The sequence below is a fragment of the Peromyscus eremicus genome, chromosome 17, assembly GCF_949786415.1.
Source record: "Peromyscus eremicus chromosome 17, PerEre_H2_v1, whole genome shotgun sequence".
In the NCBI taxonomy this organism is placed as follows: domain Eukaryota; kingdom Metazoa; phylum Chordata; class Mammalia; order Rodentia; family Cricetidae; genus Peromyscus; species Peromyscus eremicus.
In genome coordinates this window covers 4,149,289-4,293,467 of record NC_081433.1, presented here as the reverse complement: position 1 = coordinate 4,293,467, position 144,179 = coordinate 4,149,289, and the positions used below count along the sequence as shown (strand labels likewise).

General features: G+C 43.1%; 1 pseudogene; it reads left to right on the top strand.

The window, feature by feature from the left end:
- The first annotated feature begins 38,575 nt into the window (after nt 1–38,575).
- LOC131894678 (mitochondrial glutamate carrier 1-like) lies at nt 38,576–82,640 on the top strand (annotated as a pseudogene).
- Nucleotides 82,641–144,179: the final 61,539 nt, after the last annotated feature.

Below are 144,179 nucleotides of genomic sequence, written 5' to 3'. Positions count from 1 at the left end.
TCCAGACTTACGAATGAGGGACACATTCTCAGTCTGTAATTCTGCTTAGGAAGGTTTGGCTTTTTGTTATATCCTGGTTCTGTCAACCTTAGATCAAAACTGATTTTTAGTGTGGTGTCATAGTATGCATGGAGCAGAGGGGATTCATTTCCAGATACTGAACAGTCTGAGAGGTCTCCCGTCTCCAGAACCTTCCCTTGAAGATTTTTTTTCCCCTAATCTAGAAGACTGCTTTCAAGTCAAAAAGAGAGCCATAGACAGGAAGCAGTGAACCCCAATCAACTGTGGCTGACAGTAGCCCATTAAATGTGTGAAGATAAGTCATGTCTTATTTGGGTAGCTTCAGTTTTATAAAGTATCAGAGGGAATGCTGTCTGGGTGCTGTGAGACGGAAGTATCTTGGGGCAAAACCTCAGTCAGATGTTACATCTCACCTGTGGCCAATGAGCCGGACAAATCAACTCACACGGAAATCTCTCTCCGTTTTAAAGTGTTCACATTTCACTCACTCTAGAAAATGACTAAATTGCCATTAACGTGTCTGAATGTTTAAGACCTTTCAGACGACTCCAAGGCCTGGATCCAGGGTTTCCATTTCTCTGCCCAGAAATGTATCCATCTGTCACCATCCTTTTAATCTGAGGCAGCTCCTGAAGCAGATCTAGAAGCTCTTGTGTCTCTTCTTCCAGAATACAGATAATAGACAAGCAGCGGCCTTTGCAGGCTAAGGTGACATACTTTGGTCTGGACTGCTCACTGCTGCAGGAGAAGCTGTCTGTGGTCTGTCTTTCCTGAGCACTACCACTTGGGTTCTCCCTTTCTCACAACCCACCAGCTTGAGTACTTTCCCTGGGTCCTTAGGCCCTTGGTGTATAATCTAAGCATTTTTTTTTTTGAAGTATAGGTAAGTTCCTGAATGGGATATTCTAGAAAACTTTTGAAAGTGGCTAGTGAGATGTTTCTGATCATATTTATTTATGATAGAGTTTTTAGAGCCCCATGAGGATAGTCAGGCAACCAGGTCCTCAAGGCACTTCTGTACTGTAGCAGAGTTCAGGTGACTGTCACAGGTCCCAGAGTTAGCAAGATGAGGGTCAGGAACTGAGCAACTTCACTGAGAAATCAATAAATGACTGGATGTAGGGGTTTTGACAAGTCTTTCCCAGAGAGGACATTAAGAAGGAGTTTCTGAGTCATGGAAAGCATTATGTACAAGCAAGCCCCGTCACAATGCCGACCAAACCACACACAACAAATGATGTAACTTCCCTGTTACTTCACTTGAGCAGATGAGGTGGGAAATTGGAAACAAGGGATCGCCTTGATCTACTGCTATTCTGAACTGATTTGTCTTCCTGACCCATTTGGTGAGGAATCAGTATGTTCATCTTTAGGGACATATATTTTCTGCAAAGAAACTTGTCTTTGAGGTGACTTTTTCTATAACTTCAAATGTCAAGTTTATTAAGCAAGTTCTTATTGAAAGGGCAACACACAAAACCACAATAATACCACATTCCACATGTTTCAGAATAATCAGTGTTGAGCCATTTAGACACGGATATTCTTCCCAGTTCCAAATTGAAACCCTGGAACCTTCCTAGTTTTCCAGTTTTGGATACAACTCGTAGTACTCTCACTTGCCTCTTTTCACTTGTGAATAACAAATGGTTTATGGTCCTGGAATCATTATTTCTTTGTTATTGTGAGTGGATTAACTAAGAGGAGTGATTTCTATCAAACTTAACATCATACTAAGTCAGAAGAATTAAAAATACCCCAGAAAATAGCACTTAGTAGGGCTGATACCCCAGGAAACAGCACTTAGTAAGGCCTAGAATGCAGAAATAAGGATTGTTTTAAACACTGTGTACTAAGAATCAGCACACACAGATTGCATATTACTGAATAAACAGAACCATGTTCTTCAAAATAGCCTGGAAGCCTGTGATAAAAAACATATTGCTTTTATTTATTTGTTGTGTGTGTGTGAGTGGGCACGCTGTAGTGAGCTTGTGGAAGTGAGAAGACAAGTCGAGGAAACTCCATCTCTCCTTCCACCATGTAAGTTCCCTGTAGCTAGAGATTTCCTGCCTGGCCCACAGTCAGGACAAATCTCTCTCACTTGCCAGCCCCATAGCCCCTCAGACCCAACCAAGTAAACACACAGACTTATATTGGTTACAAACTGTGTGGCCATGGCAGGCTTCTTGCTAACTGTTCTTACAGCTTAAATTAATCCATTTCCATTAATCTATACCTTACCATGTGGCCCGTGGCTTACCGGCATCTTCACATGCTGTTTCTCATCATGGAGGCTGGCAGTGTCTCTCTGACTCAACCTTCCACTTCCCAGCTTTATTCTCCTCCTTGTCCCGCCTATACTTCCTGCCTAGCCAATGGCCAATCAGTGTTTTATTTATTGACTAATCAGCTACACATTTGCCATACAGAACATCCCACAGCAGTTCCCGATACCAAACTCCAGCAGCCAAGCTGGTGGCAAGCACCTTTGCCATCTGATTCATGTCACCAGCCCAAACCTGTCATTTTAAGTAGCTTTCTGTGTAATTAATTTCCAAGGATTAAAAAAAAAATATTTAGCCTGCTTCACAATAGACGTATTGTAGATTTAAATTAAGAAATTCTGTATTTAGAAGGAGCGTAAGAGTTGGATGATAAAAAGATAAGATGCATTTATGTAACTTTGGACTTTTGAAATAATGATGGGTATAAGACCTAGCATTTAATTAGGTTTTAATTTATGCCAGAATTACCACTGTTCACTTTACTTTGATTATATAACTTAATTTATACAACCATATAAGGCAGGTATGGAAGTTATCATCTTCCTGCAGATGGGGAAACAGATTTTCAGGGAAAGATTGGTCTGCTCGAAACTCTGCAGCCAAGTGTAAGATGGAGATTAACCGTGGCAGCCTTAGTCCCAATCGGACAGTGTGATCAGGAAGACATCAGCTTTCCCTTGGCACCTGACTCAGCAAGGAGAGTGTCTATAAATGTCTTTGGTTGGTTCTCCTTTTTATATCAGCCTGCTCATTCTTAATCTCTTTTTCCTATCATGCTGGTCCAGCTTACTTTGTTTTTATTGAATTTACACGCAAAGGGAGGAGAATTAATTGAAAAAAATATATAGAATGTTCATATTACCTGTATCTCATTAGGAAAGAAATATATCGCTTAACTGTAATTAATTAGATTAGAATTCATTCACTGGTAAATGGACATCAAATATAATTTTATTTTGGTTGCTAACAACAGATAAATTGCAGGGGGAAATAACAAAAAATAAGAGCAACTTGGTTGTTTAAAACTTTAGTAATTATTGAATCATTCTGGTGATAAACTCCCAAGATCTCTGTGGAACATAATGAGAGGCCCAGTCTCACCTGCAAAGGAGGGGTGGACACTGTTTCACAGAGCCTATGCAGCATGCAGTTTTCAAAGAATGTGAATTATAGAGCAAATGCTTTGAGCCTGTGAGGAGAAGGCGAATTAAAAATGACATAATAAATTTACCTCTCAGGTAAGTAGACAGTCAGTTCTTGATTTTATAATGGCTTCTTAGTTTTCAGAAGTGTATTTTTTATTTAAAGTGGACTATACTTACACTCCAGATGTTTGCTTCTCTGGATAAATGTGACAAATGTTTCTGGACAAACCGTCTTCCTACTGCACGACAAGGGAACCTCTCTCTCTCTTGGGTGCAGTTGTTATCCTGAAAAACACTTAAGCATCAACAGGGATGAAGCACCAATTATTTCTTTTGGGGGGGGAAAAAGGAAGGTAATTCGTTTATGGAGTGTGCATAGCTCTGCACATGCTAAGCGTCTACTTTTGATAGCTTTGGAATTAAATAAAAAGATCAAAAGTAACCCTTATTTGTCAAATGCACAGAATGAATGTACCCAGTAGCTGCTACTTATGTAAATTCGACAGGCCTGTGGAATCCCAATCGGTTCAGCCTCAGCCATACACTAGAAAGTTTTCGCTTGCAAATGAGGTGAAATCCGACATTGCAAATTAGGCACTATAAATAGACTAAGATGTGCCTAGCTTAATTGTTTATTATAAAAGCAATGGCTATATTTCCAAAAGAAAAAGGGGTCCAGGAGATCGTTTAACCAATTTCTTCCTCCAGTGGGCTGTGAGCAGTAATGGCATAGCCCTTCAGCAACCGCTGTTTTCGCCAGGGTGGAGTCGCCATTTTAGAGCTGTAGATGTCCTGTAGGTATGTGCTAAAAAGAATCCTTACAGTTTAATGGGGTCGTGGAGTGTTTGGAATGTGGACACCCACTAACTTGTAGCATTTTAACCTGTAGGAAATGAAGTGGGGCCAATGTGTGGCACCTGCCAATCTCAGATTACCATCTCTGTAACTTCAGGCCATAGATTACCACCCCCCACACGCACACGTACACACGCACAGCACTGCTGTCTTTGGTCACCTGAGCAATCAATTCCTCTGGATGCTGCAGCATCCTGCTGTGTGCTCCACACAGTGTTTATGCTCTAAAGCTGAGCTCACACCAGCCACTTAGTCCAAAGCTGACGAATCACACGGGAGGGCAGAACAGTTCATGGGGAAGAAAAAGACAGGACTGCCCTCAGACAATACCGCTCTCAGTGTCTACTGGTAGAGTGGGGATAGCACTTTACTCTAGCAGATAACTGAGTATGCTCTCAAAATATCTCACAGTCACCAAGATGAGAAAAGGCAGAACAATGTCAAATGTGGGCAGAACCTCAGGACAAGGGGCCTGCAGCACAGTGTGGGTCTTCGTGTAAGCAGGGGGTGTGAACTCTTGTGAGTTAATGATGTTATAGTCACGTTTGTTTGTAGTTCTCACAGACTGTGATTATGTTAAGATACCAACATCAGGAGAAGTTGGAGGATGACATTGATCCACCAACCCTGCTCTACAATCTAAAATTATTCTAAAACCAATAAACAGAACCACAGATCTGAAGAGATGCAGATCCAGTATGCTAATGAGGATGCTGAGCCCAGCTCTTCCTTTCTGCTGGTGTTACTAAGATGGGGATTACTTAAAGGCTACCACTCATGTGTTGACATACACTCTTATACATGTACTGTGTACATGTGTCATGTATCAAGGAGCACCTCATGTTACGTTTGTAAACGTGGAATGTCGTTCGTTTGAAAATTGTTTTTGGCAAATATCCTATTTCAGACCCTTGGTGCACTCCCTTTTGCTACGAACTTTTGGAGCGAAAAGCCAAGCAAGTAAGATAGTTATCCTGACACACTCTAGGGCAGTGGTTCTCAACCTTCCTAATGCTGTGACTGTTTAATGCAGTTCCTCATGTGTGGTGATCCCAACCATAAAATTATTTTCATTGCTACTTCATAACTGTAGTATTGCTATTGTTATGAATCAAAGTGTAAATATCTAATATGCAGGATATCTGATACGCCACCCCAAACGGGTGGTGTCACAGGTTGAGAACCACTGATCTAAGGGGTCTCATGCTTCTTACTTCACTAGCTAATGTTTTCAGGAGTACCTATTAGATATAAACTAAAGATAGGGACAATATCAATGTACAAAGATACTTTTAATGACTTAACATAGTGGTATCATACTGTTAACTCTTAAAAATTGCATATAGTTGCCAGGCCGTGGTGGTGTACACCTTCAATCCTATCCCAGCACTCTGGAGGCAGAGGCAGATGGATCTCTGTGAGTTCGAGGCCAGCCTAGTCTACAGAGCGAGTTCCAGGACAACCAGGGCTACACAAAGAAACCCTGTCTCGAAAAACCAAAAGAAAAAAAATTTTTTTTTTGCTCATAATCTAGCAAAAATAAAGTTAAGTGATACATACATGTTAAATTACAGCTATATTTTAAATTTTTTAATAAGATTCCAAAGTCTGTATACTTAATAAAGCCTCTAATGGTTTTTAGATTTTTGAGTTACTCAGGGAGACCCCAATGAATTTCTTGTGTGGTCATCTAATTCATTTTTCATTCTGAACAGTGGTTGACAGATAGAAAGTGCTTCCCTGTAAGGGAAGAGAGGCCCCTGTGTGCTTAGATGGTCCACATTATTTTGTTAGTCATTTACTCAACCACAATCCATGACACACAGACCTATTTTGATCTGAGCATAGTTCTTGGCACTGAGTACACACTTAGAAAAAAGTTGTGTTTCCTTTTTTCATGGATTTTATATGGTGGTGGGAGAGGTAGGTCATTAGTAAATAAGCAAAATAACAATACAGTTTTGAAGACTGGCAAGAAGTATGCAAGGAAGTATAGGAATGAAATGTGAAGGCGATCCAAGCATCTTCCTGGGAGCTGTATGAGAAAACTGCTTGTTGGAAGTGACTTCACTTAAAGATCTAAATGAAAAATCATTTTAGGTGGTATGAAAAAAGAAGGATCAGAGCCTTTCGTGAGATGGCTTGAGAGTTAACAAGACCAGCGTGGCCTCTGGCAAGGGAAAGCGGCAGGGACTGGATTGGTTGGGGATGATGCTGAAGAATCTAGAATGGTCCAGACAGTAGGGCTCTGTAACTTCTGCTAAAGAAGCTGCATTTAGTTCTGTTTGCAAATGGAGCCACTGAAGTATATGAGCACAGAGTGTCCCATGAACTGAGTGCAAGTGTAGGGCAGGTCCCTCAGGGACTTAGAAAAACAAATGCTCCACAATGATCAGTATGAACACACGGGCATTGAAGTGAGAAGGCACCAGGCACCTTCAGAAACGGAGAGAGAGGGTAAGGATTTCAGAAGTTCTGAGGGTGAGGGGTGATGGGATAAGGAGGTGCGGAGGATCTGTGAGGAGTTGGGGGGGGGAACATAATTAAAATATGTTGTATGGAAAATTTTAATTAAAAGAAGGAATTTGGGAGAGGTAGAGGAGAAGTTGTGGACAACTGCTAAATAATGTGCTTGTGGAATAAGCCACATGCTGGTGCCTTTTTTTTTTTTTTTTTTGGCATGAAAAAGCAGTGGAGCACAGACTTGAACCTAGAAATGCGTGTGTCCTTAGCTGAGAGGGGTCGGGGCAGCTTACCCTAGCCCATGCCAGCATGCCACCCTAAGCGAGTGTGTCTATAGCCCCCCGATTTTACTTCTCATCAGTTAATATCTGCATTGATTTTCTTCTTCCCCATCCTCATGACTTCTCTGAGGGCGATTTGTCTGCCTGACTTTATCATCTCATGCTTTTTTAATGACAATCACATAAAAGAATATTTGGAGCTTTAAAATATATATATATATATGTATACACAATACAGAGAAGCCACTGTATTCCAGGTGTGCAAAGATAAAGAAATCCAAGAGATTTGGGCATCTTCATGCTAGGTTACTTTTAATTGCAGAACTAGAATTAGTAAAAGTGCTGCTGCTCTCTAAGAGTTGGGTTTTTTTTTTTTTTTTTTTGGATAGGTGCATTTGGTTAATACATCAAACATGTCACAAATGATGATAACTGACATGCATAAAAGACAGACAGTGGCATGACTTTAGAAGAATGCGTGATTTTTCCAGTAGCACAAACAAGGCTCCTATCTGCATTAAAACAATGAATAATAATCCTGGCGTAGGCAGACTTCATTTTCCTAAACCTCAAAAGATGTTCCTCCTAAACTCAGAGAACCCGAGTCTTCAGCGAGTCTGCATCTCTGTCTGGCCACTCACTGCTGGTGTCTCCGTGTCGTATTGATTTACTGGAGACTTCCCAGTCTCCTCCCTGGGTGGGAATCTCATGTGATCCGCCCAGTCTATCGGTTGTCTCTGGATAGCAGCTATTCTGCAATAGATTGTCTCGGGGCACGTCATTTGTCTGAAGCTTGATTAACTCTGAACAGGTGTTGAATAAAGAAGCCACCGGGCGGGGATGCAATTAATCAGACAGGTTCTTGGATGAAGAGTGAAGGGGAGGAGGGGAGGGAACTTCTCCAGGTGGGTTACTGCTTAGAAGACGCCCTGTGTGAGTCTTGGGTGGAAGTGGCTGCCCGTTGAAGAGACTGGGTTGTTTTCAGCATCCTTCCTGTGTGGGGCAGATGGGACCCATGACAGACACTTGGTGAAGCAGGGATTGATTCCTCTCTACAATGTGCATTCCCTTTGTTCTCTCCAGCTTGCTTCTCAGACAGAAGCTTCCTAGTGCTTGCTGTGAATGCTGTAAAGTATGTGGAGCATCAGAACAACTGATCCTTTCAGCTTTGTGGGACAGACACTCCAGAGGCTTCGGAGAACGCAGTGGATAGTTACTATAGCAATCACAGAATCAGGCACAGTTTTGGACCAGGACCCTGAAAGTCACCGTTGTTGTTGCTGGCCGTTCCCTTGGTGATAGAAGAAGCTATCATTAATTGACAGCCTACAATCACAGTTATTTCTGGGTTATTGCTCTGAGGAACATGAAGTACTTCTCCTCACTGAATAAGAAATGGGGTCTTCTACCCATACAAACCCACCTGTAGCATGCAAGGCAGTCTCTAAAGACAAAGGAGTCTCTTTATGAAAGGGGCCCTGTAAATGGGCCAGCCAACAATGCTTTACCAACCCACAGTGGTGGATACCCCTAATTCAAATGGCTGCTAAGGACAAAAAAAGTTAATGACATCTTAATATTTACACATCATTTTTTTTAAAGAGCCAAACTATGCTGCTTAACATGTCTCAGAATTATCCATATAGCATTTACTTCTCTGTCAGTGACACCCGATCCAAGCAGTTGTAACAATGATATAAAATTGGGGGGGTGGGGTGGGGGGAATCTACTGCAGTTCTTTATGTTTCCTGCAGGGTTAGTTAGTAGGTTCATTAGTTGGTTAGTTGGTTAGTTAGTTAGTTGCTCCTTGTCTAACTTTAGTTTTTAACATGAACACTTACTTTTCATGTATTTAAAATCTGTAGCTCAACTATCCATCATGCTGAATTAGAATTTGTGAGAATTGCTTATAGTCTTTATAGCTAGTAATATTAAAAGCCATCTTCCAGAAATGGATTTTTTTTTAACTTGAGAATACCCCAAATCTCACAGTGTGGTATGTCTAATGTGTTTAGTCTGAATGTGACCATTAAATTGGCCATATTACAAATGTTTCCTGTTGTCATACAAGCTGTTAACTAGATCCAGAGCATGTAGGTAGCAAGAACGTCACCCTCGGCTCCTCTGTAGCTCACATATTCTGAGCCAGGGCTTGTAGACATTCATGGCTTTTCTCAAGGACAGCAGCTTCTTTTCCAAAGAGTAAAACAAAAGGTGTTTCACTGAGCTCTTGGTAGCTGTTCATACAGCCCAGAACTTACTACCTGGTACATTTCACGTTCTGTCTCATTAAAATAGAAAGAGGCAGGAAAAAGGAAGCAGCGGACTGTGGGGGTGGAGTTGAAGGAAAGAGATCCCACTTGACAAAAGCTACAGTAAGAACAATGAGAAGAAGGGAGGTACATTGTGAAAGGAAGTTCTACAGACACCCTCTCCATCAACACCCATCTCTCACTGGTACTCAGTCAGGAATAACACTCACCCAAACCTTTAAAACAGAAGCGTTGGGTCTAAGCTGCTGCATTATTTTCAATGCACAGAAGCTCCAGGCGAAGCTAGACTTTGCCCACAAAGTCTAGCAGTCCCCTGTCAGGGCAGGCTAGGACAGGAGTCAGGAGGAACTGGGTTCCCCCTTTGTCTCTTCCCTGTTTTCCTTTCTGTGGTCTCTGAGCTTCCTTTGGGAAGACATTGCCAGTGTCCTCTGCCCTCCTGCTTTTCTGTTGTGGGTCCTGCATGAATGATCCATGAAGCAATACATAGAAACTGTGTCCTGACACGAACTGACCCCACAACAGTCCACCCACTCTCCCTAAGGCTCCGACTTCCTTATTTAACCCCACAGGTTAGCAGGGCTCAGTAGAGCCTCCAGGAAAGAGCAAGAGCTCTTCTTAGAGCAGGTGAAGAGCAGTCACCCTCACTTCTGGTACATAGCAGCCTTACACAGGGCAGGGTCCCGGGAGAGGGCAGCCTGCCCATCAGAGGAGGGCTGTGTGGGAGAGCTGCTTTCAGACATTTGCCTTTTCACGCGTAAGAAATGAATAAGCTACTGTACTGTGTGGGAGAGAAAAGAGAGACTGCGCCATTAAATGTTGCCAGAGAATGAAGGTGATTTCACCACTGTTGTGCCATGCAGGAAAGGTTTGAGAAGGAAACCTTTGAACCCTTTCAGGGCAGCTTGCAAAGCCCAGCTGAAGTCGGTGACTTTGGATGCCCAGTGCAGTCCATGTTCTAAGGTGTCCTGAATATGTAAGCAAATTAGCCGTTTCCATTCCAGGTGTGGGCTGTAGATTTATCGTGAATAAATGGGTTCTTTCTCTTGGTTATTGAAATCTGGTTCATTTAAAGCTCATTACTGCAAATCAGAGACAAGAGATTTGGGAATCATGAACACAGCTGTAGACGCTGTTCTGCTGTAGGTCTTCCCCATAGAGAAGAGGTAGGAGCTCACATGTGCAGAGGGTCTTATATTCATTTTTCCATCTGAGATGTGGCACACTTTTAAGTAAAAATTGTTACACATTGCATCTATTCAAGAGTATGTTAATCCCAAAGATGGGAAGACCACTGACCCAAGTCATCATGGTCAAATTAATTAAAGCAAGCAATTAATTATAGCAAGCTTTTTTTTGTTTTATACATAGCCTGCCCCTCCCATAAGGTGGAGTTTGAGAGAGAGGTCAGCCCTGGATGTGAGGAAGACAAGGCTTTTATAGATCAGGGGTAGGGGGTTTCCAAATGAGAGATTTGGTAGGGTAAATAGTTGGGGTTACAGAAATAGAACATAAGCATAGCAAATTAACGCCCCCTAAAACAAAGACATACATGGTGGTTGCAAAGTAATCATAACAAAGTAGCAACAACAACCCTTTTAAAACAAAGGCAGGGTTACGTGATGGTTAGAAACAACTTTCTGAAACAAAGACATGGTTGTCATTTCTGAAACAGGCAGTACAGAACCATTTGTAGATAAGGTTACAGACTGGGCAAGGCCCAGTCCTTGAGAAACAGAGGTTTAATCACGAGCAGGAATGTATCTAGTTTGTCTTCACTCTAAGATGGCTTTTAAACCTAAGATGGAGGCAGGGCTGGTTCTTCTGGTGCTCCATGAGACCCACTGATGAGGCAGGCACAGAAGCACACGGGTAAAGAAGATGACCTCTTCACAGTGTCACTGGGGTCACGTGAAGCCACGCTAGGGCTCTGGGGAACAGTTAGAAGAGAAGCGAGAGTTCTCTCAGCCTCGGTGGTCACCTGCCCATCACTGTAGCTTCTATTCTAGAAGGCAGTAACCTAAAGCAGCCCATATCTGTTATCTCAAAGGGCTTTTGTGTGTTGAGATTTCTGAGACCACCACCAGGCAGGGTCTGCCATTGTCCTCTGCAGAGATCGTATTGAGCTGCAGTTATCTGAAGACTGATCAGGCATATGGGACTGCACTACAGAATGGAGAAGATCATGGAGAGAGAGCTATGTGACTAGACAGGATCTGGTTTGTTAGGGGAGAAATTCAGGGAGATTGAGGATAAAACTACAGCCTTCTTCTTGATCTGTCCCTAGAGATGCATAGTAATCCTATCTGTGGACGCCAAGTGGTCCTCAGCTCTGCTGGGTTCAGAAGTTTCACAAGAGTGTAAACGTCCTACAGGCTGGCTGCTTTGCTTGTTTCTCCTCCCCGGTTGGTCCCTCCTCATACTCCAACTGGCTATCTCCTTTCCAAACCTTCTCTAGAACATTCTCTTGTCTTTCTAGTTCTGGTATGAGCATATATCAGGAGGGATGACTCAATTGGTTGTGAAAATGTGGGGCTATTTCTTGGTTCTTTCTATAGAGCCCAGTAGTACTAACAGCAGTGTTAAACTATTAAAAAAAATTAACCATGACTTTTTCCATACATCACCATTTTATCCACCCCCAGTTGAAGATGGCAACTGGAGCATGGTTGCTAATAACTGAAATTGGAAGCATTCCAAAGATAGAGAATTTCCTAATTATCTCCATGACAGATGTTTTCTAGGATGCTTTTTCTTCTTTAATGCACATTTCGAAAAAAAAAATGATACATTTTTGGATGTGACCAAGTGTTTCCTAGTTGTTTCTGAGAACATGAGAAATACTGAAAGAATTCCCAATGCATCTTCATTAGCTTGGCCAAATAGAAAATGTCAGAGGCAGCTTTTGTGTATTTAATGGTGTGCTGGGGTAGGAATGGATGTTACCTGAAGCCTCACACTTGCACACACACACACTTGTGATAGCAGAGCACTTTCGGTTTGTAAATCTCACCTATTTATAGTGCTTGAATTATAATTGTTAAAACAGTAAGTGTGTTATCCCATTTAGATAATATACATTTAATTTAAATACATTTATATTTTCCAGGAAAATGTGATGATGACATTTGTACATGTGATTAGAAGCTATCCAAAGCTTAGTTACTAAAAAGCAATAGAAACTGTGGTTCAGTGTCCTTCCCGAGTGTACTTCCTGCCAAGCCTGCACAACAATCAGATGGCATTTCTCATCTAGATACTGTCAGTCACATTATCTCAGGGAATAAATTAACAAGAGCATTATACAATGAAAACCCTTCTCTGCTCTTCACATATGGAAACTAAGAGTCAATGTCATCACCTCTGCCCCAAAGAGGAGGGGACTTCTTAGCACCTCACTCAGTACTCCTGTGGGTACTCCATGATGATTAGAGAACATTTAAAACTGGAAGTTGCTGACTGTTATTGAAGTTGTTGGCTTTTGCACACAGCTTAGATTCCAATACAAAACCTGAAACATCAAGAGATAGACTATGCTCCAAAATTTGATACACTATTTAATGATTCCCTGTTGGACTCTAAGAGCACTGATTGAAAATTCTCTAGTGTGGTTATGCTGTTACAGTAGGTAAACCTACCCATGAATGTGCTCCCATGTTCTCAGGTGAATTTAGAGAGAGATGATTCTGCAAAGCATGCTGGGAATAGTGATGGCTTGTGAGATGCATCTTGGGGCAGAGTGGGGCTTCCACAGCAGAGCAGAAGGGTCAGGGCATGGGGTTGAAGCACAATGTATGTTCCTCATCGTTACATAACCATGCGAGAAATATATGCATTAGGGAGCCATAATAACATTGCAGAAAAGTGAGTATTCAAATATAATTTGATCACCTTCATCAAGGAAAAGACACCTCAAACAAGCATGTATTATAGGACAAGAGGAAAATCTGCTCCATTTTAAAGTATATTAAATGGGATATTGAAAGTATTGAGTGTAGGTGATCTATTTTTCAGATATTTTATTCAGTAAAAGTAGCAATAAACTAGTTACACAAACTTTGGACTGATAAATTTAGCTTTTTTCTGTGATTAGCAGCCAACGATGGCTTTTTATCCATTAAAACCACGGGTGGAGTGTCTGACTAAAATCTCACCTTGGATGAGGTCAGAGACAGAGAGGGTCATGCTGCCCCCTGGTGGCCATTTCAAAGACCACACTGGTGCTCAGAGTGAAACTAGAAAATGCCCCTCCTATGGTCAAAGGAGTCTCGGGAATTTGGAGAGACACTTTCATTGGATCTGTTTAGAAATGCCACTAGGCCTTGCCTGGCGGTGGTGGCGCACGCCTTTAATCCCAGGACTCGGGAGGCAGAGCCAGGCGGATCTCTGTGAGTTCGAGGCCAGCCTGGGCTACCAAGTGAGTTCCAGGAAAGGCGCAAAGCTACACAGAGAAACCCTGTCTCGAAAAACCAAAAAAAAAAAAAAAAAGAAAAAAAAAAAGAAATGCCACTAGGCCAGCTGGTTGATCCCTGTGAGGGTCCATCCTCCCCCTGCTATGGGAGACACAGGATGACAGGAGTCGTCTTGGGTGTGAGAGTAACATCCCAGATCTCCCTGAAAAGACAAGACACCGGACAATCCCTCCAGTGGCACTTGTGTGCTCTGACCCACTCCATCCTGCAGCATCAGTATGCACTGGGCACCTCTCTTCTGTGCCCACCCCCACCTCCTACTACCCCAGTTCCTCTCCCAAGAGCCCCAAGCCAGTTGTCAGAAAGATCTGCTTTTCATTTGCAAATCCGTAAAAATTCACTTCTTGTAGATGTTATATTTATTTTTTTTATTTTTGAGATTATAATTTAATCACAACATTTCTGCCTTCCTTTCTTTCCTCCAAACTCCCCCGCACATCCCTCCCTCCTGTCCTTCAAATTCATGGTCTCTTTGTTTCCCACTCACTGTTGTCACATCTGTGTATATATTTGTAGATACATGGATATTCCTCAGTGTAACCGGTTGTCCATATAATGTTACTTGTGTGTATGTATTCAGGGCTGAACTTTAGCACTGGACAACAAATTAGTGTGCTCTTCCCTGGGGAAGGCCACCTCTTCTGATCCCAGCTTTCTTCAGTTCCCTGTAGTTCTTTGTGTAGAGTTGAGGTCTCATGTTTCCTGTCCTGTTTGCTGTGTTCATGTGGTGTTGATGAAATCTCACTGGAGGGTGCAGGGAACCACCCACAGCTGCCTGTAGAAAAGCCAGGAGCACTGAGCTGGGGATTGAATGGTAGTGATAATCAGCGCTAAGTAGCCAGCACTTAGCCATGTTTCCCCTGCACAGGCTGCAAGGAAGGCATACTGCATTTGTATACCTTTGTGTCTTTTCAAGCTTGTCCATTCCATTTTCACAGTAAATCCATGACCATTATGATACGTGTTGGGGAGGCCTTTTCAATACACTTGCTGCCAGTCTTTCTGTGGGATGAAGATAGAAAGAAAGGCACAAAATTCACAAATGATGAAAGGTACCTCCATTCTGTTTGAATGCCAAATGACACTCTCCAAGGTCAGGCTGTCAGGTGAGAACTTGTGACAGACATTGTGTCTGGCCTCATTTCCATATGAAAGTTAAGCTCCTTTACCTTCCTGGAAAGAAATTCTGGCTCTTTTCCTTAAAACTCATTTTACTATTTAAACACTTTTTTTTTTGTTGCTGTTCAGAAGCACAGAGCATTGGATCCACACGTCACAGAGTCACTGTGCTGGGTACAGAGAACACAGCAGCCTAGTGGGTCCACATATCAGGAGCCTTGGAACCCAATTCTTTGTGTCTAAATGGACAGTCAGAGGTGGGATGGGAAAGGTAAATGTAGACCTACTGTGTACATACCGAATGCCTGTACAGAACAGTTATTCCCACCTGTGTGGAGCTGGGGATATAGAACCTGGGAATTTCTTTGTGGGGCCTTGGGCAGATGAGGCAGAAATTCTTAATATTCATGCAAGAAAGCATCTTGGGACAGGACAGGTCAGTGTGAGACAGAGCCAAACTTTCAGAAAGTTTAATGTAGTTTAAAGCATGAGTGTGAATAGAGAGGTAGCAGGGCGGGGGCTGGGGAGAGCAGTTGATGCCTGCACAGCTCTGGCTTTTCACGAGACAGTGCAGCTGGGGCCTTAGCAGTAGCAGCAAATGGTTCTCAGGCCACTGGGGATGTATTCGTGGCTTTCTCTTTCTGCTGATGACACCTTAGGGCAGTGGTCTCTGAAATGCATGGGGTAGGACTATAAGGACCATAGGTCATGAGGATGGAGGGAGAGAGAAAAGGCATGTTTTTACTGTAGACGAAGTTTGCTGCTTTGGGAGACTCTCATTAAATCCAAGCAGTAGGGCCAAACTCAAAGTCCACGTATACTTAAGCCTTAAACACGGCTCCTTGCTATTTTAATATTATCTAGAATGTCTCTATATAAAAGAGCATTGTCTATGTGTAGGCAGCTATCATGGTAAATTTTGTTAATCTTGTTGGAATTCTTAACTCTGAGCTTGAGAGACTTCAACCAGATGTAGAAAGGGCTCCCAGCCCTTTCTCTATCTCGTGACTTTCTGTCTTTCTCCTGTCAGCACAGATGTGTGCATGATCACCCAGGGAAATTCTAATAGCAATGTGGTGACGTAGGCCTAAAACACTATAGCTTGGGATGAGTTGTGTTCCCTCAAGAGGATGCGTTGAAGTTTTAGTTCCCAGAATAATGAATGTGTGACCTTGTTTAGAGATAATGTTCTTGTCAATCATTAAACTCAGGTGAGGTCATGAGGATAAGATCCAATCTCCTGTTACTGGTGTCCACATAAGAACAGGGAATAGCATCTGAAGACACAGGAGAAAATTGCCATGTGACACCAGAGGCAGAGATTAGTGATGTAGAAGCAAACCAAGGACACCAAAGACAGCTGGTTGCCAGCAGAAGCTTGTGTGCGAGCCAGACAGGGCCTCTCCCCGGCAGGTGACAGGAGGAAGGCAGGGAAGGCAGCCTCAGAGATCCATCGCTTTCCGGCTTCCAACCCACTGGGCTAAGACACAATACATGTGTGCTGCTTTAAGCCACAGGGTATTCTGTTCCTAACATGAGAACTCTAGGAATCAACCAGAACCATTCTTTCATGGTCACATAAACACCATGATCAAAGTTGTCACCTTTTAGTAGACTTGTCTTCATTGATTCTTCAGTGTGGGTGGGATACATTCTTATAACAAGAAACACCAAAGACCTAGAATTTAGCTCGTCCATCTATTCGTGTGCTGTGCAAGTTGACAGTGCAATTTCTGCTAATGAATTTTTGAGCTTATGTTTTTTTTTTTAAAGTATATCAGAAATGTCTTCGTGCAAAAGAAATTGTCGGTAATATAGAAACTGATGTTCAAAATAATTCAGAGTGTAGTAAAGGTGTGTCGGATCTGGAGCACATGTCAGCCGGTGTGAGTTGAACTGGATGGTGGTGCATGAGAGTTCATTCAACATTCTCTGTGCTTTTCATGTGCTGGAAATTTCCATGCTTTAAAAAACAGAAAGATTAGCTGATCTTGGTAAATAGCGACTAAGCCTCTGACAGTTTTTACAGTGTGAAAGGATGCGATGTCTCATTAGCAGTCCTTCCACAGGTGGGTTTGAGGGTTTAAATGGTTTTTTGTGTAGAAGGGAAGGAGCACACAGCCTGACTTCTTATGAGATCTAAGCACCTTAGCTTAGTGGAGCCAGGGTTGCGTTTCCAATCTCCTTTGTACTTCAGGGTTGTACCTCGCCTGTGGTGAGTTACTTATGTGCATTTCCTTTCACTCTGATTGCTTTTACTTTCAGAGCAGTGCGTTGACATGGGAGAGCATACAAGTCCTTCTGTGTATTCTCTCTTTACTGGTGGCTCACAGTCACCATCAAAGCAATGCCTTCAGTTGCCAGACTGTAATTGTCTCTCATAAATGCATGTCGCCACAAGTCATTTGCAAATTTGCACATCTCTGCAATAGCATAACCATGTTTGTGGCCCCCAACTTTAAAAATCAATTTCTCCCTTGTGCCCATAGTGAAAATGATTTCACACTCCACCAAAGTAAGTTTTATCATGACCGGAGCAGAACAGACTGGGTGTCCTAATTCACTCATTAACATGCAGTGAATGGATCAAAATCATGGGTGATGTTTATGGAGACCGGAACCATCCATGGTCAGTCACTTCTCCTGGTGAGGGCATGTTACCATAGATTTTTTAATTTCTGACACGATGCTTTTTTGGATCTTGTCTGTGGGAGACCTGCTCCCACTTTTTCCCCCAGGATACTCTTGAGCAGGGAGAAGTGGGAAATATTTAGATAGAAATATAGAGAAGAGAGAGACGGAAACACAGGATAGCCTTGGGAGGGTCTGGGTCAAAACTCACCAGCCCCTTCTGTCTCTTCAAAAGGGTTATTTATAGAAATGCCAAGAGGTGGTGCAAAAGACCTCCCCCTAGCACAGCCAAGTGCAGACCCTTCCAAACACCTGGTAACCATGCATATGGTCAATCCATCCCCTTATGCAGCCCTGCTGGGTAGAGCAAGCTCAGATCTCACTAGGAAACCTCTGTGGGCTCCTACACTTGTCTAAAGACATGCTTCTAGGAGTTGTTTCTTTGGGGGTCCCTTAAACAGTGAAGCCCAGTATTCCACACATTTCAATTTATCCCAATATCCTTCATTTGTTTTTCTTATTGTGACAAGAACATAGTCAGTCACATGAGAACTATCTGTCCGAGGAGGCTTAAGTGTGTGATACACTATTGGTAAGTGTTTGCACAGATCTTCTGACGGGTTCATCTTATTTCACTGAAATCTTACGTCTCCAAAACACCAACTCCAGAGTTCTCTCCCCATGGGTGGCACAGAGTCGTATAATGACCGGCATGGGGAAACGGTGAAGAATGGAGCTGAGGACAGCAGCAACTACCAAGTTTCAGTTGTGTGGAAATGCTGCAGCATCAGCACCAGCTGATGTCACCGGGAATCTCTGTCTGACTGCAATAGTTGAAGCCAGACAGGGTAGGGTACACATGCCACCCCAGCACTCTGGAAGTGGAGGCAGGGGAATCATGGATTGTAGGCCATCTGGTTTATGTAGTGGGATCTTGTCTTAAAAACAAAACAGAAAACAAATCAAAAGAACCAAACCAAACCAAAACAACAACAATAATAAAAAAAAAACCCTTAATTTTCTGATTCTCTGCCCCTCTAGAGTTGGAGTTAGCAAGCCATGCCCCTCAGTGATTCCAGAACATTTGAAAACCTCTACAGCAGTCCTTATAAACCCCATCTAACACAGTGCCTCTGTGAGAGGTAGTGTAACACCCATAAAACAGAGAAGCACAGAGATACAGCCTTATTAGCATGAATCTAAGACAATTCAGCTATTGTAAGTCATCCAAGATACAAACTAACACACAATCCAGTAGGCACAGCTCATGTCCCTCTGACATGCAGGAAAGGCAGCATGGGACACCACAGTGGCTGTTTGCTCCAAGCTCCTTCTTTGTGTGAGTAGCCAAGGAATAATGAAGAAGCCTTCACCTTCCCTTTGATGCTCTTCGCTTTCTCTCTGTGTAACTGGGAAGATGGCTACTAGCACAAGTGAATTCTGTGAGCGACTGTTTTCTTAATCTTCTAGAGAATGTGGATTTCATATAACACACTGAAAATACGCCTGCTATATTTTTTCCCATGAGGCACCATAGTTTGCATACATAAAGTCTCCCCCCCCTCATGATATAAAACAGTTAAAATACCACAGCACCCTGAAGTTTATGAAAATACATTTAGTTATAATAAATGGATTTGTCTTGATTTCTCAAAACCATTTTATCATCAGAGAATATACAAGGCTATGTAGGCATTCAGGTCCTGAAGTGACAGTTGATAAGGGACTCCTTGGAAAAGGAGATAACTGTCTTCTCATCGCCTCTTATAGGCCTATCTTCCATAGAAGTTTACTCTCCAAGCTCCATGTGGGGCACCAAAAAACTTTTGATGCAACAAAAGAGCAGGAATGGATTGTAGCAAAGCCACAGAGATAATCCACAGGGCTGGGAGCCAGGGCTGGATGTCTGCAGTTCGCTTGGCATGTACCCAATTAATTCATCAAAGGAAGCTGGGTGGGGAAGGAAGACAGTAAGGACATTCTTTTTTTGTTTTGAATTTTCTGAAAATACTCAGGGTGGAAGATGGGAGATAGAATCAGGCTAATGGGAGTGTCCCCAGGAAATCCCATTTCACAATTATAATTCAGAGATGTCCTGGAAACCCAAAGGCTCCCCAGATGACCACCGTCCCCTACCCACAGTGTGTGATGTTGGATGACTTTGTAGCATTAACAGTGCACAGACTGCCTCTTCATGTGACAAAGAGCCAAAAAGCTAGACTGGAGGCAGTCCTGGGGTCTCAGCAGCCCTGCTCTCACCCCTTGCCAAGGAAGAGTTTCTGATCGACCTGGAAGAGTAGCTGGTCAAGAGAGGGACGTGGGCCACACAGCGAAGTTGCATTTTAGCAGGTGCCATAGATTCTCATCCTTCTGAAAACACCTCACCCATATTTACAAATCTATCAGGATATTAAATTCATGTTCTCTTATGAAAATATGACTTGCAGTAAATGAAATAAAAGATTCTCTATTCATGAGCTTTTAAAATGTATTTCATTGCAGGCCTTAAATGTTTTCCAAGTACTTGGGCACATTTATTACGGTGTTAAAGGGGCTCCTAAGCAAATGTGTATTTTATTGTATCACTTATTTTTGTTGTGTGTACTTGCCATGGCTTGTGTGGAGGTCAGAGGGTGACATTGTGGAGGAGTTTCTTTCCTTCCACCTTGACCGGCATTTCAGGCATGAAACTCACATTGTCATGCTTGCATCACAAATGCTTTGCCCACTGAGCCATCTTGCTGGCCCCAAACACACACACACACACACACACGCACACGCACATGCACACGCACATGCACAAGCACATGCACACATACACGCACATGTATATATATATATATATATATATATATATATATTATTTCTTTTATTTTGAGATTATGATATAATTTCATCATTTCCCTTCCTCTTTCCTCCCTCCAAACCCTCCCATATTTCCCTCCTTACTCTCTTTCAAATTCATGGATTCTTTGTTCATTAATTGTTACATACATGTATGTATATTTTTAATGGAAATGAAATACTCATTTGAAGCATCCAGCAAATACTCAGCAATCCTATACCCAGCTTTCTTCTGAACACATACTCTTCTCTATGCATCCAATCAATAAAGCATTGAGAAATTCTTAGCTGTTTTCTACAGAAATAAAAATTTAAAAGAGGTTCAAGGCTCGCTGCAGACCCCACCAGAACTACTGACCAATGCTTCTCAATAACCATGCGGACACTGTAGAGTAGCTGCTCTCTTTTGGAGGGAAGTACAGGGCCCTTCGTGCTTCTTAGAATCTGTTCTTCCTCCTTCTGCCAAGTGTGATAAGTGAGTCCCAAAGTCATACTGGGGGTGCATAGCTGCTAGTTGTGGGTGTGTCCCTGCTGTGGCATGTGCGTCATAACCGCCACGAAGCTTGGAAGCCTGGGAAGATTCCAGGGACAACCCATAATTAACTCTTGTCTTCAGGACAAGTTCAGTGGACACTGTTGAAGTTTGGAGAAAGTACATTGTTATTAGTATAAGGACAATATTTACAGTCACTTCTAGAGGTGCAGTTAGTGATTAGAAAGTCTTTCTTCTTCTTCTTTGACTCAACACACACTTTTTATTTGTGCTGTGTATTATTAAGCAAGCACCCAGAAAAGACAGGCCCACTGATTATTCACCATTCCATGCTCATTGTTATTTGACAAGACTGGGTAGACACCAGTGGGGGCAGATGGTGAAATTTTAACAGTGGTTGTGCAGCTCCATCTTAGGCTCCTGACCATCACATGCCTTGGTCAGTGCACCTCTTTTTAGGGCTCCAGGCAGGGCTGCTGCGTTTGCTTTGCTGGAGACGTTAAGCCATGTTGTAGCTTGTGAGAAGTTGCCATGATGTAGAGATAAGGGCAGTCACCCCAACCCCAGGCTTGGGAGCTTTTTGAGCCTCAAGTAACTCTAACCATCAAGAACAAGTTACATATTTCTCAATGCCTCAGTTCCTTCATCAGAAGCGGTAATTGCAGTTCCTCCTTCAGGTACAAGAATCTGTTCTGCAACCCCCTATTGGCTTCTACTGGTTGGTGGGGACCTGTGCCCCACATGGTTACAAACTGGCTCAGAGGATAAATAGCTCTCATGGATCTGTGTGTGCCTATCTCTTCTCTCCTTGTGAGGATATACTTTGTATGAGTTATTTTACAGTAACATTTGCCTTTTTGGCTTTGTTTCTCAGGCATTCTGGTTTGGAAAGAAAAAAAAAGTCTGTTCATGGAAGAGTTGACCTTATATGTAAAAACCCCTGAAAATTCCACAAAAGAGAATTGATGCTTTTCATATTAGCAAAGATGAGTGACACAAAACCAACCATCAGAAATTAGCTGTGCCTCTGTCTCCAGTCAACAACCTAAAGTGGAAAATAAAAGAACGATTTTATTTAAAGTGGCATCACATGTGTATACACCAACCCACACTCAGGAACAAACTCAGCCAAGAAGGCAAAAATCAATGTTTTGCTGCATTCCTCCATTCCCCTTCTAGGAGTTTTACTGTTCTCTGAGCATCTAGAGTGAATTTGTGTCTTATTACTTTGGGGTAGCACTATCGGGGTGTGTCTGTTAGGACACATTGGTTAGAGACAGTTTTTCACTGTCTCTGTTTTCTTACAGACTTTTCTCTCTGGGTGTTCTCTTTCTGAAAATGGAGCACTGAACTTTCTTGCTGTTGCTGTTGCCTGTGTCCTCCTTCAGCTCTGTCTCCGTTTGATTCCCGTAACCAGCTGTTCTATTGTTAGGGGCACACAAGCCTGCCACTGTTTCAGCTTCCCATTTGAGTGATCTATCTCCCACTACGTGGCCTCATTCTTGGTTACCTACAGAGTATTCTTTCTGACCATTTTGTCTGGTGTAAGTATGGCCACCCTATCTTCTGCTGTCCCCATGCCATGGAACATTTCCTTCCATCCTCTCCCTTCTCCGTGTCAATCACTTCATCCCAGAGCTCAGCCCAGAGTTCCATCTGCCTCTCTGTATTCAGATACTCTTTGTCTTTGGATTGGTGGGCTTAGTCACTTTATGTCTAAAGTCTTGATTGATTGGCCAGGATGCTCTCTTCCCTTTGGTGTTTGTTCTTGCGCTGTGTCCTGGCTAGTTTCGGACCCTTCATCCCTTTCTGTTGTGTGTTTTCTTGATGCTGGATGACCTGCTTGGGTCCGTTTTCATCAACTTTTGTGTGTCTTCTAGGGGCATTTCTCTGTCTACTTAAAACAATTTATGGTATTCAAAACCTATCCAAAGCTAATAAAATCCACTCCAGTTGTTAACAGAATTCTGCTCTTCTCTCTCTCACAGCCCCGACTTGGTGTGACCAAGGCCACGATTGTCGTCTTTAGTGAGGAGCGTCCGTTTCTACAGGATGCTCTTAGGTTTGCACTGCTCTAGGATCTGCAACTTCACTTCTGGATTCTGAGTTTCTCATAAAAGTATTTCGACCCATTTGGGGCACAAAGACTAACATGTCCACGTCTGCCATTGTATGAATGGCTAAAGGTTTTAAAATTGTCTGGTCACATTTTAATATATAATATATCCAATTAAAATGAACTTAAGAACAAGTTGACTGCTGCTTGGTCCTTTTGTCAATTTATTTTTTTCCTAAACCAAACTCACTTAATGCTCTGAAATTATTTTTTAATGAGCTGCATCCCATGAATTAATTTTTTAACAAACAACCACCATTTAAAAACATTCACTGAAAGTACTTAACAGTCGTGTGTTTCCTTAGCCTTTATTCTCTCGGTTTGCCTGGGAGCCAATAACAGGTCAACCTGCAGTAAGTGATCAGCTAATGTACTGCTTGGCAGTCGATGTGAATTTCTGATTGTCCTGGCCAAGATATACACCCTTAATCTTAAGATAGCTAATTTAAGGTAGCTAAAAGGTTTAGATATATCAGCTTAAGTTATATTAGCTTATAGTAACCTTAGCTAAAAGGTTTGAATATACTATGTATTAAAATGTGACCAGACAGTATTAAAACCTTTACCCTTCATAAGATGGCAGAAGTAAACATCTTAGTCTTTTGTAGATGAATTTCTAAACAGTCTCTTTAAATAAGAAACACAGAGCCAAACACAGGGGTAATAACCAAAGAGATCAGAGAAATAGTGAAGAGTCACTGACTTAGCCTTAACTTACCACCATGCTGTAGCTTCCCCAGAGAGAGCTTCTTCCTGTCTAACATGTGCTTTTATTGCCTTCCTGTTCTGCCTTCTTATTAGCTCTAAGCCCAACCACATCACTTCCTCATCACTGCCTGTCTATACAGACCTCCAGGTCTCTATGGTTAGTACTGGGATTAAAGATGTGTGTCACCACACCACGCTTGGCTGTGTCCTTGACCACACAGAGACTCTGCCTGCCATGTGATTGATTTAAGGCCGTGGGCTACCACCACCTGATTTCTGTTTATGACTGTTTGACCTCTGATCTCCAGGCAAACTTTATTTATTAACATACAAGTAAAATATCACCACAGTCTTTGTTCCCAAGTGAGTCAAAATACCTTTATGAGAAATTCAGAATCCAGAAGTGAAGTTGCAGATCCTAGAGAAGCATAAACATAAGAGCACCCTGTTGAAATGGACACGCCTCAACAAAGACGACAATCGTGGCCTTGGTAACACCAGATAGGGGTGGTGAGAGCGAAGAGCAGAATTCTGTTAACAATTGAAGGTTTTAGTTACCTTAAATTAAAAGCTAATACCTTTTAGCTACCTGGCACTTACTGAGCGCTTGATGTGTTTAAGGCCATTTTAAACTAATATCTCCTTCAGATTGTGGTAAGACTGAAGTGTGTGTGTGTGTGTGTGTGTGTGTGTGTGTGTGTGTGTGTGTGTGTATGTGTTTGCAGTAAGTGCTGCATATCTAACAGTTCAGCATCCCTGGTGTCTACACCCTTGGGAAAGTATTGCGTTTGGGGAATGTGCCTTTTCCCTTGTCATTATTCTATAAAAAATACCATATACCAACTCTTTATGTAGGATTTGCACTGTCTTAGGAATTATAACTAATCTAGAGATGATTTAAAGTAGATATGAGGATATTCCTCACTATGTATAAAGGAGTTGAGCATTCATATTTTTTTTTCATTTTTTGGAGCACCTGGAACCATTTCCTCATAGCTATCAAGGGCTGATTGAGTTGGCGTTGGCTAATGTGTATTTTATGCATACATCTGTAGAGCAGATACACAGTTACATAATTCTCTCTCTCTCTCTCTCTCTCTCTATATATATATATATATATATATATATATATATATATATATATATGCAATGTACACATGTACTTGGAGAACATGTTTGTGTTTCTTAAGCTTTACTATATATATATACAGGTTCTACTATTTTTGCCACTTTGTAAATAAGTAAAACAAGCCAGAGACAAAGCTGAGAAAATGCCCAAAGTAACGTCGTTCACAGGACTCCAAAGTCAGCCAGAGTGGCTCTGGATCCCCAGTCACAGAGAGTGAAGAGGTGAGGGGGAGGGGGGAGGTCAAACCCCTCTTTACAGACTACACTTAGACTCCCATTTTAGCTCCTATTCCAAGTATCAACCACGTGAAAGGTGCGCAGCCTCTTATATAAAGGGATCACGGCTGTAGTTCTATAACCTTGTTATTGTAAGAACTGGGTTGAATGACCCATACCAAACACTCAGTACTTAGCACATAGTAAGAGTTCACATTTGGCAAAGGTGGGTTTGTTTTGTTTTGTTTTGCTGCTGTATTAAGCAAAGGAAGAATATGATCACACCGTAGTTCATTGAATTTCTGGAGCTGTTTTCAGTAAGGCATATCTCAACTCAAGAGATGTTAAAATATGCAAATGCATGCGCAATATAATGGGCAAAGTGCGCACTCTATACTTGATGGTTTGTCAGTCACGCTGAGTGTCAGATTTCCCAGCAAACCTTAACCACCACGTTGTAGAGCTGCTATTACGTGCATTACAGAGCAGGAGGCACGTACATGTATTTTTAGTTTTCAGGACCATCTGCAGGGACGTTATTGCGATTTCGTTGCACCAGTAAGGCAGTGGATGCTTAAATAAGTTCAGACACTCATGGAAGTCAAACTGCTAAGTGGTCCAGTCCTGTGATGGAAGTCTTTCCTTGGGTTGTGCCAGGCCACAACAACAATCCCTCATCTTAGGACACTTCTCTCAACTCCTCTCTGTGCAAGGTGGTCTGTTCCAGATTCTGAATTTTTCATAGAGAAATAGCTATGATAATGGCCTGAAATAGGTTTTGAGGATTAAGGGAGAGAAGGGACATGAAGGTCCTGCAGTGAAGTACAGGGAGTAAAGGAAGGCCCAGCGATGCTTCCTTCTTCTTCATCAGTATTCCGTGCATCCAGGAAGTAAGTCACACGCCAGCAAGCCCAAACTCTATAAGGAGCTGGAAAGATGTCTTCACTCCCTCAGGAACCAGGAAGACATGCAATAAATTAAACAGATGGAGGTTAATCTAAAAATAAGCAGAGAGGTTACAAAGCAATATTAACATACCTCCAGGTTTAAGTCCCGACATGTTTACAGTCAATTTTGTTCAGCTGTAAACAAATCTGTCGTTACATATAAAGATATAATGGAGGTATGCAGTCCTATGTTGTTGAGACCTGGCACAGATCATCTCACCTGAAGTGTGGAGCTTGGTCCCTCGGATTTCTGCTCTAGTGAAATGAATGCGTGCTCAAGCTGTAGGCCAGAGGTGTGTGTGATGCTATAGGTGTGGCCAAGGTGTAGGCCCTATCACACTGGGCATCCTGTTGAGTACAATCTCTACTCATCTGAAGTGTTTCCTTGGCTAACGAGAGATAATATTCTATTTTTCCAGAAAATGAAATGTGTTATTTGAGACAGATGCCCATTTGTCTCTAACAGCCACCTTAGACTTGCTGTGAGGCTCTCTTCTTTAGCTAGTGATTGACAGGAATGGATTAATACTGATTAGAAATCACAACACAAAAGACCGTCCCCAATTTTCTGTCTTGATGCTACTGTTACTATAAAGTAACAGAAAACAGAATGTCTTGGAGACATTTCTAGCTCATATGTAAATCTGAGATGATTTATTCATTTTTTGAGGGGGAGAGGGTGCCCTGCTTGAATCAGGCCCTTGGACAAAGCATGACCCTTTACAACCTAAATCCTTTGGTATTATTTTCCAGTAAAAACGACAAATTCTATGACTGTTAATGATCTTTACCACGGATGTAGTGCATATGAAATGAATGTTCATGTACCTTTAATACATAGAGTCCCTTGGGAGGGACAGTGTGAGTGCTCCCCACACATCCCCCATGGTGACCTGGGAGGCAAGAATAGCACTGTCTCCACAGGATGTGAACGAACTTCTGGAAGCTAAGTGGTCATTGCTCCGGATGCAACCAACAAATAAAACAAACATGAAAAACACCCCTGTTTCACATCTGCCCCGGGAAGCTTCTAAAATACCCTGTACCTGCTTAGAAAGACCTGTTTAGATTTTAAACACAAAGAAGAAACCAGTTGTGCAAGAAAGAAACAAACCGGGGCTTTAAAAAAACCAGCTTCGGGGTTCAGGGGCATGCCCCAGCTTTCTGCCAAACCTGCTCAAACTCAGAGAGACGCCAATGTATTAATCAGGAAAGGGATGCTTGTTCAGATTTGGAAGTTTGTACCTCTGATAATGAAGAAAGTGAATTCCTACCTCTCCCGTGGGTCAAACATCCAACTGTGGAGGGCACACGCTACAAAGGCCGGTGCAGGGAGTGAGGGCGGGTGCACGTTGTCTCCTGTTCCAGCTGCCTGGTCCCCTTAGTAACCACTCAGAGCAAGGCAGGGCTTTGTAGTTGACCAGAGACTCACAGAAAAACAGCACACCTGCTCAAGATGAAAGGAAATGCAACCACTTATATGTTTTAGTGACTGTGGACCTGGAGACAGCTGCGAAGCCACAAACCCACCTCAAGAGTGGAATTTTTAAATTGCTTTTAAATGGGCAGCAAATTAGAAGGATATGTTCTCTTTTAGACAAAATAAAGAGAAAGGCCGCTGCCCTGTGGGACTGGATACGACTCGAGACTTCTGCCAGTTGTGACGAAGCCCGGTAGGGATCAACCAAAGCCTCAAAACACTGGATCAGTTTTATTTGCAGGATATATAACATGAGATAAAGATTCAGGAGCTGAGGCGACAGGGCCACTGCCCAGCAAAAATGGTCACTTGTCACAAAAGCATGAGGCATGTAATGTTTCCATACAGTCAGCGCCACTGACGCTAACTTCTGGGGTTCCTGATTCAGGGGGTGGACTGGACCCCCGTCCCCTTCTCTCCGTTTCTTGGGCCGTGCTGGGGGAGCCAACACGCAGATGTTCAGTCCAGGACAGGCGTGGTCGGTGTGTCGCTCTCCTTCCTCGCTGGTGTAACAGAACACCTGACAGAAGGGATGGAAGGAAGGGGTGTCTGTGGCTCACTGTGTGGGGTACAGTCCAGCACAGCTGGGAACATCACGGCGCAGAAGCCAGGGTCCTGGTCACTCCATTTCCGACATCCGGAAGCAGGAGGAGCTGGATGCTTTGTCGTGTTTATGCGGCCCCGGACTCAGGGCCCAGGGAGCGGTGCACTTAGGGTGTGTCTCTCCACATTAATTAACTTAGTCTAGAAAATCCCTCACGGAAATACCCAGAGATTTGTTTCCATGGTGATTCTAAATCCCATCATGTTGACAATCAAGATTAACCGTCATGTGACGGAAACAGCACTCTCTCCAACCCCATCCTCTGCATTATCTCCTGGCTCAGGTGCTGGGATTCAAATGCACAAGATTTCTTTAGATCTTTTTATCTTTGAGGGAAGCTTGCAAAATCTCAGTGCTCAACATGTACACGCAAACACAATTGCATGCATGAACATGCACACACACATGCACACACATACACATACATATGCACATACATACACACACACACACACACACACACACACATGCACACACGCACTCACTGCCAGGAACAAGCAACAGCTTAAGCATTTCCCCACCCTACCCAAATGCGGCCTGAGTTAGGAATATCGCTATTCATTTCTCCAATCAAAACAGAACACCACCGTGTGCCTGCCTTGCTCAGGCGAATTTATTGCTTCCCTTCTACACCAGAATATTGTTGTTGGTTTCTGTAAGAAGCCTAGAAGAATTCTTTTCAAATGCATGGACCTGAATGTAGACAAAATCTCCAGGAAAATTTTAAATGCAAGTTTTCTACAGTTGTGAAGTTGTAGGAATAACCCTAGAGTGTGTGAACTGATGAAAGATTTCACGGAGGGCAACAAAATCTTCTGGAAGAATATTTCAGGATAAACAGACCTATCTGGCAGACTGTTGGTGGTGGAGGGGTGGGAAGGGGCTGAGAATATAAAACAGAGCCTACAGATGAGGTGTCCAGCCAGATGGGGAGAACCCACTCCTGTAAGTTAGTCAGTTCTACCGGGGTGGAGGGCTTTATAATATGTATGTTCTGAAGTTTCTACTATGGAAATGATTCCCCAAGTAATAACAATATCCCTCTGGAATATTGCTGTTATTTTAAAAATAATCTGAAAATAACTGAATTCCTTGAACTCAATCTGCTATCATGTTAATTGAAATATAATGAGGATATTTATATTTAATTTCCTTTAGGGTGCTTATTTTTAAATTTGCTGAGACATTTCTTAACTTCTGAGCATAACTTCATAAATGAAACAGTGGCATGAATGAACAGAATGCATTTCCTTTATTTAAGAAAACTTGAAAGAAAATAAATATACAAAAAATAAAAACACATCCTTTTTTCTGAATTATTCATCAGTGGGGAAATCTCTGAAACTTGGACAACACAATGTATCTCTGAAGCGCAAGGGAAATAGCATCTGATCATAGATGGGGAGGTTTCCACTCCTCCCTGGAACAAGATAGGAAGGTAGCTGATGGCTTCTGGGTTGACTTCACCTTGTTCAGTGCCAGAGTCCAGTGTGTACAGTTTGCTTTGTATGGAGCAAGCCATCCATCCCCTCCATGATGCACTTATCTGATACAGGCTTCTCAGAGATGGCTCATGCACACTAGCAGCTGATTTGGCAAACTCAAAATTCACCTACTTGCAAAAGTGCATTTGTTCCCTGCAAAGCATTGCTCCTTGCAGGGCACCATGGCTAAAAGTCATCCTGAGGGCAAGAGGAATTGGAGCCCCTGTGCCCACATCCCCAGCCCACACAGCCTTTTTCCTTTCAACTCTGTTGCATGCAAGCTAGCATCCGTTCTGTGGCTTAGTTGGTGCTGTCCTTTCACATTCGATTTGCTTCTTGTTGATGATGTCACTGCTTGCCTGGCCCCCAAGCTCTTTGCCCAAGGCTTACCTAGTCCCTAAGCTCAGGAAGGTAGCCACATATGTCCCAGAGAAAGTGCATGAGCTAAGACAGCTTTCTTCAAGCTGAGTTCTGGGATTTTGCCTAGGCTCCTTGTTGAGGAATGAGCACTGTGCTGAATGACGGAATCTGTAAAGAGAAGCAGGCACGGAACAGGGCTGTGTGCTGCATGGTTGGTGCTGGTGTGACCACAAGAGGTAGGAATGCCTGGGCCTTGTCCCCAGGAGCCACTGTTCAGTGTTGGAATCTCCAGTGTTACCCTCTGTGAAGAACAACCACCACCATCAAGCAGCATCTACTGGAGAGGTTTTCAGCTTTTGTCTATATGCAGTATTTTACGGTTTTCAAATCCCTTTTGGATGCTGGTGGGAATTGAGAAGGAACAGTCAGCCTCTCTGCCCACAGGACCACCTCTGCTCTTCTGTGATGTTATCCTGGGAGACTAGGACCCCCGTCCACTGAGGGCAATTCCATCTCTGCCGCTGCCTGTGAGGAGCCCCTGCTCACAGTCAAAGGGAAAATCCCCTCGCTGTGGTTCTACAGCTGCCGCCCTTGGCAGACCTTAATTTTCCCTTGAGTTCAACATTGTTGTTTAATTACCTTCCCTGCTTATATTCTTGAGCTGTAGGCTGGAGGGCACTGTGGCTGAACAGTACTGCTTCTTGTCTCTTGTACACACACTGCGATTTGCACGGGGCCGGGTCACGGCAGAGTCACCCTTGTACTCTAACAAACACTTTTGAGTGCGAACCCTTTGCCATTACTTTAAGGAAACCTACACATTGAAAACAGACTATTTTATGTGTAGAAATGCTACAATCCTCCCCCAGTTCCCGGAACCAAGGACAGTATCCTTGTATAACAATTACATTCCATTGAAATTATAACTCAAGCATGTATTCATTTTATTACAGAGGCTGGCACCACAATTTGGATTATATTTGTGTATTGTTTGTCTTATATTTTCAGCAAAACTTTTAAGAATTTCACATATGGTATTTGGTCAAATTTACCTCCCAACCCCCTCAACTCCTCTCAGTTCCTCTCCACCATTCCATAACCCACCCAATTTTGTGTCTTTATTTTTTTTAAAGCCCGTCAAGTTCCATTTATATTATAACACTAATATATTTGGGGGTATGTTCATTCATTAGCATGTGATCAACCTACCAGTGACCACACCCTTAGAGAAATCTGACTCTCTCTCCCCCAGTAGCTACCCACTACCACCACCAGTTCAGCTGGCGGTGAGACTCGCACCCACTCCCCCTCTCCATGCTGAGATGTTGTCTGGCTTGAACTTGCACGGGTCTCCTCAGTCACTGTGAGTTCATCTGTTCAGATGCCTTGGTATGTCTAATATGTACGGAAACAGATTCCTTATATTCGTTCATTGCCTCTGGCTCTTACAATCGTCTTTCCCATCCCTCAGCCTTAGGAAGCCTAGTGTGAGATACAGATGTTCAGTGTTGAACTGTAAGGCTTTATTGCTAAAGATAGAAATCAAGCTGGTGTGGACCTGGAAGCTTCATCCCTACTGGCTAGCATTCGTAATACTGGAAGGTGCTGTATGTGCTTCTGAAGGAGAAAAAGGAATCATCAATCTTACCCAGCTCTGAACCTGGCGAATTACAGTAATAACTGGCCTAGGAGGACATGCCCACAGTTAGCAACAGTGCCACAAATGTTGTGGTAACAACCAGCCACTTCTGGTTTAATTTAAAGCCCAATCCACACTATGGAACCCACACTTGGTACCATTGCTAAAGCCAAGAGTCTGTGGCTAGACTGATAGTAGGCCCTAGGGGATAACCTACGATTATGACTCTGACTAATGGACATAATACTTCACTGACTCCTGATGACTTCCTGTCAGACCTGTAGCTTAGCACATCTCTCAACACTCTCAGAGAACCCTCTTTACTCTGTCGATGGCGGTTAGCACGAAGACCCACCCATGGTCAAGGTGCAGAGGAAAAGAGACTGTGGTATCCTCTTTGATTGGAATTTAAATTTACTGTCAAATGTCTTTTTCAAGGGAAACATTTGAGGAGTAACACCCTTTCTAGGGTGGACAATAAGCACAGGGTACTGAATTAGTTCAGCTCATGTTTCTTTCATTGACTAATTTGATGTCTTTTGAACCACATGTTCTTCGGGGCCCAAGAGGTAATATCTGGGGACATACGGAATTATAGTGTCTAATGAAAACATGTATAAACATTTTAATTCTCCTTTTAAAAAATGTGTGATCCCTTACGGGTCTTTAAATTATGCATAATAATCTCTCCCAATTATTAGTTGAAAGAGAATTGTTTCTATTGTGTAAAAACTGCTTCACGTTCTAATGAGTAATTAACTGGAAGTTGTTGTTGTGCTTGATGAAGTACAGAGAAAGGACCTAATGGTTGGGGTGGGTGGGAGTTTCAGGTTTCTTGATTTTTAGGATCCTCGTGTTCCCAAGTATGAAGGTCTGAGGTGATGAGTTTTTTCTGTGGTTTTACCATTGAGGGAAACCCACGGCTGTAAATTTAGTAAATAATCACATCACGTGAACTTCGTCTTTACAAATGAATTCATATTTAATTATTTATTTGTTTGTGTGTTTTGTTTTGTGTTGTGTTGTGTTGATTTGACAGAGTCTCACTCAGCAGGCCCAGCTGGCCTGAGACTGGCCTCAAAGTTGTGGTAATCCTCCTGCCTCAAATGGAGATGTATGTCTCTCTCTGTGTGTACATAATTATATAGTTTTAATTAATTAGTTTATTTGTAATTCCTATAATTTATATATAGTCTCGGTGCTGACATTATAGGCATGCACCACTATACTATATGTAAAATTATTTTTAGTTCTGAATAGAGTTTCAGTGTTCAGATTATATTACTGAGAAAGTGGGGCAAAAATGTTAGATGAGATACTTCTTATCTGACTATCAAATACTAAAATCAAACAACAAGATTTTCACTCACCATTATAAACCTGAAGCTCCTGGAGTAGCCTTCATTGTTGTCTTGTAAAATTGGTTTGAAACATTTTACAGAATGTGAGTGTTTACAAACATCAATACCTTTAACCATTGTACTCTGTGCACATTATAATTATCACATTATGTATAATTTGAGGCCACCCTCAATTTCTGTAATTTACAGCACAGGTTAGAATTTGCCATCAAAAGACTCATTAATAGAGGAAGCGTCAGCATAGGAACAAGAAAGGACATGGCATAAGGTGGTGTAATCGCGGGGAGATGTTCTGTTCCTGGAAGAATTTTGCCAGCATAAATCTGCGTTTCTGCCCTTGCTTGAGCATTCTGAGGTGCTCTTATCTGAGTCTGAATTTGGACCGATCACATTTGAAATAGAAAAATCCAGCTCAGCTGTTTGTACACAAAAATGAAACAACTATTGCTGGAAGCACATGGACCCCGGCATCCTCTGTAACTATGGTGACACAGCCTCAGGCAAAAGGCTCCTGCAGGAATCCTTGCTCAGGAGACTACATCAGAAAAGGATGGATGCAAAATGGCCTCGAGCCTCAAGCCAGGCAGCCCCGTTAGCTTCTGTTCGCTAGTTTTGTTTCAGAAAGATAAACTATTCCTTTCATAAATACTCAGACGATATTAACCTTAATTGAAAATAAAATGAAAATTAACTTCATTCGGGGCGTTATTCCCCATAAACTCATTGTGATACTGGATGAGCATTGCTGTCAGATCCACAAAGCTTCTGTGATAACTTCAATCTTTTTTTCTTTAATGTTTAAATATTTTGTCACATAAGAGTTCTGTATTTATATCATTTCAACCCCACATTCGCCTCCTTCCAACTCTCTTTCTTCCCATTCCCTTACACAGTAATGACTTCTTTAATTATTATTATTACACATATACCCACTATATATAAATATATGTATATTTATATATGCCCAGTACATTTGGTATTGCTCATGTGTCTGTGTTTAGCATCTGAACAATGACAACACCAGTTGGCATCTTGGTGTGAATAAGGGAACTCTCATACAACCCCACCCCTAAATGAAGAGCTGTGGGCAACTAATTGCTGCTAAGGAGAGGAATCAGTATTCTCCAGGGAGAACTGTTGAAATACCTTTCCTGGGAATCCCGAGCTTAGAGTGTACCTGGACAAGAATACCCAAAGGCTTTCATTCCAGGGTTCTCCATAATCAACTGTGGCTTGAAGCCAAAAGCAACCATCTTGTCCCCAACTTCATTTCTTGAGTCCTATAACGTAGATGAAAAGGGAGTGAGGAAAGATGTGGTCTAAACATCAAAAGTTGAAACTGCTGACAACAGCCCATGGGGACAGTTTCTTCAGCTTGTGAGGTGAATCCATCAAGTCTTGTCTTCCTGGAGTGAAAGTATCACCTCAAGGATAGGACAACAGAAAATACCTACACAGTGACACAACCAGTCTTGATGCTTTGCATCACGGTGCCCCGTCTTAGTTACTTTCCTTTTGTAGTGACAAGACAGCATGACCAAAGTAACTTATAAAAGACAGCATTTAATTGGAGGCTCACAGGTTCGGAGAGTTTCAGTCCATGGCCATCATGGTGGGGAGCATGGCAGCAGGCAGGCAGGCAGGCTGGGTACTGGAGTAATAGCTGAGAGAGCTTACATGTTAAGACAACAACCATGAGACAGACAGATAGACAGACAGACAGACACACACACACACACACACACACACACACACACACACAGGGCAGGAGGTGGGGAGAGACTGGGCCTGGTGTGGGTTTTTGAAACCTCAAAGCCCACCCCCAATGACACATTGTCTCTGACAAGGCCACACCTCCTAATCCTCCTTAAACAGTTCCACCAACAGGGGACCAAGTATTCAGACATCTGAGCCTATGGGGTCAATCTCACCCAAACTACCACATGATCTTACCTCTATAAAACGTTCCTTTCCAGGGTATTGGGTTATTACACTTCTACACAGATCCTCAGAGAAAAGTTTCAAAGTCTTTCCCTTTATCAAATCAAACTTTATGTCTTTGAACCACTCATTTTTAAGATGCGACTTCTAAATTCCACAAGGCATAGTTCTGGTTCCAAAATAAATCTGTATTTAAAAAAAAATATTAGGGAAATAGAGTAACTTTGTATGCATGGCATACTTTTTGTCTGAATGCCGTATGTTCTAGAACCTTGCCAATGCCTCAGCTCCCTACAGAAGCTGCTCTGCATTACAGAGCTCACTGTGTCTCAGGTCTGTAAGGTTAGAGACTCTGTAACTGGAATTTAAAATGGTATTTTAGGAGGCATATTGGCTGGCTGTGTGTCCTCTGAAGCTTTTTTTTTATTACTGACATCGAGATTGTCATTGCTCCAGATTCTCAAAGGAGATAAGTCCCTGGCTTTGTAGACAGCTACTGTATGTAAGCCCAGGCACAGGAAGCCTGGCCTAACTTACTTCCTTCTGTGACTGCGGACACTGGGCCGTGTGGGTTGCAAGGTCAAAATGAGATGAGAAAAATTGTTTTCTGAGAACCCAGGCACAAACATTTATGAGGTACTGTGCTGTTCACTTAAGGGCATTCTGATCTTACAAACACCACGAACCAGTAGAAGCAATGGAAGAAGGTAGACACAAGAGTGTACCAAGGTCCCTTCTCAGAGTGGCTGGGACACAGCATGAAGCAAACGCTTTGTGTGTGTCAGCTTCTCTAGGGTGAGCTTGGATTTTACACTGAGACAGTTAAAGTGATATTAAAAATTGTACAAACTACAGGAGACTGTGTTGTAAGCACCTACAGTATGCCAGGCAGTAAGATGAGTATGATGTATCTAGGAAGGGAGACTAGCTTAAATATAAATAAAGATGTATATGGAGTGTGTGTGCATGTGTGTGCACGTGCATGCACGCACATGTGTATGTGTATGTGTGTTCGTGCATGTGTGTGCATATGTGTGCATGTGTACAAGCATGCCTCTGTGTGTGTGGTGTGTGCAAGCATGCCTCTGTGCATGTGTGTGTCTGTGTGTGTGTGTGTTTTTGTTGGAGTCATGAAGAAGCATCTTTAAAAAAGAAAAGATCAGGAATCGGGGATGGAGAGACGACTTAGTGGTTAAGAGTATTTATTATTCCCCCTGAGGACCTACATGGTTCTCAGCACCCACACTGGGCAGCTCATCTGTAACTCCAGCTCCAGATCTGACACCCTCTTTTGGTCTCAGTGCATACTTGAAGGCATGAGGCATACATCTGAACAGATACACACATACACATAAAATAAGATAAAAGTAAATCTTATGAAAATGAAAGAAAAGTAATCATCTTTTTGGCTACAATCTGAAGGATGCCAGGATGTAGGTGAAAGGAGTTACACTCTACTATGATGGGGTAATAATGGCAAAGCTGTGCACCCAGCCACCTGCAAACATTCACCAGGATGGCTTTCATGTGTGATAGTTGCTTATCCTACTGACCAAGGGCTGAAGAGGAGACCTGCATCATTTCATGCCAGTATTGTGGTCCCATACAGGTAAAGAAAAGGGATAACACAAGGATCAGGCTCAGCTGAGATGAATCGAAGACCCCAAGGATTCAGTCAGTGACAGTTCCAATAGTGCAACTGTTGTCCTCTTCCATCAAGCTGGAATTGTTCCCTAGCCTGATTTATTACCTTATGGAGATTCTTGGTGACATCTAATTAAGTGGCCCTAATGCCACAAGCCTGATAATAGAAAAGATATGTTAGGCCATGCTGATGGCAACTTATTTTAATAGCACCTATGATAGGATGATTTGGACACAAGGAGTTCATCCACCCTGCTTTAGTTTTACAAAACAATCTCCTTCGAAACAAATAGAGTCCCAGAGAGGTGCAGCTTGGAAGAATGCACCAGCCAATACTGTCTTTATATCAATCCAAAAAAATCCTGCCATGGAGTGTGGAAAGGAGCCCACCTGGTACAGCCAGTGGACCTGAGCCAGTTACTGGATGAGTGTCTTACAGATTCCAGTGACCTCTGCTCACTCCTCTAAAGAACTTTCAACTTTGCTGTCAGGGAGTATATGATGATGGAATCATTTTTTTAAGGAAGTTGTTAGGCAACTGGACGTAAGGAGAACCATACTGGTTATTCTATAAAACCAGTAAAATCCCAGCTGTCTGAGACATCCTGATAACACAATCTTTGATGAGAGTTCGTCACGAGAGGACACTTCAATGATGGGATCTACTTGACCAGGACTGGTCCCATGAGTGATGCTTCTGATAAAGGCTGGGTCTAGGATTCAGTGGAGGTACCAGCCTGAGTGTCACACTGAAAGGCACATGCGGCTGCTCCTGTGTGTGAGTTTAATGTATCAGAGATTCCCACACAAGGCACAAAATTCATTGGTTTGAACTCATTCACAATAAACTCATGGTCGCCAGTAATGCATCCATGTCTCACTAAGGAAAAGAAATTTAAAAGCACTTCCCCTTGATGTAATTAACCAGGAGTGAGGTCAGATTTGAATTTTCCACTTTTCTCTGTGTCTTCCATTGTTCCTGTCTTGTGTGAGTCTGAATCTGTGCCTCCCTGAATACAATCTTGTGAATTTGCCCCTGTACATGTGTCTGTCTGTCTGTCTGTCCTTAACAGAGGGCTTTGCTCTGTGCTATTAAACAGCGCAGAAAGCATCACATGGGGAAGTAATGAGGAGCACTACAGAAATCTTGAACAAACTTTAACAAGGGATTAATTCTCTGGTTCAGAGACCCAGATAACAAACAGGCAAACACCATCAAGCAGCAACCATGTGGGTACACCAACATCTATGGTGAATATTCATTTTACAAGGCCAATTTGATCCTATGTTATGTTTTCACCAAATGACTATCATAAAATACATGCATTTGGAGACAGAGACATGGAAGAGTACATAACTTAAGGTTACAACTCTGCACTAGCTTAGGTTGTAAAGGAGCCACCTCCTCCCCCACCATACAGTTCTATAATATTCTAACCAGAGAGTTAACTACAAGGTCAAATATTTTAAAAACAGATCTCAGAAATGCAAACCTGATGTTGTCTCTGGTGAGTGGAGATGAACAGGGAGAGAAAGACCAGAGGCATCTTTAAGAACATTTCATGGATAAAGAGAAGTCCATGTTAAAATGGTCTTTATAAGTAAAAAGTGCTATGATTCAGAAAACAAGAAATAGTAGAAAATACCTCAAAGAGTTAGGACAGTAAGATAATAAAAAAAATGGAAATTATTTAAAGCTACTTCTTTTTCTCTCTGAAACTTCCTGGACAATAAAGGGCAGACAGACCCCAGAGTTCTCCCTGATAGGTTATGATCTCAAAGGGAAAAAAAGGCTCTTGAGTAAAGTTAAACAGAAGGCCACAGCAAATGCAATAGTGAGTTTTCTCAATTCGGTATCAAGACTTTGAGTTTTCAGCATACTTTCTTGCTGGCTCTGGGTACAGAACACAAGCAGGCTTTCCTCCACCCTGTGGGGTGGAGGAGGCCAATGGGCAGTGAGAGAGGGCTCACTGGATGCAGTGCTTGTTGTAGAAGCACCAAGAGCAGAAATTCAGACACCCGCAACCAAGTAAAGGAAAATCCAGAAGGAGACTAGATTTCCATAATGGACTACATCCACTCTAATAAACTGAAGCAAGCACTTCTAGCCTTAAACGTTATTTTGTCAGAGCAAGAAGAACTGAGAGAACACGAGGAATTTGCAGGCAAGGAGCCTGGTGAGGATTCCCAGTGGCTGTCCAGTGTTGGGGATTGTTCTGTGGACAGCAAAGACGCAGGTCACGAGAATCCCGTGTAACTATTGGTTTATGCAATGTGATGCCATAGAGGTGTATTGGCCGGACTTTCTCCATTGTTTTTAATGAAGCACTTAAGAAGTGTTAGGGCAGCCTGTTGCGTGAGAGATAGATACATAAGTTGTTTCATGACACATATAGTTGAGCTCACAGCTGCTTAAAGTTTTCCTAGGATTGTTGTGTTGGGGTAAAATTGTCTAATCCATAGGAAGGAAGGAACTCTTACCTCAAGACCAAAAAGGAAAGAAAGGCTTATCTTCATCACCCAGATGAAGGACAGGTCATCTAGAAGGAAGAGGAAAGACCACACCTAAGTTTGAATGCAGTTTCTAAAACACAAAGCAAGGAGACCTGGTTTGACAGAAACTATTTATCAGAAGACAGAGACCGGGCAGCATGGCCACAAAACTCAGTGGAACTAAAATATTAGGCTCAGTTGGTAAAGGCATGATGCATGGGGTGGGGGCAGGGTAGTGAATCTCACCCATCTTGAGATGCCCAGGCTGAACAAAAATGCACAGACTTCTGATTTTTAAGTAAAAATACAGACAGATTTAAAAGAGATCAGTAGTAGAGAGTCTCAAAGTGAAGCTGCAAAGCAGACCGGTGAATTATAATAATACATCATTAAGGCAGGACCCGACTGAACTCTGGCTCACAGCAGCCGTCCTTCCTCAGCCTCCCCAGCTCTGGATATAGGTGTGAGTTAAGTGTTAGGTGACAGATGCCCAGCTCTGGGAGAGGCTCAGAGCAAGATTCACCCTCTTCCAGGGTTAGCTGCTTTCCATGGACAATGTTTGGCCAGTGTCCAGATCCTCAGAGTGTCATCACACTAATTATTCCTGAAATCAGCATTTAAACACTTGGAACAAACTTGCAAAGTGAAGCTCTTTCTTCAACTCACAAAGCAAATTTAACATTTCCAGTAGAGTTCGAGATGTTCCTCTAGTAGGGAAAATTGCACAAACTGCAGGGAAAATGATTAATACTCATTATCAATCTCTAGCAATGTTCTTGGATTTTTGTCTCAATATTCAGAAAAATAAAATTGCTTGTTCTGTTCTTTCAAGCAGGCTGTTCTTTTCAACTCATTAATTTATCTTGGAAATTCCACTTTTCAAATTTAAAAACCCATAATTAGGATGCTTAATATTGATAGGGAAAATAAAATGCATACATTATCAGGAAAAATACAAACATGCATCGTTTTTTAAACAAATATCCTCTAGATTTTCTTTTGTAATTATTACGTTACCTTGGGTGTATGGGTGTTATGCCTGCATGTATGTCTGTGCCCCGTATGCATGCAGTTACCTCAGAGGCCAGAAGAGAGCATCCGATCCCCTGGAACTGGAATTACAGATTGTTATGAGCCACCCTATGGGTGTGGGAATTGAACTTGGGGCCTCTGGAGGAACAGCTCTTAACTATTGATCCCATCTCTCCAGCCCCTAATATCCTTTGTACACTTTTTATGTAAGTGTCAGATAATATTGTAAATTTTCCCAAAGTTTTAGTAATCCTTAGTCTCCTAGATTTTCCTTTACAAATACTGATAGGACATAACATCCTTAAAGGTATCACAATCCTGTTAACACAACCTTACAGGCTCAGAGGCATAGGTATGCCAAAGAACACAACCTGTAAGATGGAAACCTACAGTCAGCTACAGTGACAAGGATGAGCTTGTGTTTCCACAGATTAGCATCCAGGATAGAACAGTTAGCAAGCTCTTCTTGAACTTTGATTCTTAGTGCACGTGAGTTGTGAGTCCTGAAATATTAATAATGGGAGATTCTATGCAGAGATACCTGCAGACTGGCCCAAGGTTGAGTGTCTAGTTCTCATTGTTTTTTTCTCCACGTGTCTCTTCCTGGTTAACTAGCTTTGTTGTGGTTCCCTGACTTCATTCTCTACAAAGGGGGCTGGTGTGAGGCTGTAAGAGTGTGCCTTCAACATTTAGAAGGAGCCTGTGAGAAGTCATGGTCTTCTTGATGAGCAGTGAGGTAGCTCAGGGACAGGGCATGATGGTGTGCATCTGGAGCTTCTCTTAGGCTGAGGGAAATAATGTCAGGGAAAGTGTCCCAAGAGGAAGACATGGCATGATATTCACAGATCAAACAGTGGAACCCCTTTCCTAGGGAGCTCTTTTCTGCCTATGTCTTTCTGTATGTGACACCAAGAGGCTTGATTAGTTTTCTGCTGTGGTGTCCTGCCCCTCTATCCTAAGACTCTGTTAAGTCTGTCACTTGAGCATGTCACAGGGGCTTCCTAACAGGTGCTATACACAGTAGAATCTAACCTACATCATAGTTGCTCAGTTTTCAGGGAGGCTGGGATGTGGGCAGAGTTGGAGGTGAAATGCATGCAGCATGTCCTCACCTGAGCATTCTAGGTACCTGTGCATGACTCTGAACAAGCTACTGAAAATTACCAACAATGATGACTGCTCATCTCTGTGTTGAAGATGGCTTATCAGAAATCACTTTACACAGATGTTAGGCCTATTTAATTCCCATACCCACAGAGGAGAAATGTCTTTTCTCACTCCCTATTAAATATCTTTCATTTATATTTATAAAACAATATTTTAAAATGTGTTTACTTTCACTGTTGATGTGATTGTGGCCACAGGGACTTAATCTGTGGAAACAAAAAAAATGGAAAAGGAGACAACTCCCAGCAAGTAAGCCATGTGCAAAGAAAGGGAATTTCCAAAACCAGAAAAGTACAGTTTTCTTACCTATATTTTGTGATACTGTGGGCTTTACTTTTACATCATTTAACTGGAAAGAGAAGATACTAACTTCTATTATTCTTAAAAGAAGAAGCCAAAACAACCACAACAATAAATATTTTTAAGCATGAAAAGATGCTGGGCACTTTTAATATACCCCAGAGTGAAAAGCAGGTTCTAGCTAAACAGGATTGGGCTGCAGAAGTGTTCATAGCTCAGCTCTTGATGAGATTGGAAGATGGGGAAAGACAGGACTTCAATTTCTCAACTGGAAGTCACTGTTTCAAAATAAATTCAAAACAATAATAAAGGGAAATCTCCAAAGGGGAAAAGAAAACCCTGGAAATTGCATTTTCTCAGTGCCAGCAGGATGAAACAGTTCATAATTTTTCTTTTCCATTTTGTGACAAAATCAGTTTCAAGAGAAAGCAATAAGGGTACAATACAGACAGCTTTTAAAGTAGAAGGAAGTAACACACAGGAGCAGTGTGGGAAAGTTATCAAAAGTTGTCAATCAGAAAGTGAGTTTGATAGCTTCTTCTCTCAGTGGGTAAGGTGGGAGCTCAGGATCCCCACAGAGAGCCAGATTCGAGGCGTGGCCATGGTGTAAAACCAGGGAACTTCTGATAAGAGCCATGTATACAAAACTGGGATTCCTCAGCTCTTAACATCACTTTTATTGTGAAGAAGGGAGTAAATATGAGGGGAGAGGTCATAACTTTCTCCTTATTCAAGTTAAGGAGAAATCAAGGAATTCACATACAAGTATCTGAGGATTACAGCAATCCACAGATGTCCTAACAGGGCTGTTGTGCTGGAATCATGAAAAAATAAAGAAACACAGTGAGACACTTTCAGCTTAGGGGCTTTATTCCACCCACAACAATTGTATTGCTTTGTCTCCAGTATTTTAATTGCATGAAATTAATTGCCAACCTCACTCAGCTGTAAACCAATGAGCTGTAAGAATGACCAGCCTAGAAAGACATGCCCACTGGTGAAACATTGGTTTGACTGTCAAGGGAATAACCAACTACTCTCTGACTGGGTTTAAGACCCAGTTTATAAGCTAAAGCCCATGTCTGGCACACTCATTGGGGACAAGAACCTGTGGCTAGGCAGGTCATAAGACTGAAGGGACAATTATATTTACTGATTTTTATCTTAACTCAATATTTTTAAATGCATACTGTTTTGCATTTCATAATATACATTTTGTTGTGAAACTTTAGCAGGAAACACACACAGTGATTTCTGTGTTGAAAATCTAATGGGAGGACAGATAAGAGGAGACAGTAAGCCCTGCAGGATGGGCTCAGAGGCAAACAGAGTGCATGCTAACCAAGAAGTGGGAGGAGATGGGTTTACAAGAGAAAATTATGAATAAAAAAAGAGGCAAGAATGGGAAATATTGAGAGGGAAAGTAACCACACGAGGAAATGGGAGAGGAAGGAAACTATTATTTCAGTAGAAGATAAAGGAAACCAGTTGTGCAGAAGCAAGACCAGTGCGTGCGTTAGTAGAAGCCAGAAGTTTAGAGAGCGGCATAAAGTGAAGGAAAACAGTGCAAAGAAGGGACACTCCAGCTGCTTGCCCCAAGGCCACTAGAAGACAGAAGGGTTTGCCCCCATGGGAGTCTAGTAGACACATTACACAAGGGAAGCTGGGAACCACAGTCTGACTGGAAAGCGGTCCTCCTGCTCTGGAATGGGAGCTGTGGTGGTTTGGATGGAAATGGCCTCCGTAGCACACATATTTGATTACGTGGACCCAGGCTGGTAGAACTGTTTGGGAAGAATTAAGAGGTGTGGCCTTGTTGGAGGAGGTGTGTCACTGAAGATGGGCTTTGAGATTTCAGCTCTCACTGTCTTCTGCCTCATGTTTGCGGATCCGATGGAAGCTCCCAGCTACTGCTCCAGAGCCATGTCTGCCTGCCTGTTGACTTGCTCCCTGCCCAATGATCACAGATCTAACTCTCTGAAACTGTAAGCCACAAATAAACTCTTCTATAAGTTGCCTGTGTACTATCTCTTCACAGCAGTAAAAAAATAACTAAGAAGGGAACCATGCCATTTAAGCATGGTGGGAACAGGAGTTGATGTGAGTCCATGGGAAAAGGGGTCAGACGTAGAAATTATGAGCCCTCAAGTGATAGGAAGAGTCTAGTTCTGCTTTGGAGTTAGTGAACTTGTAGGCACAGCTGAGACTCTCCACTGTCCATACCCCTGTGCCCAGAGGCTGGGAAAATACACTGCATTATGTTTGCATGTTTCCTGTCTTCATTACCAATGCTTTCTCTTTGAGAGGAGGTGGGGTTCCTTAGTTGACTACGTGTTCCCTATTCTCAGTCTTGTGCAAGGCGATTCCTCTTTCTCCATTCTTTTGTCTTCCTCTTTGTTAGTTCCTAGATATTGTCTCATTTCATCTTCAAACTTTTCATGTAAAAGGAACTAAAACTTCAGCCACTATATTTTAAAATTTCAAAAAACTTTCCCTTATTTTCCATTCACAGCACCCTAGTCCTTATAAGTACAGATTTTTTTCTTTTATTTCTTGAGAAAATCACTTTTATGGGCTTAGCACTTTCCTCTGCTTCATGTAGTGTTGAATTTCTCCACATTTTCTCTTCTTGGATTGCTTTGGTTTCAATAATATCAAGGTGAAATATTGCTCCAGATATCCTGTCAGATGTAGTTTTTAAAATTGGTTAAGACGCTAATGGTAAGGATGGTTACTTAGTCTCTGTGGGTAGATGCCTTTTCAGAAAGCTGTGTCTGTTCGTGCAGATGCTAACATGCTCAGGCTTTCTTTCTGGATGATAGGCAAACCTCTTCCCCATTTGTTGTTGTTCCTTCAGGTTTGAGTCTGAGTCTTAGGGGCTTTGATGCTCATACAAGCTATGGGTTGCATTTCACTCTGAGTCTTCTTAATCTCGTTTTCATGATTTCTAAATGCAGAAAACAGTTTTATAAAGGTATGCATAGCAAAACGAAAACAGCTGTCATCAACCATATTGTTCTAATAAAGAATCATAAGTATTAAAAGATGACATTAAAAAAAAAAAACCTCAGAGTTTTGCCACTTTAGAGCCAGATGACTGTGGCTTAATCGTTTTTAGATTTTCATTGAGTACCTTTAGGGCAACCAAACTGTGATTTTGATGAAACATCACAAAATTTAGTAAACTACTGAATACTGTGTAGCTGAAAAAAAACCTTTTGTGTAATGAACCACAGCCTCTGTGGAAGCCGGTAACCCTATAAATATGGAAGAGGTACATATTTATTAACCGGGGAGCTCATAAGTCATCAGACATTGTGTATTTTAAGAACCCACAGTGTCCAGCATAAAGGAGCCTCATCAACTGTTTAGGCTTTAGACAGTTCTAAAACTGATGGGTGGATTTTCCTGCAGTTAAATCTTGGGTGGAAGACACGTTTATCTCTATGGGAGGTGTGGTGTGAGGAGCAGGAGCTGTGTTTCCATTCTAGACAGTTCTTACATTCTTCATGCAGGCTATAGACAAAGATCCTTCCTGCAAAATTAATACAAATGGCACTGATGGCGGAGATGGGCAGGCAGGGCAGCTAGCTCATTTCTTTAGGAAAAATACACGCCACTTGTCACTCAGGATATTGGCCAACTTGGAGATGTCTCCTTATCAGATTAATACCTCTGTTTCTATAGCCATTTTTTCTGACGTCTCCCTAGATTTTTTTAAACTTATGTGTATTTTTCACTAATCACAAATGATATCACCATGCGTATTGACTGAGTGGTCACTGTGCACAGCTCACAGTAAGTAAGGAGAACCCAGATCTCCTTTGTACTTTTCATCATTTTCATAACATCAGTTTTGTTTCGGGAGAGCTGTCTTCCTACTTCATATTTGACAGAGCGAGATCTGTGCAGATACTTGAATTCAAAAACATCACTGGTCAGGGAAAAAAGAGAATTCACTTGTTTTTTAATATTTTAGGGGAGACATCATAATACCTGAAATGTCAAGAACTTAGACTAGCACCATGTCTACATGGTAACTTGCCAGGAACCCTTGCTTCTGAGCAGGATACAGGATGACACCTGGGATGCCTAAGATGATCCTTGAAACTGCTCTGCTTTTAAAGATGACTGAGAAGAGGAGGGATCCTCATCTCTATGAAGCTTATGATGGCCATAATAACAGAAGGAAGCCACTCCAACCTCAGCAGACACAAGGGAGAAATGTGAGCTGCCTACATACTTACATACTCCCCAAATGAGTTAAGTGCTTCCAACAAGGGACTTGCTCCATTCCGACTGCGATACAGTATTGTGGTTTGCAGGGCAGTCATATAAAACAACCCTACTGTCTTGGTTAGGCCCCAACTTCCTTACAATTAAGTAACCTTTATGAGTGTTTAAATACGGTCTTTGGGTCCACCTCTCCTGCTCCCATGCCCATTGTGAGTCTTTACATTGAGCTCTGATCAGTGCCTCTCTTGTGTATTAAATGTCAGCTCATAAACTTTGCCCTTTCTTGTCAGTATGTGAGACTCACTTGCTTCAGGATTTTTCCACAGAGTTTTGAGAAAAATAAAAGAATGATGATAAATGGCATTTGGTGAAGCAGGCATATGTCTGGTCAAAATTCCCATGGTCTGGGAATCCCACTTGCCCATGAAAAAAAAGTGAAATTCAGAGGTGCTGAGTGATGTCATCGTAGGAACTGTTCTGATCAAGTCTACCTTCCTTCCCTTTTCTGCATGCGGAGAAAGCATTCTTCCCAACAAAGATGCTGACTACTGCATTGTGTCTTCATTCACCAGCTATCTAGAGGATCTGCAAAACCTCACCTAGAAAGAAAAATGAAGGAGGAAGGTATTTACCATTAAGGAGTCAGCAAGTTAGTGACACAGACTGGCACACTTGTGATAGGATTGTGCGGTCCTAAAGCTCAGACACTGGCAGAGCAGGCATATGGCTTATAGACTAAGTGGATTAAACTGAGTTATAAATCAGAAAAAATTAGGAATTAAAAATCAGTGGCAGATTCAAATTTGAAGAGGTGGCCTGTTGTGATAGTTTATTTCATTGTCAACTTGACGCTGGGGAGAATCACCTGAGAAGAAGGTCTCAATGACGGGTGTCTAGACCAGGCTGGCCTGTGATCCTGTATGTGGGAGATAGCCTTGAATGTCTAAAGTGATGTTGAAAGACCCAGTCTGAAAGCTGGGGCGCCATTACCTGGTTTGGGGCCCTGGGGTTTGTAAGGCTAGGGAAAGCTCCTAGGACTAGACATGCACACATTCATTCTCTCACTCTTAGCTGTGGGTGTGACTGGCTACTTTAGGTTCCCAGTCACCAAGTAGGGGACTCTGGCCTGGACTTGCAGGCTGAAATAAACCCTTTCTGTCCTGCTTGCTCTTTGTCAGGGTGTTTTATCACGGCAATGGAAATGAAACTAACACAGTGGTCCAAGGTCTGAGGAGAAAGTCTGGTGTAAATGGATGGACATTGGCTTGACGTCATCCTTGATCAAGCGTGCCATATTTTGCTAGTACAGAAAACATTGAAGAGGATTCCTTGGCTAATGGGTATTTTAATATTCAGGGCTTATTTTTAAAAGAGAACTTAAGGGGTGAATTAACACATCGCAATTATAAACATTAATATCCCCCCAGTGCATGTTACAAATTGCTCCCTGAAAAAGTATTCCAGGATCTGTTCTGCTCACCTATTTTTCTGGTGCTGCTGTCACCTGTAGTCGGCAGGATGTGAATATTTATTTCTGTGTAGTAAAGTGATACATCATTTGAATATCTACAACTGTATCAATAAGGCGATGCGTCACTTCTGTGGTTTCAGTTGAGACTGATTACTTTCTCGGACGTGAGGTGGTTGGTGCTTGTGACCCCTTTGATGCAGTGATCACCATCTGCCCTCATCTATAAATTTTTGGGTACTTGGAGAGTGTCTTACTTATTTTAAATGTATGGAAAGTTATTGGAAAATGTTCATATTGTTACTAACAGTTCTAAGCTCTTTGTAATATTTGGCTTATGATTACTGTGGACATTAAAGGAATGATGCATAGGAGGATCTTAAGTATCAAAACGCAAGAAAGAAACAGGAGCATAATGAGAGAAGTGTGGTTCCTGGGTAAGAAACAATATAGGAAACTGTTTAGCGTTACCGCCCAAATGCTGCATGTACTGTCCCAACAACATACCCCTCACACAGCTACAGCCAGGGTATAATGTGAAATATTTCATAATACTTATGTCTCTTTTGAATATAATCATAATTTCACTAGTGATGCTTATAACTGACGTCATAGAATTCAGTCTAATGTATTACGTTTTGATAATTAACTGTCATCAATCAAAACTCTATCATTTATGTAAAGCATGCAATTATCTCTCTTTTCTAAATGTACCTGAGTACCCCTTAGTGATTAGTCCTAATACCTCTCTGTGTTGAATGAAGAGCACTCAACTCCCTCAACTGTGAAGGAGTGAATTAACCATACTCTCTGCAGCCATGACCCAGCTGGGGGAGCAAGTCACACCAGGGACTTGCTTAAAGTTCCACCATCATGTTCAATGTCTGCCATTGTAGCACCAACAACATTAAAAAACAGAACAGAACTATGGAAAGCATGATCCAAACAATCAAAGGAATTGAGGAAAAGGTCCTATTCTTTATGCAGCTGACTTTGGGAATCTCACCCCTAGGATATTACTCCTGATCATTCATTTAAACTTCTGCTTTCTCCTTCTCTCTAGACTTTTCTTTGTCTTAGGTGAATGCATCTTCTTCATATAGGTAATCATGTGCTGTCATGCAAACAGAACAGAGCACAAAACATCCTTATTTGCAAACTGGGAGTGGAGCAGAATGCTCGGTAGAGGCCAGTAGCTCACCATTGGAGCTGCATTCTGAGGTGACACAGGGAGCTTCAATCTCTGTCCCAGTCTAGTCCCAAGCCAGAGATCCTGGCTTATGCGCTTCTTATTTGATGTGGTGCAGCTAGACACTTGGATTTCTGAGCTCTCCAGTGAGTTCAATCATAGCAAAGGATGGAACAACTTGTCTTAAGCTTACACCTCATTTTTATGTGGTTGTAGTTCACAATGACAGAGGGCCAAATGTCTCCAGTTAGGAGAATGAGTAGTTACACTTTACAATAAACTTACAGGTAGGGACTTAAAAGTAGAGACTTACAGATAGAACTTACAAGTATAAACTTAAAGCACTCTGTCAAAAAAATGACTGTCCAATTAGAACTTCCAGATGAGACTTAACGTGGGGAAGACATGGCACTTTAAAAATAGAAGTTCCACTTCATCCTGAAGGCAAAAAGATATCAATGTCTTTCCATCTGCTCTTGACTAGATATTGACTACTGACTACATCTGTGCCCAAGTTAGGTGGGTTTTTGTTGTTGTTGTTGTTGTTCCTTGTTTGTTGTTCGTTTCTGTGATAAATGCTATGGCCAAAAGCAACTTGGGAAGGAAAGGTTTATTTCATCTTATAACGCTCAGGTCACTATCTCTGAAGAAAGTCAGGGCAGGAACTCAAGCAGGGCAGGAACCTGGGGGCAGGAACTGAAGCAGAGGCCATGGAGGAGTGCTGCTTACTGCCTTGCTCTCTTTGATTGGCTCAGCCTACTTTCTTATATAACCCATGACCAGTTGCCCAGGGATGACACCACCCACCGGGTGCTGGACAGTCCCCATCAATCACTGATCAAGACTTGCTTAGTGGGGGCAGATTCTCAATTGAGGTTTCCTCTTCCCAGTGACTTGAGCTTGTGTCAATTTGTCAATAAGTAAATAAATCCAGCCAGCACTGCTTGTTTGTGCCATGGCTCCAGTGCTATGGTGGATAATTGTGAAAGACAGAGCATTCCAGCCTGGGGGGTTGCCAATGACCTCAGTGTCAGAACCCATGCCTGACTCTGTAGGCTGAAATATCCCCCACAGGTTCACATTGTGCACACCTGGTCCCCGCTGGTGGAGTCTTTGGAGTGTAGGTAGCTGTCAGAAGTCTGCAGGTTAGACTTGCTGATATCCCAGCCCCTTAGCTCTGCTTCCTAGTCTGGCTGCTCATTGAGAATCCAGCACCACGGACAGAGCCACCCTGCCAGCCTTCTTTTTGAGGCACTTTAAAAATCCTTGGGAAAATGAGCACCAAAATAAGTCTTCTTTCCCTTAAATTGTTCTATCACCAAAAGAAAGTGACTAATGCAGATACACAGGCAAACAGCATTATTAATGTCATTATTGTTTAAACCCAAGTAATTGATGCTTTTAATAGGCTCTGATAATCCCAGCATTCAGAAGAATTACCATAGGTTTGAGGCCAGCCTTGACTAGGCAGTAAACATTGTCTTAATAAAACCAGAAGCAAATCTATGCATTCAAATCAATTCAAAACAAGAAATAAATGAAAAGAATTTTTCTGCTGCTACTTTTTGGTCCTTGGTGCAATGTTGAGGGTACCTAAATGTCTAAGTGCCTCTCTTGGGGCGTAGGAGGAGGTGTGATTTGCTGACTGGAGACCACCTGACTGTTGAATGTAAGATTCTGACCTGGAATAGTAGGTAAAAGGGCAAATAGAAATGGTGATTTTTCCTGAAGAGTGTTATTTTATTTTATAAACTGTGGTCAACTTCAGTGAAATATTCATCATTGTGGTGCATACTGAGTGACTTTATTTGGTTCTTATCATTCTATATTCAGAGAAGAACTTCAGTGAGACCTTCCAAGACTCTCTAATTTATTTTCCCCGGGTTAGCCTGTGTTTGTAATTACCTCACGGTCCTCAGTATGCTGGTTGAATACTAATGTTGGTGACTAGTGGTGGATAACATCAGCATTGGTTTATGGGGTTGACAGTCTCTGACCCTCCGCAGCGTGTGGCATTCTTAGCACTGCCTTCGCCTTGACACGGCCTATCCCTGGCTTAACCACGTTGCATGGGTCTGTGTCTCACTTAACTCTGCCTCCTTTAATTAGATTTTTCTCCTGCTACTAAGTGTAATTATTATTCAGTTTTCTTAAGGAACAGCGGCTAGGAACAAGAAGATAAAAGTTATAGACCTGAGCTCCACTTTTGACATTTATGGTGAAAGTGTTTCCTGACTGGGAAAAGGTAAATATAACTAAGAACCTTTATCTATAGGTCCTCCCTGAGTTATGAAGACTGCTGTCAACATCCATTGAGATAAGATAGACCCAACACTCCAAACGCCTTGAGTTCTTTAGACTGTGGTGTGGGTTGAAGGCACCATGTTGCTCTCTGTGGGTTTTTGGCAATCACATTCCTTCCCAGAGTTCCACCTCCCATTGCTTTATTGACGAACTGGAAATGGGACTGGAGTTACAGACAGTCGTGAACCATCAGATCTAGCTGCTTGGAACTAAAATTGGATCCTTTGCAAAAGCAGCAAGTGCTAGTAAATGCCGAGCCGTCTCTCTAACCCTGATTGCATTTTTTTTTAAAGGACTCTGATAATGAATGCTAGAATTTGGAAACAATTTAACATTTGTTTACTAAAATTCTGTGAACCTTAGTTCATACAAATATCCTGAGTTTATCACTTGGAAATGTAAAGAAAAGTTCAGTCAGCTCACAGTCAGCATCAGCTGTGTTTTATAATTGCCCTTTGTTTTAATCCAGTTGTTCACTCACAAAGAAAACCTTGTCAAAGTGGACAGACAAACAGAGACTAATCCTGACCTCCAAGGAAGGGCAAGTAAATAAGTAGTAAATATAATAAGGGACAGTTGTGGAAAACTTGTTTGTTAGGAGTTAGCAGAAATGAAGACATGTCATGGTGTAGAATACAAGAGTGCCGTGGCTTTTAAGATACTGAGAAATCTCATTTGAACAGTTAGGATAACTGGGACCTGATAACAGCAGTAAAAAGTCGACGAGCACTCCAGCAGTGGACGAACGTGTGGAGCACAATCCACAAATTCAGCTTGGTAAGGGGGAGAGAAAAGGAAAAGGGGGGAGGGATAAGGGAGGAAAAGGGAGAGCAGAAGCAGGGGATAGGGGAGGGGAGATTGTTATTTGGTTTTTCAGATCAGAGGGAGGGCGCCCAGCCTACAGCTTGTCTTCACAGCCCTCAAGCTGGGGGTATCTTAAAACGTATTTAAGGTGTGTGTCCACGTGTGACCAGGTCTGTATGCAGCCTGCAAATGCTAAAGTCAGTTCTACTTGATTCTTAAGTTTACTTTTGCTTATTTTGGTAGACAAGTTAGCTCTAAGAGAACCACCTTAATCAGTTTAACTTGCTTGGAGCATGGGTTTCAGGCTTATCGCTTTATTCCATTTTGCTTTTTTTTTTTGTTTTTTTCCTGCTAGATTCTAATGTTTGCTTTTTCCTCAGCTATGTGGGAATTCTCAGGTCTCTGCTCTGCTCACATTGCCACTGGATACCACTGGTTAGAAGCTTAATTAGGCAGGGTTCAAAATGAAGGCCATAGCCCATGAGGCTGGCACAAGGACTCACAGCTAGTGAAGGCGCTTGCCTCCAAGCCTAAGACTTGATTCCCCTACACTCACAAGAAGTTAACAGGAGGTCAAAGGAGATGACAGAATCCTGAGAGCTGTCTTCCTCACATGTTCTCTCTCTCTCTCTCTCTCTCTCTCTCTCTCTCTCTCTCTCTCTCTCTCTCTCTCCTCTCTCTCTCCACACACACACACACAAGTACTTCAGTTTCTGTAGCATTTCTAAGACTTTGAGCTAGCTCTTTGGCTGCTCTGTCAGCTGGATATTGGCAGATCTCATTCCAGAGTTTCCAGCTGCTCTGGACTGGAGTACTGCTTCAACCAGCTGACACACTCTGATCACAGGGATTTTCCTTCTTCTTCACTTGTATAGTTGTTTACTTCACTGTGAAAATATGTGCAAATAGGGTATGTTAAATATAGGCTCTCAGAAGAGTAGCCAAAAAATTCGAATTGAAAGAAAAAAAAACCACAGAGTGCAATGCTATAAGTTGACAGGTAAGAATTAACTACATTCAAGCAAACAATCTCAAATTAGTCTGTAATGAGTTCCTAGTATGCCGTCCCGTATTGGAACTCATGAGATCAAAACAATAAGAAGTGTGCTGGGATGGCAGCTTGGGGAGGAGGGGGCTTGCTTGGATGTTCCAGGCCCTGATGACAAAACACCAAGCAGTCTCTTATGGGCTCCATAATAAATAATAGCATCGGAGGCAAGGACCACATCCTGTCTGTTTTGTTTAGGTTTTAATTTTTGAGACAAGATCTCACTTTTTAGCAGTGGCTGACCTGTTAGAACAGGTTGGCCTTGAACTCAGAAATCCACCTGTCTTTGCCTCCTGGGTGCTACGATTAAATACAAGCAACTACTACGACCAGCAAGCAAGAGTTTTTTGTTTGTTTGTTTGGTTGGTTTTGGTTTTTGGTTTTGTTTTTTTTTTTTTAAAGCTTTTTATAGCACTCTTGAGTTTTTTGTTGTTGTCTGTGTTTTGAGGGCATACCATGTTTCTGGTTATACTTAGTCATTTTAACAGCTGTCTGCATTTACTAACAGATTGAAAGTCATCCTTTTACGTGTATTTCAGTTTTCATTCTTCAGTTCTTCACGTCCTGGTGTTCAGTAGTGCTCTGCTTTGTTTTAGAATTAGTAAATAAACAGATGACCAGATGAGTGGTTGGATGATAAATGAACTGAGGCTAGCCAACGGAGTAAGTGAGAACTTGAATGGGCGGGAACACCTTCAACCACCAGGTTAAATTCTACAGCGAAATTCTGCAAAAAGAGAAGGGTTCAGGGAAGATTACAGATCCTGTAGGCATCCTTGACTCCATCTGAATCTGCATCCCAGCACTGTCTTCTGTAATATTTTAATCTGATCTATCTGTGAACACACACGGAAGATGTGATTTCAAAGTCTTTAACACGTAGGTGAATGTTGGTGGCTCTAGATGATTATTCCTCCAGCTTTAGGGGATTTATTTAAAAAAAATTAACATTTGAACAGCTAATCTGTTCCTCATTAAGACCCCACTTCAGCAAATATATTTAAAACAGCCAGTGAAATGTAAACCCTTATGAAAGCCAGACATTTCAAGGAGCTCTTCAGTAAGTAAATCACACTGTTTCCATTTCCTTTAGAAGCAACGCTTTAATATATGATTCTGATCCATTGCTAAGGAAATAGCAATTGTTAAAAAACATTCAAAAATATTTCAGCCAACATTTAAAATTGAAGGTGGAAGTAATTTTTTCCTGTTTTTTTTAAATTTTTTTTAATTTTTTTTTTTTATCATGACCAACCAAGTGCAGCTCCTTTAGAGATAACCTGGTATAGAACAAGGGTCTTTGGAAAGTCAGCTCACTTCCTTTCATTTAGTAGAATGCAAATATCAGTGTGAGTCATTCCAACTGTCTCAATGGGCTCAATTAAAGCAGCCATGTGAGTGACAGCTCTCCTGTTTAGTGAAACTTACAAGCCCATAGGTGACTGAAACGTGAGCCTGGGCCTGAGAGTTCACACTGTGTCTTTATTCTGTACCGTAGATGTCTTAGACCAGGTTTAAACCCCACTGTCTCACTGGCAGGAGACAGGAGAGCAGGGCTGTGACATGGAAACCCATCGGGGCAGGAGCTTTGGCTGCTGTGTTTTTGATTATTTAATATTGTGTCTACAGGCCCTTGTCAGGCACTGGGCGAGACTCTGGCAACTGAGAAGTCACTTTATCCCAGCAGAACTCCAGTCCTGCATACCTTTTGAAGACCTCTAGGGTCATTGCACACAGACTGTCCTGCCCTTATTTCTGTTGCTATGACAACCCTGGCAAAACGCATTTGGTGGGGAAGGGTTTATGCAGCTTATAATTCCATGTCATGGTCCCTTGTTTCAAGGAAGTCAAGACAGGATCTTGAAGTGGCTATTAATACCATATTTGCAGTCAGGGAAGAATGAATGCATGCATGCTTTCTGATGCCCTGGACCTCTCTGAACTTACACAACTCAGGACCCAATCCCAGAGAATGAATGGTGCTACCCACATTTAGGCTCCATATCCCGTCATCAATTAGCATAATCAAGACAATCTCCCACAGCCACACCCACCACGGCCGGATGTATCATATAGACTCTTCTGAGTGATTCTAGATTATATCAGGTTGACAACTGAAACTACAGCAGAGACCAAGAAATAAAACCTTTTCCCTCAAGTGTCAAGTCCCCTGCTCCCACAAATGCCACCAAGGTCCCCTGTGTTTGGGGCACAGCTGGGTCAGCCCTGCACCTTCAGCATAAAAATGGGCAAGATTTAGAGGAACCTTGAGAGGGATGGCAGCCTTTCTTTCCCTCACTGGGAATAAAAAAAGCCATTTGGGTGCAAACATTTCCTTCACATAACTGAGGTATTTTTAACGTAGGCGGAGGCCATTTCTCCTGACTTCCTGACTCATGTTTTTCATAAGGACCTGTGCCTCCCCCCAGACATACACACCCACACATCCAGTAACACATTGTTTAAATCATTTCTATGAAGGCTTTTTCATCAACAAAACAGTATTTTAGGATAATATTGACATTAGTCTGTTTGATTTACCCACAATGCTTCAGTATTTTAGACTTAGTTTTAAGGCTTGCATCACATAGCCAGATATAAAAATCTCTTGACTTTCCAGTTGGAACAAATACCATAATTATGCTATTATGCTGGTTGACTATTAACTCAAAACACAATATCTAATCTGAAGAAGACAAAAGAAAGTTTTACAAGGTCCCTGTAAATAAGTGGCCTTAAGGCCAGTGAAATGGCTCAGCAGGTAAAAGTGCTTACCACCAAGCTTGATGAGCTGAGGTCCATCCCCAGGGCACATGCAGTGAAAGGAGAGAATTGCCCACAGCAGCCATGGTCCGCACACATGCCCCAAAGTAAATAAAAAGTTGGAAAGATAAATTGTTTTTACAAATGTAAATTCCATATTTCTAAATCCTCCACATGCTTCCCCATTCACCAGAGGCTTTCTGGTAAATGACTGAGTCTAGGGTTAGGATGTGGACATGTAAGATGAGTCTGAGACATGTTCCTTTTTAAAGGTTTATCTTTCATATAGTTTCAGAATATCATAGTGCACATAATGCATTTTAATAGATTCTACCCACCTTTCCCGCGACTAGTTTCTTCCCTAGCCTACCCCTACCACCATTTTTCCTTCCCAACTTCAACTGCTCTTCTTTAAACCCACTGAGTCCAGTCGGTGCTACCTGTGTGTGATGAGTGTGGGACCACCTACTGCAGCATGGGCAGCCTCCTCCAAAATCTATCAGTTGCTAACAGCTCCCCAGCTAGGGGTGGGACTTCATGAGTCCCGTCCCCCCCCCCGCCCCCCTGCCTCCCCCTGCCAGGCTGGGGTTTGTCTGTTTTGTTCTCCTGAAGCTGTGGTAGGTGTACTTTCAGTGTTCTGAGTTTCTGCCATGTCAGGCAAATACTGTTTCCCTGTAGATGTCTGCTGTCTCTGACTCTTACATTCTTTCTATTCCTCTTCTGCTCCAATCCTGAGCCTAGGGAGAGAGGCTATGATATAGCTGTCCTTTGAACCTTTTTGCAGAAAATAGTGTCCAAAAAAAAAAAAAAACTTACAAAAGAACATGCAAATTAGCTGTAGGAAATTCTTAGAGGTCAAAGGTAAAACAATTGAACAATAAAAAATAACAGTAGTTAGATTATAATTCATAAAGCAATGACAAGCCCCACACAAAACCAGGATACAAGTAAATAATCGAGAAAATAAACAGAAGGGATAACTCTTCTACAGATGTGTCCTTGTCTGCAGATGGAAGAGGAAAATGCCATTGCTGGTCACACTTGGGATAGTAACCACTGCAGGGAGGATCCACTGATGGACTCTGAATTCCTTGGTGCAAATCTGAAGGAAAATAGGACATTTATATACAAAACAATAACTTTTCTGTGCAGTCCCCAGCACACCACAGTCCAGGTTAACATTCTCTGGGATTAGACACAGTACATCACCTACAGTCTGGGGGAGTGTGCTGGCAAAGATACAATATCATTACTTCAATGTACTTGCTGAGTGTCCATTGAAGCTGGGGAGACATCAGGAAAGCCCAAATGATATAATCCATGCAATAACTGATAATTATAGATATCAGGCTCATGCCAGATGAAGACAGACTGAAGTCCATTAGAGACTGTAGGACAATAGAACCTAATCACTACATGGAGTGTAGTGTCCTGGGTTGTTCTTAGAACAGAGAGCAGACGGTAGAGAAATAATGCATGAAATGAGAATTCACCCTAACAAGTTCTCCCTCTCTTTCTCCCTCCTCCCCCGTCTCTGTTTCCCTCTGTCTCTCTCTCTGCCCCCCCCCCGTGTGTGTGTGTGTGTGTGTGTGTGTGTGTGTGTGTGTGTGTGTGTGTGTATTTTTGAGACATGATGTTATGTAGCCCAGGCTGGTCTCGAACTCCTGATGCTTTGCCTCTACCTTCTGAGTGCTGTAATTATAGGTGTGAACCACCACCTCTGGGCTAATACATTCTTAATGTTATTCCAACAGTAAAAATCACCTTGTCTTGATGACATTAATTCGACTACATAAGTTGCTATCGTTAGAATTTGGTTAAATACAATATAGCAAAAAATATACACAAAATCTTTGTGCTATTTTCACAAATTCCTCCAAGTTTAAAATTCACAAGAATGACAATAAGTAACAATGCCTGTATATGTTTCTTGATTCACAGTAGCCATAATTTGCTTTACTGAATTTCCCCAAGTTTCAGCATATAGATACAGAAACAATTTTGACCACAGTTCAGGACATATTGGGATGGCTAATAAGTGGCTTTTACAATAATGCATGCTTCCTAACATGGCATAAGAATTTCTCACAGAATCAGACAATGCTGTTTGACCCTATTGATCTGTGAAGACGTAGGTGGATATGTCTGGTCTCTCATTTTAGTTACAATGTATGCAGAGTGCTCATCCCTGTGCCTGGAGTTAAATCAACAACAATTCATTAAGTCTGTTCCATGTTTCCATCTGGTAAATTCTTAAAAAAAATTATTAAAATATAAAAATAAACCCAGCTTTTGAAGTGAGAAACTCTTTGGTCAGGCAGTTTAACTCAAGTTTGAATGAAAGCTGCCAGGCTAGACCCGCCCTGAAATGTCTGATCAGTTGTTCTGACAGCTGTGGTCTTTCCAGAGGTCCAGAGGGTTTTTTTGACTCTTCTTTCAAACTTTATTTTCTGAAATATATGCCTTCTGAGAATTACGGACAGCGTTCTCGGACATAGATTAAAAACTAAGCTTTTGTTGTAATACTCTGAGGCCAGATGTCCTCTTGAAATTTTGGAGGTAAGTTTTCAGAGCTGTGTCTCCCTAAGAGACTCAGATGCATTGTTTAAGATTCCCATGTGAATGCTGGAGAGTAGAGGAAAATGCTGCATGTTTCATTCTCAAGGTCCTCATTAAGACATCCAGCCCTGGTCCAGCCCATGCCTAGTGTGTCCTCAGCACTGAGGACAGCACAGTGGAAAAACAAGGTGGTTCCTCCCACAGAGACTGCTGTCAGTGAAAGAGAAATGGATGAACTGCCATCAGGAAGCCCAGGGCATCTAGGAGAAGCCTCATGTGCAGGCTGAAGGCTCCCAGTTGCCCAGTCAAGGTATGTCCAGCTCAGCTCTATGAATCAATGAGACACAAAACTCTGACGCAGATGGCAATGACTTGTGACAAATAACACTGCATTCATTTCTCTAACTGACTGCAACTCTCTTCAGCCTGGGTGTCACCTGAGGGGCCACCAGCCACCAGTCCTTATCACTGAGTGGGTGGATCCAACCTGGCTCAGAGGACCAACTTCCACTTTGATATCCAGTCTGTATTCATTTCCTCTCTCGTTAGCTCGTTTCTCTCAGCTCTGGCCACCCTGGGATTACATTTCACCCAGTTGCTTCCTCAGCACAGACTTTCATTCTCTATACTGCTGTGACCACACACACATTGCCTTAGTCATCCTTCATAAGCATTTGCAAAAATAACAGGGTCTTGGCATCAGGTCAAATTCATCACCTGTCAATTTAATCTTTATTTGTAAGTATTTTCTTAAATATACGTGCATATAACATCTTGAGGTCAGATCTGTCCTACTTCCTCCCCTCTAATTCTTCCCATATCCTCTTCCCATTTCCCCTCCCTACTTCATGTGTTTTTTCTGTCTTTAACAACAACGACAAACAGTGAGTCCACTAAGTGATGCCTGTACATCTATGGGTGTAGGACCATCTGCTGGAACATGGATGGCTCCCAGTGTCTACATGCCCAAAGCAAATGGAACCCCTAGAGGAGACATAAATTGTTGGTGACCACTCACCAGATGGAAGTGGGACTTCAGGACCCCGTCCCCTACCCGTGCCGGGGTTTGGCTGGCTTGTTCTGGCATGAGTCTTGTGCAGTCCCAGGCGTTGTAAGTTCAGAGAGATCACGTCCAGCAAATAGTGTTTTGTTGCAGGTTGCCTATTCCTTTTGCCTCTTGGAATCTTTCTAGCCCTCTTGTTCAATGCCCCCATGACTTGGGAGGAGGAACAGGACATAGGTGTCCCAGTTAGAGCTGAGCTCTCCACAGTCCCTCACTTACTCTCTGTGTGCTGATCCCTGTGGGTCTGTGAGATACTGTGTTTCAGGAAACTTCTTCCTGGCCCTGAAAACTCACAACTAAGATAAAAACTTGGAAAGGAAGGAGTTTTTTTTTTCTGTGTCAATCAGTGCTAGTTCCCAGGTTAATCACTGAATTTTCTCATTTCATCCATCACCCCTTATTCCAATCACCCCTAAGGTATTGTCTTGGACTTTCACAGATTTGGGGATATAGAAATGAGTATTCATGAGCTTCACCCCCTATTCCAATCACCCTTATGGTAGCATCTTGGACTCTCAGATTTGGGGATGTGGTGATGAGTACTCAGGCGTGATTCTTTAAAGGTTTAGCAACCCCCATCAGCTATAAACGATTCCATCATAACTGTTTTTAATGGTACTTTACTAGTGTATCTTCTGGCCATTGTTCTGATACATTTAAGAATAAACGTGGGCATGGATGGCACTGGAAACCATCGCTGTGTGCTACAAGTTCTCTCTCAGTGTTGTGTTTTGGCAGAGAGAACAGTCACTGGGGCCGCTGTCTATTTGATGTGTGTATTTCTGCTTTTGTCTAATTAATCCATTTTTTAAAATCTGATAAAGAAATTCATATGCAATTGGACATAGAGCCAAATTGCAATGGTTTGTTTTAAACAGTGTATTTTGAGTTTCCCGGGAGTTTTGCACAACAATTTTCAGAATGCATTTTGGCAAGCATTTTTCTTCAGTCCTGTAAGCTCTGGCACTCTGAAGAATTCAGTCAGCTTCTTCTAGAATTTACACTGACAGTTCAGAGTTTCACCTTGCAGCAGAGCTGAGGTTTCTGCAAGTATTTGGAGGGGGGTGGAATTAGGACAATTCTTCCTCAAAGAGGAAGCTCTGAATCTTTGCAGGTGAGGGAGAACATTGTGTCCACATAGTTCAGTCTGAAAACAAAGTAGTAAGTTGTGTGTAAAAAAACAAAGAGTTCAAAGCCACAAGAACGCAGTGCTTCTGTTCTGAAGCCAGTGGCTGATGTCTGTTCCCACTCCTCCTCCCAGTCATCTTTCTCCCTCTTCCATCTCTTCCTGTTCATCCTCCCCCTTCACTTCTTCCCCCTCTTCCCTTCCCTCTGCTCCTCTTCCTCCTTTGTCTCCTCCTCTTCCCTCTTCCTTCCCCAGCCCCTTCCCCCCATTGGAATGAGCTCTAGCAGGTCTTTAGCAGTTACCACGTAAGGACCATGAGAGTGCTGGTGATACCTGCCCTTGTCCCTCACTAGGGGGTGGTGGTGAATGGTACTGTGAGGTGGGCACTGGGCAGGCTCTAGTGAAGCCCAGCAAGAGGTCCTCTCTGAGTGCTCCTGTCCCCTCAACAGAATGTGCTGAACACTGTACCCTGACTTAGTGCAATCTGCATAGTACCCAAAGATTAAAATCTGAGCCTGATGTTAGGAAGTCTATGCACATACAGCATAAGGAAGGAGTGAGCAGCTTGAGCACCACGGAGATGAATGCCTGAGCCTGGAACCCTGGGCTTTCTGACAAGCACGTTCCATCGACTCAACCTACGTTTCCAAGTTCCCACATCTTTAGCATGCTTGTGATCCAAGTACCCATGCCAAGGCATCTTGGCTTGTGTGAATTCCAATGTGCAAAGTTCCAGAAGAGTCCCTGAAACAGGCAGGCAGGAAGTAACTCTCTGAGAGGTGAATGGATTCCTCAGTGCATTTTCAGCTCCTTCTGTTATCATTACTGCCGTAGGTTCTTCAATTCCATAGCTCACATCACGGTGAGGAATGGCGTTTGAATTTTAGATCAGATGGCGAGTTGCTACACAATCATTAGTAAGGTGTCTGGTGTCAGGTTCAGTCAGGCTGCAATAGGGAAAACAATGACACCAACTCATAATGGCATACAAGGTTTGATAACGTGATAAAATGTCAAAAGTGAGAAATTGCCCAGCTTGAGTAAGTTGTCAGAAGCAATAGCACAGTCCTTGGCGGGCCAGGCCTTCCCTGGTGCCGTGTGAAGGGTTTTCCGTGTGGCCCTGTGGGTGCCATGACGGAGCTGCATCACACATTGTCCCTCCAGTTTGCTTCCCAGGTGAAGGAGGGGACACACTTTCTTCGTGGTCTACGGTGGGAGCAGTGATGGTAGAGGTGACCATTTCCCTTTGTTTTCCCTTTTAAACCTGCTCTACATGCAACAAAATAACTGTGTGTTCCAATTACAGAATGAAAACCCTCTCTGCGCAGCCTTGAAACAAAGTTTCTGCAAATGCTTCTTATAGAAAACGCCAGGGCTTTGTCTTTAGTTCCCCCGAAACTCTGTGGGTCACACACTCTAGGATTCTTGCAAATGCAGTTTCTGAGGACATGGTTCATGGGTCCTGTCCAAGAATTTACAGGTTGGCAGGTTCTGAGAGGTTGTTCAGTTTCAAAGACACTGGCATAACCGTTTCTGTACAGGTCAGGCCACATGGTTCTTAGGGTAAGGATCCCTTCCTGTGAGGCGTGTTGAGGATGCCCACCACTGAGTTGTCTCCTCTAGTGGAGACCAGCCACGTCTGTGCCAACGGATATTTTCTCTTCACTGGTAAAATCTAAAACAATCATAAAATTAAAGCATCGTTTTCAGAGTCCTCAGGAAAATCAAGGGTGGTAGTGTCTTGCCAGCTTCCAACACCTGACAAGAAGCAGCTTGAGGGGTGAGGGCTGCTTTTGGTTCACAGTTTGAGGGGATCATGTCCATCACAGTGTGGAAGGCCTGGTAGCAGATGGCTCTGCAGAAGTGGGAGTGTGAGGCTGCCTGCTCATACCGTAGGAGATCAGCAGAGAAAGGGAAATGCTAAGACCCGGCTGGCTTTCTCCTTGTCCTTACTTATTCTGTCTGTAAATAAGTCAACAGCAATGCCGCCATCACTTTAAGGGTGAGTCTTCCCTCTTCCTGAGTTAAACGTCCCAGGAAACGCCCTCACCGATGCATGCAAAGGTCCTTACCAGTATACCAGGTGTGTCTTCATGTAGTCAAGTTAGCCACCACAAGTGAGATATTTAGTTTATGAGTTTCAGTGTGGGTTATGTGAGAAGTTGCCAAGTTTTGTGGCTGTGCCCTATTTGATCTTTAAATCAGGTTACAACGCACATTCACGTTAAAGTATTTTGAAAAAAAAACTTTTTGAATAAAAACATTCCACTTGAAAAAGTTCTACACACACACACACACACACACACACACACACACACACACACACATCAAAGTCAGGGACTAGGGAGATGCCTCAGTGGATAAAGTGCTTACTGAGCAGGTGGGGGGATTTGAGTTCAGATTCCCAGCACCTACACAAAAAACACGAGAACTTGGTGGGGAGGGGCTGGTGCAGGTAGGTGCAGCCCAGGGACTTGCTGGCCAGCCGGTCTCGCCCAAACAGTGAGCTCAAGGTTCAGTGAGTGATCCTATCTTAAAACAATGGAGAACAATTGAGGGTGACAGTCTCCATTGACCTCCGGCCTCCACACACACAATCACAACCAGCACATCTGCACAGACATACACAAAAAGAAATAAAAACATTTTCTTTACTTTTCATTAAAAATAATTTTCCACACCCCCAGGAGGTTTTTCAAGTCTTTGGGTTTCCATTGCTCTCAGGTCACCATTTATGAGTAGAAGCCACAGTGAAGAGGCATTTACTTCCTGTTGTCACTCAGCACTGGAACACGTGGACCAGAAAGCAGTTAATTTGAGCGACGTTTATCACTTGTCTCAATGGGAAAAGAATCGGCTTCCAGAATAAAGCAATACACTTGGAAAAATGATTTTACATATTCGATTATATGTTTGAAACAGGTATTAGGCATAATCAAACTATAAAATACAGCAAACTGGATAATACGCCCAAGGGGAGATGAGTGATGGGAAGTGCCACATTGGTCATTAAGAGCGAGCTTACCCAATCAAGAGTCATCAAAGGCCTTTGTTCTCTGAAATTTGTTTCACAGGCTTATGTGAGGATTTCAGGGTACTCTAACCCTTCCATTAATAACTACTTTCTATGTACCAGATAAGACTCTCACTGTTTTCTCCTTCATTCAATGACATGGAGATTTGAAAATATATTCAGAGGCAATACCATCACACAAGCACTGTAGGCAAAGTAAATGTGAACACATGCCTCCACGTGTCTGTTTGTGCCTTACAAGGCACTTAATTCATTTCAAAGTAACATGTTGGCCAAAACATCTCTTTCATTTCCTTTTACTCTTATTTTATAAGAAGGGCGGTGAGGAGGAAATTTTATGGATTGCTAAACTCAAAAAAAAAAAAAAAGTTCATGATCATCATTGAATTCATTAAACAATTTTTTAGCAGAGCACATTTCCCTGATGGCAAAGTGAGGTTAGAGATGGAGAACAGAGATGGGCACTTAAGAAATTTAAAAACACAGTGAAGATGTTCCGCTAATAAAGTCTGCCACGTCCACACTCACTGACTATGAATAATTTTTCCATTTTTTGGTCAGAGCGTGGAAGGGGCGATGCCATTCTCAGCCTCCTCCTTACCCTTGGCATTCCTTCGAGAGACTTGGCTCTCATCTCCCCTGGCCCAGGTCCATTACGGTCCCAGGAAATGACTTCTTTTAAAGTCACTCAATCCTGAACGTCTATTCACATATGCTTTGTGAGTCACAAGAATGACCATATTTTTTAATGTTCTTTTAGTCATTGAAACATCTCTACCCCAAGCTATTCTGGTGGAGTGTTGGTGACGAATTCATCCAGGAAATAGCTCCTTTTATCTCCAAATGGCTCTCAGCTGGATGGCAGCCGATGGAGCCTGATGGAATTATGTGAACCCACTCAGATGTCTCCTCCAGGAAAGCTTGGGGAAATTGGAAGCTGATTATCCTCAAATTCACTAGCCTCTCAACCACCAGTAAATAGCTTTCAACACATCAATACATCCCTATGTGCATTTATGTGATGTATGTATGTTTGTATGTATGTATGTTTGTATGTACTGTATCATGTAACTGTCTTGTAATGTGATGGTTAAGATTGATTGTCAAGTTGACAGGATTTAAAATCACCAGAGGATAGTTTCTGGAAGTATCCATGAGAGACTATCTAAATTAGGTTAGTTGAGGTGGAAAGACCCACCCAAACTGGGAACTGCATCAGCCCATATGCCAGGGCTCTAGACTGAATGAAAAGCAGAAAGTTAGCTGAGCACTAACTTTCATCTGACATTGTCCCATGATCCATGACCCATGACCGTGGATCAGTGTGAGCAGCATCTCTCACTGCCCCATGACCGTGGATCAGTGTGAGCAGTTGTCTGAAGCTCCTGCTGCCATGCTTCACTCCCTCTCCCCTTGGACTTTGTCCTCTCTCTCCAGGGTGTGCTCCCAGCTGTGATGTCAGCTGCAGAGTTGTTTGACCAAGCTTGTTGTAACTAGTGATTCTTCATAAGACCCTCAAAATTCCTCTTCTAATACAGATAATCTCAAAAGGAACATGAGGGCATGATTCTAGTTAATAGCTAAGTTTTCCTACGATATACAACCCAGTAAACAGTAAAAAGCTCTCCCTCTTAAAACAGGAAGGAAGGAAGGAAGGAAGGAAGGAAGGAAGGAAGGAAGGAAGGAAGGAAAGGAAAGAAGGAAGGAAGGAAGAAAGGGAGGGAGGAAGGAAGGAACGAAGCAGGATAATGTCTAATTGTTTCTACTTAGCACATCATCCCACATATACTATCAGATACACAATAAACATTTTCCTTTTGACACAGTATCTATGAGTAGGGATTCAGGGAACCAATTAGCTGAGTGGTACAGTCTTGGGGTTTCTTATGAGGTTAAACTACCTTAAAGATTTAACTAGAATTGGAGACTCCACCTAGCTAAACTACTCATGGGGATTGGAGACTGGCAACATGGGACTTCTGTAGGTCAGCTTGGATGTCCTCCACAAGTGGCATTCCTTCACAGTAAATGATCCAAAATCCAGCAAATCACACATTGTCATTGCTGATTATGGTGCTCCAGATTAAACATACTAACCCTAGTGATGTGAAACCATGTAAGAATGTGAGTGTTGGGCAAAGGATGAGTTAGGCTGGAGAGGGGGGTGGCCACTACCTCCTGCATGTATCACATTGCTTCATCAAGCATAAAATTTTACCTTTCCTAATAATCCCCTGTATCCTAGTCCCACTGTTACCACCCAAATCCAGATCTCACTTACCTGTATGACTGAAAGCTCCCAGTACAGAACCTGGGGGTACTGAGAGCAAGCACCCAAGATTGCTTTTGCTGCAAGAGGGAAGCCTAACCTCAAAGACTTTTCTGGAACAGAATGTTGGTAATGACTGCCATCACATGGTCATTAAATAGGCCTATTCAAATGCACAGCCAGATGTGCATTCCACCAGAAGGGCTTTCAGTCCCCCATGTCCTCTACCTTAGTCTCTCATCTTAACACACTAGCCCAGGGGTCAGTGCAGTAAGTAAGTTACTGTACCAAGAAGAGCTTTGTGTGTGCACCAGGATCAAGGCAGTTCGGAAGATGGACCACTGCCAGGAGAGATATCCCATCACATCCTAAGGCTCTAATCCTTACCACTTTCTGCAATCCTTTGCCTTTAGGCTCCATTTCTCTGCATCCTGAGCCTGTAACAGGACTCAATGTGGTCTCAAATGCTCTCCTGTACCTTCCATGTTGTATTTCCTCTAGTTCAGCATTTTGCTCTCAAGTTCAGACTATACAAGTTATAACAGGATTAGCTCAAGTACTCCTTCTGTGATGCCTTTCTTGCTTTCTCCTGAAGCAGAAAGTATCTCATTATTTCAAGAACTCCCAAGACATTTAGTCTCCTTTCTGAAGCCCTCATGGGACTTGCTACTGTCAACTCAGCAGCAGAGTTATTTGCAGACATTTTTTATGTTTCTTGTTATATGGAAACTCTCTCAAGAGCAGGGTTTGTGTCTAATTTGTCTCTATATCCCTAAGTTGCCTGGCAGTATCTTTCATCATCAGGTACCCAATAGATAATTTTAGAATATTATAAAATGCTCACCAGTGAATATGCTTAGAGATGTGTCCCATGGGTAGGCAGAACACTTATTTGCATATGATGCTAACATGTAAAATGTTGTATATGCATTATTGAATATTTTGTAAAAATATTTTAGTAAGTTAACATAAAACTTGTTATTCAAAGTTGTTGATACAAAGAACTAAAACATTCATTTTTAATGTGCATGCTTTCTTTTAGCCAGTTAGCATACTAATAGGGACACAATATCTACTTATGAAACTTTAGCTTTTGACACAAGAGTTCATGTTGTTACAATTTCTAGGGCAAACTGCACAAAAGACTAAATTGCCATCTGGTCTACCTCATAAGAATGCGGGCATTTGTTTTAATGAAACATGGTTACAATTAGGATACAGGTAGCAATTTATATTGTAAAGACCCTTTAAATTTCATCTGTTTTTTATCAAAATAAAGGCAGGCAAACCATCAAGGACCAATTTTAAAGGCAGAATCTAAGAAAAGACTTTAAAACCAGCCCCTATTCTGGTTGCCAATTCTTGCCATTTTGTTTCAATAGTTAATCAATAAATGTTTACGTTTTCATTTAAACAGTCAACAGTTGTATTCCAACTAAATATAGGACACTGGTGAGAGTTTTTTGGATCTTAATTATCACACTACTCATATAATGGTGTTTAAAATGGCCAATAAAACTTAACAGCCCCCAAGTGGTTCACTATAAAAGCAAAAGGGTATCCTATTTATGAAGATAACTAAAAATGTGATTAAAGTTCTCAAAGAGATAAAACTAAGACCCTTGAGATTTTAGAGTAGTGGGCCCATTTTCATGGAAAAGAACATTTGACCTGGATCTTACATGGTAAAGAGGAATATTTGGGACCTTGAAATGCTCCATGGTGAATTGTAGGGTGTTGTTTTCATCATGTCAGTATGGAGAGAGAATGGATAGCTTAGAGTAAAGCCAGCCTAGGTGCCACAGAAAGATGGAGAAGGAGGGCTTAGAAAGGATTCATTGTTCTTGTGGGCATTTGGAAGACAACTAGAGACCTTGATAAGAGTAATTTCTGTTAACTTCAAGAAGCTGATTATAAGTAATTATTGAGGAAATAGAGCTAGGCATTGTGGGGATTGATAGCCGTGGGGGGCTTAAAAGAAATTTAAAAAGCATGTTGCAAAGACTTATGATTGAGGATACCATGATTTTAGAACCAGGAAGTATTTAGTAGCTAGAACTGAGTCTCAAGATGAGAAGGTAGAAAGTATAGAAAGGATGAAGGCCTGGTCTATGATGTGCCTGGGAAGGTGTGCTTGGGATCATTTGGGGAGGGTTTCCCATTTGGAAGGGTTGTGGAATGGAGCATCTGTCTTCCTAAGGATCTGGGAGGAGCAGAGAGCAGATGACAATACTAAGACCAAAGAAGAAGAAAACAGATGATATTGACCTCATGTAAGTTAGAAACAGCGTTAAGAACTTGGGGATGTGCAATGTTTAGAAATGTTTTGAATAAACAGACAAGCAGGTGAATAACTGGAGAGAGGTGACATTCTTTTGCCTTCAGCGTTATTCCTGGGGTTCCTAGAAATTTTGTATGAAGCAGAAGGAAGACTTTTGTGTAGCAGGGCAAATGTAGTAGTCTACTTAAAGCAGACAAGAAAATAAGAGAAACAGACCTATACCCTGGGGTTGAAGTTACAGGCATCTGAGAGCCACGTGACATGGCTGGGAGCTATACTCTGGTCCTCTGCAAACAGGAAACACTCTTAACACCTGAGCCAACTCTATAGCCTCAACATTGCCAGACTTTTTTAAAAAAAAAGACCATTCATGTGTTTTATTTTGTTTCATTTTATATAAACTAACTACCCTTTGGAGTACCCAGCATTACTGAGTATGTTTAGAAAACATCGTGTTCTTTGTTCCTTCTGAGATGTGACGAGATGTGATGGACTCAGCCTGTCACTTACCCATCCGTGACACTTGGGTGGAGAGAAAGGAGAGGGAAAGTAAACATAGCACTCCTAACTCTAAAAAGTGGGCAGCCTGTTGTCTTACATACTCTGCTTTTTTAAAATTATTTTGTAGGCACTGCATGGGTAAATATTGAGTTACATTGATGGATGAGGATTGAATCTGATGAATTTTGTGAAAATCTGCTTTGGCAGATGATCAGTGGAAGGACACTGCACAATGAGCTTTGGTTGAGACCATGAGCAGGGGTAAATACCTGACTAAACGTTCTTGCCTTTGGCTGACTTTTCTTTCCACAAGTCACAATTAAAACTGCAAATAGGCCTGGAAAATGACTTGACATCAATGTGACCTCTGATGAATGAGGTGACTGATATTTCATGATGTAGTTTTATGTGTCCTGTACAAACTATTGTTACTTATAAATCACAATATAAAATGAAGGCATATGGTTAATTATGACCAGATTTTCTCATCAATTATGAAATTAACAGGGTTAAAGGCATAGAGATAATAATGAGACACGTGTTGGGCTGTGGCTCAGTGATTGATAAGTGGTTACTTAACATGTGCATGGGCTTGATTCTTGGCACAGCAAATTGTAACCATCATTATAAGTAAATAGAACAAACATTATCCACCTAAAATGACTTGAGGGAGACCACGCCAGGACTATGTAGGACAGAATACGAAATGTTTATTCAGTGTTTCTGTACCTCTCCTATCTGCTGCTTTTTCTCCTGCTTGCTCATTGTCTTAAAGACATCATATGGGGTACTTGGGGGTTTCTCATAAACACCTGCTGATGCTTTCTGGAATAACAGGTAGGGAGTGTTATGAGCTGGTTGATGGTATGTGGGCAGGGACCAGAGTAGAAGTTAGGGACATGGAGAAGGAAAGAGCCTGAAATAGGACCTATTGTTATGTCCTTCGGGCACTGGCTTCAGAAGCCAGTATTACTAGGCTAAGTGACTTTAAGTGGCCATGCTCCCAGGCAGTGCTAATGAGAGTCCTGACAGCCAAGATCCAAATTTAGACACCCATAATGGCTCTTCCTGGTTTGCAGATACCTTAAAACAGCGGCAGTTGATGGAGCGACAGGACAGGAAAGTTTGCTTCTTGCTGGTTGAGTTTTTAGAGGAAATAGTTTGAAGTAGAAGAGAACAGGCCAGGCTTTCTCTCCTCAGAAGGAAACAGAAGAGGCTAAAAATAATAAACTCTGCCCTGACTCTGAGAGTCACATGGTGTTTGCTAAGTAAAATCCTAGCTGCTTAATAATTAACAGTATTTTAGATAAAGAAGGTACTATACAAATAGAGATCTCAAACTAATTCTTGGATATGAAGGAAAAAATGACTTTGTAATTTCAAAGTAGTAAATTGAATGTTTTCTGGAAGATACCCAGCATACACTATTCCTAAATGACAGTTGAAATTGACAATTATGTTAAATTACCAGAAAGCTCAAGTAATTTCCAAGACTCAGTGAAAAACTAGAATGTGAATACAACATTTTGTATCTTGCATAACTCCCAAATAAGGGGAGGAAGATCATTTTGTTAATTTGGAGATGTTTCTTGAAGATTTTCATTTGCATTTTTCTACTTCTTTATTGATTTTGATTAAAACCTACTTGTTGGGTCAACAAATCAGACATCCATACATGTAGTAAGAAAAAAAACAGAATTGAGTTAAAACTTTTATATTATGTAAATTTAAGATATGTTTTTCAAATTATAGATGATTGTTCATCTAAAACAAATTCGTGATGTTTGGTTTCCTTAATCATTGATGTGTTTATATTTTTGTGGTTTAGATAGCTTACTTTCATGTGATAACAAAGATGAGATGGAATATCAAAGACTTTTGGTAATCATCAAATGTCAGACATAAAAATACCTCTATTGAACTAGGTCTACAGAAATGATGTCTTCAAAACCTTTACACTCAACCCAGAATTCAGATGTATGAGCCTCAGCCAAGCTTCGTTTCTGTTTTGCTTTTCTTCATCTCTGAATGTATGAAACACAGGTAGATTTTTTTTTTTGGTGTGGTCTGTTGGTCTGTCTGGTCTGTTGATTGGAACATATTGCCAGGGAAAGACGGGATGAGTGTTCAGTAGTTCTTCTGAATAAGTTTCCCACTTGTGAGAATATACATTCCTGAGGCTCACTGACCCCTTGACTTCACGTCTTCCTGTGATGCCCCACCAGCTCCCATGTGTGGGTTAGACTTGTCTGCTCAATCCTAGCAAATAAATAAAACATAGCAAAAGGAGATGTCAGTCAATTGTGTGCCCTTCGCTTTGTTTCTCAGAACTCTTCTTCTGGTGTATGTGATCTGTGATACATAAAAAGGAGTTTGTGTGGGTGGGAGCACACAGGCCCCTTCTGCTCACAAGCTCTCAGGACACTAATAACCCTCCAGAAACAAAGCTCAGACAAGCTCCTCTTGTTCCAATAAGAACTTGAGATACTGCGGATCTGGCCAGCATCTCCTGCCAACTCATGGAATAAATGATTGAGTTCAGCCTGTCAAAACGCATGGTATACTTAGGAACTTGATGAACTTGAACCTTAGATAAACACATTTTAAAGTTTCAGTGTGTCCCATATAATTTTTTAACATGTGCATATCTATTTCTTTACTGTAGCCATGGCTATATGTGCAAGGTATATGTGTTCTGTGTGTGCATGAGGAGGGCAGAGGACAACCTGAGGAAGTTTGTTCTGTTCTACCATTTAGGTCCCAGGGACTGTACTTAGGTCTCCAGACTTGGAAGTGGGTGTCTTTACTCACTAAGCCATCTTGCTAGTACTTGTATGATATTTAAAAATCAAGAAATTACTGGCTGCTTCCCTAACACTTAAACAGAGTCTGTATTTCACATGGAAGCCATTGAGGTGAGATACTTTGAGCTGGAGGAGCAGTGAAATCTCTCATAGATTCCCTTTCTACAGAAACGGTAAGGGGTAGGGGGCATTGCTATTTCAAGCTGGGACGGTATGTCCAATTTGTTAGGGAGCAACAAGTAAATCCCTAATAATTAGATGAGGGCCCAAGCAATCCTCACACTCCACTCAGGTTACTGACAGAGGTTTTAATTGGTCTTTTGGGTGAAGCACCAATAATAAGCATCTTATGTTCCCTTTTCTTCTGGGATGGAACACAGTTTAGGGTAATATGGAATTTGCATTATTTTTTAAAAAAGCATACTTGTTAAAAATCTCTACTAAACAGAGAATTTTAAGACAATAAAACCATTCTGAAGCAAACAAAGCTACTGTGAAAACTTTACACGATTTTATCTGCTCAATGCCTTTGCTAGGAACAGCACAGCGACCCATTGGTGGCACAGGGTTAATAGATTCTGGTGTCTCCGAATCCACCTTTCCCCCCACTGGATCCTGTGAATCACTAAATACTATCCTGCTGGTCTCGAGAACTTTCTCAAAACCTTTCTGTCTTTTCTTAATCATTTCCTGTCCCAGCAGACAAGGTCCTCTCAGGTCTGCTGATTCCTACAGCCTGTGGCTGATCCTCTCCCATGCTAGCTTTTACAACAGGGTTCCCATTCAACACCAGGGTCCAGTTTACAGGCATTCTGAAAGTGTTACTTGTGGTGGTATTGTGTTCCCCAAAATATTGTGCACCCTAATAAACTTATCTGGGGTCAGAGACAGAACAGCCACTAGATACAGAGGCTAGAAAATGGTGGCACTCATACCTTTAATCCTAGCACTCCAGAGGTAGAAATCCTTCTGGATCTCTGTGAGTTCAAGGCCACATTGGAAATGGCCAGGCATGGTGACACACACCTTTAGTCCCAGAAAGTGAGCCTTTAATCCCAGGGAGTGGTGGTAGAAAGCAGAAAGGTATATAAGGCATGAGAACCAGAAACTAGAAGCATTTGGCTGGTTAAGCTTTCGGCTGGTTAAGCTTTCAGGCTTTGGAGCAGCACAATTCAGCTGAGATTCATTCTGGATGAGGACTCAGAGGCTTCCAGTCTGAGGAAACAAGACCAGCTGAGGAACTGGCAAGGTGAGGTAGCTGTGAATTGTTCTGCATCTGATCTGCCAGCATTCACCCCAATAACTGGCTCCAGGTTTGTTTTTATTAATAAAGACTCTTTAAGATTCATGCTACAGTTACTTACTTTTCCTGAAAAGAGAAAAGAGAGAACTATAGGCAACTGAGGAAAACTGGTTGTCTATTACCAAGTGGTCAGTCCTGAAAACATGTATGAAAGTAACGTTATACAGATGGAACAGGTTATATTTAGGAATATAAGTTATACATACACATTTATACATGCAATAACAACTAGTTAAAAAAAAAGAGGCCATGAAATTTAAGGAGATCAGGGATGTTTATATGGGAGGGCTTGGAGGGAGGAAAGGAAAAGATAAATGAAATATTATTATAATTATTATTCTCAAGAATAAAAAATATGCTATGCTGTCAGAAGGGGCAGCGGACTGCAAGCAGCAGCACTTGATCAATCTTTTGTTTATCTTCCCTGCTTTTCCATAACGTCTTATTCCATGGCATCCTATTAGTGCCCACGGAGGCACACGTTGCTCTAAAATACGCTACAAGTTTCATCAAAGAATGAGGTTCTGTTGTCAGGTGTGTGTGAAGCACGTGACTTCCTCCTGCCTTTGTGTATTCATTATGTGTGGCAATTGAGCATGGTCATGGGCACTGTGAGCACCTGTGTAAAAGTTCAAGTCTCATAGAACCACATTACATATGAAACCAGAATGTCCTTTAAAATTTAAGAAAAAGAAATTAAAATAGGACACGAGACCCCAGCGGTGCCAGGTCTTTCTCTTCTGGGGATTTACTGAGGTGGGAACTTGTACGTATTGGTGTCATGGAGGCCATGGGACGCTCATTCCTCTCTCAGTCCCCTCCAGACACCTGCAAACACCAGAGACCTTTCTCCAAGGACTTGCCAATGCTGGCCTTGATACTGCAGGGAAATGGCACTGCTCGCTCAGCAGGATGACCCACTTCTGCTCTGTGGGGCCCGGCTAAAAGGAGGCTGGTTATTTCCCTGGGATGCTCCTCACCATTTTTCTTTATTCGTGACTTTTGTTCCTTTTCCTGGTGTCATTTTTCTTTCAAATGGGCTCTGTCATTTTGCACCCCAGAAGAGAGTAAACACCTTAGGTGTCCCAACTCAATATTTTCAATGATTGTTTTTAACCCTTTTAAACATCTGTCTTCATGACATTAATATCAAATTTTCTGGTGGGAACCAGAGGTTTTGATTTTGTGTGCTGGGGAAATAAATCCTCTGTCTGCAGGCGGATGTGCCAAGGGTTTCTCCGCTCTCATCTGGTGCATGAGAACACAGAAAGGTTAATACTGTTCAGCCCAGTTATCATCTGTGTGTGATTCTCTAATATTGATTTATCTGTCATGTGGTGGGAATTTTACAGCAACTCTAATAATGCGGTGTGTAAGCCTATGCATAAATAAAAATAGACTTCAAGACCATTGACAATAACACTATACTTATTTACAAAGTCCTTTGCATTTGTTAATTGCTTTTCTTCCCATCTCCAGGGCTCTGGCGTTAGCAGGTCTGATCATTACAATTGTTTGTCTTCAAGTCACCAGGACCAAGTCAGTGGGGTTATAATCAATACAGGAATGAAGTATTTTCTCCACAAAAGGAAGTAGAACCACTCACACAGACATGGAGGGTATCTTTGTTGTACCTGAGATGCCCACTTCCCTTATATGATGTTTGACCCTGTGGGTCTTCAAGGCATACAATCAAAGATGGAGGAAGTAGCCAAGGCAATTATATTCTCTGCAGCAGCTGAGAGAAGGCAATACTAAGGAAGCATCCTGCTTCCTATACCAATGTTTCACTTCCTGTCTGCACTGGGGTAAAACAATCATGTGACACCTGTGTCCTGCTTGTCAGGGCTATGGATGCTTAAAGTCTCTGTCCTGCAATCCGTCTTATTGTAGATTTAACAAGAAAATGTACTTTATGGAAGGAAAACTGTCTAGCTGCAGCGATTGGTTTGTGTGCACGTGTGAGTGTTGATAAACTCATTAATATTTTGTGGAAGAAAGGAGTTAGAAACACAATGGGGAAAATGAACAGTTTAATTTGTTTAAAGTTACATCTATTCTTTGAAAATTCTGTGCATGGCTGATATAAGGCTGGCTGATTGCTCTCACTCCCACTCCCTCCAATCTTCCTACTTTAGCAAACACCCTCCTCCCTATGAGTCCTTTGGTGCCTTTTTGTTTTGTTTTGTTTTTATTTTTGTTTTTGTTTTTGTTTTTGTTTTTGGACCCACTGAGTTTAACAAGGAAGTCTGTGCAATCATGATCTTGGAACTGTCCATTGGAGTCTGATGGACTCACCACTAAACACATAACTAAAGGCAATGACTGTCCTTAGAATCCGTCAGTAGCCAGTTATTCATAGGAAGATGTATGGCCCTGTCAGGCCCTGCCCAACCCATGATTGACTATTGCAAAGCCCCAGTTTCATGCAGACCCAGTGCAGACAGCCACAAAGGCTATACAGCTGTGATTGCAACAGCTGTATCATGCCCAGAAGACACCATTCACAGCTCTTTGCAATACCTTGTAGTTCTTACATTCTACTCATGCCTTCTACCAATATTCCCTGAGCCGTAGAAGGATTGTTATGAATGTCCTATTTAGAGCTGAGGACTCAAGTATTCTCAGAACCTTGGAGAGCTGAGAGATATGCCTAGAAGCTCACCTCCAAAAAGGCTACTATGCTACATTAATCATAATTCAATTCTACATAAAGTGGGTTATGTTTCTCAAGAATGAAAGAATAACTTACAGAAGAAATTTATTGTGTGGACAATGATGCTATAAAACCATAAATTAAAATGTTAATGTTATTATGGCCTGCCCTCTTGAAATATCCTCATAGTAAAGAGTGAATGGAGTAGAAGGAAGTGAGGGGTTAGGGAGCAAAGGGCTACTCTGGTTGGTTCTTTCAAGGCCAATGATGTGATCATGAGGACTCCACTCTCCTGAGCTCAGGCAACCATAATCAGCACCCCTCAGCCCCTTCAGCCCCATCACATTGGGTATTAAGACTCAAGAATATGCATTTTTTGGGCACACAAACATTCAGTGTGTAACACTGTCTAAAACACACTACCATCTAAAGGAGTTGTCATGGGCCTTAGTGAGAGGGTTGGAAAACTCTGTTGCTGCCTTTGTTGTACGGTTGTAAGGATTGTGGGTACAGTTTCCATTGCTTCCTTTTCTCCACATTTGTCACGGGAGGAGCCCAGTAACCCTCAAGGCTGGGTTTTCCTTTCTGACCGCCACATGCCAGTCTGTCCTTTAGCACACTGTGAAGCTTAGGCCACAGCAGCTCTGTGTTTTGAGACCTGTACTTGTGTTGTCTTCAGTTTTCTTTCTCTCCAGATGCAGCATTCTCATGCTAATGCCAAGGCAGCTCTTCTTGTGCTTCGTAGTGTCTAGTCCACAGTGTTTCTCCCATCCATCTTCTGACCTTGGTAGACATGTCACCGAAGGGTCTAGGAAACTGGCTACTCAATCACCGGGAACGAAAGAGCAGCATGTCCTGAGCACTTCTCCCAGGACAGGCACTTGTCACTGTTAGATTCTTGATACAGTTTCTGACAATCCTTGCCCATCATTTTCAAAGATGTTGAATTTGAGAATAAAGATCATAAGGTGACTATAACACAGATAGGTGTTGCAAACACTCTGAGGCTTCTTTAGAAATAAGGCATTTGGTATAGAAAATTAGAACTTTGCATTCAGGATGGAGATTTGTGGAAGAAAATATATTTTCAGATATTACAGATTCACAGCCAAAGACCCCATAATGAAAGACTGACCAGCAAGAGGACAAGGTACAGATTTGTTTAACGTAGGTTTTGTACGACACATGAAATTTTACAAGGAAAGGGAGACCCTCAGGAACAGTAAACTTGAATATTTTAGTAGTAGATTTGATGATGATTGGTGATTCCTGAATAAATAGATCAGGAAGGGGAGTATAGTATCTGATGGTGGTGAACCTGAGTGTGAGTGGTTGGGTATGAAACAGCCCCACAGGCTGTGTGTTTGAACGCTTGGCTGATAGCTGTTGATGCTGCTTAGAGATGCTATGAGCCCTTCTGGAGGTAGAGTCTCAGTGACAGAAGAGACCCTCCTTATATGGAATAGCCTAGCCTTGGTTCTGCTCCCTCTCTCTCTCTCTCTCTCTCTCTCTCTCTCTCTCTCTCTCTCTCTCTCTCTCTGTGTGTGTGTGTGTGTGTGTGTGTGTGTGTGTGTGTGTGTGTGTGTGTGTTTCTTGCCTGCCACAATGTGACCAGACACTTCAGGCTCCTGTTGACACAGACTAATCCTCTCCACTGTGGTGGACTGAATTCCCCTCCAACTGTGACCCAAAATAAACCCTTCCCTCCTTAAGTTGCTTCCGTTAGGCATTTTGTCACAGCTGTGAGAGAAGTAACTTATGCATTGTGGAACCCCAGCAAGGCCTGTTGTCCAGTTCTTGACATCTCAATGACTTTGACTGCTTTTTTCCAAGCACGAGAAGGTAACTCCTTATATAAGAGTCTTGTGATATGTTCCACAGGATGCGCAGATCATCTTAGATCCTGTGAGTTGCTTCAGGGGATGATAGTAAGGAAGATGAAAAACATCCCCATTTCTCTTCCCTCAAATGTCACAGTGCTGTATCATGAAGTGGCGTGTTCTGATATGACATTAACATACTTCCTTTTTTATGAATACATATGTATGTCTTTCTTATTTGTACATTGTAGATTATAATGTTTTGTATATGATAAGGTATAATCCTATTTCCACATATGGCTTATACCACTTGGCTGTGCTATACAGCCGTGTTAATCTTCATATCTGATCTGACAGTTGTCTTTGTTTCTGGCTCCCTACAGAGGTAGGAGCATTTCAAAGCTGCCCAAGATATATGGCATTTGTTTCCTTGCCTGAAAGTTTTCTTTAAAAGTTTGTGTTGTTTGACAGTCTATGAAGTACTGACGGCTCCTGGATGGTGGGAAATATATGCTTATGCTGACCTATAATTTCTTGAAGACACTTAAGAACCATGGATTACAAACTACAAAACTCTGAAGTCAATAAACTTCATTACCAAAGTGTGTGGGATTTTATTAGGAACCATCAAATGTAACTAAAATCTTAACAATGGTGATACAAGGGTGAAGAGTTGATTCAGTGGTTAAGAGCACTTGCTACTCTTTCAGAGGACCTGAGTTCAAGTCTCAGCACCCTCATGGTGACTCCACGTGTCTTTAACTCCAGTTCCAGGGCTCTAGATACCTCTGTAGGTATCTAGACAACCGTCAGATCAGATGCCCTCTATGAGCACTTCACACACAGTGCACATAAATATGCACAGGTAAAACTCACACACACGTGAAACCGAGTCACAGTTTTGTGTGAGTTCCTGTTTCAGAAGTTCATTTGCAATGTGTAACTGCCATGAATCTTTGGTGTGATGCTAGAACACAATGTATCTGTGCTGTTGCTCATGAGATGATAAAACAGTGGTCCAGTCTCAGAACAGAGAAGAATGAGGTTGTGACTATACAGTGGTAGGACACGTGGTTCACTGCTAAAACTATGTGTGCGCTTCCCGTTGGTAATTAACAAATTGCTCTAACTTACCTACCAAAAATGACGACTGTTTGCTCATAGTTCTGGGGCCAGCTTCTCAACTCAAGGTCTTCTCGGCATCTCATGTATCATTGTGGGCTGCATTCAAACAGCAGCTTAAGCCATCTTCTAAACTCATCCAGGTTGTTGAGTCAAGTTAGTACCTCATGGCTCTTTCTGATTCATATGTTGGTGCCCTCAGTGCCAGAGATCGCATTCCTTATCATGTAACTCCTCTGTGTCTAACCAGAACATCTCTGTGCTCTGAATTCTCCCGGCCCCGTCACCACTCAGTCAAACCTCCAGGCTTACCATGAGCTCAGGAGATTAAATTAGGTCTGAAATACTCTCTGGTGTCAGTATTAGATTATTATTATTATCCTTAATTATAGCTGCCAAGTCCCCCTTTGAAGCACTCATATAATCTTGGTAGCTTCATCAAGGGTAAAGCCTCAGAAATGTCTTAGAATTCTGCAGACCACCAGCTACCAAATGAGGGGTGCTGTTGTGACATTAGACACAAGAAAACAGGCTTACTTGTGGCTCTTGATATTCTCGGGAGTAATAACTTGCAACCAGTACGTCTAATTTTCTTAAAACTTCTTAGAAATATAAAAGCTGCCAATAATATTATTTTCTGTGTTTTCCCCTTGACTAAAAAAGAAAATCCATTCCATTCAAATAGTTCAATCCACATTGGAATGTAACACTCTATACTTAAAATCATGCCCAAGTTTTGAAGAACCAAGGGTTTAATCTATTCATATCATCTCTTTGGTGTTTAATATTTGAACAGCTTAGGCATATCTAAATCTGGGGGACACAGGATAAAAATGATGAGAAGAATGAAAACAGAACATATCTGTGTTTTCACAGTGCAAAATAAAGTATTCTGATTGGTAGTTTATAGATGATAGAAAGACAGATAAAAATAGATAGTGGGTAGAGAGATGGTAGATGGTTAGATAAATAATTACATTGATGATAAATAATAAATAGATAAAGTAGAAGGGTGACAGATGATAGATGGATAGAAGAAATACAATAGGTGATAGACAGATGATAGGTAGATAGACAAATAAATATAGATAGTTAATAGATAAATGGATAGATGATAGACAGTAAAGAGATGCACAGATGATAGATAAATGGATAAATGTTTGACAGATAATAAATGGGCATTTGATAGGTAGTAAATAGGAGTATAGATAGATGGACATAGATAGCAGATAGATAGGTACAGAGATGAAGATGTGTTGATAGGTAATAGTGGTATGCTGAGCAGTTTATTGCATATCTGATTTTGCTCTTGTTTAATTTAAGGCCTGAAAACCCAGGAGAAGCTGGTTATGGAAGGACAGGGTTGCCACATGGGGGTGACTATGACACTTTAGGAACAGTACAAAAATGGTCAAGGTGCATAAGAGCGTTTATCAAAGACAGGAGCGGGTGAAAATGCTGGCATGTGATTTCTTGGAACCGTGTGAACAAGCCCTTAAGATGAGACTAAGACATCAAAGCTTATTGTGTGTGTGTGTGTGTGTGTGTGTGTGTGTGTGTGTGTGTGTCTAGTTTATGAGCCCGAAATGAAGCATGTGCCATTGTTTATGTATATAGCAATGGCTTCTCTCTAATTATTTTAAAACTCATAACAAGATCGCTGATAGCTTCAGGTTAACATATATCAAAATTTATGCAGTATTTCCATGAAAGTATTAAAATTTATAGACTTTCTATTGGAGTCCTACTTAAAGTATTACCATAGTACATGGTGCGTGGATTGCCCCAAGGAAAACACTGAAGTACAGTCAGCCTGGGAGACAAGGACCATGAATAATTCAACTAAAGGAATGGCCAAAGTTTGAGACAGAAAGATATTAAATTTTCAATATTCTGAAAAAAGTTGATTATTCCTGGAAGAGGAACTTTAGATAGCGAGTCAGTCTTAAATAACTGTACACTATTCACAATTAAAAGGGACACTGTGTGGCACCTAATGTTTCCTCATATTACAAAGTAGGATTTCTGGTAACATTACAGGAGCTTTCAACCTATGCCTACCCTGCAGCTATCCCCTCTGTCCCATGATTCTCTAACATGGACCAGTGACGTACCTGCTCTGGCATCACTGAGTGGATGATGAAGATAAGAGACCCACTCATCATCTTTCTGAGCAGGACTCTGAGAACTCCAGAAGAGTTGCTGTGAAGAAATTTGCCTACTGAAATAAAAAATTTAGACTCGGCATGAAAACTGACTTTAAAACACCTTGAAGACACTTAAAATTTTCCAGGCAGTGGCCCCAGGATGCCCATGTTTTCTAAGGTATTTCTGTTTTTAATAAATAACATTACCAGCCTTTAACCAATAAACAAAACTTTCCATTCATCTACAAATCTATTTCACTTGCTTCTAAATACCTCCCTCCCCAGTCTGCTTTCCTCCACATACACTTCTCTTGTCTCATTTCTCAAGGCCTCCCCTGCTGATTGCTCTGTCTTCTGAAGTAACCTCCTCCCACTCCCAATTCCCTGATTTCTCATCCAGTCTTGACTCTGAAGCCAGAGGGATAATAGAAAGACACTCATCTCACCGTCTTACACCGACTGCCTTAAAATAAATTGCCAGTGGAGAAAAATAAAGCAAAATGCATGTTACTTCTCTGGTGCTGTCTCCTTGCTCTCTGAGACTCACCCAGGGACCTTTGTCAGGCTCATGCTTTTGTCTCCAGCTTGCTGGACGGCCCTGCCCTTGGCTACTGAACACAGTGTATCTTTAGATGGCTCTACTCTCTGCCCCCGTGCCTCTTAAGCCACACAACATGCATTCTGGTTCTTCTTTAAACATGACTTCTTTTAGAATGTCCTAGGATCCACCCGACTCCATTCGTACCCTTTCAGTTTTGATTGAATGTTTTGTTCAGGTAATTGTAGAAAGACAGGAATGCAGCCAAGAAATTCCACATATCCTTCCCAACCAGGGTATCAACAATAACGTCATGTATCAATCCAGGTTAGCTGACCTTCATTCCCATGTTTGTGAGTGTGAATGTGTGTGTGTGTGTAGCTGTGTTCTGTGTTTACAGATATGTAGTTCTGTATGCACGCCCCCGTAGACCCAATGTGGTTTCATCACAGGAACGCTATGTTTCTTTCTTGCAGGGTTTCCCACGTTCTCTCTCTCCCTCCTGGTCTCCTGGCCTCTGGTCATTAGTTCACTTCACCTTTTTATGCTTCTTTTTATTACCAATATGCGCTCATGCCGTCAATCTGCTTATATGTCTTTGTCGGTTTCTCTTCCATCACTACTAAGCACAAAGGAGATAAATTCTGTTTTTGGGGGGCTATCCTTGCACTTCAAGGGCAAGCAGAAATAATGTGTGGTAGGGAGAGGCTTTTCTAGGAGCCAAGGCAGTAACCAAACCCTGGGTCCTAGCCCCGGATCTTCCCTGTGCTATGTGGGCTGCAGTGGTACAGGTGCACAGTGAGACCAGTGGGGACGTGAGCGAGCACTGGGGGGCATTTTATGGGCCATCCCACTTCGTGGGACATCTTCTGATCCTGCTCAAAGTCCCATGTGATTTTTCTATGGTGTTATGCACCTATGTTCATAGTTTAAGTAGGAGCTATACATGCACGCATAAATAGGTAATCACATACATGTACAGTCATAAGGACCTAATTCTTTCACAAGAAAAGCCACCAACCAGAGGTCATGAAACTCACAGAAAAACAAAAAACAGGAAGCAATCCAGGTGGTAGCAGAAGTCTTGCAATTGCTCTGATGGAGAGGCATCCCCTCCCCGACCATCAGCCACCACTACCAGCCACCCACATTGTCCTCATCAGCCCCTACTCATGAATACCTCCACTTCCATCACCTGGCCTGAGTCAGCTTGCTGCTTCACTTGGTGAAAACGGCTGGTAAGCAGATCAGCCTGACGGCCAAGCTCGTCAATAGTGGCATCATTGGGCTCATCGGGTCACCTGCCTGCTCCTCATTGACCAGGCTAAGACTCAGCTGCAGGACCAGCATAATGGCCAGCACATACATGCCAGCGTGTCTGATTGCCTCGTCAAGACCATCTACTCCAAGGGCTCCTTCGGCATGTACAGGGAAGCAGCGGTAAACCTGACCCTGGCCACCCCTGAGAAGGCTATCAAGCTGGCAGCTAATGACTGTTTCAGACCTCAGCTCTCTAAGGATGAACAAAAGCTGACCCTACCTAAGAAAATGTTGGCAGGTTGCAGAGCTGGCACCTGCCAGATGATTGTGACCACCCCCCTGGAGATGCTGAAGATCCAGCTGTAAGATGCAGGCCACATTGCTGCTCAGAGGAGGATTCTGGCCACCCAGGCTCAGCCGTCAGCCAGGGAGGTACCCAGCCCTCAGTAGATGTTCCTGCCACTCCTCAGCCCATGGCCTCCCAGCTCACCCTATGACCTGATGCAGAACCATGGCATTGGTGGCCTCTACAAGGGACTGGCAGCCACACTGCTCAGGAATGTCCCCTTCTCTGATGTCTACTTCCCCATTTTCCAACCTGAACCAGCTGGGTTCTAAGAAGTCTATTATTCCAAGAAGTCTCCTTTCTGCGTGTCCTTCCTGTCAGGCATCAATGAGGACACTTACTCGGTGTTTCTAGACTGTGCCAGGAGGATCTGGAGATATAAGAGCCCCTCAGCCTTCCTGAAAGTCACATACTGCTGTGCACTGGTCCTTGGCCTACTGTTTGACATCACCCAGATGGTCTACTTCCCGGGCATCGCTGGGGCCAGAACGCTGTGACCAGCACAAACCTGAGGAGGTCTTGTCTCTCCCCAGTCCTCCTCATCAAGCAGGAAGGCTGGAAAAGGGTGCAGGGTCCACGTGGATGGTACACATATAGGCCCCCATGGGGTCCTGAAGGGACAAAAAAAATTGGAATCAAGCTCTTATTTGTGTAGAAAACACAGAAATCTGTACATTCCTCAAGCTAGTCCCGTCGAGCCAGTCCTGTCTCATCTCTGTACCCCAACCTAGTCCCACCTGGCCTGAACACCCCCTGAGACAGAGTTGGTCTCTGGGCTGGGGCCCCCAAGTCCTCTGGTCTCTGAGGCTCTCCTGGTCTACAAATGGGACACACACACACACACACACACACACACACAATTATTTATTGAATTTACTGTGCTCATTTGCCTCTGCCTGTCTTCTGCCCATGAGTCTGTTCGCCCCTGCTTTTCTTTCTGCCTCAGCCAGGACTCCACTCTGCCTCCCAGCCAGCCTTACAGGAGGACTGGAGTATTCCATCCTCATGTTAGGCTAGGATTCCTAGGCTGGGTGTGCTGCCCCATTCAATTCTGATCCCAGGCACCCCACACATATTCTTCCTGGTGAGTTTTGGGGCCCCCACCCCATGTGGGATGCATATTGTTTGAGGTCTTTGTATACCTGTGGTGGGGCAGGCTGCTACCTCCAACCTCCAACAGTCAGCTAGCCAGGCTGCATGGGGATGGGCCCTTAAGGGCACAGTTGCCTTTCTCTATGGAATCAGGCACTCTACGCTCTATGCTCATGTTGTGTATGCCTCGGGCCTTCTGCTGACCCAGTCCAATAATTTACTTCTCCAGCCTGGTAAGCTCTTCTGATAGAGCCCTACTCCTGGACAGAGATTGCTTGTGGGGGAAAGGTGGGCATGAAGGCCAGTACAGAACTTGGGACACCCAGCTCTGTTGTTTTTTACTCTTTTGGGAGGCCCACCACCCAGCTCTCAAATAAATCACACATGGAGGCTTATTCTTACTTATGAATACCCAGCCTTACCTTGGCTTGTTTCTTGCCAGCTTTCCTTGACTTAAATTATCCCATCTACCTTTTGCCTCTGGGCTTTTCCCGTTTTCTCACTTCTGTAAATCTTACTCTTACTCATGGCTTTCTGTGCAGCTATGTGGCTGCCCCTGGAGTCCTCCTCCTTCTCTGGCTACTTCTTTCTTCATCCCAGATTTCTCCCTCTATTTATCCTCTCTGCCTGCCAGCCCTGCCTATTTCTCTCTCCTGCTTCTCTCGCTGTTGGTCATTCAGCTCTTTATTAGACCATCATGTGTTTCAGACAGACACAGTAACACAGCTTCCTAGAGCTAAACAAATTCAGTATAAACAAAAGTAATACACCTTAGAATAATATGCTACAACACAGCTGTCTGGGCTTCTGTCCGTATTTGGAAAGCCCCACCCTTCCAGCCCTGGATCCTCTGTTCTGAATCAAAGCAGTCCCCTCCCCTGCCCTGGCCACTGATTGTGTTTGGTGATTGACAGAAGTGCTTGTGCTGTGTCCCTCAAGCCCAACACCCTCCACAGAGGCCCCTTTCCAGTGACACTACCCAGGGCTCAAGCCTGAGCAGCCCCTAGTTCATGGCTGTTCCTGGGAACCTCCTCTCCTATCACTTCTACACTCTGAAAACTACTGCTGATGCTTACAGAATTATATTTTTTTTCTTTTAAAGTTTTAAGAAGTTGTGACTTTTTGTGTCTTATCATGTAAAAAATGAATACATTTTCTAAATAGAAAAAACAAACAAACAAAAAATGCTACATTCTGAGAGAATGACCTCAACAACGGAAAGAGACATTTGTGCAAAGAATGACATATTTTATCAGCAATCCAAGTGACCGTCTACTTTCCAGGATAATTGTGAGCGAATTGTCGTGTTCACTTGCAATGAGCCCTCATACATGCTTTAAGACAGTGAGACTGTGATTTCTTTCGTGTTGGGAAGAGAAAGTAACATGAGATAGTTTTTTACTTAATGACACAAAGCAAGTGAGGCTTTTGTTGGTTATTGTTCCTTACCATTGCTGCTGTTCCATGACAAGTGAGACCAAGGCCAGGCCAGTGGCTGATGTCTGCCAGTGTGTCGTGTAGGAGGATTGTCTGCAGGAGAGGGCGGTCCATACTGTCTGCAGGATATGCAAATGATCTGTCTGCAACATCCCCCATCACCCAACCTCCCCTTGACTACAGCTTAGCACACAGTGGGGAAGAGGGTGTACCAGTTTGTGGAGGAAGGCAGGATTGTAAGAAGGTTACGAACACGTGATTTCATAATGACATGCTTCTCTCATGGGAGAGTTTGAATATCACCATTGAACAAAATGGTTTAAAGACACTTTCCCCCTTAAATTTATTTAGTCTCTGGATTTGTCAAATGTGATCTTTGCGTTAATCATGAAAACTGTCTCTGATTGCACAGGGATCAACTCAATTCTTAACCTGCCCACAAGCACCAGCTGCTCCTAGGAGGAGGCTGTGGAGACCAGCAGAGCTGAAAGGCAGGATTTGAGATCTTCCCACAGTGTTCTTATCTAGGGAAAGGGACTGGAATGATTTTCGTGGTGGAGAGATATAATAAGATGAATTCTATGGACCATTAACAAATAAATGAACTATACCATCTAAAAAATATGCTCCATCCTCTACACTTAAGGACTTCAATGAATCTGAATGAGTCCATTGCCTGTGTGTGTTTATTATCAAGACAGTGAGTGTTAGGTGTGCGTACATTTGTTATAATTTTGTGGAATATTCAAAGCCTCAGTATTTACAAAGTGTAGAGCTCAGTTGAAGGTTCAGAAGAGACATTTTGGGTCACCAGTAATTGTGGTCTAGTATGGCATGAAAGAAGATAAGACTCTTCTACTGACCCTGGAAGGTCTGAAAAATTAAGACAGACCCTTCCCAAGCTCTTCCTGGCCTTTTCTAGCCCTTCAAGATCATTACTCCTAGTACTAACACCTTAACATTTGCATAATTTTTACCAACTATTAAGTCTCTGATCCTCATAAGAAATGCTCACACATTGGGTACCAACTGCATACATTACAATTATGACAGATAGGGTGACTTGTCCCTTTGGTTTTCGTATTATTCTAAGGTCACCCATATATAACAAAAGACCTTGTCCAGCCATGTAAAAGAGAGCCTGTGTGCTCTGTAACCACCTAGAGTCCCACGGTACATTCTTTCGCTATGGTAATATCAGACAAATGTGGGACTGGAGCCTTCACACAATCAGATAATCTAAGTGATATGTTTTTAAAAGTAGCGCTTAATTTTATGTGGTGTTTTGAACAAGGAGTTCATTCAATCTTATTTATCACTTAATGTGAGTACTACGCATGTAAAGAAATAAAAATGTCAAATTTATTAATAAATATGGCTTGTTGGTAGGTCACATTTACTGAATTGAAACAAACAAATGCTATTTAATGTTTTATTTAAAGATACATTTATAAAATGAAGAGGCAGATCTGGTACTGTGAGTTTAAAATTAGTTAAATAAGGCACTAATGTTGAAATCTTGGGAGAATTAATCTAAGTTCCAGAAGTTAATGATCTGTCCATCGGCAAATGATCCCCGAAGGGCTCCAGAAAACTCAAATAGTTTAGATGTGTTTCCATGCTCCAGTACTTAGTTAAAATGGAGATGGGAAGAAAGATAGGTCCTTATGACTGTCAGGCTACGCTTTGGCATTGACATATTGAAGTGGAAACAGTTGAGATATTTTCTCTGATGTACTCAAGTCAATGGACATCTAGAGGTGGGTCACCTTTTGAGGTCAGGTTAAGTGGTGACCCCTGTCTCTATTTTCTCCCTTTTCTGACATTGTCTTTGATGTGCTCCTCATGTATGTTAGCCTCATTAAGTAGCTGCTGATCCTCAGGTCCTACACAACACGATACCTAGGGAAAATGGAGAGAAGTCTTCTGTTTCAGGATCACTAACATTGGTTCTGAGAATTGCTTGATGGGAGCATTTAGGTCCTATGACCATTCGTGGACCTGAGGATAGAGGCACCTTCTCCCAAAGTAATCCAAACATTAAATGAGTTCTGATAGGATGAAGAAAAACAGAACACATGAGTAACCAATGGACTGACCTTCTGGGGCTCCAGGACCCCTGTTATAGCTGGATTCAAAGAAAGTAGATTTCAGAATGTAGAAGAATAGACAAGAATCAAAACAAGAGAGGGTTTCTCATTTAATGCCCTCCTGTTCAGCTCTTCCAAAAGTTGCCCCTTTTCTGATACCATGTTTGATTTATGAAGGATAAGTCAACTGTGTTCCTATCATGTACTGGCAATGGTGACAAAGCAGTAAGACAGGGGTCACCTTTGTCTTTATAGAGTTTGGGACAGTAGTTCCATTGTTGAGAACATATTCTATTACATGTCAGTCACACTTCCAAATATCTTGAAGCAGAAAATGTTGATAGGCCCCTAGACAACTTTATAGTTCAACGATCCTTCCCTACTAAACAAGGACCTGTGTGGTTAGTTTTAATGGCCAATGTATTACAATCTAGAATTGCCCATGGACAGGTCTTCGTCGCATGGTTTGCTCATCATTTTCCTGTGGTCACTCAAGTTTTGACAAAGGTTGAGAAAGGAGGCCTGCTCACTCCTTCCCTTAGCCCAGTAGAGTACTCATAAGCTAGTTGGACACAGTTACAGGTAGGTGCAAGACACAGATGCTATGCAAGATGCCACTGTTTAGGTGAAAGACGCAGGTAGGATGAGTAATGTTTCCAATTTTACTGATTTCTGACCCAGAAAAGCCAGCGGTTCCAAATCAGAACTGAAAGAGGTGATAAGTCTGACTCTTCAGTGACAGAGATCCCCGGGGGTTCCAGACTTGAAGATGAGGAGGAGCTAGTTACGATGCACACAGAAAAAAATGCAACTGAAGAGTCCCCCTTTATAAGGTACACCACACAGGAAGGGAGAGCAGAAGCACTTGCACAGGAAAGCCCCAGTATGTGGAGAAGACCACACACCTAAACAGCAAAGACTCAGACTGCGGGGTGCTCCTTTCTTTGATGTGGATGATCCCTCAGGGTTGCCAGAGCTCAAGGGGAACAACTATTTTTGTACAGAGTGCCATCTTTTTTATAAGGAATCATCCCTACAGAGCCTGGCATCCAGGGGTCATCTGCAAGCAGAGGGCAGACGAGAAGGCATAACCAGCTTTTAAATAAGGTCCATTGCTCTGTACACTAGGCCAGGGATGTCTTGTGGCTTTCTCTCTCACTGTTTTTAAATTTATGTGTGTATGTGTGGGTAGGTGAGCTGAGCAGATGCCTGTGGAGGCCAGAAGGGGGCATCCTACCCCATACAGCTGGAGTTACAGGCAGTTGTGAGCCTCATAAAGTGGATGCTGGGAACCAAACCCAGGCCCTTTGCAACAGCAGTGTGAGCTCTTAGCCACTGGCCATATCTCCTGCCCGCTGCTACTTTCTTAATCCTGTATTGCTGCTCCTTATAGCCTTATATCTCTGGTTCTCAACATTGGTTTTCAGGATACAACTATGTCTGCTTCACCATAGCCTTGCCTTTCTCTCCCCCACCCTGAGCCCCTCCAACTTCTCTGTATGCTCTGCAAACTTCTGTCTTCCACTATTCAATACCAACTTTGCAATGAAGTGAGCTGGAATACTCCCCTCTCTCACTGGGATCATTTCTGAGTCCTAATGTCTGAGTAGGGTTTTATTCAGTGGCAGACCTAGACTGTGGAAAAGACCACAGACTTTCTGGTTCATCTCTCAAGTCTCTGAGGCCTTCAGGAAATGATGGTCAGGTTTCTGCTGATCTCCCTTACAGAGGTGGATTAGAAGGGCAGAAGCCAAGACTGCTGCAGAGAACTTGCCCCGACCTCCTCCGCTTTCGCTTTCCAGCAGAATGTGAACTCTCGGGAGGTCCCAAGTGGTCACTTTCTGGTCTTTGTCACGTGGAGCCACACACGTTCCGATTGTTCCACTTCGCTGTGAACATCCTTCAGGTATTGGCAGGTGGCTTCCAGCTGTCTCTTTGTGCTGTCACCTTTTAACCCTTCTTCCAGTGTGGTCCCCTCATCAACTGACCGTCACTGCGGCCTCTGTGCACTGGGGAGCTTTCACTGGGTCAGTGTAGCATGGTGCTCTGTGTGTGATGTCTTTAATGCAGAGGGACTGTGGACCACTCCCTGTTCCTGCTGGAAGCGCCTCTGTCCCGAAGAAGAAGGCAAGGTCATGCAAGCATGTCTGCTCCCACATGGTCCTAAGATAGCTCAGCACAGACTTGTCATTAGCTGTGGTAAAGATCACCTCACGAGCTAGGCCTGCAGCTTTGCATCTATGCTAATTAAGTTCCAGCGCTGGAGAATGCCAACCAGTTATGACCTTTAGACCTGCAGGCTTTCTTCTAGCTCTGTCTTCAGGCAAACGGATTAGACTTGGCGATGTAAAATGTTTTGTTTCATGTTGAATCCCAGTGTGTGGAGGCGAACAGAGTCCTACCCTGTAAAAACAGAAACATTGCGTTTTGCTTTAAATGCAAACTTACAGCGTCCAATTAAAAAATTACTTTTTGTGCTGTAGAGGGAGGGCCAGCAGTCCATACATTAGGCCACCCGGGGCAGCATGATGCCAGAGCAAGTCTCTGTCCTCTTTACACATGAGAGAGCCCCCCAACACACACAGTTCCGGGGATCAAAGAGAAATTCTCGGTGACTCTCTGAGGTCCCACGTAACCACCTCAGTGTTTTCTGCAAGAATTCACCTCAGATTAAGCTCAAAGCAGGAAAAAAGGAGTGAGGATTGCTGACACCACCTCTAAGGCTCTAGACAGCTGCTTTACACACCACTTTCTGTCACTACCCCCAAGCACATGATGTATGACGGGTGAGTATTTGAGATTCCTATAGCTAGTTGAAGATCACGTTCTGTGTGAGAGGAGACCGTGGTGGCTGTGAAGAGTTCAGCCATTACAAATGTTGTGGCGTACTGTTAAAAGACGAGCAGGGGACTTACCAGGAAGAGCTGGGCATGTATGTGCCCATACACGTTTATATACATGTAGATGTAACCGACTGTCTTATTAAATAAGAAACACAGAACCAATGCAAAGAAGAAAGCCAAGAGGTCAGAGCTAAGAGCCTTACCCGCCTGCTGCAGCTATCTTCTTCAGCCAAGAGACCTCTCTGAAAGAGACCTACTTCCTGTCTGTTTGTCTTTATATAGACTTTCTGTTCTGCCTTCTCATTGGTTGTAAACCCAACCACGTGACTGCCTCATCACTGCCTGTCTGTACAGACCTCCAAACACTCATTGGAGCGTGTCTCCAATGCTGGCTGTATCCTTGAACACACAGAGATCTACCTAGCTCTGCCTCCCAAGAGCTGGGGTTAAAGGCGTGTGCCACGAATGCCCAGCTCTGCTATGGCTTGCTGTTAGCTCTGACCCCCAGGCAACTTTATTTATTAACATACAAATAAAATCACATTTCAGTACAAATAAAAATATTACATCACGGATACTAAGAATGTTACTTTGGGTTGGAGACGGCTTGGCCCCGTGAGTTCCTGTGTTGGTGACTTGGTCATAAATGCAGCAATGCTGAGGTGGTAGGACCCTGCGTGGGTGGGGTCTTGGAGGTGGGGGAGGCTGGTTATTGAGAATTCTGTCCAAAGGGAATGATGCTCTTTTAGTACATGCTCTAGTTGTTTTTGTAAGAGCCAGTAGTTAAGAGAGAGCGAGCTGATGCCTCAGGCTTCTGACCCCTCAGCTCTCTGTGTTCCTGTTTCTCCTTCCCCATATGATCTCCTCTGCTTGGGTTCCCACTCTAAACACAACCACCACACTCTCACCAGACATTGAACAAATGGGCTGACCTAATTTGGGGTTTTCCACACCCAAAGCTATGATCTTTAAGTTGGTACAGAAGAGTAAATCAGGAGCTGCTTTGGGCACTAGTAGGTGACCACAGAGTGTTTCCTCAGTCACCACTCCACTTCAGCCTTTCCTCACCTACCTAGCCCCAGTTCTGTGAATACCCCAAATTAATACAAGCTTGAATTTAGAGTGTTTCCTGGCATTAAAAGAGCAGAGGTGACTGGATGTAGATAATCAAAGACAGAGATCAAGCCAGACTCGGGGGATATTCTGTGCTTATATGTATCTCATCCATGAGTCTGTTGGGCTGGGAAAATACTGTCTACCCATGGCAAAGAAGGCTTGTTTTCCAAGCTAGAGGACAACTCTCTGGAAATGGAGTCACACTGGCTAGAACCAGGTGCCGCAGTGCAGCTACAGAAACATTGTTTTAATGAACAGGATGGAGCCCTTGCTCAAATGCTGAAGGATTTCTGTAATCTTGTGTCTCGTAAGGCACTTAACTCTTTGTTAAAGTTAACTCTTTGTTAACTTCGACTTAGTAACACTTCCTCCATCCTATTCTTAAGATCAGGTAGTCAACATAACAATGTCAAGCCTTTGTTTACATTGTTTGCTGACTTGCAGGGGTAGATATTACCATCATGGCTGATTATGGATATAACACCAGGCAGCTGTAGGAGACACATGTATGCAAATATTCAATGTGTCCCAGGAGGGCCCAGGTGACCATAAACACAGAATGATGAATAAGAAACAAGGTTTAGATGATTGATCTTAATTTCTGTATTCATTGTTTTTTCTTGTTTCTGCAACAAAGTATCTGATAGAAGCCACTTAACGAAGGGAAGGTTTATTTTTGACTGCAGCTTGTTGGAGCATCCCCATCAAGGTGGGGAAGATGTGGTGACAAGAGCTTGCAGTGGCCAGTCACATTGCATCCCCAGGAAGCAGAAGAAGTGCTGGTGCTCTCTCTCTCTCTCTCTCTCTCTCTCTCTCTCTCTCTCTCTCTCTCTCTCTGTCTCTCTCTCTCTGTCTCTCTCTCTCTCTCTCTCTGTCTCTCTCTCTCTCTCTCTCTCTCTCTCTCTCTCCTTTAATCCATCTGGGAAGGGCTCATGGAACAGTGCTACCCACAGTCCTGAGACATTTTGTCTCCTCAACTCCCTCTAGATGCTTACTCACACATGCAGAGGTCTCTCTCCCAAGTGGTCCTGTCAACTGACCATCAGTATTAACAATTACAGCTTATACATAAATCTAAAATATATTTAAATATAAAATTACATAATTTATTTTAATAAATGTATTTATTTATGTGAATGTGTTGAGAGCATATGTGTATTGAGGTGCTTGCCACAGTACATGTGTGGAGGTCAGGAGATAACCTGTGGAAGTACATTCCCTCCTTCCCCCTGGGCACTGAACTCAGGTCAACGTGCACGGTGACATCTACCTTCACCTGCTGAGCCATCTTGCCAGCCCATAACTTACATTTTTAATCATGTCTATTGGGGACACTGTTTGGGAATGTGGTGGTTTGAATAGGTATGGCTCCTATAGACTTGTGTGTTTGAATGCTTGGCCTATAGGGAGTGGCAGCATTAGGAGGTGTGGCCTTGCTGGAGGAAGTGTGTCACTGTGGCGGTGGGCTTTGAGGTCTCAGAAGCTCAAGTCAGTTTACCCCCTGCTGCCTGTGGATCAAGATGTAGAACTCTCAGCTCCTTCTCCAGCACCATGTCTGCCTGCATGCTGCCATGTCCCACCATGTTGATAATGAACTAAACCTCTGAAACTCTTTTCTTTTGTAAGAGTAGCCATGGTCATGGCATCTCTTCTCAGCAATGGAAACCCTAAGACAGGAAAATTCCTCAGATTCTAACAGTGTGCTTTTCTGAGCCCCGTACAGACTACTGATTATAGGTGTTGATCAATAAGTGTAATTTGGCTGGAAAGAAAAAATGTACTGTCAAATACTGTTAGTTTTCATGGCCTCTATGGACATCAGGTCTTTGACTTTCTCATATTATTTCTATGTTCTGAAGCCCTGGCCAGTGGAAAAGACTCCATGTCTTTGTTGAGGGCAGTGAAGAAAAGTGGTTAAAGAGAAGCTTCCGTGAAAACAAAACTGAACAATCTCAGCTCCGTCATTTATTAGGTGTGTTGAAACACGGAAGTACTCCCAATGGTTTCAAATTATAAATTGTGATAGCATCAGATCGCGCTGTAAGCATTAAATGAGGCACTGCGTGAGATGTTTGTGCCTGCCTCAGCTGAGAACTTGATGAATGCTAAAATTTGTAAATTTTTGATGAATCTTCTCTACATGCTCGTAGATCCATTGAGTTTTCTGTGTATGAACCAGAAGGAAAGGGCTGCATGTCAACTTGGCTCTGCTTCCTCTACCGCGCCACCCTTCTACAGAAGAATCGGCAGTCTTCAAGACCTCTGCCCTTTTTCTTCTTTAAAATAAGGATTTTAGGTCTGTGAACAAAATGGCCAGATACTTCTCATGAACTACCTACAATTTCTTCCCATGAGGCAGAGCATAGGGAAAAGTGTTATGGATGTTTCTATGATTAAGAAAATGACGATACATTGAATACATTTTGAGTTCAATCTTACATTATTTCAATAATGTTGAAAAGAAATCATGATATAAATGTGACTTTCTGTATGTCAAATAATACTTATCACCCACCATGGTGAGTCAAGATAATGAGACCAAACATTTTTTGTGCTATAAGCCAATAAGCTAATAATGATTGTAATTACAGTATTAGCTTGGTTTACAATGTTTCTCTCAACTCTAGGTTCATTGACAGGATAAAATCAGGAATAATGGAGGTGCTGGGAGGTTGCCAACCGGAAACAGCAGGGCAGGTCCTGTTAGGTTGTGTAATACCTCTTTAGTGTTTTCTCTGTGTTAGCTCAGGTTAGTACACAGGAGGTCACCTCTCTGTAAGCAGCAATGAGCCTTGCCGTTGTATGAGTAACCATAGAAGTCACTACTCCCAACCGTTAATAATAAATTTTATGCTATGGTGCTGCATATTTTCATTGTGCCTTTTACATGTTTTTCTGAACCATGTCCATCCACCCCAGTCTCCATCTTGTAATGTGGAGAAGTCTCCATGACTTCTCATTCTAACATTCAAGAGCTGGTTTGAGTCTTAGACCAAACCAGATGCTTTCCAGTACACTATAGGGAAGCCCAGGTGAATCCAGATGTTGGTTCTGCTCCATCTATCTGTGCCACCTCGATAGCTTCATGTATTCTATCTCTGGCCCACAAAATAAGGATGGCAGTGACATCCTACGTGCAAGACCACTGTGAACTTGAAGTGGGAAGGACTAGTAGTTCCTATCGGTATAGTTGACCCTTGGTAGTTATTAGTTTGTTTGATCATCACCATGCCTTTGTGTGTTACTTGGCACAAGTGGAGCCCAATGGCCTTTCTAATCCTGTCACTCACATTTGCAGCCAGAGACACTTACAGGAGTAAAGACATAGATGTGGCGATCTGTCTGTCTGAGAAAGATCCCATGTGACTCGGAGGGAAAACCCCTCTGAATAATGCCCTTTAGCCAAGCTCAATGAAATCACAAACTCTGAGAAATGGGGGAAGGGTCTGTGCAGAAATGGGGGGTGGTCCTTGCAGAAGCTTTGAATCAGGAAGGAGCTGGATCTGTTCAAAACCATTCCAGTGCCCCCCACGCCTACAGAGGACTATTCATAAAGAAAGCATCGGGGGACTGAGGCAGAGCAAGGGCTGGAGACAAGCTGAGGTGCCTGTGTCTAAGCATGTGCAGGCCCACTGGAGAGAGAGCTGCTGTTGTAGGATGAAATAACCTAGATTATCACAGATGCCAGCGTGCCTCAGAAATGCTGAACAGCTGAGCAGAGAGGGACTAAGGAGGTCGCACTGGTCCTGGGACTCTTCAGGACCTTACTAGAGAGAGCAGGGTGAGAATCTGGGGGAATAGCCCTGGGACACAAAGGTATCTAAAACACACTCCGCTGTTGCCTGCAAGCAAGAACTATCGTCCGTCACACAGTGTCACTTTTGATTTATGGGCAGATTGATTTGGAAAGAGCCTGCTGGTTGTCTGACTAAGTGGCTGTGCTTCAGTGGCCCCAAACTGAAGCTGCCCCTGGGTAAATGGAAGTCAGAAAACTCAAGTTCTGAGGAAAAAAATGAATAAGGGGAGAAGGGGCAGGAAAAGAAAAACAAGAGACTTGTTTTGAAGGTTTTTATAAGTATAAACCAACTCAACTAATTTTAAAAGTTGAAGAAATTTAAGTTTGCAGTTCATGATGCCCTTTCAGAGAGTATTTCTGTTCATAAATATAAAGCTAAAAAGAAGTTTAAAAAAAATCAAGGTAGTCTATTGAGGTCACTAGAGATAATGAATGGAGCATAAAATTCCCTGTGTAGAGCTGCAATGAAGGGAAGATCTGATGACGTCATTCTTTCTTGCATGGCAGCTGGCCAGTGTGCTTCCAGCTGCAAACACAGGCTTGAGGACGCGGACTGGTATGAACCGGTGTGTCCTCTCTAACAAGCGCATGCCTGTGCTACTGATGCTAGGTCACACTATTCCTGACAGTGCCCTTCCTGGCACTCATGGCCCCCGGAATGTGAGCCATCCTTACAGGACACTTGTCACACAATGCCACTGTGGAGACTGGCTGACAAAGCACCGGATTCCACCTTCCTCCATCTCCCCGTTTCCCCTCTTCTCACCCTTCCATCCTACCCTCTCTCTATTATTCCTCTTTCTGCTATCACCATCAACCAGAGAGGCCCACCAGGCTGTGGGCGGCTGCGTGAGGAAGCCCTGTGACAAGTCAGTAGCTCACAGGAACTGAAGTTCTTTCTCTACCCAGCTCCTGCGAGGAACTGACCCCTGCCACAACCACATTATGTGACTAGTGTGGGGAGACCGTTATCTTATGCGAAGACAACAAGCCCTGTGTCTCACACCCTCATTAGTTTCCGATGCCCAGAGGGGCAGATGGCAGCTTCACTCCTCTCTGGACCCCTCCAGGAGCAACACGCCTTTCCTCGCCCAGCCAAGTTCTCCTCCATCTTAGGCTTTGCTCAGGGTTCTTAATGCATTGGAAGAGGACCTGAGGTGCCAGATGCCCTGCTACAGACCCCTATGTCTTCCTTTGCCTTTATTTACACGATCTGTTTATAGTTCTTTGATGCTGGTTTTGGAAAACATACAATAAAATAATTAGGCGATTCAAGGAGATCAAGTTGTAATATTCCAAGCACCATTCTTTGGGGGAGCATACGTAGTCACTTTTCTCTCAAAGTCCATATGTGAAACTCCCAAACAAACATGGATGAAAGTTTTCTTCTTGTGTCACCCTACAAGTGACCCAACTGTACTGTTACTCTGTCCACGAGCCTCTTAGCCTCAGTGACACTGCATGATAAATTTGTGTGTTCCTTTTCCTTCCAGCCGAAGGTCTCTTTACAGCCTCATTAAAGTTTCTCACTTTTTATTCCAGGTCAGGTCCCCTGGCAGCCATCTGCTAGAAGTAGTTTTAGGTAGAAACTGATGTCATTAGTTACCTTTGGTGAAGGCTTTAGTCCTGGAATTCACAGAAGCAAAATCTGTTAACTTGACTAAAGTCATTGCCCAAGTAGCAGGGAAGACTGGGTCTGATCCCAACCCTGATCACACATCCTACTCACTAATATACCTGGAATAAAAGGCCAGTGTCCCAATCCAACCTTCAGTGAATCTTCCCAGTTGTGCTCATTGGGAGGCATTGCGTCATCTTGAACATCTGCTCAACGAATGCTCACCAGCATGTAGGGTTAAGAAAAGGCAATTGGCATCAACTGACCTGGTGTCTTTGGAAAGAATCATGTTTACAGCACGATTGATTGCCTGTCTACATGAAAATGAAAGGTGCTATGAGTAATTAGCAAACATAACTTCGTTAGACTCTGAATGTCTTTGACTCCACAAAGCTGTTCTGTTCATTAACATCAAATTCCCCACTGTTTTATTATGCATTTGTGTTGGCCAGAGTTGAGAGGCCATTTGGAGTACGACTTTTTAGATAACACAGTTTTATTTTTTTCCTCTAGATTAGTTCTTTCATAAAAGAATAAGATTCTTTATAAGCCCTATCTAATATATACTTTCTTGGCATGACTCCCACATAAACTACCTACTACAAGCCTGTGACAGAATGAAATGACCTCTGTCCTTACAACCTCTCCATTATACCTTTGTACTTATGCCTTCTCTGTTATACCTTTGCTCTTAAAATAAAAACTGAAGAAAAAAGAGGTCATGAGTTTGAGGAGGAGTTGGAGAACACAGGAGGAATTTTATGGGGAGGAGGAATGGGTGGAAATGATGTAAATACATGACTCATATGAAATTCTCAAAAACAAACAAAACATTTAAATGGAAAACATTTCAAAGAAAAAATTGCTTTGATAACAACGTGAATAAAAAGTTTTTTGCCATCTTAACTGACAGTTTTAAATAGCACAGAAATATTATTCTCTCTGTATAGACAATAAATAAAAAGTCTTGGGCCAGGAAGTGTTCTAAAGTTTCTGCTCGCAACCTGTAGTGTTATATAAATAAGCATGCATTAGTGTGAAATAAATAGCCTTTCAGAACTAAGCAAATCCTTGTTCAATGCCTTTATTCACATTAATTAACATAAACTTCACTAGTTTAAAACCTGTCTACATGCTCTATATTGTGACAATGGGAGACTGTACTTTAAATTGTGTGCAGAATTCCCGGGAATACCAGGCTCTTTCATTCATTAAACTGGGCCAGCAAAGTCTTCAGAATGCTCTAGGGGTTGGTAACTTTCCACACCCGTGTTGAACAATTGGTAGTAGAGGACATGCTGCAGGGCTGGGACCACCGAGGACCTAGATTCTCACTCTACAGCAGTCTGAGATTGCACACGGGTAGGTACCTTACAGGATGGGAGGAAGCTCCAGAAAAAAAAAAAAGAAAGAGAGAGAGAGAGAGAGAGAGAGAGAGAGAGAGAGAGAGAGAGAGAGGAAAAGAAGACAAAAGAAAAGAAAAGAAAAAGTTAGAAGAGACAGAAATTTTATTAACCAAGAAGTTCTCTGGTTCACTCGTCCTTAGACCACAGGGAATTTTGAGTCTCTTGTGAATACATTACTTTCAGGAGCTGCCTGCAATTCCTGAGCAAGCCCTAATCTTTTGGATAACTTGGCCAGCGAGTGCTCCACGGAAATGATGGCTGGTGGCCTGAATGCGGAGCCCTGCTGTTCTTGCCTCAGACAGCGCCTGGGTATTATACAGTAAAAGCACTCAAGAAACATTTTCTTCCCATTTTCCCCGAACACTTGGGTCGTTTACCGGCTCTTCTGTTCTCTGGCAGTCCCGCCACCCCTTTGAAGAGCCGCATTTTACTTCTTCCTGCCTCTTCTCACTTTACCGTTTAGAGGGGGGCTGCCCTCTCCCACCCGCGGCGGCTGCAAAAGGTTGGCACGCGCAGCTGCCATCTCAAATTATGCATACAGGAAGCACGTGTGTCCCAGGGGTGTGTACGGCCCTCCTGTCAACGGATTCTCAAGATGCTTGATACCAGTGGTCCTCTGTTACCCTTTCCTCTCGAAGCCCGTCTCACGCACAGAGGAGAAGCTAGCAGTCCTTGCATGATGCGTCTCACATCTCACAAAATACAGCTCGGCATTTGTCTAGACGCGGGGGGGGGGGGGGGGGGGGGCGGGGGGGGGCGGGGGCGGGATCTGTTGTTTGTTTCTTGCTCCTGCCTCTGTGCATCCAAGGCCCCAAAGTCATTTCTTAATATCCGTGCCTCCCTTACTCTATCCTAATCTCATTCCATGATCATTGCCTTTTGTTTCCTACATTGAATTAATTAAATTCCCTCTCAGTCCAAATAACAGATATCCCCCAAGTACCCCAAGAGACCGGAAAGCTCCTTCACATGTGTGTGAGCCCAGTGCGTGTTTAACTCATGTATAATAGTCTTTTTCCTAGTCTTTGAGAGAGCGTTTTCACTTTTTTTCCTTATGTTAAACATCATTTTATCAAGAATTTCCCAAAGGTGCTTTCTATATTACAGTTGCCTCTGTGTGTGTGTGTGTGTGTGTGTGTGTGTGTGTGTGTGTGTGGTGTGTAAGGAGAGAGGGTACAGGGGCAGGGGGTGAACCAGGGGCCCAACACATAAGGAGCAAAAGCTCCACCCTCGAGTCACACTGCTGGCCCCTCAGGTTTGGGTTTAAGTAATGTGCTGCTGGTTTCCATGCAGACTAATCTCACATTGGGGTATTTCATCAAGATCGCGGATTATCCATAGTGAACAAGATAATGCACTAAACAGAATTTCTCTCATTCTGTTCCAGGAATTTTATATTAGTTGATGATACACACACACACACACACACACACACACACACACACACACACACATTTACTGGAGTTTTGCCTACATGTGTGACTGTGCAAAGTGTCAAGTGCTGGAACTGGAGTTAGACACAGGTGTGAGCTGCCATGTGGGTGCTAGGAATTGATATACTTTTTAAGATAAATAGAATTTACCTTTTTGTCCTTAAAATTTGTCTCTGTTGATATCAAATAAGAGAGGATAGCCATGTTTCTAATGACTCATACACTATTTTACCATCACGTGTCAACCAATAGCCGACGAATTAGTTAATTAACTGATTAATTGATCGTGCCATCTTGGGAATTGAACCCAGGGCATCTTGTATGCAGTGCAAGTGCTCTAACCACGAACTTCATCCTGAGTAATAAACATATTATTTTTTCTGTAGCATTTCCAGTTATTTCCTTTTTTCCCTCTTTTATGTTAATCCAAGCAGATAAAAAGGCCAAACTAATTAAAAATTAAATTAAGTGAGGAGATGCTATTCCCCTGGCTAGAAAATGTTCAGTTGTAACTCTGAGTAAATTATTGCAAATGAGAAATAAACCCTTTGCCCATGGCTGTAGAATACTGGAGTTTCTGAAGTTAGAGTTCTCTTCTGGAGACTCCTCAGTGCATGAAGGAATGTGTTTCTAAGGCTGTTTGGTACCATTTAATTAATGCCTCATTATACTGGGGACAAAGGTCATGGGAAGGAGAAATCCTCATTTTAATTTCTGCATCCAAACATGACTTCAAGTCATTTAGCATCTTGAATAGTGTTTAGTGCAGCAACTTTCTTTGCAAGCAGATATAAACTATATATTTTTAGTTAAGTAGTCATATATCCTTCTGTGTTATCAGCAGCAAAAGACTCTGGGGAAATCACCTGAAAAGGGAAATGCCTTTAGATTGAGTAGTCACAGTCTTCAGCTGGCCCCGTGAGGAGGGATTGGACTCTAACCAGAAGCTGGACAAGACATTGAGAGGCATAGCTTTTATTTGGAGTCAGTTCCATGTAACTTTCCACCCTGCTCTCAAAAAAAAAAAAAAAAAAAAAAAAAAGGATTTAATTATTTTGATCTTCAAATTGAATAGTTAAAAAACTGATCAAGGAGTAGAAATGCCTGCATTCCTCTATCTGCCTTGATATCACTTAATAATAAGAGACTCTTATGTGTAATAAAAACCACAGCCTAGGACATAGTTTTATGGTACTGACACAGTTAAAGCCGGAGGTCTATTGCACTGTAAGGAAGATTTGCAAGATGGTAGTTTATATCACTCTCTGTACATATAAGAACTATGTAAAAAGCTCCTAGCATGCCCCTGGTTCCAGACACCCTCTATACTGCCCTCTGCAGGAGGTCAGAGGCCAGGGTCATGCTGCGGGAAGATGGTATAAGCAGGGCGAGATGGCTAGAGGAGGAGGAGGAGGCGGTCCACCTGCCTTTGCTTTGTTGAGTTTAAATTCCAGGCCAGGCTTGCTCATCCAGGAAGATCTGTGTATCTAGATGGGCAGGCAGGGCAGGCCTCAAGGGACAGATGAAAGCAAATACAGATGTGGGATGGAGGGTGCTGTCCACGCAGGAGGGACATACCTCCAGATGGCAGAGGTGATTTCAAATGTGCCCCACATCAAAGAAATAAATCTCCTATTTGAAAACTGGTGAGAGGGATTAGTTTTGGAGAAGTTATTTTCTAGAAAGACTTCTTCCTGCAGGAGTGATTGGCAGGTAGCACCTCACCACCACCTATTGGATATGTTTGGCTTCAAAATAAAGACACAAAGGAAAAAAGAAAAAAAAAAAAAAAAACAGCATGTACATACCAGCACAGACTGTATCAGTTTATAAAACAACATTCTTAGAACTTACTTTACAGAAAGAACATATTTTATACAAAACCATTATTAAAATGAAACGCTGTGGAAACCACAGTTACTCATGGTCTAAACCGTGTCTCAATGTAGACAAAATGACAATGGATGGGCACTAGAACTTCTTTTATATTTATTTTATACAATGTAATGAAATAAAACTTTAATCTGTATTTTTTTTTTTTTTTACTGTCAACTAAAATCACAGTGAAAAGGAATCTTGAAGATGTTGGTGTTTTGTATTTTGCCCCTGCTCCACATGAAAACCCTGTTTTTCTTTACATAACCCATTTAGGTGAAAATATAGTTATTTTTTATTTAACAAATGCTTTCTAAAAGCATGCTAAACTTTAGAAATAGAGTCTTCAAGTTTCAAAGCTATAGCAAGGAGAAAACTGAGTATGCATTGGCATGACCAATGCAGGTTTTTTATTTTGGTACCTCAAAATTAATTAGCCTACTCTGGCTGTTATAGAGTATACTTCATAAATTAAAAATGGTGTTAAATTGAAAAGCGGCAATGTTTCGCATAAAAAACATTAACTGCTGTTTGTTAGGTAGGACACTATATCTTATTAAATAAGGAATGGGAAAAACATTCCTGTGTCTGCTACTTGCTGTTTGCAAATTAAAACCAGATGTAACTCCTAGTATATATTGAAAGTAAACAAAACTAGTAGGCAAATTTTGAAGATGCCCTGATTTTTTATTAGCTTCTGGAGGAGAGCTGACAGGCATCATCTGTGATCAATACATTGGTTCTTCTATGGAATTGGGATTTGTCAGACTAAAGGAGGATGGGGGGAAAAAAGCCTCAATGGTGAAAACCAGACCATGCAACTTCAAAAGCCATGGCTCTGGCTGCCATGGACAATCCTTGTTAGAGGAATAAAGACATTGCAGCAATTTGAATGAGATTGTCCCCTACAGGCTCTGAGAGCTGAGCACCTGGTCCCCACTAGGTGGCACTGTTTGGGGAATTTGGAGGCTGCAGTCTTTACAGAGGAAGGAGTACTGAGTTTGAAAAAAGGAAAATGCCTCACTTACTTCCAGCTTGCCCACTCCATTTCATGCCTGTGGTAAAGTCTGTGAACTCTCAGCATCCTGTCCTGTGGCCATGCCTGGTGCTTGCTACCATGCTCTCCCACCATAAGTCTTATCCCTCTGGAACAGTAAGGCCAAATTAACTATTCCTTCCATAAGTTGCCTTGGTCATGGTGTTTTGTCAGGGCAACAGAAAAGTGATTAACATCTAGCCTACCTACAGAAAACTAACATCTACTAACATACAGAAAACAATCGGTTACCTTAAGACTGAAATTCACTTCCTGTATTTCAAATGAAAATCAAGCCTCTGGTAATGTGTTTGGTCATTATGATCAAGCCCATGCTGCACTGGATTGAGAAATAAATAGATCTGACATATTTGACAATCCTAAAGTCCTACTGTGTCAATTGTGCGCATCTTTGAATGTAAGACAATCATAATTTGCAAAGAAAATACTCCTATTTCAGCAAATCACCAGTTGATTAATACTTCTTTTCTAAGTCTCCTAACCATGTTCGGGGCCAGGGTCTTTGCAATGCCATTGAATAGTCGCTAAGAGTAGTAGAAAAGTTTGTTCCAGAATTTGAAATCCTTTCCAGTTGTGGGGAAATTACGTAGCTAATTTTGACCGATAACGAAGCACAGATGGCTTTGAAGGCCTTGATATGCCCTTTGGTTGACAAGTTCAATCCAAAAGGCACCTTCCATGTGGACCCTGAGACTGAGCTGATTTTTGTTACTTTGGAAGCACTAACACTGCCTCATCCAGGGTTTTCCTTCAGGAATTATTGAAGGGAGACACAGGAGGAAAGGGACAAGTTAAGAAATTCTCTCTCCAGCCACCAAGCAGCTCTTTAGCAAAAATGGAGGCGGGGTTCAGAACACAAGTCATGGGATCCAGTGACGATCTCAGTTCTCCGCTTCCTGCCGCCTTCATATTACAATCTCTGATTATCTTCCACACTTATCCATAGCATACTTCCTACTTCTCCCGGTTATAGACAAGACAAAACATAATGAGTTTTCAAAACTAATAAGAACTGAAGGAGGAGGTAGCATGTGTGTATCTAAAAGCTCCCATCCATCTCTATGCACCTATAGGAAGGTCTATTTCATTCCTTTTGAGCTTGTTTCCTTTATCCAGTGTTTGTTGAGTTTCTACCATGTGCCACCACTAGAATTCAGTGTTGAGCAGTAGGTGAAGAGAGATATAGCCTTGACTTAGACTTGATTCTCATAAATTTAGAGTTGCAGTAGAAATCATGAGGAGTCAAACACAAGACCTCAATGGCACCTAGTGTGGTTAGTTCCACCGAGCCAAGCAGGAGGGCTATGGCAGGGGACAAGGAGACTATGCACAGGCTGAAACCGACTTTTCAGTCTGGGAGCAGTGGGCTCTCTCTGAGGTGTTGACCTTTGTGTTAGTGTATGAATAAGGAGATGGATGGGATGGGGAAGGGCTGCTGGTGTTCTCACACACACTATGTGTAAGATGAAGATATCTGCCTGTTTAAAGCGTGGACCACAGAGAGAAGGAGTACTGGGGAGGAAGAGCACACGGGAACACAGAGGGCAGCCATGGACAAAAGTGTGTGCCAGCAAGGGAAGGAGCAGGGAAGGGCGTGACAGAGACGGTGATGCCATTTGGGCCATAGTATTGTCTGCTGTAAGAATGGCTGCGTGGGGTCCAGAAAGAGAGGGAAGTGGCTGAGAGCACCCACGGCCTGACCTACATCTACATGTGGTGGCTCATGGAAGGACCCTGGTGGTGGTTTTTACGTCCTCTGAGATATGAATGCCAGGTAGCCGTGTTGGTCCATTTGCTCAAGGGACCACATGTGCAGCACATTGTGTTAGAAAAACCCAGACAATTCACACAACTTTGGAACTGTCCTGCCAAAAGAGAGGCAGGGGCTGTAACCGAGTTCTTCTTACCGTGATCTCGTTTCTACTTACCAGGCCACCCTGCAGAGTGGATCTTTGGGTAAACAGGGAGCCACAGATAATGTGCCCACAGCTATCACTGTGTGTTAGTTATGAATTCTGTGCTAATTAATGTTACTCAGCTAATTAAAATAGATGTAAATTAATTCAAAACGTATCATTCATGATTTGTTCAAATATTATGTAAGTAAAGAAATTTACCACAAGAATAGGTCAATGGATTCCTTTATTCTCTAGAATGAGAAAATGAAAACCCTGTCCCCATATGCCTCGCTGTTCTGCCCTGCCTCTGGTTTGTTCCTCCAGGTTGTCACACTCTGGCAGCACCTGCTGGGTGCTCACCTGGCTTAGGGCACGGAAGAGGGTGAGGAAGTGACCTTCCCAGCAAGGGATCACCCCTCTGCTGTGTCCCTGTGGTTCTGCTGAGGACACTGGCTGCTTACAGGAGAAAGTGAAGGTGGAAAGGAGTCAGGAGGGAGAGGTAGGAGAGACACGGGCAGGCACTCTCGGCTCAGAATCACAGAAGATAACTGTCTTCGAAGGAATGTTTCCGAGCTTTTCTGCACAGCAAACCTAAGATAGGAGATGGGCTCTGAACTATTTTGAGTGATGGTTAAAAGTAAGGGTGAGTGGACACACCGTTTTCATGGTTTGTTCGCCCGAAGGTGTAAAAATTTGGAGGCTTCTTGTCGTGGTTGCTTTTCACAGTGGGAAAGAGCTAACCGGAAAGTAATTCTCACCTTCTTCTAACGTCAGCAGGCCCTTCCCTCCCTGAGCCAAATGCTCCTCTCCCCATGGGCTTTGCTGCTTGGCAGCCACAATGGGAAGCCTTCCATGTCTGATGTGTCTCCCAGGAGGAAGGGAACCTCTCCACCAAATCCCTGTGGGCCACTCGCCATGGTCTCACCGAGGGGAAAAGGACAGTGTGCATTGGTGGGTGCTTTCAGAGCCCCAACAATACAGACAGCTAATGTGTGTCAGGTACTGTTGTGAGGACCTGGCCCGTATTAACCCGTAGATCTTCACAACCACAATGGGCTCCATACCACAAGTTGCCTGTTTTGATATGTTGGATAAACTGAGGCACAGAAGGCTGACCATGCAGCACATGTGCAGTCACTCAGCTCACAGTGGCTGTGTGGGAGTCAAGATACTTCAGATTATTATTGTTACGGCTTTACAAAAGCTTCCAAAGAACCACCTAGAATCAAGATGAAGTCTTCCCGAGTCATCTCTATGTACTGCACTCTACTGAAGAACTGAATGGTGATTGGGAAAGACAGCGTGGACTTTTGCAGTCTTTTCAAAGATGTTGATGACTGTGGGTTTTATCATGCGTTTAACTAAGGCACCCTTCAGTAATCCATAGAGGAGGAGGAGGAAGGCTGCCTGGGCAGCAGGGGAAGTACTGAGTTTATGTTTGGAGCAGCAAAGGCTAAGCAGATGAGGTAATGCCTTTAGTCTTGAATGGAGAATAAAATAAAGGTCGGAGAGCACAGCCTGTGGATTGAAACCCAGGTTTCTGACCCAGCTCTTGTGTAACAGCATATCCCTCTCAGGTCTAGCTGCTTGTGAGTCTGTGCCTCACACAGGAAAAAGCCAACAATGAAATCAGATTTAGAAAAATATCCATGATCATATGGAGGAAAAATGACTTGAAGTAGAGTTAGAATCTAATTCAACTGAGGAAGTCAGATTGGCATCATTAGAACACACTGAAATCTCTTTAACTATTTATGTTTATTTTTTCAGCCTCAAGGTAAAGGCATATTTCTATCCCTTTTTTTTTTTCTCTGCAACAACTAAATTCTTCTATGTGGTTTGTGTCTTTTCTTCCCCGGTTCCTAACAAACCTATCACTCAGAAACAAATCTCCAAGCTATGTCTGTTAGAAATGTCTCTATTCCTTGCCTGGACCATTAAAACCCACAGCTCCATCCTGAGTTTATAATAGATTATACTAATTGAATACATTTAAATAGGGGTTTTAATAGCTGATAGTATAAAGGGCCCACTGCAAAACCCCATGTTTTAAATGAGAAGTGATGAACAGGGCAATGTGGGCAGGTGGGGAAGGAAAAGGGAGCATGAGACACAAGAGTCCAGAGCCCACAGAAGTGTTTCATGTGGGAAAAAATAGACCCCTGCCGTCTTAAACAGAAAGGTCTAAGAAAGCTGGAAAATCTGTTGTGGTTTAAATGCAAAATGTCCCACAGGGGCTTGCATGTCTGGACATATGGTCCTCAGCTGGAATCACGATTGGGTCCTTTCTCATTCCAAGTTGCAATGTTTTCTTATAATAAATGACTCTAACCTATTCAAATTAGGAATCTATTGAAGTGTATTTCCCCAAAGATGTGCCGCAGCCCACAGCCTTGGAGTCTGTGATGCAATCTTATTTAGACATAGGATCTTTGAACTTGTAATCAAATTGGGGTGATGGCCCCCAGAGTGGACCTAATTCTGCTGACTGGTATGTTTACAAGAAAAAGAGCCAATGAAGACAAAGACACATGGAGAAAGCCGTCAGTGACAGAACAAAGAGGCCGATTGGAGCACAGAGCTGCAGCCTGAGAGTCAGAGGCTTGCCCTTCCTTCAGGGCTCAGGAGAAGGCCAGGGCAGTCTTTCCTACTCCTGCAAGAGTGTGTCTACACTTGATGTTTTGGCTTTGGATTTCTGGCTTCAAGAACCCAGAGAGTGAACTCCTTATATTTTAAGGCACCCAGTTTTCAGAAATTAGCTCTGCCAGGCCTAGAAAGGGGATTACAGTGTTCCAGGTAATAGCCTCTATTTTTCTTTTGTCTTCTGCATCCTATCAGTCCCCCTTTCTGTGTTTGTTTACCTTATGCAAATATTCAGGCCCCTCATCCCTCCCCATCCCTAACGCCTCCAGCCTCATACAGGCCTTCATCTCTCTCTGTAGGAACACTGCGTGTTATTTCTCTCTCTCTCTCTCTCTCTCCACAATCGTGCAACATTAAAATCCATCCCCCACACAGCTGTTCAAGTCATCTAACTAAAATATCTCTGAATAAGGTCCCCCCCCTTCCCAGCATGCTGTATCTTTCTGTGATTCCTATTTAAGTATGGAAGAAAGTCTGTGTTTCTTAGGGGAAATCATTAGGCCACTTCCACCAAACAATAGATGCTATTAGCAAACCCGATCATCAACCTGTTTCTCTCGAAAATGGCTGTAGAAAGTGCCTGTGTCCAAGATGCCTTTCTGGTGCTCATTTACTGTCTGGCTAGAAGGCTCCTTCTCTCCCAGTTCCTAGGGTCACACCCTTGATTGTCCTTAGTTTGGTCCTAGAACTGAACTACATGAGGCACCCTGAACCAATCCACCATTAGCCACACAAGCTGGAGACAGACACTGTTCCTTGTCTTGCACTGAAGTCATTTTTTCTTGTCTCTCTCCCTGGTGACTGAGAGCTCCTTAAGGCAGGGGCCACCCTTGACAGCTGAGCCTGGCAAAGTCTATGCTGCTCGAGGCACTCTGTATGTCTGAACTGACTGGCACCTGAGCAGTTTCAAGCCCCCTGCCTCAGAAAGCAGCCACGCATCACCATTTTTCCTGTCCTGTGCAAGTCCATGGGTGCTGAGCAACGTGCTCTCCCTGGCAGGAAGAGGGGGCACTCAGGAGTTAAGTGACTGTCATATGGCAGCCAGGAGTGACTTCTCACCCTGAATATATTACAATGAGCTGTGCTGGCTCCATGTTTCATAATTTTGACCTTAACAACAGGAACATCTACCTAACACGTAGAAACTCTCTTGAACATAATCCAGAACATTCTGGAAAAATGAGCCTTTTCTTGTGCCATTAACCCACACATTGCACAATCCTTCTGACTAGAGATAATAAATCTGTGCATCACAGTTTATAGTTGGGGACAGGAATTTACACACACACATAATCACCTACTATATACATCTAGTGCATAACTTTACAGATCCCAGATTATCTTAAACCTGAACCTACAGTTCATATAGTTCATGAGTTTTCCTCTTGTGTGTGTCTTTTCAGGATGTAATTGAAGTAATTATAATACAGTTGAGAACTTAGGGTGTTGAGCACTTCTAAGATGTTTCTATTTTCCTTCAGGCTCAGTTGATTAACATGGTTTAGACTCACTAGCCACAGAGCTAAGCTTCCTCACCCAGTTCTATCCTGTTCTGTCTCCAGCCGCCTAATCACATGCTCACACTTCTATCATTGCAAAGAGTTAACTTGACAATTAATGTTCTTTATAATTTCTGTATTTAGAATTTTGTTTGTTTATAATAATGACCTGCATAAAAACAAAAAGTAGAAAAATAACAGAGAAGAGAAATATAAGGTGTATATGAACATTGTTTTTATCAGAGAAATAGAATTGATATCTGGTCAGACATGGCTAAACTGAGTGGAGAGGGGGGTTTGCAGTTGTCCTGCTCCTTTGATGTGTATTGATGAGAAACATGTCTCTTTAAGCCTGGCTTCTAACTTTCAAAATGCAGCTATCTTTCCAGAATTTCTGCTATTTCTGCCAAGGAAGGGAAGCATATTACTGTTGACCTTTTACCCTCAAGGGCCTTCAAAGGTGTCAAAAAGACTGGCTTTTGGCCAAGGCATCTCTTTGGGGCATTTTAAAGTTAACCCTTAGCAGAGCAAAGGCCTCACTGTTCATAGTCTAGGAAAGTCTGCATGGCACCTATCCTCCGGCCCCACCAACATCTCTTCTCCGCATGACAGGGTACTGTGACCTACACAGATGGAGAGTGGCCTTCATCAGGCTGTGGGGACTTCTGTCTGCTCACACTAACCTTCCTTGCCATCCTGGCCAGACAGGAAAGGGACAGTCAGAGAACTAGCAGATGGGCACCTACCCACTACAAACCATACCCAGCCAACTTTAGGAGACAGTGAACAGGGGTAAGCCGTTTGGGCCCTGTGTTGTTCTTTTGCATGTTTCCTTTGGAAAGTGACTTCATCTTCCATAACAGTAAAGGAAGTTCCTGAACATGGCTCCAAAACACAGAAGCAGATACAAGGAGCCCTTGCCTTTTGTGAACCAAATCTGCACCCGGTAGTCGAATAGCTTGGTGCATCATTCTGAACCACCCTGAGTGTATTTAATTGTCATGGTTTTGTGAAACCATTTGATTGGAGGTACTCAAGCAAATGTTTTTCTGCATCACAAAAGCAAGCGTTACACAGTGTGGTAGGCATTCAGTCTTGAAACAGAAGTTGGTGTTTGCAAATCTGAATTATTTTATTCAGGCTCAGGAGATTCCAATTAGGTTAACTAGTTAACAAAATAATTAACGAAGTACGTTGAGGAAACATTTGACTAACAGGCAGGGTGCATCCTGGCCACAGATGTTGTTTGTTTTACTGATTTCTTCAGAGAGTTCTGATAAGTTATGTATTAACTAGTGGCTTAGTCCATTGGTCAATTAAACTAATCAGCAAAGCTATACAGAAAGATTATAAGAACCAAACAGCAGATGCGGTGAGTATTCTCAGGCCTGCACACTAAGAGGAAGGGCTCAGTGGGGATTAATTTGCAATGGGAATCATTGGCAAGGAAGTGGAGAGGAAGAGGGTATGGAAGCCTTACTGTAGCTTGTTAGCATTCAAGCAAGCAAAGCACACGGATTTTCTTGTCAGCTTGCCTGTCTGAAATGCAAGGACTGGATTCTGACTGTCAGTCAGTCAAGCTGTAATTACCAAAAATAGCAAAGTCAGAGGCCGGTTCTCTGGAAACACCTCGTCAGGAACTGAGGAGCTCAACATGGCCTTTCCTGTTCAGCTTATGCCAAACACTGTGCAAGGGTCCAGGGGAGACCACTTACAGTGGCTGTTAGCAGAGTCTTGTGACTCTTAGTCAAGGACAGAGACATCTTGGGGACATTGATTGTTCTACTTTGCACCTGACCCTGTATGTGTCTCAGTACAGGACCAGCGGATGGCTGGGCTGTGCAGAACCTTGCGGCCTGCCTACTGGGGCTGGCTGTCCGGCTTGTCTTTGATGTTTATAAAAACAGCATCCTCATTAACGCAGAGAACACAGAATCCTGCCACCTCAAGGACACGTGTTACCTTGTGAAAGGATAATCAGGTCACTGTTTCTCACAGACTCCCTGGACTTGCTCTTTGCCCCCGACCATGCAGACCGTCTAGGGCCCTTCCTTGGAAAGGGGGCTTGCTAAAGCTCTCGCTCAACCTCTGAGTTCAGCACAGTGGACCTTGGGTCAGTTTTAAAGAGGAAGAGGAAAGAAAGAGACAGTAGCTGGAAGAAAATGTCAATCTATCACCCTTAAAAACAGAAGGACAGACAACCCTCTCTGCCCCTTCCCTGTTCTGGCTCCATTTAAGACACAGCAGTGGCTTCTACTTTTAATTTCTCATTTGAAGCTCGAAATGCCGAAAAGCATAGTAACGATTTTTCAGCATTGTAACCCCTTCCTATGGCTTTTCCATTTCTTGTATAATTTGTATAATAATGTGATTATTCCTGTAATAATGCAATAAGAGCTAGGCAGTAACAGAATAAGTCCATGTGGTAAAAACCAGTAACAAGATTATATAATCTGCATGCTCTCTGCTCCAATTTCTGCAAAGACTGCGGGAATTAATGATTGCCCACTTTTTCATTCTATCTGAGAACTAATAATGAGATTTAACAGTGGTGTAAACTGGTTAAGTTTTATGCATCTGTTTTGCCATTTTACAATGTACTCTTAATTATGAACACTTGGCTCAATGCTGGGTTTTAAATTTTCTGTCTCCTGAATTTCCTTTAAGAATGGTGTGCATTCTTAAATGTCAATTTTTAGACAAAGAATTTTAGAGAAGAAAGTGTACAAGGGACTCGGGGTTTGCACTGGGTAGAAGATATGACAGAAAAATCGTTCCCAAAATGAAGTCTGATTCCATATTTCCATTTCAGTGGTAGTATACGGTTTTCTAATATGAGGGGATGAATTTATTGCTGGTTTTGTTATTTGGTAATTAAAGTAGGAAGTAATAAGCCTTCTGACTGTTTTTAACCCCAACCCCAACCCCTCCTACTTCATGGCCTTGGTAGTAGGCCTAGCTGTGCCTGCTCTGAATTCAATTTAGCTGCTATCGATCCTGCCTAAGACCTGCTTATGTAACGGGTAGCACAGCCAGACAGAAATAAACCTTTGGAACTCTGTAAGCAAACTGCTTACATATATTTTTGTCTTTTCTCGTTTCCCCCAAATCTTCGCAGTAATGATCTGTGAGGGTGTTTCCACCTCAGAGTTCTATTTTAGTACCCGAAGAGTATTTGACTCGAGATTTTGTGGAGATTAAAAGACTGGGGATCAGTGGGCCCACACTTTGGAATGTGATACCTACATACTTTTTATTAAAGGAGTTAGTTCATAGTTTCCCACAGAGCAAATCACAAATACCTTTTCTTCCAACTTACAGTCTCTTGTGGCTATCTGCTAGTGACTGAACCATGCATGGACAGAAGGACTGAACCATGCATGCATGGACAGAAGGACTGAACCATGCACGGGGTGGTGTCTCGGTTGGGCTCTGTTGCTCGAAGTATATTCTCCCTTCCTCTGTTTCTAGGTTCCCATATTCTTGTTGGCTTGTGCAACCTTCATGATAGAGAAACGATGATCCAGGAAATAGCACTGCTCTTACATAGGTACTTGTTCAAAATTCAGGATAAAAGTAAATCACTGTCAGCTTAACTATTTTCGCTGTTTTCTTCCGATTCCTTAATGCATGGATCAAAAAATAAAGTTTCCCTTTAGAGTTAGCGAAAAGAAACAGTGTGGAAAGCACAGAGTCACAGGGGACTTGAGGACAGCCTCTGTGCTTCAGTCTAGCTCTAAGGTTCCCAGCCTGCATTCTTAAGGATCTGAGGGGAGGATTTGTGAGGGGACAAAGATGTGCTGGGGGAATTAGCCTAGAAGCTTGGAACCAGCAAACGCCTCTGGGGTCACATTTTCATTCCCCTGCTCTCTGTCTTTGAGATCTCTAGTACTTTCTGTGTCTTCCGAGATAGGCTATGGTGACCAGGCTCGCTGCTCCCAGAAACGAGCTTGCCAGCCAACCTCACTGATTAGCTCCATATGCCCCTGGCTCTGAGCTGCCTGGCCGAGGACTCTAATGCCGTGCCAGGACCCCTGGCAGGAGAGATCAGCATGCCCTTCATTACCTTGGCTTTGTTTCCCCCATGCTTACGTCATGGTGACCACAGAGGAGGAAACTGCTGTGATGTGCAGGGCTGACACACAGTTCAGGTCTCCACTCTCCCCAGACTTTCTCTGTAAGAGTTTAAATTTAGAGTTCATCGGAGTTTGCTTATTATGAGAGACCTAACTTCTCTAATAGTTTTAACACATTTCTTTGACATCCAACCATCCCGACGTCTATTAGAAAATGAAAATTGAGAAGTATTTAAAAATCTTAGAGTGTTTCATGAGATAAAGCACGGAAGCCCGTGGGGGCCGGTGAGGACTCCTGCTCAGGCACCCCTGGGGTGGGATCTGACAGATCCTGAAGGCCATCTGGACCTTTCCTGTTCCACCCTCGGATCCCATGTTTTCAGGTTCTTAGTTTCAAATACACTAATCTGATCCCGGAAAAGCATCGAGGCTCCCTCTAAAGTAGAGGTAGCATCCTTCCCTTGCCTTTTGTATATTACAGTCAGAAGGCTTTCGGAAGAGTCCTTGGTACACACCAGGTGTGGGCTTAGAGACAAGAAGAAGCAGGAACTAGAGAACATGGAATATGGCTTTGTCTAGTGACATTCTCCATATTAAGACATGTTTTATTTGTTCTAGTCCGATAATAAATCAACTTCAGATTTCCTCACTTATTCACTGCGAAGAGGATCTTGTCGGGGGCTGGAGGGTGGGAGAGAAAGCATCACTTACATGAACCATTAACAGTGCCAACCACCTGGTAGCTTGACTTTGCAGTATGTTTCCCATGTAATTTTTTAATGACAAAATAAAAAAGAAATCAGGGATGAAACAAACACGAAAGCAACTGAGGACTGTGCCGCTTTTTATGGGAAGATGCATGTAGCTTGACATGCAGGCACACGGTTTTAGACCCCTGTTCTCTCTTCCGTTCCCTCGACTAGCCCAAACAGAGTCAGATCATTTCTAAAACTTGCCTTGTCAACGTTTCTTGTCAAAACCAATGCTCTTTAAGTTTCTCTGCGAGGCCTGGACCCAATCCTCCACCGCTCCTGCTGCACGCCTGGTGTGTGCGTTAGAAGGAGCGGGGAGACTTCTCTCTCTGTCTCTCTCTGTCTCTCTCTGTCTCTGTCTTCGGTACTCTTCCAATTTTCTTGGATGTATCTTCCTTGTGTTCCTCCCAGTCTTTCCTAGGCAAGCAATAAATATTTATTATCTTGAATTTTGTAATTTTCCTGCATAATTCTACTGCTTTATGTATGTTGAAAGCAAAAAAAAAAAAAAGGATGAAGATGCAGATGGGCAAATATAATGTGGGTATGTACGGTGTATTCACATACACAAAGGACTTGCACATTTTGCTCTGTTAGGTTCACAGAGATAAAATTGGTGAACTTATGTTACACTTCTTGCTCCCGGGCATGTGGAATTGCTTTTTGGAGTTTGAGGGACTGCAGAAAGAGAGGAAAAAAGTCTCCCTGTATTTTCTAAGCAGAGTATATTTTTATTTTGCATTTTAAAATGAGAATTTCTTGAGTTTATTATATAGAGTCATGTGAACTTTCCAATTTTTTTAGCCAAAAAGGGTTGAATATCAGGAACATCGTTTGATTCCACCTAATAAGATTAATAGACTCTGAACCCCAACGTCACCTCAGAAGTGCCCTCATGTGTGACTTAGATGGCGGCGCCTCCCTCAGGGCCGGCTGCAGCACCTGGCAGCAGCCCACACATTGTTTCTCCACAGTTCCGTCATCTCTCTTCTCAAGGGCAAACACAGATGAGAAAGGACAGCTTTCCTGCCACTTGCCAAGACTTCCATTCAGGTACAAAGAGTTCCTTTACCCTTGGTCCTTGTAGTCATTGGAAGCTTCCTTTGGAATCTGCTCAAAAACAAATGCAAAAAAAAAAAAAAAAGCCATAGTTTTGCAGAGACAGCCATGGGGAGAGATGTGAACCCAGAAACCCTACCTGGTGGATGTGCTTTCTTGTACCCAGAGAGACCTTAATTAATGTTAATGGAGAAACCTCCTTCAGAACCCAATTAAGCACTTAGCCAGCTTCTTAATGACCCCTGCTCTGAGCCGGGGTGTGGAGAGGGGAATTGATTTAACACCAGGGATGAGACTATGAATGTTCCATGGGCACGGTGTGCAGCCTTCTCTCGGTAAACAAGCTTTCCTTCACATTCCTCATCCACTTGGCGTTGCCCGGACACCTCGCTCGCACTCTTGAACTCTGCTATGAAAAGGTTAGCAGCTGAGCCGAAGGCGTCCCCCAGTGCACAATAACAGTTATATAAGGCACTTTAAAGTATACACAGGTTTTGAGTACCTAATTATACTGCAGGTGTTGCACAACCCCCGGTGTGAGAAAGGTTCTAGAATTCTCTTTATCACAGACTGACATAATGAAAACTCCCCAGTGCTCAGGAGACGGTGTCCGCCCCAGAACACTTCTCCCTAGGCATGGGACCCCCATCATCACGACTGGTGTTGACTTTACATCAGCATACAAAGTATTCCCTCATCTAAATGTTTTAAATGAGACTCAAAATAAACAGGCTTACTTATGCCTGTTATTATTTCAACATTTTTGGTTGCGTGTGTCTAAAGCACAGCTTGTATTTTATCTGAGCCCTTCCTGGTTCGGATAATATTCTATTGGAAGCCCAGGGCAAAGCAAGGATAGGAAATTCTACACAACAACCCAGAAATATGACGTCTATGAAGAGGCTGGTTGTTTGAGCCACAGAGGATAATCAGCGTTCAGGGGCGACCTTAGTATCTGAAATTGGGTGGGTTGGGCTCGGCATGCAGGCAGGAGAACCACCAACTCAGAGTCACTAGCCTCTGTGGCTAGCTTAAAGGGTTGACGTTGGGTCAAGTAATGACCCAAATAGCTCCAAATGACTGAAGGGATATTTTTGACCCGCTAGAGGGAGTCGTGACAGGAGTGCACACTACATGGAGTGTAGAGTGAGCAGAGCTACGCACGGAACTTCCTGGCCTCCGCCTGCTCTGTAACAGGACTTCCTTTCCCCCCTTCGTCTCTCTCACTCCCCTACTCTCCTAGGACTTAAGCTTTTTCTACCTCTTTGATACATGGGGTACACTACAAGAGATGTCTGGCAGTCTCCTGTCATTGAGCTACAGGAGATCATCTCTGAGAAATGGTTGGAATCACCTGCATAACTCCAGGCTCAATTGTTCCTTTTATTGGGCTTTTAGCTTGTTTTCCAAATAGGTCGCATTAGATGGTAGTTGTCGTGACCCCTTGTTGAGACCAACTCGCACTGTTCCAGTTTCTCTAAATTTACCTATAGATTTATGTTCAGTGATAATCAATAAGTGGTGCCAGTCCTATTAACTGACATATCTGGCTTATGTTCTTCTCGTGGCACATACTCCCTAAACCTGGCTGAAACGAATACGTTTAATCAAGAGGATTGATTTCATTAGTTATCCTGTGAAGTACCACACACAAAGAAGAGCTTGTACTTCGATATATGGGGCTTTGCCAACACCTAACATCAGCAAAATCCTATTACACTTGATTATAGCTCATGTTTGCTGGCAAGTAGATGGTTATTTTGTCCATACAAAATTGTGAGTGTCGTATTGCCAACTGAATCTCAAATAACACAAGCACACACACTCCTGTAACATAGAGGGGAATAAATACCGGGACTTCCTTACTTGAAGGCGTTGTCTCTTTAGCTTGTATTCTTTTCCATTTTGCTGTCAGTCTTACCATATAAAAAGCAGCATCCATTGGGGGAAACACTGATTGCTTTTCAAAGTGCCTACTTTATTGTGTATTAAGACAAGAAAATCACCAGTCCTGCATAGCCCGGAGTTATAGACATGATGTTTCAGAAAAACACATGGCTAAAATTATATCGATGGAATTATCAAGATTATTTGATCAGATGACCTAAGTTCATAGGAGATCATTGCTCTGTTGCTTTAAAAACATTTCTACAAACATGGTTTTTCCGAGCATGTTCCTTAGGACCCATGCACACGTTGTTGCTTAAAGACTGGCAGCTTACAGTATTCAGACCCATTCAAGGCACAGCGCTGGACATGGAGGGCTCTGTAGAAGTCTGCATTCCTGACAGGTTGAAAATATCGCTCTGCACGTCTGTTATCAAAGAGGAGCTGAGACAATCAAAGCACAGGGGTCAGTGGTGGTGCGGGACTCAACCAATCACCGCAAGTCTTGAGGGCATCGGTACCACATGCCTAACCAAGATGGCTTCCGTATTCCTTAAGACAAAAAGATACTGAGAAAAACACTGCGCATGAGCTGCAATCTAATTGAAGATACCCATTATCTACGCTCTGCGTGAAGGAAGTAGAGAGGAATCTGAGCTCCCACTAGAGCAGAGGTATCCACAGTGACCTCAGAGAACTTCCTACACTTTTCTGATGTTGTTGTTACCCATTCCTTTCTTTCCACCTATTTTGTCACAATAGATCAGAAACAACACACCCTAGAATGCCCGTATACAGTATGTACCATGTATGCCCACAGGATAAACATGAGGTTGGGTGGGTGCAATACTTTGTGTGTTACTTGGAAAGGCACATTTTTTGTGTGCTTGCAGAGTCCAACAGTGACAGATGTCTTTAGGCCGTATGTCTGGCCAGGAAATTGAATTCTGGCTTCTCAGCTTTGTATGGTCTCTTGAGTCTCTTCCTTTACACATTCTGATAGATAGATATTGAGCAATTATTTTATTCACATTGGAAAATACAAAAGGTTTTTGTGACTCATGATAATTTTAAGTAATAACAAGGTTGTTAAAGTCACGGGAATATAACCAAACCGCGTTTTCACTGTTACTGATTCCTTCCCATTATAATGTCATATGCACACTCTCCCGCTCTGCAACTCTGCAGAAGCTCCCTTCCTGTGAAATCTACAGTCTGATGCTCTGCTGCAGAGTCAGGGTGTGAGCAAAAACTCCAGGCAGTCACCACTAGGGATCGTTTGACAGACAGGCCAGTGACACAGAGCATCCTTGAAGGAGAGGTCATACTTCACCCTCGACAGAGAGTTAGGATTGTTCATGCGTGGAGCAAGCAGTGAGCTTTGTTTGTTTGTTTTTCCAATTCATGTGTGAGGAAAACAAGCAGAAGGTGCTTTGTAATAAGACAATGGAAATAGAGTCTGGCCAAATGTGGAGAGAGAGAGAGGAGGAGGAGGTGGAGAGAGAGGGAGAGGGAGAACAAAACTGTCATATCAAGGTGGGTTACGAGCAGAATTCAGGAAAATGGTAGATTTTTGAATTGTGTTCACCGTATCTTTGGCAATGAGAAGATTAAATGATAAGCCCACTTTTTGGTTTATATTTTTGAATGGGTATTTTAAAAATCTCTTCCAAAGCCAGGACTGGTGACACACAGCTGTCATTTTAGGACCCGAGGAGCTGCGGAAGGATGATCGAGAGTTCAAGGCTAGCCTGGTTCATAAGGGGGAGCCTATCTTAAAAATAAATAAATAAATAAATAAAAATAATAGATATTTCAGTTTTGTTCTTGATTGCCCGTCCCCAATCAGCTGATCGAGATTGGAGTTTATATGTTGTCCGAATCTGCTTATTTCAATGAGAAATGACATTTGCTTAATCCTGTCCTTTTCCTCCCCCTTTTTTGTAAAGAAACACGAGGGAAAATGCCTCCTTAGTTATGGATGTTGCCTTCTTTACAGGGGGATAGTCTTCACTTGCTACGGTGTCTCTGATTTTCTTCCCATTTTCCATTTCTGATCCTCAGTGCCACAGATCTTCACCCTGCTCCTGCTACAGTTGCTCTAGGTCTTGATGTGATTTGTAATTGAACAGAGTTTATTAATGTGCTTCTTTCTAGAACTCTGGCAGCAAAGCGAAGAGAAACGCAGAACGCAAGGGCAAACTGCTAGTTTCGCATTTTAACATATTGTGTGGACATGTTTGTCAGGTTGGGGGTCGGTTGAAAGGATTTGGGCTACAAACACACATCTGATAGGCTAAACCGAGAACGTTTTTCATCTGTGCGGTGACCTATTTTATCATGGATATGAATATTCATTTCCCAAACAGATGATTCTTAGAGTTAAATGTCCAGATTTTCTGATGTAAGCTGTACAAGCTGTGGAAGTCCTTTCTGGGTTTAACTGAATCTTTTCAGTTAAACTGAAACTGAATTTCAGTGTCTTGTGCACTTTTTTGTGGGGATTTACTCTGAGAATGAAACTGGATATAGCCTTGTCCTTCTGGACCTGTGCTTTTTGTCTCTGAAGCGGCTGAAATCTGTAGCTACAGAGCTTCACATTGCAGTCAGGCAGGACCGTTGTTAGCACTGATCCCGGATCCCTCCCGTCAGTTAGAACCGTCAGTAATTATACACGGTAGTGATAATGGTTCTCCCACAGCAGATTTTGTTGTTAAACTATGTATCTGAGGGATATCTGGTTCTGGATAAGACAGAAGAGAGCAGTAGGAGTGATCCATTTTCTGCTTCCTCAGGAGCAAAGCAAACGGCCTGCCCTCTGGTGGTTGCTTCTGGGCTTGTTTACAGCACAGGTCCAAGGCCAGAGGGTGTCTCTATGTTAACTCTGAAAAATACCGTCCTCACTTTTCTCGGATAGTGTGCACTCAGAGAACAGGAAATGCCTGTATCTTACTGACTTCCCAGGGATGAGGTTGAAAAGGAGGAATGGAAAACAAGAAATAACCAGTTGAGACTCATTGTCAAAAATATTTTAGGAAGAATTCGAATGTCCCATCTATCACCTTAATTTGCATAACTTAAATTTATTTCCGTTTTACCTAAAATATCTATCTAATTTTTTTCCTGATTTCCTGGGCAGTCACAAGGTTTAAGCTGCTGAAAACATCCATTTTCTAAATCCCACCATTTTATGAAGAAATACAGTAACGTGACCCCTTCCTTTTGCCACCCAAAGTTGACAAAGCACGTGAGATACATTGAATGAGTTATTTAATGTGTTCTATTGAATCCAGAAAACTATCTGAATATGTGTACTTATGATTGTGTATGCACGACTGGATGGTTATAGAAACTGCTGAGTCACACCTGTGGGAACAGGGGAGTGGTGTGAACGGCTATCATCACTAAGCAAAGCAGCATCCTCACACTTTATTCAGAACTGTGCGGCTTAGCCTAATTTGGTTGCCTTGAAAAGGAAGCCGGGCAAAAAAGGACACAGAGCCTGTTCATTTCTAGGTCTAAGATTGGCCAAGAAGACTGGATCTCCCTGCCTAGAATAGGAAGGACTAACTTAGCCTGTGTAAGTCATGGCCATTTGCGTTCACCTTCGTCAGGACATACATGGTTTCATTCATTCACTCACTCACTCACTCATTCGGGAACAGTGGCTGAATCTCACCCAAGGTCCCTATATAATTCCACCATTGAGTTATCTTTTCTTTGGGGGGTGGTAGGGAATGGGAAGGAAGGGGGATTGTTTTGTATGGTCATTTAGATAAAATTCATTAAAACTGGCTTATATAATTTAAGCAAGTTCTCAGTCTTACATATTTACGCAACAGAGTCTGACAATTTACATGATTTATCTCATAACTTAAGAAGCTAAAATCCCAGCTCAACTGAGCTGGGCTTCTCCTAAGTGCCTGGACTGACGCGTCACAGTTAGCATCCCACCATCTTGGGAAGTCCTTGTGTTTTTATCATGTTTTACAATGAACACACTCAGAAGTCTTATGTATATTTTACTAATTTGTATTTATGTAAGGAACATATTCTAAAAAATTTAAATGTGTAGAATGCATACTAAAAATGTTTAGCAAATCCTGTTTAAAATGTATGTAATCGATTCTACAAGCATGCAATTTAATAACTGAATGCATATCCATTTGAGGGAAAGGCAGGGAGGTGGGGTGAGGGAGAGAGAAAGTGCACACTAGAGAATCAGAGCCAGAAAGATACACTTCTTAATTGGAGGTGGTTGTTAATTTGGGTAATAGACAACTCCAGGTACATCCCCGGCTCCTTCCTCATTAGCTAAATCATTATTCATGTCAGCGGCTCATAGGGTTTGAAGCTTGTGTCAAAAACTCTTGAATACTGTGAGCCTCTGCCATACTTTGAATCTTTCACTGTGGGGTGGGGGGTAGGCAGTGCATGTACTCTTTGCAGAAAGATCTTGCTGAGCGATGGCCAATGTCAGAACGTATTTCTACATCCAAAGTCCAGCCCTAGAAGACGCATCTTCTTTTTCCTCCTTTGTTTTGGTAATGGGGCCTCACTACATAAGCTCCTCACCACTGCCTCGCATCCCTGGCCCATCTTTGTGTCTGTTCCTTTGTTCATTAGTTTTTGTTTGTTTGTTTGTTTGTTTTGTTTTTTTGACCTGGAGTCACACTAAGTTGTCCAGTTTGGCCTTGAACTGACTGTATAGCACAGACAGGGCTGAATTTGTGATTCTAATTCCCCTGCCTCAGCCTTTGGAATCCCAAGGATGACAGGCCTGCACCATCCAGTCCCAGTTTGGAAGAGGTACTTCCTACACCTTCCAAACACCAATCATAGAGTAACACGAGCTGATGCTGACTTTCACTTCACAGTGGTGCGGACTGTGATGGGTTTTGATGTGTGGAGTGGGGCTTGGAGTAAAACTACCCAAAAGGTCCTTTTGGCTGTTGTGTCTGCTGTGGGATCCTGTGCAAAATGTGTGACTTCTCTGAGCTCGGTTTACACATGTGGACGTTTGGGGTGGGGCTGCTTGCATGGTGTGTATATGGAAAACGCCCAGCAACTACTGGTAAGTCTTTACTCCACCACCCCCAGCACTCTGCCCTTCTCTCCTCCTCTAGACCCTGGTCGCTCTTATCTACTCTGACCCCTTTGCCAGACCCAGGCCACTCTCTATCACAGAACATCCTTCTCTTCATGTTGGTCTCCTGTTTGGCATGAAACTAGCAATGCACCTGATACATCTTACATTGCCCACATTAATTTGATTAGTTCTACTTTTGATGACAAAAAGAAGTTTGTTTGATTTTTTTATATAAAAAAAAGTCTCAAATCTCTCCTTCCTTTTCTTCTCCCAAGTTGGTGTATGTGTGCATGTGCCAGTGACAGGATGTGGAGATCACAGCCTCAGGGGGGCAGTTCTTGCCTTCTACCTTGTTTTAGACAGTATCACTTGTTCACTGTGGCACATGCCAGGCTAGCTTGCCTGGAAACTTCCAGGGCTTCTCCTGTCTCTGCCTCTGATATCACAGCTGGCAGTATAGGTGAGCACTACCATAACTGGCTTTTCATGTATCCTGGGGATCCCAACTCAAGTCCTCATACTTCTGTGGCAAGCATGCTACCCATCAAGCCATCCTACCTATCCATGCCTTATGAAGAGACTTCCACTCTGAAGGATACTCCGACTGCACGAGTCTGTCTGCTCTCAGTGACAACTCGTGGATGAACAGCTAAACTGAATGTTACCTAGGAAGCCAGCACTGATGAGAAACTTCTTTTTGTCTCAGGGTCTCAAGCCTCTACTCTGTGTTCTCACTATACTATGGAAGGGCTCATAGCTTTTAAAGCTGTGAATCCAGCAGTACCAGTGACTTTTTTTTTTTTTATGGTAAGAGACCAACTGTAGAAAGTACTGTGTTTAAAAAGCCAAGTCTCTCAGTACTGCCCCATGTCTGAAATGTAGTGGACTTTCTTTCCCTCATCCACCTCTAGGTATTGAGTCACTAAGATGAGGTAACAACTCTGGCCACTTGTCCTGATCCATCATGATGACCAATAAGCCATGCCCCCATCCATGAGAACCATGAAGATCCCACAGGCTAGAGCAGTACCTTCCCTAAGCACAGGCAGGCCCTGTTCCCACAGTAGCTCCTGTGAGTCTGATGTTGGTAACTCAGGTTGTGGCCACATGTTCTTGGTCCAAAGGGACTGTGGGAATGAAAGGTATGTATCTCCAGAAGCAAGGTCTAAGATATGTTCTACAAGGCACATAACAATGTATTATGGTCAGGCTTCGAGAGAAATGGACTGTATTAGAGCAAAGCTCCACGTGGAGTCTGGCAACCTTACACATTAATTATTCTTAGATTTCCCTCTGTATGAGGTGGTGAAGGCACCCCCATCATATCCACATGTAGAAAACCAATGAGAAGGTGCCTGTTCAAATGAGTTTCGGGCTGCTCGTGACAGCTCTGCAGAGGACATGGGCATCTGGAACTCACTATAGAACCTGGCACTTCACTTATCTAATGCCAACCGTTCCAGCAAGCATCACACAGGTCTTACAGATCGAAGTCTGCTGGCGCACCCCCCATAGGTGACTACACCCCCCCCCACCTGCTGTCTTTCACTTACTTCAGGCTCTTCCGTTCTCTCTTCTTCACGAGATTGATTTTTCCCCACTTTCCCACATTCTCAATTCAGGGGAGATGGGGAACCCCCAAAGGAGCATGTACGAAAGTGTCTCTACGTCTTTTCAAACCTATAAATGCCAGGAGAGTGCCCAGCCCTTTCAGGCCACTTAAACCAGACCCAGTTCAAATGATCCCCAGGACAGCAGTCAGTGTGGCACTCAACAGACATTGCTGCACTCTCATCTCAACTTCCAAAAGGACTATTGAGAAACACCACCTGTCTTTGAACAAGGTGCCATGCAGCCCCCGTGAAAAGGACTTCTGTCCCCTCAGAAGCCCACAATAGAACTCCCTTCACCTTGTCATCGCCATGACAGTCATATGAAGTATCTTGTTAGATGCTCATATTTCTCTCTGGAGCAATGGATGGATGCTGGGTTCCACGTGAGCATCACGATGCACTTATCATTTCTGATGTGTGAGTGAGCTACTTCCGGAAGTGTCCCCTCTTCCACCCTGCCACACACCCGACACATGACATTGCTGTGCCTGCCTGAAGGATGTATGGCAAACTCCCAAGAGAATTCCATGAGAGGTAAATAAATAAAGGACCAGGTGCCTCCTATGAGTACAAAAGTGTTCCCAGATTTGACCTACAGTCCCAGGGGACCCAGTGCAGAAAGGGACTCAGAAGGGAAGCCAATGAGGCCATTGGATCCTTGCATTTGAAGAATGCATGTCAGGTCTCTGAGCAGGAGTCAGGAGGGTTATAGAGAAGTTTCCCAGAGCCATGAGACCTAATCAGGCCAGGGGCATGTGAGCCAGGAGCAGAATATCTATGGGGCATAGGCTACTGAATCAGTTAGTCCAGGCATGGATAATACTTTTGGGGACCAGCAAGGGGCATATATAGACACTTGCTGTTGTTTGGGTTTTACTCTGTTTTGGGGGCCTGCCATCCAGCTTCCAAATATATTCTAAAATAAAGCCTTATTATTACGTATGAATGCCTGGCCTTAGCTTGGCTTAGTTTCTAGCCAGCTTTCCTTATCTTAAATTATCCCATCTACCTTTTGCCTCTGGACTTTTTCCGTTTTCTTACTTCTGTAAATCTTACTCTGACTCCATCGTTTGCTGGTTGTGTAGCTGGGTGGCTGGCCCCTTAAGCCCTCCTCCTTCTCTGGCTCCTTCTAGCTCTCTCCTCCCTGTTTTCTCCTTCTCTCTCTATATTCTCTGCCTGCCAGCCCCACTTTTCCCCTCTCCTGCCTCGCTATTGGCTGATCAGTTCTTTATTAGACCACCAGGTGTTTTAGACAGGCACAGTAACACAGGTTCACAGAGTTAAACAAATGCAGCATACACAAATGTAATACACCTTAAAATAATATTCTACTGCAGACACTGTCGACAAGGACAGACAAGGAAGGACTAATAAAGAGGCCCCAGGCCAGGAGGGCTGGGCAGAGCAAGTCTCAAATCAGGATGCCGTCATTTGGGACGATATTTACTTGTCCTTTGAACCCTGGCCAGTGAGGGGTCCAATAAGACACACGTGACTTCTGGGGCTGGATGTGACAGCAGAGGGACAAAGTGGCCTGCAGTGGACAAGGCCAGTGGCGGGGCCACATCACAGGAGAGAAAGAGTGAGGAGAGGTAAACCAAGGACAGCGTGGAACAGAAGTGATGCTCTCTCAAAAGGGAAGAATAGTAATAAATGGCTTCTGGTCAAAACTAGGGCATTGTTTTGTTTTGTTGTTTTGTTTTCTCCTGAATGGTGCTAGAGACAGACTGAGAGACTCTTCTCAGGTCCCTTCATCTCCTAAGCACACAGACCACCACTCTGAGACCTTTGCTACCCAGGCACGCACAGTTGGGTGACTCATTCTGTGTCTGCCCTGTAGTCACACGCTGGTGACTCCAACATTGTCACACCTGGAGTAGCAGATTGGTGTAGGGTGACCCCACAGCTCTGAGGGCAATCCTGTCCCTGAATGAGTCAATCCTGCCACCCATCTTGTCATTGGGACTGGGTTGGATTGGATTGGGTGGGCCTGGGAATGAGGGCTAACTCCAGAGAGCGTGGGAAATTCTGAAGGACAAGGCTAGCCCCATCAGAACAGAGGATCCAAAGACGTGGGCCAGCAACAGCAGACAGGAGGATATCTGCATTATTGTTCAGGAATTGTCCAGCCACCCACTCTGCTAGAAGCATGTGTGTGTGTGTGTGTGTGTGTGTGTGTGTGTGTGTGTGTGTGTACTGCCTCCAGTGAACCCTGTGGATGAATGAGCCAGCACAGGTGGACTCTATATTTCCTCTCTCAGATTCAGCTCAGCCTTAGGAAGCATCAATTTTCTTTGCCTCTTGCTCAGAGTAGACCACGCCTCCCCGTTTTTGCATACAGACAGTGCTCTCCAGATAGAACGGACTGTCCATATGAAGATACACAGACTCCAGCTTTGACTCTGGGGTCTGTGACCCACTTTAAACTGTACAATATATACTCAGACAAAACATGCAGTAGCTACAGGCAGCTGACCTTGCAGACCAACACTTAACCATGCCAGTTGTCTTATCCCCACTCACTGCAGACTCAGGCCCTAAAGCCTTCATCCGTATAGACATGTGTAGCTAGAGTTTTCCTGCCTGGCCCACAGTCAGGACAAATCTCTGTCACCCGCCAATCCCACAGCCGCTCAGACCCAACCAAGCAAACACAGAGACTTCTATTGCTTACAAACTGTATGGCCGTGGCAGGCTTCTTGCTAACTGTTCTTATATCTTAAATTAATTCATTTCTATAAATCTATACCTTACCACGTGGCTCATGGCTTACTGGCATCTTTACATGCTGCTTGTCATGGCAGCGGCTGGCAGTGTCTCCCTCCACCTTCCTGTTCTCTCAATTCTCCTCTCTGTTAGTCCCACTTATACTTCCTGCCTGACCACTGGCCAATCAGTGTTTTATTTATTGACCAATCAGAGTACATACAGACCATCCACAGCAGACATGGATTTAACGAAACACATCAGCAATGTGACAGAAGTCTGAGGAAGTCTTTGCTAGAGTGAGGGGACCAAGGAAAACCATATTTGTGTGCATGTGTGTGTATATGGTACACAGAGAGGTCAGAAGTGTCTTCCTCAACTGAAGACTGTCTTCTGTGACAGCGTGGTTCTCTCGCCTGCCCCCAGGGAGCTGCCTGTCTTCACCTCCCTAGTGTGGGATAACAGGCCTACGCTGTTGTGCTGGGGCTTATGGGGGGCTAAATTCTCCACTCAGGTATTAATGCTTCACAGCGAGAACTTGACAGGCAGAGCTGTCTCCCCAGCCCCCCAAACATTTTCTTAAATATCTGACTTCTTTTAAAATCTGTATTACATTTATTTACTTACTCTGTGTGTGTGTGTGTGTGTGTGTGTGTGTGTGTAGGGTTGTGCTCCCGAGTGTGTGTGCCACAGCCTTCACGAGGAGGCCAGCTTGCAGGGGTCAGCTCTCTCCTTCCACCACGTGGCTATCCTCTACGGTTCATGGCTTCTTCAGCCACAGGCAGTGGGCTGGGTTTACAGTGCCAGTCATGAGTTCCCGCATAATGAGTGAGCCTGGAGCACAATTAATCGGTTATTCCCGGATGTAAGAGCCACGATTGGACCTCTCTGGATACCTTGCCATTCTGTCCCCACCTTGAAGATGGTGAACAAATAAATAAAGGCATTGTCGTGGTCACACAGCACACAGCAGCTCTCTAAGAGGGGGAAAGTTGCAGGCGCCACCCGTTATAGACTTCACTTGATGGCATATTCCCAGGCATGAATCTACTCTTCCTAGCACATTGTTTAGATTTTTGCTAGCATGTTTTGTTTTTAACTTTTCAAGTCATTTTTTTTTTTTGCAAGAGTGCAGAATTGCCTTTCTCCCAAGCAAATCTTTTCCAGTTAATGCCGGAATATTCCAGCAAATATCCTCTGTGCCTGTGTTGCCTCTTTTATCACAAACATGTCTGCACAGGGAAAAGATAATTCCTTCATTACATAAAAATTATTCCTCTGCCTTAATCTCTCAAGTGATGATAAAATAGTTCTCTGTCCTCACTGTTTTGTTCACGAGGCTCCCTCTGACTGATTTCCAGTAGATGCCTCGGAACGGAAATGTTTTTCTCAAATGGGAGCTTCCTATGGCATATCCAAACATTCAGGTCCACCACAGCACTGAAGGGCAGGGTAGCTGGCTGCAGGTGAGTTAGCTCTCTGTAGTAAACAGAGCTCTTCTGTCTGCAGCCTCTGCCCGATGATAGGAAAAACTGCTTTGGTAGCTTGCTCGCTTGCTCACTCGCTTCTTTAAGCAGAAACAAAAATCTGCAGTGCAAATATGATCAAGTCAGAATAAAAATGGGTCTGTCTCAACGAGGTGATGCCAAGGGAAGGATGGATGAGAGGACATGTCCATATCTCAAAAGGCATCACTAAATGCCACCGCTTTGTCTGTGGGTGAAGAGGGGACAGACATAGGTCATAACTTGGCACCCAAACACATTGATATGAAAGAGCATAAAGCTGCCTAAGGATGTAGCTCAGTTGTAGAGTGCTTGCCTAACATGCACACAGCCCTGAGTCCCATCTCCAGGACAGTATGGTGGCACAGACTTGTAATCCCAGCACTTGAGGGTTGGGGACAGGAGGGTTATCCTTGACTATACCGTGATTTCAAAGCCAGCTGGAACTCTGTCTAAAAATGAAAAGACAAAAACAAAAAAAAAGTTAGCCACTGGGGCAGGATTGGGAACAGAGGGTACCGTGGGTCCCATAGACATACCTGGAATTTTCTAGAATGTGCAGGAATATTATTTAAAGTAGACCACTGTAGGCCTCAGAGTCCCACAATGTGCAGTGAGGCTTTCCTTAGCATTCGGTTTTACTGTTAGCCTGCGCAGACAACCACGTCCACTTGCCCCTAGCACCTAGCAAAGGTACTTAAAGCCAGGAATCACAAAGCACACAGACTCCTGAGACCACGGGTCCACTGACAACCATAAATGCCGCATCTCCTGTCACACTAGGTCACACAAGTACAGCTTGGTCAGAAGGCACCTACAACTCCCGCTTTACCCCAGAGAGCGGCTTAGACAATCCTTCCTTTCTCCTTCTTCTGAAACTGATGTTTCTGTCCTTTATTCCGTGGTGGCATCAGTTGGTGCAGCCGACGCTCACCACCCTGGGCACCCATGGGACACCTTGGTTTCCCAGCAGCCTTTGCTGTTGCTGTTGTGTTGGGGTCCACTCGAAACCCCACGCAAATGGGCATAAAGTGATAAGGGCAACAATGGTGTCCACTGATGACCGTGGGAATCAAAGTTACTTTGGCCAGCGAAAATTATGTGTGAATTTCACACTCGCTTTCCCCCTCCTCTAGAAACCTTTTCTTCAAAGAATAAAACTTTATTTTTAAGGAACTAACGAGAAGTTATGAGACAATGCCAAATCAGCTCATAATAAATGGACTTGATGAATGATCCAAGTCAGGTTGTTTATAGTCATCTGAAAACCCTGTTACGGCCTCATCCAGTCTTGAAAACATTTTCCGACTGAGCACAGCATAACCACGAAGAGCAAAAGTTTGGAAAGCTATAGATTTAGGCTTCAAATTCTGAAATTTTCCACTCATTCACACACTTATTATTCTTGAGGAAAAAAATAATGTGACCAGTCAACATATTCTAAATGTGTGCTGAGCATCAGAGCTGAAAAAAAAAAGTAACTTGCTTAGAAAATACATAATTTGTTAAATACTTGTCATTTTTATCCTGTTTTATGATGTATTAATATACATTAATGCTAAGCCATGCATTTTTCAAGGTAGACCATAATGGATAAAATGCTACCTAAATAGTATTATTTACCCCTGGAAACAAACAGAATCATCCACTGTTGCTAAAGATCTAGAAAGAAACAGAATTTCATTGCTGTGCTGTTTCATTTAAATTTAGACTTATTTTATTTCACGGTAAAAAAAAAGAATTTTCAGTGTTTATTTCCCCCGGTAGCCACCACACAGAAAGAGATAAATGAAGCCACGTGTTAGCAAATTACATAAATTCTTCGCAAGCGTAGATCACACGGGGTGAAAGCTCAGGCGAAGGAACCCTCGGTCTCCTAACCAAACGGAACATATTACGTCTGATCTTTGCTGAGTGTTTCCGCTTTGGGTGAGGTTTTCGGTGCCGTTGGTGTGAGTCACAAACGCAAATACCCATCTATATTTTTTGTTGTTGTTGTTGCTGTGTGCGGTGGGGAAGGCAGGCTGTAACCAGTCCACAGGCTTCTGCACCCCCTGCGAGTCGTCCTCGCAAAGGGCCTAGCGCCATCTAGTGTCCGAACGAGGTATGAGGCGAGGGAAAGCTGGGGAAGCAACTGGATTTCTCTGCACACTGCAATGAGTTAGCAGTTACTTACCGGCGGGGTTATTGCGTTCTTTACCTCCTATGCCACTGGATCCTGAAAACGTTAACGTCTGCTCAAATCCACTATTTTCCGAGAGTGCTTCAAACTAAATACCGTTCATCCTTATTGGACCGTGTCCAATGCCGTTAGTGCTCACTGCAGATACTCAGAAGAGCCGCGTTCTTCCCATGTCCAGCTGCCAGTGTGTAAACCCTGATCCCTCCAAGTTGTCTCCTGACCTGAGTGAAACCAAAGCATGCCCTCCCAGCCCAGCCTTTCCCTTACAAGAGGCGTGTGTGTAGCATTCCCTCCACGTCTCTGACTCTTCTCTCCTTGCTTTTTCAGGTTGTCTACAAAGCCTGGCTCTGCTCTCAGTACTTTGAAGTCACACAGTTTAACTGCAGAAAGACAATTCCGTGCAAGCAATATTGTTTGGAGGTGCAGACCAGGTGTCCGTTCATATTGCCCGACAATGACGAAGTCATCTACGGAGGCCTCTCCAGCTTCATCTGCACAGGTACGGCTGGGTGGGGCCTTCCTTTGCTCACCATGCAAGTGTTACTTCCTTTTGCTCATGTGACCTTGAGCCTGCAAAAAAAAAAAGGTATTTTTACATGGCCCTCTTCCAGAAGCACTGAAGAGCCTCCCAGACTGACCTAAACAAGAGTCAACCTCTCTACCACACGTCTACACTCCAACTGTGGCTCTCTGTGAATGTCCCATAAGAATAATTGGAGGGTAAATGTTTACAATGGTTCCTATGTTTGTGATGAATTTCATCACCTTATCCTAATCTGTATTGAGAACAAAAAGAAATGTTGATCTCAGTCACATGTGTGCATATTGGTGCGTAAAAGCCCCAGCAAGGTGATTTCTATATTTTCTGCATTATATATTTCTACTTCTTTTGGGAAAAACAAAACAAAACAAAAAACCTGATATCGGGCAGGATATCAACACTAGCACCTGTCTCCAGAAACCCATGAGCATTATTAGTTTAGGCAAGCATAGACTTCAAGGTCAAAGCTAAGAGCAGTCTCATTCTGAAACAGGTTGTCAGTGAGAACAAGACCCTAACTAGAATACTGTCCTCACCCGAGTTCTTCATAGTCTCTTAGAAGAGGAGAGAAAACCCACATTTTTTAAAAATATTTGACTTGATCCATAGCAGGTTTAACGTTTGAGTTTTAATCATAAGAAGAAGTCTGGGACAATCAGAAAGTTCTCTTTGTATATTGGGCTTTCAAACGGTCCATTAAACAATGGAAGGACAAGAATGAGAGCCAGGTGCGTGAAGGTACCTGATGCTAATCTTAACTACCTGAAGTTCAGTCCCTGGGGCCGAGACGGCAGGAGAGAAGCCACCCCTCCAAGCTGTCCTCTGACCTCGTGCAGGCACACACACAAAATTAATTTAAAAATACTCAATTATATTTAAAAGGAGGAGTGTCTAGAGGAAGGCTCAGAGGTTAAGTAAGAGCACTTGTTCTTGCAGAAGACCTGGGGTCGGTTGCCAGGACCCACATGGTGAGTCACAGCCCTCTGTAACTCCAGTACCAGGAGATCGAACGTCCCCCTCCTGACCTCTGCAGGTATCAGGCATGCATATAGTGCACAGACATACATGTAGGCAAAACACTAATATACATAAAACAAAATAAATAAATCTAACAATAAATAAGTAAAATAAAACAGTGGCAAGTTGAAACACTCACTGTGACAGTGTATCAGGTGGTTTCTAGGTCACCCCTGTTCATTGTAGCAAAACACCAAGATACAGTCAAGTGCCCTGAGAGCCCGCCCCGGCTGGCAGAAGGGCACTTATCCCGTCACATAGTCTGGCTTTTCACTGATGAACCCCAGTAACTATCCCCAGCCCAGGCCCCGTGCATGCTAAGAGGGTGTGGGTGAGCGAGACCACAGGCTTTAGCATAATAGGCAAGAAGAAAGAGAGGAGTTCAAGAAAAGGAGGGGGAGGATGAAGAAGAAGGAGAGCAAGGAAAGAGAAAGGGAGGAGGAGAAGAGAAGGATGGGGACCAAGAAGAAGAGGAGGCAGAGGAGAGAAGAGAGAGAAAGAAGATGGGGGAGGAAAAGGCAGGAAAAGAGAGGAACGAAGGGGAGAGGAAGGCAGTAAATGAAGGAGAGAGGAAAGGAAAGGGGAACGAGGAAAGAGAGAAAGGAAATGTTGTTCTCTGGGGAAAAAAAATTCACCAGAAACAGGCTTTAACTTATATTGACTTTCCCATAGAGCTTTGCATAACTAACCATTAAAAAAATGAAAGCCTGCAATCTAAAATCCTGTCCATGGGACGCCTGTGGCCTCGGCCTTCCGTGAAGGTCTGCAGGTCTTAGTTCCTTCCCTCACAGCACGCAGTCCTCTCCCGGGCTGCTCAGGGGGTCCCAACAAAAGCCCTACAGGAAGGTTTGAGGTCCATGTGTCGACCTTCTATCATCTCCTGGCCTCGATTGCGTTGGTAGAGTTCTTTCCTCTGGATGCCTTCAGGCTATTGGGATGCAGAGGCAGTCACAGATATCTTCTGCACCAAAAAGGCTCCTGTACGGCTCACATTTTTAGTTGTTTGGGGTTTTGTCAAATCTGCTCGTTTGTAGCTGTGGTGACATCTCTAAGGAAAGGTGACAAAAAGAGAAATCTGTCAATAGAAGATAATGCCAGGTCCGCGGAGGCCTTCGGAGTTGCCTGGTGCGGAGCATTTGGAGGCCTCTCTGCCACTGGCTTTCTGTGGGCTTCCTGACCCTGTGTTACCAAGCTCAGTATGCTCTGGTTAGTCTTTCAGGCACGCCACTCTGAAATTCGGTGAACTCCTACAACAGGAAGGATCACGGCTCCTTTCTGGGGTGGGACAAGGCTTTGGTGAGCACTCTGTGTCCAGGGTGATCACTGGCAACCATCAGCCCTGCCTGAGGCTGCCGAGTCCCTGTTGAGTTGAGTGACTGCAAGACCTTACCCCAAAGCCATTTTTACTCCTCCTTGCTGCCTACCTGGCCATGGGATTAGAGTTCCAGGCATGACCCAAACCAGACTCCATCTCTGGAAAAGCAAGAAAGGCAGTTGGGCCTCTGCTGAAGCTCACAGTACCCAGGCTGCGCTTGCTTCTGGAAGAAGGGGGCTGCTGGAGTTCAGCACTCGCTCCCCAAATGCAGCGTAAAGGCTTTCTGAAGCCCCCTGTTGAAGATACACACAGATTTTCACATCACCTTGGAGTGGATGTAAACCAGCCACATTCCTCTACGTGTAGTGAGTGAAAGGTCTTCTAAGCTCAGGAGGGAACAGGTTCAAAAGAGAAGTCATGTGTGACCTTTTTACTGTGGCTACTGGGGAACCAAGGCCATCTGGTTCGCTCCTCACAGTAGGCATATAGGCAGACACACAGCACAGGCCCACCACAAGCTCTAAATATGGTCTGTAAAAGAAAAAGAGGGAAAAAAACCCACCATCTAAGTCAGAACTGTTGCTCTTTCATCCCGGCTTGTGAAAACAAAGTAGTAAATAAGGTTGTTTCCACAGCAGGCGCCAGAAACTATAGTCATTTATCATTAAGTTTTGAAATAATCTGAGGCAGTGGTTCACAGTCTGTGGGTTGTGACCCCTTCGAGAGTCACATATCAGATGTTTACATTACAATTCATAACAGCAGCAAAGTCACAGTTATGAAGTAGCAATGAAAATGATGTTACCATCCAGGGTCACCACAGCCTGGGGAACTGCATTAAGGTGTCGCAGTGTTAGGGAGGTTGAGAACCACTGCCCTAAGGTCTGTTCACAAGATGGTGCTCAAAGCTGGCAGGATTGGTAAGCAAAGAACCTGAGGCTAGACAGGTCACAGACCCTGGGGAGAGCCGAGGACTATCACTCTGATAAATAGACAGGTATTAAACTAAGTCCTAATGAGTTATCCACATAGCCAAGGAGGAGTGCCTCTCTCAACCTCACCAAGAGTGGCTGATAGCTGCTGGGAGAAAGAGGGCCAGTTTTCTTTAGTGTGTGTCCCTGGTCAGTCGGCCATGCTCCAGTGGAAAGCCGTACACTGAAGAATCCATGGGCACCAGCTGGGTGGGTAGGGAGGGGAAATACTGGGGAGGAGCTAGTGGAGGGAGATGGTGTGATCAGAATATATTGGCAAAATTCTCAAATAACTTAAAAAAAGTGAAAAAGAAAAAGGGGAAAAAGGAATCCTGGTATTTCTTCAAGTTCAACACATGAAGGGGAGTAGGTTTTGCATGGTTTCTGCGAGTGTGGACGGTGGAGAACTCCTCCACGACACTGAAAACTACTGGGATTCAGTGAGCACTCAAGTACATGTGGCCCTGGCTGGGTGCTGCAGAGGGACCGGTTCTGTCCAGAGGTGTGGTGACCCAGACCTTGGCGGGACCCTTCAGCCCCCTTCGCCATGGCTGGAGGCTTCTGACTCTTAGCTACAACCACGGCTCAGCTCAGGTCAGGGCCAGTAAAATTTTGGTAGTTTCAAAACGTAATTTTCTCAAAGCAGCTATGAAGTTGAATTCATCACGGGATTAATTTAGAACTATATTCAACATTACAGCACATTGCTTCTTTTGGTTTTGTTTTTGAGGTATGCATGTCGCCCAGGCTAGCGTTGGGCTCCTTAGGCAACTGAGGGCGATCTTGGGCGCCCAGTCCTCCTGCCTCCATCTCCCGAGTACTGAAACGACAGGAATTCAACGCTGTGCATGATTTACAAAGCTCTGGGGGTCAAACACACATAGAGCCTGGACCATGAGAGGCCACCTGAGGCTCGTCCTCAGCCCTGGTGCATCGTTTTTGTTTGTGTGTTTGTTTTTGTGGTGCTTACAAAACTTAGCCATGTCCTCTCACATGCAATGTTATGACCATCGGCAGGACAACCTGACCCCAGAGATTTCTATTAAAGCCGAGCAGCCCGTCCATTGTGATAAAGCCTCTGCCTCGGGGCGCTGTGCTCACGCCCCAACGTTCTGGCCGTGGATCTAGACGGAAAAGGGGCTTCTGCTGTGCTTAGTTCTGCTGTAGGAGAAGGAGGGCGGTGAGCCCAGACGTCTCTTGGTTTTTCCGTTGAAGAACAGAACTGGCAAGACAAGACGGGAGGAGCCTTTGAGAAGTAATTAGGGAGAAGTTCCGGGGTGCTGTCAGGGCAGGCTGTCAGTCAGTGCTGGGGTGGTGGAGGCGCAGTTTCTCATGGTTAGTTCTGCTGAGGGCCCCCGTCACACGCTGCCGTGTTAGGGTGACCGAGGTCTCACTACCCAGCCTCCACGGTAGTAATTACGGTGTTTCCCTCCCGCCCGCCCTCCCTCACCGGGTCGGTCCGGGGCTCCCCGAGCAATCCTTGATTGCTTACCGGTAATAGGGAGCTGAGATTAAGGAGACAGAAGCAGCAGCGGAGTACCACAGCTGTGGGTGCTATGGTAACAAACACGGGAAATTACCCTTTGATTGATGGATAAAGTGGGCCTGATGTCATTTGCCGCTTCAGATCCGCAAGAACGAAAGTAGAAGCTGGTCCGTTGGGGGTTCCTGACAACGAAGATAAAACATATTTTGAGGATTCCGTGTAAATTCTGCATCCCATTCTTTTAGCTGTGACAAGGATAGGGTTATGTTTCTGCCTCTGGGGAAAACACCGTAGGCTGAGCTTGTTCTTTTCTTGCCAGGTGGATTAGCTGAGGCGGTGGATGGCGCCGCCTCGCGGCAAGTCTGCGCCACTGCAGGGCATCTGAAACCTTCCTGCAAATAGGAAAAGCCAGTCATTTCTGTCTCTCTGTCTCTGCCTCTAATGTCTCTGTCTCTAGTGTCTCTGTCTCTCTGTCTCTCTGTCTCTCTCTGTGTGTCTCTGTCTCTAGTCTGTCTCTCTCTCTCTCTCTCTCTCTCTCTCTCTCTCTCTCTCTCTCTCTCTCTCTCTCTCTCTCTCTCTCTCTCTCTCTCTCTCTGATGTGATCCAGATCACAAGAGTCTTTAAAAATTTCCAATGTGTTCTCATTACAGTACTGCAGCAGAGAAATATGCTTTCTATATATTTTAGTGTCAATGTCTCAACCATTTTCTATTTCCACATTTAAACTGTATTTATGTTTAAGTATTTTTCCAAATTCAATTCTGGGGGGGTGGGGGAAAGCTCAGTTATTTAAAGCAGGGGGAAAAAAATCTCAGTAAGATTATGAACCTTGAAGTCAAAAGACAAATTTGAAGAGATAAGATATTGCCAGAATAAAATACAAAGAAGATATAACAGGCCACAAAATTAAATGTGTGGAATGTAAGACCACAAACGTGTGGCTGTTCTGGCTCCTTTCTGTGGAACCCGGCATTTACTGGTGTCTAATAATCCAAGTTCAGGTCCTTCCTACTTTCAACGGCTTCTACCTTCAAATGTCTGCCTTTGGGAAGGGCTCACATCATGGGGAACAAAATTTAGGATGTCTAGGTTCTTCCAGAAGCTATGGAAATACATGCCTACTGCAAGACTCTCTTGTCTGTACAGTCAGCGAATGTCACTAAGCCCATGGAATGAACACTCAGACATAAGAATTTCCCCTCAGACAGACACACACCCCCAGTCCAGTCTGATGGTTGCAGGGAGATGGCCGAACTGCAGTGGAGGCTGGGGATTTCCCACTTATCTGGGTGAAGAGCAGAGAGTATGGGCTGAGGTACATCCAGTGTGCTGACAGAGAGCCTGAAAGAGTTTGTGGGCACACTCGCACAGCTCCAGATTTGTAGGTGGCAGTGTGCTACCCTCCACAAGCCTGCTGCTCTCCACAGCTTTGGGGAAATTCTGACACGCCTCCAGTGAACCTTCTGTTTTACATCCTACAGCTTGCATGATCTGAGAGGAGAAATTAAACAGCATAGACCCAGAGAGCTGAGGAGTCTGAGCCTGGAATACTGGTAGGGACTGGAGTTGAGCTAATCCCAAGAGGAGTTCAAGCTGAATCACAGGGATCCAGAGGTCACCCCTCCAGGTCATCAAGGCTGTGTCCAGAGCAATGCAGGGGCATGTGTGGAGAACACTGGTTGGTGCCCTTAGGGAGGCTTTCCTGACATCAGGCCTCAACTGTCCTTGAACCTGGCAAGGAACTCACATTCTCTGTTTCTGGCATCCATCTGCACACGTGTGGGGACTCCAGAAGGAGCTAGCTCTGTCAGGCTGGTCTGTTGAAAATGTGGAATTTCAGATTCGGTAGGGAAACGTAGCGAAGCCAGGTTTATCAGAGCGGGAGGATGGTATTCCTTGACCCGTCTGCCTGTTTCACGAGCACTTGAGACGTCTCTGTGAAGGATCAACCCAACTCTGCAGCTGCCACAAACTGAACTTGCTTGACCACAGCTATTATCCCACAGTTATAGAGTAGGTCTGGCCACCCCACCCCTCCCTAAACCGTGGGATGTATTGCCGAGTTCAGGATCGTGAAAAATCAGTAACAGTGAAAAGTTTCTGACTGCATTCACCCAAAAATAATTCAAAAGCAAGTGTGAAATGAATTCTTGGTATTTCTGTCAGGGCTCCCCGGATTTGTGTTGTAACTTCAATGAACACACAGTAGGGGTACACTCTCACTGTAGCATCAATAAACCCAGGCTCACATTAGAGACTGTCCTATGCTGAGAATTTTGGGGGTTTTGGGGGGGTTTTTTTTTTTTTTTTTGGTTTTTGAGACAGGGTTTCTCTGTGTAGCTTTGCGCCTTTCCTGGATCTTGCTCTGTAGACCAGGCTGGCCTTGAACTCACAGAGATCCGCCTGCCTCTGCCTCCCGAGTGCTGAGATTAAAGGTGTGTGCCACCACCACCACCACCACCACCACCACCACCACCACCACCACCACCACGCCCGGCGCCGGCTTAATTTTGGTGTTTTTATTGCACAAAGTTTTCTGCAATTATGGGGCCAGGATGGCTTAGTTACAAAAGGAAAAACTTTAAATATTTTTTACCATCATGTCTCAACACACCAATCTCTAATTTATGTATACTAGGGTTGTCTTGTTTTAGAAAACTTGATTTGTATAAATCACTGTTTGAGTTATCAGCTTCAGTTTCACAAAAATTACCAAAAAAATTTTGGCTTCAGATTAGGACAGAATTTTCATCAGTTTCTGAAATGATCTTAAACATGGTTCTGTTACTTTGTACTAAAGATTTATGCAAAGTGACATTTTCAGCATTATGACTGTTGAATCCAAATATTGATCAGCTCTGGAAAATGTCGAAGATGCTGCATCCTGCAGTATGAAATATCCACTGAAGATTCAGTTCTTTATGCAAAATTAAATAAGCACACCCATCTCGTTAGTGTGCCCGTTGGCTTTCATCTTTTATGAATAAGCAAAACTCCGTGTTTACTAAAGAAGAATCGGTAAAACAAATTTCTTTATGACTTATTATCAGTGATGTTAATAATGTTACAGTGTCTGGAATGAAAAGGGATCACAAATGGAAAAAGTTCAAGAACGCTTGTCTAGTCTGATACTGCTTTTCCAAGTCTGTTATTGCAAAAGCAAGAATAATTCCACACTTCACCGCTATTGGTCCAGCATTCATGTCATAAGTGGGACAGGAACTGCCAGTCAGCTTCCTGAAACTATCTCATGAGAAACGTCTCTGTTGTTTGCTAGAGCAGAGAAAGTCCTTCTGTGAGCTCACAGAACTGAAAGTCCATGGCTTCCACCTCTTCCATGAAGGTTGATAGCATTCACAAACACTCCCTGGCTCCTCATACCACACATCATATAAAAAATGGATGCATGCTACAAGTGTTTCGCAACATGGGCCTTTTTTCTTCTCTCTGTCTATCTTTGCTTTTTTTATTTTTTCTTTTTCTTAGGTTAAATAAAGACCAAGACTGTCTAGCTCTCTGTTCCTGGAAAAGCTTGTGGTCAGATGGCCAGCTCTGCTAGCCAGATGGAAAGTGAGATTTTCAGATCCCACCCTATGTCTCTTGAACACTTGCTGGCTCTTGGACTTATTCCCCCCACTCCTAGACACCACACACACACACAAACACACACACACACACACACACACACACACACACACACACACACGAGCACAGAAACATATCCCTGTCGTCAAAAGACAGTCAAAGCTTCTGATGTGTATCACTAAACATGGCTGTGACTCTAACTGACATTGTTCTATGTATTATAGCTCTCATATAAAAATATAGTAATTATAATATAGCAACATATAACTAATGTATTTATAAAATTCTAGATTTTAAAATTAACTTTAAATCTCAGTCCATGAGTTAGAATTTCAACATGACAAAAAGAAACAAGTATATTTGTGTGTTTGTGTGTATTGTGTGTGTGTGTGTGTGTGTACAGGAAAAGATGTGAATTCAGTGTAGGTGAGACAGCAGCAGGGTAACTCACTGCCCCAAGAGAAAGCCATCTCCCAGATAGTCTTACTTGAGGCATTAGAAGTTAGCGCTTCAGTGTGTGGTTCTTAGCGGGCACTGTTCAACAGAACTTAGGTGTGTGTTTGAAAGGGGGAAATGTGGGCACATACATGTACATGGTGCAAAAACAGTGTGAAGACGACTTCTGGAGCAGAAGGCCTGTGATACGACAAGATCAAAGATCCGAGGCCTCCTCGAGGAATGATTCTGACAACAGTCTCCTTGCACTCCAGCCCCAGATGAGACACAGCAGTCTCCTCTTCTTCAATCAGAAGATGGGGATGTCCACAGCTTCTGTGTCTACAGTGCCTGTTACAGCAGCCTCCACTGATAAGTGCAGTGAGTAACGGCTTGCGAGTTTGAAATAAAACACAGACACTCATCACAGCTCACTCTAGAATAAATTCTACCCTTTACATGAGAAAAAAAAATCGTAGGCTTCAAAAATTCACCCAGATTAGAGGGCATGGAGTGACAGTGAGGTTTTTAGAATCAAGGAGATCTGGGCCCTGGGGCAGGGACAAGGACAATGAGACCAGAGTGAGCCATATCGCTGGGCGTGGACATTACAGTTCTCTTTAAGATGGACGATAGAATGATCTCTGGAATTTCATGAGCATCTTTTTGATGGAATTTAACACCACAGTAAATCTGCAGTGTGCTGTGTGTGTGTGTGGTATCCAGACCCCCCCCCCCCCCCCCCCCCCCCCCCCCCCCCGTCAACCATTAGAGTATTTGGCCCTGAGTCTAGGAACCCTTCAGTACAGGGTGAGACCATAGTGAACATTCTTCAAACAGCTCAGCCACTCTGAGCATTATGCCTAAACTGCTCCAAGTAATCATGCCTTTCGGGAGGGAGAAAAGTTGGAAAGAAAAGAAAGAAAATCTAGCTAAGTAGATTCTTATTATGTTTTAATTTATTCTGTGAGAATTTGATACATGTATGCAATGAAATAGGGTCATATCCATCCCTCCTATTTTCCCTCCAAGATCACCCAGAATTGCCCTCCTCCCATATCCCTATCTCCTTCTCCTCTTCTTTTTCCTTGAATGACCCATCCACTAAGTCTGATTAGAGATCTCTTTATGCATGAGTGTGGGACACCATGGGAACCCACCAGTTTCTTACCTCTACAACACTTTGTCTTCCATTTGGAAGTGCTTCTTCCGTCATTTTTAGACTGATTTCATAGGCTTCTCCAATAGTTTTGAAAGGAATTATAGTTTAACAGTTTTGTAGAATGTATTATTTTTATTTCGCTTTCCCTAAATCCATTCTACTATTTTCAGGTATTTTCATTATTTTTTTCAGAACTTTATGTATGATATTGTATATGATATGTAAATATACAATATCATACATATATATATAATTTACATCCCTACCTCTACTTCTGTGCCTTTACCCTCATTATTTTGCTTTATGTATACATACACACACACAGAGATATTTGTGTCCTGCTGAGTCAATTCAGTATTACTCATATGTACATTTAGTGCTGACCATCTGGGATTGGACAGCCTACTGGGGTATTCATCCCTGGAGAAGACTATTTATCAGCCTCCATCCATTTACTGTAGCTTGTCACCTGGGGTGGGGCCTTGTGAGATTTCCCCATCCGCCTTGTCTTGTCAGTTGGTGTTGTTATTGTTCAGGTCTTGTTTAGGTGGCCATATTGTTAGGATTTCTTGGGTGCCACTTTCTGTCATATAAAGAAGACGCAATCTCCCACCTGACAACCTACTCCTCTGGGACTTAAAAAGCAAGCACTCTAGCTATAGAGACACCATCCCCCCCCCCCACACACCAAGCCCTCAGATCCTCAGTCCTGATCCTTACCAAGGTGATAATTTCTACTTCTCTACATTGCAATTGTCCTGAGAATAGAGGAAATTCTATCCATGAAGGAATCACGTTTATGTAAAATCATGAGTTCATCAGCTAACCCAAACAGAAGCAAGGGTGACCGACCCCATAATGAGAGAACCAAGAGTTTTAGCACTGACAGGCCAGAGCCAGCTGCCCGGCTCCAACAGGTGGCTTTGCCATTGGTTGCCTATACTGTAGGGAGTCAGGGTGTCTTGGATGGGATGGACTCACTGCGGGTAATTCTGCAAAAGAGGAATGCCTGCCTTGAGGGAACAGGGGCTCAGTGGCGTTTTTGACTTTTCACTCCACCGTCACGGCACAGGCACTAAATTCAGCAAACAAGAAAACTGAACGATAGAAATTAACTTGCTTTTTCAAGCTCATCAGAAAGCAAGCTGTAGACTTCACAAGTCTTAGGCTCTGTTGGCAGTCTCTCTTTGCTCTCTGCTGCCTTCGTTTCCATGGGAACATGGTTTTGTAACCAGAGTACCTGACATCCTTTCAATTAGCTACGGTTTGACTCCAGAGGTCATAAACCACCTTCCCGCTCTGATAATGAAATGCTTGCTGTATGTAGTTGGAAGCAATCTGTACAAACAAATGTGTCAACATTCTTTCCTTTCTTCATCATGATATATTTTTTCTGGTTTTGAAGTATACCTTGTATCTTTTCTCCTGGATTTTTACATATTCTTTAAAAATTTGCTGAAAATGACTAGTATTAGAGTACCATAAGGCTTTGTAGCTCAGAAGTATGGTCAGACTTTTCATAAGGACCATGGCTCCTCAGTAATGACACTGAGACTTATTATGAAAGCTCAGCTTTAACCCATCTTTTAATCTACATGTTCTTTTACATGGCTTGGTTACTTTTACTTTGTAATGACCATGCTGTTTGCTCTGTGTCCTCAGGCATCTCTGCCTTCTTCTTCCAAGCATCCTTTTGCCCCATAAATACTGCCTAGCTTATTGGCCATTCAGCTCCTTATTAAACGAATTTGAGTGACACATCTTCACACTGTACAAAAAGATTATTCCACAACATAGAAGCCTAACGATATTCCCTGGATAAAAATAAAAGAGTATGCACCTGGGTTTCTAGGAGCATCTAGGAGAGTTTCCTATTCTTTTGTTTGTTTTGTTTTTTGAGACAGGGTTTGTCTGTATGTGTGTCTCTGGCTGTCCTGGAACTTGCTCTGTAGACCAGACTGGCCTCAAACTCACAGAAATCCCACTGCCTCTGCCCTCCAAGTGCTGGGATCAAAGGCATGTCCCGCCACTGCCCAGTGAGTTTTCCGATAAGACAGCCTGCAGAATTCAGTTCCCCTTTCTCTCTCTCTGCCTCTCCCTCTTTTCCTCTCTCCCTCTCTTCCTCTCTTCCTCTCCCTCTCTCCGTGTGTGTATGGAGATGCACACACATGTGTATACATGGCTGCCTCAGGGACCAGCCTCTAAGGCAGCACTCGGGGTTCGAAGAGAAAACCCACAATGTTGGCATGTACTGGACTTTTTTATCTGAAGGGTTTAGGAAAAAGACGCTCACACATTCTCTTGATTGTTTCCTTTATTCATCAGCCTCTTCTGACGGACCAACTGGGCTGGATTCTTCTGGCTTCCCTACAGCCATACAGAAGCATACTTATCAATTGTTACATAAAGTATTTCCTCATGCCAGGGTCCCTAACCTTAATTTACATGTCTTACTGAAGGGGATCATCACATGCCTCCATGGCCCTAGCCCTTCACTATGCATTGTGTGCAATACACAAGAATACAAGAGCCCCAGCTGTGCCTGAGGTGTCCTGTGACCAAGGTCATGGGACGGCCACAAGGCCCCCCTCAGTGAAACAATTATTATTTTCCACAAGGATTCTTTAAGGCCAAAGTACTTCTAAAAACCATCTTCATTCTAATCTCTGTTCCACACAGTGATTTTGCTAAATTCCTAGAGAGTACAGGTAACATGTTTTTCATCTCCCTTACATGATTAAAAATAAAGTCATCCCAATATCCCATGTACATTTACATCTAAGTAACTTATTGCAGATCAACAGAGCATAAGCAGACAGAAAGCATCTTTTCATAGACAGCTCCCTTACTGGCAGGGTTTATTCTGGGCTACCAAGAAAGAATCAATCATTCTATTGTCTGTCAACAAAGTTAATCTTACAAGAAATCCTAAAGGAATCACAAACCTAAACTATGTACATAAAAGACAATCAGTCGGCCGTACTTTAGATCCTCAGGGTGCATACCCATCTACCACTAGTTTCTTATATCAAGGGACTGAAGGCAGGAATGGTACAAAGAGTTAATCATCACCTTTGATCAACAATCAGCCTTAATAGTTGGGCTGCTTTGTATTTCTTAACCTTAGCTATGTGTCTTCATGGACATTAGGTTGTTCTCTGTGTTTTTTTTTTTTATCTTAAAGTTATTGTCAAAACATCTGATCTAACCCGAAATTATTACAAGGCTTGTTTCAGCCAAATGATGCACACCGAGATCTGTGCCTGTATCTTTTTAGCATTAAGAGAGTTAGGGACGGTCTGGCTTCCAGAAAATTCAATTGTTCTCCTTAGTCCTTAATCTGATCTGCGATCTAAAACAGTTCTTTAGGTGGAACTCAAAGGTCTAGCTGTGAAACAATATACTTTTGTTCATCAAAGCTGTGTATAAGCTGACATGATTATCATCAGTTAGATGATACAGCTTAGGGAGGGAGTCATCTTCATAATGATTCGCAGGTAAAACAGCCCAGTAGAATGGGAAGCTTCCATAAGATAAACACATTCATTACCTTACAGGCAGTGGGGAATTTCCCCACACCCAATTCAACAATGCCAGATATCAGAGACAGCAGCAGCAGCAAGCATGCAAAGGCAAAAGATGTTCTGGGGTCTGGCGTCTCGGAGGGCCTTGCCTAACAGAGGTATATCCATCAGGGTGTTTCCTCCTGGCGGTTCAACACCCTGAACCTCAATCACCACCTGCTGCTCCTCTGACATGGCCTCTGGCGTGTATATGCATGCCTGTGGAGGCCAGAGGACAATCGAAAGTGTGTCGATCCCCAGGTGCTAGCCATCCTGCATGTTTGAGAAGGAGTTGCTCTTTGGCCTGAGTTTCAGCAGTAGTCTAAAAGTATGGCCAGGGAACCTCAGGTATCCTCCCATTACCATTTCCCAAGCTCTCTGGTTACAGAGTCTGTGACCACACATGGCTTTTTACATAGGTTCTGGGGATCAAAACTCTAATTGTCCTGTTTGTAAGAAAAGCACTTTATCAACTGATCCTTTGTCCAGCCCCAGAATTCAGCTCCTCGATGGTGAGTGAAAAACAGACAAAACCATATTAAACCACTGTGCTTGTCAGGATACGGCTTCTGTTGCTGTGATGAAATACCATGACCTAAAACAAGTTGAGGAGGAAAGGGATTATTTGGCTTACACTTCCACATCTTAGTCCATGACTGAAAGAACTGAGGACAGGAACTGAAATAGGCAGGAAGCTGGAGGCAGGAGCTGATGCAGAGCCCACAGAGGGGTGCTGCTTACTGGCTTGTTTTTCAGGGCTTGCTCAGCCTGCTTTCTTATAGAGCCCAAGACCACTAGCCCCGGGATGGCACTACCCACAATGGGTTGGGCCCTCCCGATCAATCACTAAGAAAATGCCCTACAGCTGGATCTCCATTTTCTCAGTTGAAGTTCCCTCCTTTCAGATGACTCTAGCTTGTGCCAAGTTGACACAAAACTAGCCAGCACAACTGATCCTTGTCAACTTGACACACAAGCATATCACTGTTAAGTCATAACCTTGCCTTTCTTGTTCATTCCCAACATCACACATTAACATCAATATCACAATACAAAACATTTTACAAACTTCAAAATCCCACTGTCTTTGCAATTTCAAACACTTTAAAATTCTGTCTCTTTTTAAGCCCAGGGTGTCTTTTAAAACCTAAAATCTCGTTATAAATTCAGCCTGTCAACTATGGGCTCCTATAAAATAAAAAATAAATTAGTATTTCCTTTGAGAGAGAACCATGGCACATTTTCAGCCTGAGCAAAGCAAAACCAAACTCCAAAAGTATAAACAGCTC